The following is a 144179-nucleotide window of genomic DNA, read 5'->3' as shown; positions in this document are numbered from 1 at the left end:
ACTGGCCACCACGAGTCATCCCAGGCGGAGGGGGTGGACCCAAGGATGAGGACCTCCGTTTTGTCCGAGTTCAGTTTGAGCCGGATGCCTCTCATCCAGTCGGCGACGGCCTTCATGCCCTCGTGGAGGTTGGTTTTGGCGGTGTGTGGGTCCATGGTGAGGGATAGGATGATTTGGGTGTCGTCAGCGTAGGAGATGATGTTGAGGTTGTGTTGGTGGGCCACTTGTGCGAGGGGGGCCATGTAGATGTTGAACAGCGTCGGGCTGAGGGATGAGCCTTGGGTACGCTGCAGATGATGTTGGTGGCTTCGGGTTGGAAAGGGGGGAGGCGGAGTCTCTGGGTTCTTCCGGAGAGGAAGGATGTGATCTAGTCGAGGGTTTTCTCTTGGATACCTGCTTCGTGGAGGCGGATTTTCAGAGTGTGGTGGCAGACTGTGTCGAAGGCGGCTGACAGGTCTAGGAGGATGAGGGCTGATGTTTCTCCAGTGTCGAGTTGGCTTCTGATGTCGTCTGTGGCGGCGAGGAGAGCAGTCTCGGTGCTGTTGTTCCGTCTGAATCCGGACTGGGAGGGGTCGAGGATGTTGTTGTCTTCGAGGTATCGAGTGAGTTGTGTGTTGACGATTTTCTCAATGACTTTCGCCGGGAATGGGAGCAAGGAGATGGGTCGGAAGTTCTTCAGGTCTTTGGGGTCCGAGTTTGGTTTTTTGAGTAGGGCGTTGATTTCGGCATGTTTCCAACTCTCCCGGAATCTTGCTGTTTCGAAAGAGAGGTTGATGACCTTCCGTAGGTGTGGTGCGATGGCTGTGTCTGCTTTGTTGTATATGTGTGTGGGCACGGGTCTGACGGTGCTCAGGAGTGGATGGAATTCATGATCTTGCGAGTATTGTCGTCGTTGATGCTGGTCCACGAGGTCAGGCGGTTGGTGTGGGTGGAGTTCATGGAGGGGGAGACTGGCGTGTTTGGGGTAGTAGGGGTGTTGAAGCTGACATGGATGTCAGCGATCTTTTGGTGGAAAGTGGTGGCTAGGGCGTCGCACAGTTCTTGGGAGGGGGGGATATCGTTGATGGTGGCGCTGGGGTTGGAGAGCTCCTTCACGATGTTGAAGAGTTCTTTGGAGTCGTAAGCGTTGTTTTCCAGGCGAGTTTTGAAGGAGGATCTTTTTGCTAGCCTGAGGAATTGGTGATGACTGCGTGTGGCGTCCTTAAGTGCAGTGTGGCTGTTGGGTGTGCGCTCGTGGAGCCATTTCTTCTTGAGTTTACGGCAGTTGCGTTTGGAGGCCGTTGGTGAACCAGGTGGTTTTTCTTTGTGTTTGGTTGTTGGAGGGTTTCTTGAGTGGTGCGAGGCGGTTGGCGCAGTCTTCGATCCATAGCTTGAGGTTGTGGGCGTCGATGTCATGGTCGGTGGGGTTGGTGGGCGGTTTCTGGGCTAGGGTGTTGGTCAACTGGTCTTCGATGACTTTGCTCCAGTGATGACGGGGTGGTTGCTCGGTGTGGTGGTGTTCGTTTTTTTTCTTGAAGGTGAAATGGATGCAGTGGTGATTGGTCCAGTAGAGTTCGGTGGTGCGATTGAAGGTGACGTGGTCGCTTGTGGAGAAGATGGGGTCTAGAGTGTGGCCGGCGGTGTGGGTGGGTGCGTTGACAAGATGTCTGAGGCCGAGGTTGGCGAGGTTGTCGATCAGGGTGGTGGAGTTGATGTTGTTATTGTTTTTGAGTTCGAAGTTCATGTCCCTGAGGAGGATGGAGTGCGTGGGTGCTGGAAAGGTCGGCGATGGCGTTGCTGAACAGTGTCCTGGGTCCAGTAGGTCTATAGACAAGCGTTCCTCTGAGGGTGGTGTTGTGGTCTGTGTGGATTCCAAAGTGTAGGAGGTCGCCGGAGTTGAGGGAGTCGTCCATAAGGGTGTGGACTTCGAGGGTGGCCTTGTGGACGATGGCTATGCCTCCTCCGGTTCTGTTGATGCGGTCTCAGTGGAAGATCTTGTACCCGTTCGGAATGGCTATGGCGATGTCAGGTGCTGAGGAGTCGTTCCACCAGGTTTCGGTCAGTAAGGCTACGTCGGGGTGGTGGAGTCGAGCAGGTCCCAGAGCTCAATGGCGTGCTTACGTGCGGAGCAAGTGTTGAGGAGTATGCAGCGGAGTTGGTTGGTCTTGGTCCTGGGAGGTTTGTGGGCTCTGACGCAGGTGAAGCTGCAGTTGCGGCAGGAGAAGGGTCCGTGTGTGCTTTTTGGAGTGTCCTGGAAGCAGGTGGTATCTCGGCCGGTGTTGAGTGCGAGGAGGGTGCAGGCGTTGTAACGGAGGCTGGTGGTGTGGCTGTTGCGGGGTCCAGGGGTTCTGGCGCTGGGCGCGGTCCAGGCGTGGACGGGCGCAGACGGGCTTGCCTCTGGCACGCTAGCGGCGCGGTCGCGCAGCCACCGCCATTAGGAAGGGAGGGGGAGGAAGGAGCAGCTGGGAGGCGGGAGGCGCGGGCGAATGGAGGTGCGGGGGAGCGGGCAGAGAGCGGGAAAAAGGCACAGAACGGGGGGAAAGTGAAAAAAGGCAAAAGGACAAAAAGTGAAAAAAGTGAAAAAGACAAAACATGAAAAAATCAGAGGGAAGTAGAGCAAGTAATGTTAGAATGCAGGAAAGAAAGTCAAAGATAGCAAAAGATCGCAGAAGAATGGACAGAGCAACAGAGAAACATAGAAACCACTCAAGCGCTCACCAGGGCGGATCCGGTCCAGGAGGGCCTTGATCCCATGGAGCAGCGAGGGCGGGGAGGGGGAGACATGGGCACGGCTTGGTGGTGCTGTGCGCGCAGGGAGTGTTTTACCTGGCTAAAACAGGTCAGGAGACACTGATTGCCTCATTAACATCGAGAAGTGAGATAGGTGATACAACTTTCACTGGAGATGCCTCGTCTAGCGCTGGTAAGTTCAGCACATCAAGGAATTGATTGATCAGCTGGACATTAGTAGAAGGAGAGGAGGCATATATTTTTGAATAGTGGGATAAAAAAAAACTTTTCAACATCTTCAGAATGATTGACGTGTATGCGTTGTCCCTCATCAAAAATTGTCTTTGTTAGAAATGGGGTCTTTGGTTGACAGTCAGGTTACCCCCTGTTCAAGAAAGGACCCTCAATCTAGTCAGGGTAAAAGAGACTCACCCTCAGCTAACCCCTGCTTACCCCCTTGGTAGCTTGGCAGAGCAGTATGCTTAACTTCAGAGTGCTAGGTGTAAGTATTTGTACCAACACACACAGTAATTTAATGAAAACACTACAAAATGACAAAAATAGGAAATATTTATCTAAACAAAACAAGACCAAAATGACAAAAATCCACCATACACAAGTCAAGTTATCAATAAAAATGCAAAAAGAGTCTTTAAGTAGTATTAAACACACACTAGCGCTGCTAGCATGAAATTGTACCTGGTGTGTGTAAAAAATAACCCCACACGGGTGGGTGTGCGTCAAAAATAACTCTGCACGGCGGTACGTGAGTCGGAAATCCAGCCGCGCGATGATCCAAAAACCCCACAGCGCAGGTTGTGATCTCCCAACCTCCGTCAGTGACGCTGCGCGTCGTTTCTCCTGCTCCGTGCATCAATTCTTCAGTCGCGTTTCCTGCGAGTGTCGTTTCTCAGCTGCGGAGCCGGCGGCACGTCGTTTTTTTCAGCCGCAGATCGGATTCGCGTCAATCTTTTCTCTGCACGTCGCTCTGTTCGTGGATTTCCTTGTCTTTCTCCTTTCAGGGTCCCAGGAACTGGATGGGCACCACAGGGCAGAGTAGGAGTCTCTCCAGAGACTCCAGGTGCTGGCAGAGAGAGGTCTTTGCTGTCCCTGAGACTTCAAACAACAGGAGGCAAGCTCTAGATCAAGCCCTTGGAGATTTCTTCTGAAGATGGAAGGCACACAAAGTCCAGTCTTTGCCCTCTTACTCTGGCAGAAGCAGCAACTGCAGGATAGCTCCACAAAGCACAGTCACAGGCAGGGCAGCTCTTCTTTCTCAGCTATTCAGCTCTTCTCCAGGCAGAGGTTCCTCTTGGTTCCAGAACTGTTTCTAAAGTCTGTGGTTTTGGGTGCCCTTCTTATACCCAATTTCTCCTTTGAAGTAAGCCTACTTCAAAGTAAAGTCTCTTTTGAACGTTAAATCCTGCCTTGCCCAGGCCAGGCCCCAGACACTCACCAGGGGGTCGGAGACATCATTGTGTGAGGACAGGCACAGCCCTTTCAGGTGTAAGTGACCACTCCTCCCCTCCCTCCTAGCACAGATGGCTCATCAGGAAATGCAGACTACACCCCAGCTCCCTTTGTGTCACTGTCTAGTGTGAGGTGCAACCAGCCCAACTGTCAAACTGACCCAGACAGGGAATCCACAAACAGGCAGAGTCAGAGAAGTGGTATAAGCAAGAAAATGCTCACTTTCTAAAAGTTGGATTTTTCAAACGCACAATCTCAAAATCAACTTTACTAAAAGATGTATTTTTAAATTGTGAGCTCAGAGACCCCAAACTCCACATGTCCATCCGTTCCCAAAGGGAATCTACACTTTAATCAGATTTAAAGGTAGCCCCCATGTTAACCTATGAGAGGGACAGGCCTTGCAACAGTGAAAAACGAATTTAGCAATATTTCACTGTCAGGACATATAAAACAAATTACTATGGGGGTCATTCTGACCCCGGCGGTCATGGACCGCCGGGGCCAGGGTTGGCGGGAGCACCGCCAACAGGCTGGCGGTGCCCCGCAGGGCATTCTGACCGCGGCGGTTTTGCTGCGGTCAGAAGTGGAAAACCGGCGGTCTCCCGCCGGTTTTCCGCTGCCCTTAAGAATCCTCCATGGCGGCGCAGCTCGCTGCGCCGCCATGGGGATTCTGACAGCCCATACCGCCATCCTGTTCCTGGCGGTTCGCCCGCCAGGAACAGGATGGCGGTATGGGTTGTCGTGGGGCCCCTGGGGGCCCCTGCAGTGCCCATGCCAATGGCATGGGCACTGCAGGGGACCCCGTAAGAGGGCCCCACTTTGTATTTCAGTGTCTGCTTTGCAGACACTGAAATACGCGACGGGTGCCACTGCACCCGTCGCACCTTCCCACTCTGCCGGCTCAATTCTGAGCCGGCGTCCTCGTGGGAAGGTGTTTTGCACTGGGCTGGTGGGCGGCCTTTTGGCGGTCGCCCGCCAGCCCAGTGCAAAACCCAAAATACCCTCAGCGGTCTTTCGACCGCGGAGCGGTATTTTGGAGGGGGGAGGGTGAGAATCACCCCCTATATGTCCTACCTACCATACAGTGCACCCTGCCCTTGGGGCTACCTTGGGCCTACCTTAGGGGTGCCTTACATGTAAGAAAAGGGAAGGTTTAGGCCTGGCAAGTGGGTAAACTTGCCAAGTCGAATTTACAGTTAAAACTGCACACACAGACACTGCAATGGCAGGTCTGAGACATGATTACAGAGCTACTTATGTGGGTGGCACAACCAGTGCTGCAGGCCCACTAGTAGCATTTGATTTACAGGCCCTGGCACCTCTAGTGCACTTTACTAGGGACTTACTAGTAAATCAAATATGCCAATCATGAATAAACCAATTACATACAATTTTACACAGGGAGCATATGCACTTTAGCACTGGTTAGCAGTGGTAAAGTGCTCAGAGTTCAAAAGCCAACAGCAACAGGTAAGAAAAAATAGGAGGCAGGAGGCAAAAACATTGGGGATGACCCTGCATAAGTAAAAAAGTCCAACAGTTTTGATAATGTCTTTATTAGACTTTTTTTCACAGACCAGGTCAAAAATGTACCCACATGTTCATTCTCTTCATAGAGGTTCTGGGAGCTTGTGTGTTGATTACCTGTCTCACGAGATAAAAAGTAGTCCATTAATTTAGGCTGTGCCTCTTTCAATCTTAAAGTTGCCTTTGGATCATGAGAAGTCTGAAAGGCTCTTTGTGCTTGATTAAGTTCCTATTGAAGCTCTTTTACTGTTTCCTTGGCTAATTTGACCGTATAAGATTTATAAGCTATTGTTGTCCCTCTTATGTGACCCTGAAGTGCTCCCCAGATGGAGATAAGGAAGCTGAGTCTTTATTGGTCTATAAAAAATTGGTAAACGAATCTTTTAAGAATCTCGACCCACCCTTCATCTGCCAAAAGATATTTGCCGAAGCTCCAGCGTGTACGAACACACACCTCGCCAGGCAAGTTAACGTTAACCTGAGGAGCAGAATGATCCGAGAAGGGATTGGCAAGAATAGAAGTGCCTCACCTCGCCAAGAAAAACAAAATTAACATAAAGTCAATTCTAGGGGCTATATTATATTTTTGGGAGAAGGAGGTGAATTCATAGTTCTAAGGGAGATCGGCCCTCCATGCATCAACTAGCGTTAAATGGGAAATGGTTTTACCCAACTACAGGGAGACTCTAGGTTTATTCTGAATTTTGTTCTTACGTGAAGTGTCCATCTGAGTGTCTGGAATAGCATTAAAATCCCCACCAATAATAAAAAGGCCGGGAAGTGTGCTCAGAACAGTATAGAGACCCTGAAGAGGGCTAGGATTGTTTTCGATTGGACCGTAAAAACTCACAAAATGAAAGTGATGATTCAAGATGAGTGTGCTAATTACCACCCATCGTGCCTGAGGGTCTCTATCAATCTGATATACTTTCCCAGGAAATTTGTGCGTCACTAATATGGCCACCCCTCGAACCACGGCATTGGCAGATGCATAATACGCATGTGCAATAAAAGTGTGGTTACCTTGACACTTTAAATGAGTCTCCTGCAAGAGAAAAATCTGAGATTGCGATGCCCTTAGCCAATTAAGTATAGCAGCAAACTTTACAGGATTATTGGCCCCATTTAAATTACAAGAGATAACCTTTAGCTTGCTCCCGGACCCCCTTCTACCAGGCTGTATCATCATGCAACAGAATCATAGCCCTAACCCAACCCGACTCTCCGTACTTCTTTTTGCTGTCTGCTTTTTTCTCCCACCCTAGTGAATGAATTTCCCACCAGAAGGGGGATAGCTCCTCCTCCTCCCCAAAAGGGCCCAACCCATCATGGCCCCACCAACCTGTGATCCCCTCCCTCCCTTTCCCCTATGTTCTTCCCCACAAACCCGAGGATAGAGTGCACTGGCATGGCACTACAGGAGCCTAGACCTCTGGAAAGGAGCAATGCAGAGCAAAAAACAAACAAAGCACAGCAGTCGATAATTCACCCCTCCCTGATAGCATAGTTTCTTGATACAATATAATTACTTTCTTAGCAACTCCAAGAGATTCTTAGCATCTGGCCTGAAAAATATGAACCTGCCCTTTATGAAACACTTGGGGGGTGATTCTGATTCTGGCGGGCGGCGGAGGCCGCCTGCCAGAATTCCGCCCCCATTATACCGCTCCACGGTCAGAAGACCGCGGAGGGTATTATGAGTTTTTCCCTGGGCTGGCGGGCGGTCTCCAAAAGACCGCCCGCCAGCCCAGGGAAAAACTCCCTTCCCACGAGGATGCCGGCTCGTAATCGAGCCGGCGGAGTGGGAAGGTGCGACGGGTGCAGTGGCACCCGTCGCGTATTTCAGTGTCTGCAAGGCAGACACTGAAATACTTTGCGGGGCCCTCTTATGGGGGCCCCTGCCGTGCCCATGCCATTGGCATGGGCACGGCAGGGGCCCCCAGGGGCCCCGCGACCCCCCCTACCGCCATCCTGTTCATGGCGGCTTTCCCGCCATGAACAGGATGGCGGTAGGGGGGGTCAGAATCCTCATGGCGGCGGAGCGCGCTCCGCCGCCATGAAGGATTCCCCCGAGCAGCGGTAAGTCGGCGGGAGCCCACCGACTTGCCGCTTCTGCCTGCGGCTGAACCGCCGCGGTCAGAATGCTCGTGGGAGCACCGCCAGCCTGTTGGCTGTGCTCCCGTGGTTGGTGGCCCTGGCGGCCACCGGCCGCCAGGGTCAGAATGACCCCCTTTATGTTTAGCTAATTGCACAGTGCCAGCTGGGGCCCCAAGTCTCTTAAATTAATCAATGAGTCTGACAAATTCTCGACACGATTGTGCGGCAGCAATAGACATGTCAGAAAAAACACAGAAGCTGAAGTTATCACCAGAGTTAAAATTTTGTGTTCCTATAGCCAGGGACAGAATTTGTTCCTTGATCCTGTAGTCCCCTAAGTTTACTAATATGGTATGATGATACTTTGAATTTGTGGCACGCATTGTGGCACTGTGTGCCTACATAATGGAGAGATCATCCTTAGCCTTGGCTTTATCTGGAAGAATACATTTATAGATGAGATCTGAGATCACTTTAGTTACAGACGCTGATGCTTCGATCTCTTCAGGAACCCCTATAAACCTCAAATTCGAGCCTCTGGATCTTTTCTCCACCTCATCCAGTTTAAACTGTAGTTCCTCAAGTTCTGGCTGGATCTGTGATGTTGCTGACTCCTGTTGCTTTTTGGCATCCTCCAAATCTGAAACCTTCTGCTCTACTTGAGAGACCTGTGTAGAAAGATGGATTAGATTGGCATTTAGCTGTCTCAACTGTTCCTTAGTTTCTTTACGAGCTTCCTCCTGCTGTCTGGTAGGCTTTGACCTAAAAATTGTGTTAAATGCTACTTTTTTCTCACAATCAGTCCTTTATATAAAGTTAAAAACACTGTGAATAAAGCTTTGAATGTTTTTGTGGTGGCTGGCCACTACGTTAGAGGGGTAGCCTTTGAGACATTTTGACAATACTTTGTATTCCATTGAAGGTTTGAGGCGCTACCTCAGTTATCTTATGTCTGGACAGTGCGAAAGGACTATACCTCAGAGCCTCATTATTTACTACGAGACAACACCAAAGTGAAATGTCACCAATTTTTTTATGGATAAAACTCAGGAAGTACTCCCAGAAAAAAGATATGCTCTAGCAAGGCCTCACATCTAATTGTTCTGCCAATAAAATAACGAAACTGTTAGTTGTACATCCTTCTCCTTCCAAACCGCATACTGTACATCACTGGTAATTTAGTAGGTTGTTGAAACTATGTCTATTGTCCATTTGAGACCACTATCACAATGAAAGAGGATTGCCAGACCTACTATACGTCCTCCACACAATATCAAAACACAAAAATGATATGGTAGTGGGCCTCCGCTTTTCATAAGCTGCAGCCGCTGCCACCAATGAATATATATATATTGCACAGCACTGGTATGCGCTTATCATTGCTCGCTTGATAATGAGGGGCCATCTCTAAGGACATGTTACTTCCACCACAGGCTGCATATAAATTAAGAAACCACACCAAAGTATAGAACTTACCAAGAGCATTACTAGGAAGCAAGGGTATACCTCGCAGAAGTAACATATGGAAAATCGTCCTTTGTTTATATTCATTTTTTTCTCTGCAGGCACTGTTTTGGAACATTTAGTAATTAATTAATATTTCAGTCCACCCAGCAAATACACCATGACTCCACATAGATAAACACCTTCCAGTGGAAGGAGAATATTATTCTCAGGCAGAAGTCTCCACAAGACTGCAACATAACCTTTACTCAAGTAGTACTCAGTGGCCTTTACTAGACTTTCTTTGCATTGTATGGAACACAACGTAATGTCTTCCATGATGGGATAGGGAGACTATAGATGACAGTGGTCCCCTGCTAATGACAGATGGCGTACATCAGACAACAAGTTTTGTAATGATCATTTTTATTCTCTTTTTTTTTTTTAATGAAATCTATGGCTAAAAAGTGGCCCTCCTCTGACCAGTGGACCTGAACCTCTTAAATATAGTGTAGGTAACTGTGCCACATTCATATGCATTCATATGCCACATGTGCCACATATGTGTAATGTATTACATGTTTTTCATGTGTGTGTACACGAGCACTATCCTACAAGACAACATGATTTTTACTAAAATGTTGGAGAGGCAAAAGAAACTTGACTCCTATTTCTCTCCACAGGTTGATTTCACAGAATCGCACTGGTTGTTTTGCACAGACCCTAGTAGGACATTGACACAGTACGGATTCTAGTTACCCTGAAGTCTGCCCCAGACTGCTCCCGGACTACACAAAGGGCCGAAACATGTTGGTTGAAAGGATGATGTAATAACAAAGTCTGAGTCTGCAGTGAAGAGCAGAAGGAGGTTTATTACAGTATATTGGAGTAAACAGCTCACCCATCCTTCTAACAGCTCTTTCCTCAATCTCCTCCAACCACCAAAAAACCTTACGACCTATCGCATTCTACACTGATGTCAAGGATGACATCAGTATAGAATACTACATACCCCTCCTTTCAATACAGACTTGAAGTTAGACATGACTGAGAGAACTAAACAAAGCTTTACATGCATTAGGCATAAGCAAGAAACTTCATACACACTATACATAAGCGAGAAAATAAACCTGAAAACTGGGATTTGGAAACAGAAAGAGATAGCAACAAAAAACAAATTAAACATAGTGTTTTAAATAAGCAGGACTTTGCACCTTTCTGTCAGACTTCCTTGGTGGTAGACCTACATAGGGGGTCATTCTGACTTCGGCGGGCGGCGGAGGCCACCCGCCAAAGTTCCCCCGACAGAATACCGCAGCGCGGTCAAAAGACCGCCACGGTAATTCTGAGTTTCCCGCTGGGCCGGCGGGCGACCGCCAGAAGGCCGCCCGCCCAGCGGGAAACCCCCTTCCAAGAGGATGCCGGCTCCGAATGGAGCCGGCGGAGTGGAAAGGGTGCGACGGGTGCAGTTGCACCCGTCGCGATTTTCAGTGTCTGCTATGCAGACACTGAAACTCTTTGTGGGGCCCTGTTAGGGGGCCCCTGCAGTGCCCATGCCATTGGCATGGGCACTGCAGGGGCCCCCAGGGGCCCCACGACACCCGTTCCTGCCAGCAAGGTTCTGGCGGTCAAGGGGGAAGGGGGTCGGAATCCCCATGGCCGCCATGGAGGATTCCTCAGGCCAGGGGAAAACCGGCGGGAAACCGCCGGTTTCCCTTTTCTGACCGCGGCTTTACTAGCAACATGAATGGGGGACTTAGTGTAACAGCAAGAAAGTATACTCCTGACCATGACCTAACAATTAGTTTGTCTCAGAATAACACATCTAGCACTTCATCAACTAAGATGTAATGCCAGGTTATTTGCTGGAACAACGCTTATGCCTTGTTTCTATCACACACATCTACGGAGACTCATGCAGCAATAATGAAATTCCAACCACTTTCACTACTTACATAATCTGAATGATACAACCAAAAAATAAATTTGTTAAAATGTCTGCTTGTACTTGTACTTCTTGGCATGACACAGCATGTGAGAAATTACTTAAATGCACATGACTTCCATAAACAGCTTTTTTTGGAAACCTAGTAACTGTACACATCATACCATCTGTCCTTCTGGCCTATACTGCTTGACCTTCCAAACTGGATCATACTGAGCTCTTCCCACCAGACTCACAGACCCAGCCTGTATAAGCATGGCTCTCAATATGCATGAAGTATTCTCTAGCAACACTACTGCCATGCAATAACCCATTGTGCTAGAGCAACAAAACAATAAAATAATATGATTTTACTCCATCTGCCTTGAACATAAAGACATAATTGTGAATGCAAAACCAAAACATCTGCATCGGTAACAACAACTGAAAACAGACTTTCCCTTAGACTATAAATTGCATGCGTACCAACTCTGTTAGTGTTGCATCATATACATCTAACGGCAGTACTTACAACTAACCCCACAAATCGACCCTGGGCTCCGAGGATTAGTGAGCTACCTGTCAAGCACTTCAGTTGCTCATCCGGGGCATTATGCGCTGAATAAACGAACAATACAGTTGTCACTGTCATCCCTTACTTATTTCTGATATTGCGATGATGTTCCTTTTTTTTTTTTATCACAATTTGCCGAGAAGGTTGCTAAAAGGATATATATTTTCCAAGACGTTGGCTGCAGAGCTGAGGAACCCTGGAAACCGTCATCAGCAGGTCTCAAATTCCTACAATGATAACTTGCATCGGCCAGTCCTAACCACCATCCCTTCAACATGCCACTGTGACTGTCCTTGGCCAAAGGATGGCAGGATGTTGCGCCCTTGACCCATAAGCGCTTATTGTCTGTTAATTCAGATACCGTTCTTTACATTGCTCTCTGCTTGGTCTTTGGGGGCAGTGCTTAATTTGAGCCAGTGGTTCCATTTAGGGCCCACCGGCACTTATTCTGAGGACGTTTTCGTAAAAATATTTTGATCCAGAGCAAAAAAAGAAAAAAAGACAATAGGAGGAAAGGAAGAGGAAGAGAAGGGCAGGAAAACAGCGACAAAGGGTTAAAAAAAAAAAGGACGAAAAAAGAACACGCAAGAGTGAAATAAAAATGCATGGTGCATGGCGGTGGAAGAAACGGGTCTGAGGTAGGATACAGACTACGCAGCCTTGGTATTCTGCAGTCCTGGTATTGGTCAGTGCCCGCTGCCAGCCTCTCAGATAGACATTGGGCACCGGCACTTAATATTTTACAAATGAAGCACTTCTTGGAGGTGTTAGGCTAATAAGGACTGGTGAGGTTGGAAGGCAGTGAATGTGGGGGTATTTGGGAAATAAAGGGCATGCCATTGCTGCCTAATGTGAGGGTGGCATACTGGGCCAAATATTTGCTCCTTCCCTAAACTCAGTTCTCAATTAATGTTTATGTGCTTGTCTGAAGGCTATAACATAGGCACTGCTTGGAGTTTTGCAACGTTCGGATGAGAAACACAGGCTATTTAAAGACAACCCCCAGTTTCTTTATGGTTCAATTACACATTAGCACCCCGTTGTCAATTGCCCTGCGTAGTTCTTCCCTTCCAGCACTTGACGGGGCCATCCTCCCAGCACTTGACGGGGCCATCCTCCCACCATTGAGTTAAGCGCTGCAGGGTGTCCGGACGTAAGAGACGAGTTAATTACTTCTACCAGTCAGGAAGTGCACGGAATCTATTGCACAAGCGCAATGCTAAATATCCTCTTCTGTTTTCTGGTTCCCTTCTTTCTTACTTATGCAACTGTATTTTTACAGAGGAGGTTCCTAAGATGTTTTTGTCTTGCATCAAGCCCATCGCCTGTGCAAGAATCCAACACCACGTGAAGTTCAGAGATTGTCTGAGGCTGAGGCCCCTTTACAAGGGAATGGCACAGGCAGTCTGCAGTCATGTATACACATTTATGTAAACACGAGCATAAACATATATTTTTCAGACAAATATTTTGAGCTACTGTTCCAAGCTTGTGTTTAAGTGTCCCCGTGGCACGTCAGCCACATAAACAGACTGAGGAGGCAGACATGGCCCCTCGGTGTAGACTTGTCTTTGCTGGTACATTCTTCGCGTTTTAAGGATGCGCTGCTTTTTTGTTTCTGTTCTTAAATAACAGGCTGGTCACCGTTCAGACTCCTGAGCTACCTTAAGGACGGGGTTCTTCGTTGGATGGTTGTTGCTATTTCACTCTTGCATACGCGAAGTAGGCAATTTTTCTTTTTCCCTAAACAAATACGTTAAGTCGTTGCGTAAATGAAGCAGAGGTTTCTTGTCACATTTGTGCACTGTAGCGCATTCTTTTGAGGGCAGTAAAACAGACGATGCTGGAAATGTTGTGATAAAATAACTTATTGTACAAAAAAAATAAAAAAATAAAATATATATATATATATATATATATATATATATATATATACACACACACACACACACATATACACACATAGATCCAGTAATATCAGACATTTTTTTTTTACAAAAAAACATATTACAGAGACGCATGCAGTCAGGTATTGTAATCACGTTACCATAGAGGCCCTGTCAAAATAAAGTATCTCGAGCATGATAATTTCTGGCATAAAGCAACCCAAGTGTACACTGTAAGGAATATTGTGACCATGCGCGACCTTTTAGCATTATAAGGCTACAGCACTCAGAGGTGTTTTGCATTATTCTTTTAAACCCAGGGTACTTTCTTCCCTTTTAATGCTTGGAGGTGGTAGACAAGATAAGGAAATTTCAGATCTCAAACAGTTTACCAGTGGAAATGTGGCTGCTGTGGCTGCTCCTTTTATTGTTAGGTTTACTCATTTGGGGCCCTGTAAGCTTGAATAAGGAGATGGGCTGCAGTCTTGCTCTGTCTGCATTTCTTTTTCGGCCAGCAATGAAAAGGAGGGGTTTGGCATGCTGGGTAGCCTAGGCAGTGCATGCGCTGTCTCTTGACATGCTGTATTCTCCTCTGTGCTTTAACCACACCCACTGCTTTTCATTCGTTCCTTCATGTGGCCTTCTCTTTCATTGGTGAACCTTTGCTATTTGTCCCAACTTTTGGTGTGCCATTCTCTCCCATGGCTGCTCCTGTTACAGGTGCCCCTACTCTTTTGTTAACTTATGTTGTTTTTGGTGCACTCTTTTATTATTTCTTTAGGGTGGCCCATCCTCCTCAGTTGTGTCCTACACTCGCCATCTTTGAGCTGCAGAATCCCCCACCCCCCTTAGGAGCTTCTGTTCACAGCCGTACTCTGCGCTGCGCCGCGGGTCTACACCCAGTTCTTCTTCATTAAACTTGCTTTGCTTCTGCTTATTCAACTTCTGAGGCGCACCCCATCTTGCATACTACAGAGGAACAGTCAATGGGCAGTGGCTGAAGTCCAAGAGCCGGGCCCTATGCTTCCATGCATCCAGCACACAGTATTCGACCGCCGTTCCTCAGCATCGCTCCTCTGCTCGGAAATGAATACGAGGGGACTGGAGGCTGCCAGACTGTGGAGTTACATGTGAGGTGGGTGTGGTGGCAGCAGCAGCTCTTTTTGTTTTGACCTACCTAGGAACTGCCATCACCTTTACAACGGTCACCACGTGTTACTGTAAGGAAAGGAACTGACAGCAATGTTATTCTGTGGGATTTCTGAGCATAAACAACTCCCTTCTGAATTGGGCAGGTATTTGCTGACCACTGCGCAGAAGTTCCGCCCTTGACTCAGAGTTGCGTGTGTTGATGTTTAGTTGTCATATTTATACACAAGAAGGAAGAGTTCACTAACCAACCTTGAGTGTGGTGTGCAGCTGAGGTCACCCCTATCTGCATCTGGCCACAAGCACTCCCAACAAGCGCCACTTCCAAACAATGTGCGTAGCCAGACACGGACTGCTCAAACATGAACACTGAAGGACACAAAGAGATGCAAACCTGAAGGCCATGTTTAAGTGGTTATTGCCTCGGGTATTCTTGATGAGAATTATAGGGATTGTTCTCTTAAATAAAAAAAAGAAAGTGGAGCAGAATTTGTCATTGGCAGTTACCAGTATTATGGTAGAAACGATCATCCTTATACTAGTATTCTCTGTGCTTCCCCTACGACAAATGCAGAAGCCATTCATCCAATTTAATTTGTTAACTTTCTCAGGGCTGTGATTTCACTTCAGAATCTCTGAAATGATATCAAATTAATTTAAGATGAAATGCCCATTGCAATGTTGCTGTGAAAACTCAACTGTTGTATTTTGATGTGGATAGTTACTGACTCTTTCTTGTACGGAGAGCAGTGATTGGTCTCCAGGTGACAAGTAGTAATTGGTCTGCCACTTTAAAGTGCTAGTTGATTGGTATTTTGTGTGGCGGGTGGGGTTTTATCAGGTCAGCTAAGTTTAGGTTTGAATGCCATGGTGGGTTACCAGGCGGGAGCTGCTTCTGTTTTGGTACTTTGCGGTGTTTATTGAGCAGGTTGCTTAGTGTGCCACAGTCACAGTAGATAACTTGCTCGCTTCTATTACCCTCTGTTTAGCTGGATCCTGCACCACTATACACTGCAAGAAGATCTGCGCAGAGTACATGAAGCATTTCCGAGACCCACAGTGTTCGCAGTTTGGACAGTGCTACTAGGAGCTACTGCGATATCACCTAAACCATCATCTTTTGGAACAGTCCCATAACCCATGGCTCTGGCCCAGTGAGGAAGTGTCATCCAACTCAGCGTCAGCTTCACATTCTGAGAGTTTGGGCAATTCACTTAGGCATGGCCATGGCTAAACACTTATAATGTCCCAAAGGCGAGACCTATTGGCTACGCCAATGCTTGTTTTCATTCCCACCTGTTTTCTCACTGCTGTTCAGGAGATGGTGGTACGTGGTCGGCCTGCTCTCTGTGACTCCCAGGCTCATCTCGGCCTGAAACTCAGCCTCACCTACACTCGTCTGATCTAGGGAGATGGGTAAAAGTAGATGTGTGTGGCAGGACAACTGTATGCAGCTCCTAGGTTCCACTCGGCCTAAATTCAGCAGCCAGGAAGAAGGTGGTGTGTGCTGGGGCTTCTCTCTGCATCGTCTGCATGTTACTCAACTTACATATCTACTCTGCTATGGCAGCTCTCAATTCAGCAGTAAGGGAGAAGGAGTTTTTTTTGCAGGTTTACATAGAGCTAACTCTGCCCAAGGGCATTGGAGCGCTTCACATGGGTACCCGATTACATTACACAAAGTCAGAGTCTTTTTCTTTCTTTTTGGCACAGGAGATTAAGTGAATTGCCCGGAATCACATGATGGGGAGCCAGGGCCAGACATAAACTGCTTCTCTATTCCCAAAGTCTTCAGCTCTGAACGTTAGGCCACATTGTGAGCAAGTCAGCAATTTGGTGTTTAGAGTCCCACTCGGCTTAAATGTCAGCCCGCGATTGAATGACACAAGCCCCTAGTACCAATCCAGCACAAGCAAGAGGGAGGCTGTTGTGATCTGTCATTATGGTATCACTGGCCCTTTGTAATAAATTATGACACATGACTAGTGCTTTTTTCTCATTGAAAGTGCATTGTCATGTCAGAACACAGTAGTAATAAAAAAATCATTAATTGTATTTCCTAATGATATTATTGTCTCCCCTCTCACTACAAAGGGACTTATGGGTTAGGTGTTGCAGACACGACATTATAGAACACTATGAGGTCAGAAATTGTAAACATGATAATGTCCATAAATAATGTGAACAAGTACAATGATATTAGATCTCATTACTTACTTAGAAGGTGCTTTCAGTTGAGGAGTGAGATAGGCATGAGTAATACTCAGTGGAGTGGAGCAGCGTGACCCGTTCGCCAGTTTTAAACATTGGCAGATGGTATCAGCTGACTTTGCCTAGTGGCACAACATTTGCATGAGATTCAGAAAAGGGTGTGTACCTCTGCCCTGAGTGCTATAATACTACTATCCTGCTTTTTAGGTTGGCCCTAGCATCACAATAATCTAATATGTGTGAAGAGGCCTACACTTGGTCCTGGTGATGCAAGGCCCAGAACCTCTCATATGATATGATCTGAAGAGGCCTAATACGCATGCTCTCATAGTGGGAGTGGGACTTCCTCCATGCCTTTGGTAAATCGCATAAAGTGGAGGGGTAGTGTACCAAGTTTTGTGAATCCTTAGCGTGACCATATCCTTTTCCAAGTGTCAGAGAGAGTGGGTCCTAATAAGCCCTCTTGTGTAAAGTTCTGCTGCTATGAAGACCCCCAGAATACTGCACTGACATCCCATGTGCATATCAAGTGTTTGCGTAAGTGTGTGTGTGTGCAGTGTAAGTGTAGTTCATATATAGTAGTAGGACTATAAGTGTAGTCTAAGTGTGAGTACTGAGGCCATCGAGATCCATTTTGGATGCCCCTGGTTCAGCATGGCACAACATGGAAGATGAGGACAGCTTCCACAGATAGTGGAAGTGTATTGACTGCATTCCTGTAGCTGGAGGGTGGACACTCAAACACTGAAGTAGAGGAGGATGTATGCAGAACGTTCCTTAGAAATTCAATTAGGACCTTCTAAGCAAAATGCTGCTGATTAGTTCCTCCTGAGCTCTGCCATTGGCTAGATGTTATGGGTGGGTACTGGATTGCCTTTTCTGTTATTTAAGGTGAGGAAGTTTAGGTTCTAGACAGAACCTGCCATTTTCTCTGTCTCTGAATGGTGCTTTTACAAGGCTGGTGATAGCCAGATTCAGAAATCTCACACTTATTAAACTGCTCATGGTTTGTATTCACCTGCTTGGAGCAAGCCCCAGTGCTACCTGCAGTGGGAGCCACCACTTTGCACAAAATAGGTGTTTGAGAAGAATCGAGACAATTACATTTGACAGAGAACCAACCCAAACTGGTTCTCAAGCCTTAGATAGTGGATCCACACCCACAATGTGTGTACAAGTGGGATCCGAACTAGCCCAATGTGTTCCAGTTCCAAGTTCCTTTTGACCACAAAGGGGAATTTCTGCAGAGTACTTGAAAAGCTGCTGGGTAATCAGGGCTGGTGTCTGCCTGATAGTCAGTCTCCTGGAAGAGAGGGAACATCACCTAAAGTCTACGCTCTGCTGGTGGAGCTGAGGATCTGTCGAAAGTGCTAGAAGCCTGCCTGCTGAGCGAGGAAAGGTGTGTGCTTTGGCCTACAGGAGGAGAGACTGACTAGGAGGAGAAGGATCTGTAGGAGGAGAAGTCCAGATTGTTCCCAGCATGTGAAGCAGCCACAGAAAATTGACTACCGCAGGGAACGAAGCCATGAGAAAACTATGCATGAGGGGGGTTTTGCGGTCTCTCTGAGGAGTCCCCATGTGAACTGTGCCAAGACTTTTTTGAAACCATCATGACTGCTCCAACCACTAATCCACTGTGAATATGAGAGATTGGTGCTGCCACTGCCAATATCAGTGAGGGGACCCATGGTTCTGACAAAGCAGAAATGTCTGGTCAGCGCAGAGGTCACAACTGCTGAAGGCCCACCATCATAGAAGAAACAGGGACCTAGGCTCAGCCCCCGCCTACTTATCTGTGACTGGTCCTCCGACCAGTCCTATGCCCTTTCAGACCCTGCTCTTCACCTCGAGGTCCCCTCCTTGCTCCCTCTGCTCTCACCCTTGCTGATCTTCTCCTCTCTCACACATCTGTTTTTCACTCTGTCTCCACTTTGCAACTTTTCCCTTTGGTGCCGTTTCACTTGTCTCTCTGTGCACTCTTTGTGCCTTTTTCCTCCCTGTGCACTTTCTCTACTGTACAGTCTCTCTCAGTGCACTTTACCCGTTCTTTCTTTGTGCACGTTCCCTATTCTTTTGTTGCGCACTTTCCCCTTTGGGCCTTTCATTCTCATGTGCTTTGTCATGTTTCTCTTTGTGCATTGTCTCTTTGTGACTTTTCTCTTCTCTCTCTGGGCATTCCCATGTTTGGGTTTCCTCCATCATGCTCTCTGCAACGCCCAATCATCCTCCCGCACAGTTCCCAACTCCTGCTTTGCCCCGCACCTTACTTGCTTCTCCCATGTCACCTTTCTACCTCTTTTCCCCCCTTCTCTGAAGCCTGTTGAACGAACCCCCACACCCTTCTCCTTCCCTGGGCCTACTTAATGGTGGTCACTGCATGACCACACCACTGACACACCAAAGGCAAGTATGTCCATGACTAGACCATGCCCAATGCCAGGAACTCTGGTCCAACCTGCCCCCATCAGTACTCACCAGCCATCCTCTAGTTGCTCGACCAAGATGTCTCTCGCCGAACCGTGCCACACAACATGATAGGTGCTTTCACCTGCACCCACTGCTGGTTCTGAGGCTGCCTCACAAACACACGCCCCACACATAAACCAATCAAGCCATCTGCACCTCCACCCAACACCACAGACCACATTAAGCCCAAAACAACACTCTCTTGCGTGCATGTTACTAAACACACACTCATTCAGCAAACATGCATTGGAATTCTGGGACTTGCTGAACAGGGATGCACCAGACCTCCTCCTCATAAGGGAACCCTGGCCCACTCCACATTGGCACCTGACATTACTGCAGCAATTCCAATAGGCTACAAAATTTCATGACAGGACTGCAACCACAGGCGTGGAGGATGAATCGGAATCATCTTTAAGGAATTAATCAAATGTTCGACCTCAACAGAAAACAAAACCCCATTAATGGAACACCTATACTACAAATCTCCGATAACTTCACCCTGAACTGGACCTTTGCCTGCTGACTCCCCGTGCCACCTTCTCCAACCTGATCACCAAAGTTGTTGCACTGCTGACCATCGACTCCAGAACCTACTCATTGCTTGGTGACCTCAACTTGCACCTAGCAGACAGAACAGATTCCTGCTTCACAGCACTCCTGGAAAGCCTAGGCAACTTTGTACTCAATCAGATTGTACCAGGACTTACACACACACACACACACCGCAGGACGCATTCTAGACCCCATCTTCACCACCAGGGAAAGCATTAAATACAACACCACAGTGTTACTCACATGGACCAACCACTCCATCACCCACTTCCTGATGAACACATGTCAAGTCAACATACCCACCAGCACCAGCACCAGCCTACCCAGCCACAGCTGGGGAAAATCTATGAAACAGACTGGATCAGCGCACTCGTCACGGAACAACCCTAGTCCATGAATGACCTCAACACAGATATCACAAACTTTAACAACTGGATCAAGAATTGCACAGACTCCCTCACACCCATCAAACTTCACAAGCAAAGAAGAGAGAACTGGTATACTGAGGACCTCCAAGAATCTAAACCTACTAAAAACAGATGGAAAGGAAATGGACAGCCAGCTATGAAACCTCTGACAAATGCACCTACAAGGCTGTTCTCAGACGCTATAACCAGCAACTACGAGACACCAAAAAACATGCAGTAGCTGAATGCTTTGAAGGAAGCTCTAACATCAGCCAGGATACCTTCTCAATCATAAAAGTTTTCATCACACCTTCTGCAACAGTCAGCAATATCCCCCATCCCAAGCAGTCTGCAACAACCTCTCAAACCTTTTCCACCGCAAAATTACCAGCATTTATACAATTTCCCTCATCAACCAAACCCTTGCAACCTGATCGTCAGGCTACCAAACTCCAACCAAGACAAGCACCTGACTGAATGGAGACCCCTAATCAAAGATGACATATTGACAATCATGACGACTATCCACTCAGTGGTCCTTATGGTCCCATGCCCACACCACATCTTCAACCTGGAATGTCTCCTATCAGCACCGCCCTCTCCACATCATCAACACCTCCATTGTATCTGCCACATTCACAGATGAATGGAAACAATCAGAAGTCAGCTCCCTCCTCAAAAAACCTACAGCCAACCACAATCAACTGAACAACTTCAGTTCAATAGTCATGCTCCCATACCCAGCCAAACTAATGGAGAAGGCCATCAACAAGCAACTCCCAACCCCCTTCGAAGTTCATCTACTAGACAACACCCAATCAGGTTTAATAAATAACCATAGCACTGAAATGGCACTTATTGCAGCCACCAACAACTTCAGGCCCAATCTGCGCCGTGGAGAAATGGCAGCCCTCATCCTACTCAACCTGTCTGCAGCCTTCGACACTGTCTCTCACAACACCTTGATCAGAAGACTTCACAACAGAGGTAACCAATGACTCACACTCCAGTGGGTCTGCGCCTTCTTCACTGAAAGAACACAAAGAACCACAGTGCCATCTTTCACATCAGAGACCAACAAAAGACTGATCTGCGGAGTCCCCCAGGCATTGCCCCTCAGTCTCACCCTGTTTAACATCTACATGACACCGCTAGCCCACATCATCCGATTCAAAGGCATCTCTGTCATCTCATATGCTGATGACACCCAACTCACCCCCCCCCCCCCCCAGATGGACCAGACAACCACCTCTAGAACCAACTTCACAAACTGCATGTCCATGGTAGCAGACTGGAAAAGAACAAACTCCCTGAAGCTCCAAAGACAGTAGTGCTAATCTTCAAAAACAAGACCTCCCCATGTGACTCCACCTAGTGGCCATCAGAGCTAGGACCAACATCTACTGACTATGCAATAAACCTAGGGATCAACCTAGATGATAAATTCTCCATGATGGTGCAATTCAATGCATTGGACACCTCCTGCTTCCATATCCCATGCATGTTACACAAGATCTTCAAATGGCTACCACAGAACACCAGACGGACTGTCACCCAGTCACTCATCTCAAGCAGGCTTGACTACGGCAACACACTCTACACTGGAATTTCCAAGTAACTCCTACAAAGAATCCAAGCCATCTAGAATGCTGCCGCTAGACTCATACTGGACATCCCCGATGCACCCACATCACACCACACCTCAAGGAGCTCCACTGGCTACTCGTCCACAAACGCAGCCAATTCAAACTCTTTACTCACACAAACAAAGCCCTCCACAACATTAGACCAACATACCTTAATGATCTCATACAGTTTTACCAGCCCATCAGACACTTGTGCTCTACCGCACCCTTGTTCACACACACCCTGCATTCACCAAAACAGAGCAGGAGGTCGCTCATTCTCTTGCATCACACTCAAAACATGGAACATCCTCACTTCTTGAATCCCAAGTGAAGATTAAGACTTGGCATTTCGAATGACTCTGCTGAGGCCATACACCCACACACCTACTCTAGTGCCTGGATACCCTAACAGGTGATTGCCTGCACTCTACAAATCAACATAACAAGCACAGACAAGTACCACTGCACAAGCCTGCCAAACTGACTCCATTGAGAAGACCCTGTTCAAGTACAAGGTCACTGCCATGGCACCCGCCCAACTGAAGCTGCCACTGAGAGGTTTGGTAATTGAACCACATTTGCTGCATTGCTAGAACTGCAGCACCAATTAGCAGGTAAAAGAGGAGTTTAGTCTACAGCTGGTATGTGGGACTAAATTGACCAGAGGAGTCTGTTGCATAGATGTATGGCTTTATGCCAAGTAAACATACAGGGATAAACAGATATTGAACTAATTTATTTATCTGGTCAGTGGGGTATTAGGCATAATTTGACCACAGAATTCTGGGGACTGCAGTCATAAGATATCTCCAATAGCTGGAGAGAGAATTCTGGAAGGTGGGTGTAACACTTCCTGCGGTTCATGACCAAGGTAACAACTGTGTACTTGAATTCTATTGCACAGTGTAGTATTTAGCTTTGTTGTGAGACTAAAGCACTTCTAATTACAATAAATATGTTATTGTGCTTTGACTGCTTGCCCTCGCTAACTTGAAAGTCAACTAGGGAAAAGGTTGTACTTGGCCTAATTTACAGAGCTATAGTAGAACAAAATCCAGGACAAATTACCTCTGCCACCTTGTTTGGGAACTAGTAGGCCCAGTCTGCCCTTTCTCTCTCCCGGAAAGAGTCTAACAGGAAAGGACTGGCATGTCTCCCACAGAGTTACTGAGTTGAAGTGGATTGCAGGGATACTCACTAACCTTAAGGAAGGAGCTGCCAAAAGCTACAAAACCCACTTCCCCTAGGTGTGGACATTTCCTCCTAGCACTATGGCAGACAGTATTCATTTTGTGAAATACTTGGTACCCAACATTTATCCACACCATGGAGTCAAAATGCATGGCAAAATAAACATGTTCATGCACACCAGTTGCAGTGTGCAGGTGTAAAGAGCTAGTTTATCATCTACACAAATGCCATACTATCAAAAACGTAGGGAAGAGATTAAAGCATGTCACCATTACATCATTCTAAGAGACACTCATTACGGATGTGTAGACAAGTCCAAATACTTTAAAATCCAAGACTGCTTTCTCATTCTTCCTGAAGAGTCAATCACAGCTCGTTCAAAATACTATCAGGATTTGCACAGAACAGTCATGATTCAGGCCAATAACAAGGACCTGTCTGCCTTTGAAGTAGTGCTTAATTTGAGCCACTGGTTGCTGGTGGGGGGCACTGGAGCTTATTTTTGAAGGCTGGCACTTATTTGTCTGCACCAGGCAATTACTGCTAGATGGAAAAGTGTCACAAAGGGAGAAAGCAGAAAGCTGCACGAGTGAGTTGAAGGGTCAGGGAATGGCTGTAAACCTGTTAAAGAGGCCCGAGGTGGCTTTAGGATTACTCTGCCTCAGTATTTTGTGCTTGTACATTTAAATGCAGCAGCAGTATGTTTCAGAAGAGAGCTTTGGACACCGGCACATTTTTATTTACAAACTAACCACTGCTTTGATGGGATTTACTAGAGCTGAAAAATGATCAAACACTACTTTGCCACAGCTCTGAAATCCATCTCTGGTCTGCCTACACCCAACTTTTCATCTCCAGATGCACACACCACCCTTCGCTCCTCTACTCCATCGCCTACACCACCACTAATTGTCAACAGCACAATGTGGGCACTGAGAACTTTTCTTCAAGAACAGTTGCAACATTGTTGGCCAAACAGAAATATGGTTCTGAGATAAGTCAATCAGCATTAACAGTGACCTCATCTTGTGAGTCTTGAAATCATCTTCAAAAACAGATAGGCTGAGGGAGGGAAAGGAGACTGCTATAATTTTTATTATGAAACTAACTTACCTTGGACTTTATACAGCACATTGTTCTCATTTTCTGAGTGCCAACCACTCCTTTATAGTCTTCTCACTCAAGCAATAGCCTACCATATGCTAGAGCTTAACATACATGGAAGCATTTTTTGAAATGATCTCCTACCTGCAAACCAGACCTCAGATCATTTTACGGGGATGTGGAATTATTGTTGCCCAAGACATATCATTTGTGGTCAAGGGCAACACATTTTCATGTTTATTTTGTCCTTGGGACAAGTAGACCCAACCACTCAACAACACAAACCCTTAGGCTGCTAGTTTACAGAGAAGGGAACTGTCTGCATTTGAGGTAATATGTGCATTCAATGTTAATGCTGTTCGAACTTGTATTTGAGAAAAGCCTTCATTACTAAGGTGAGAGCTGTAAATAAACGTTTTAAGGTCACACTTCACTACTGACAGTGGTTCCAGTAAAAAAATAAAAGTGTACACACATTTCAAAAGTTTAACAATATGAGGCTAAGTATAATACTACCAGAATGCTCTCTGATTAGATGCAAATGTTTGCAGAAGCTCGTAAGCAAGAGTGATGATTCTTAGCTTTCAAAATAAAATGTTCAGAAATAAATGCAAGTAGGAAAACAATTGTTTCACTACTATGACATTTTAGGTGCTATTTCTTTGAAGTGTCATTTATTAAAATGTGTTGATGCCTGCTAGTATTTCCAAAAAGTATTCCTAACAGACAATCAGTGCAACCATTTTCAACAAGATTATGGGAAGCATGAAAATAAACAACCACTGGCAAAGCCACCCAATCCAACATTTTTTGTGAGTCTTTTGGTTTTGTCAATGCGTGTCTTGTTTTGACATGGCTTTTGCAACACTTTATTGTTGTGGGAGCTGACAGGCCCTCACCATTGTAACAAACACTGGCAAAAAGAGAAAAGTGTTTTTGGTTTCAAAAAGCACACATTGCCACCAGTGGCGTGACAAAGATCCCGCAGCTCCCCTCCAAGAGGTCCTCTCAGCACAGCACCTGCCCTGAGTGAGTCTGGAGCAGGGGCCTCTATGTTCTTTGCAAGGAGTTCCTCCAGTTTTGTTACACCACTGATTGCCATAGTATTTCCTAGCACTAAAAAAACTACTTTGTGTGCCAATATGCTCCTTGTGGAAGAGCAGAATGCGATCGCACACAGTAAAACCAGCCGATAGATAGGGAAATAGACATTTAATAAGAATGTCTTTGTTAACGCCAGACCTAATTAGGGACCCACTTATTAAAGAAAGTCACAAAAGTGCACCCATGGTATATGTCTTTGAATTAGTAGCGTTCATGAATTCACAAGAACTTACAGAAGTAGACCAGAAAAATCGTACTCCTAGAAAATACTTGTGAACTGTATTTTAGCACGAGCAAATATGCATGTGTAGGTTTGCTCATTTGAAAATCTATGGAGCGTTTACAAGGTCACTTTCCCTCCAACCACTTTTTTCCCAATCCTGAAAAAACTTCAGCTTCTGCCATTGTCAGGAGTAAATTCCCAACCTTTCTCATTATGGGAAAAGATTAGAGAAGAGCTGGTGAAAATCCTTAAAACATGCAAGTTTGTAGGTTTGCAGACTCAAAGGCATTCCAGCCCTGGAACTATTGCTTACTGCTTTCTCCAGCCCTAGTATGTAGATCTATGGAACGGTGACAAAATAATGAAATTGCTATAGTGGGAATTGAAAATGCAAGTTTTCAGGCCCTACTATAGTAGCACCCCTGACATAATCAGACAGATTATTATCAGAGCTCTTACATAATGAGATTGATGCCATAATTTGTCACCACACTACAGGGCATGAAAGGGACAAGTAGATTTTTTTACAAGACAAGTAGAATTAAGAAGCATCCTGTCCCATGGACAAGTAGTTTTTTTATTAAGTTCCACACCCCAGATTTTAATAATGGGTTACCTAATGGTGGATCAACAAAACTTAAACCTAGCAATGAACCCTCTAAAAAATATACAAGCCCTAATTCTCACTAAGATGGTTAAGGTTCAACACAGACATGAGGACACACATCATACTTGATACTTGCACACGACCTAGAAGCACTGAACAGCCTCAGACTAAGTGAGAATAATCTTTCATCTTTCATCTTTCTTAAGCCTATCAAGTAGCTCAATTCTCCAAAATAGAAGAGATCTATCACTCACACTAACTAGGCCCAATAGAAAAGTAAGTGCACAAGGGTTGCAGAAAGCCAACAGAAATTTCACAGGTACTCCCCCAGATTCAACTGATCCTAAAGCCTTGTTGGTCATCATCTGCCACTGTGCTACTTTTACTCTGGATATTCTGCCTCGACACAAAAAAATACAAAAAATAAAAACAGAGAATCAAAACAACATACAAGAGTTTAAGAGCCCAAACACGCTGAGAAGGAAACTCCACCCACAACCTTGAATAATAATGTCACAAGCCATGGATCGAGGAAGTCAAGCCACAGTGCTAAACTTTCACAAAACTGCAAAGAGAGAGCAAAATGGCTCATTTTATGAAATGGGTGACTGAGGCACCTAACCAAATGAAGGAGATCTTCAACATATACTTTGAAATGGAGAAGGTCTGGAAACAGCCATATGTGCATCGTAAGAGTTCTCTGAAAACCTACTGGATTTCTTTAAATCCGACGTAACAAAAATCTGCCACTTCCTGTATCAATAATAATCCAGAGCAACATCACTACCCTCCTACAATGCCCCTCTCATGAAAACCACTTTCACCTCTTTCAGACCATTAGAGGCAACTGATGTATTGAGATTTGACAAAAGCATCTAGCTTACTCGAGAATCCTGCTATGACACATGCTTCAAACAATGTCTCCCCTCAGCAGCCAGATAAATTACAAATATGATAAATATATCTCTCCGAATTGGAGTCTTCCTTGTCCCTTCACTTCACTCTGGTCCTAAATTCCTTTGTGAAGGATTTTTATTATGACAACTAAACTCCAGATGTCAGGTATCCCACCTGATAAATGCAATGACAGCTTTAGGTATAGAAATTCTATATCTGTGTATCATACTGATGAGTAAAAAGGAAATGTTGTATTCAAAATGTATTATTATGTTAACATGGGCTCTTAACCAGTCATCTGGTAATACAAGAATACAATCCTTTCAAGGAAAGTTTCCAAAGATTGAAATTTTGAAATATGAGGACCTTTTGTCTAAATTAATAATGGAGATTAATAGTGTGGAAATGTGCATAAATCTTAAGACATGCATTGAAATGTGTTTACCAAGTGTGGATCCTGTCAAAACATTAATTATATTAAAACTATATTGACGCTGAAAGGTGACCATTCGTATGTTGACACATTTTTAATAACTTTTGATCTGCTTACCCTAAAAACATTTTTTTATGTTAACATTTGCAAATTTTGCAACAGGTGATGTATTATGTGGCAAATGCATGAAAGCCATAATTGTGAGGAAAACAGTGTGGTTGTAGAATCACATATTTCCAGTGGCCCTGATTGAAGGCTACAACATTGTGAGATAAGGCATTAATGGTTTACAGTATCCATGTCAGATTAATACTGAAAAATATTTTACAGAATCCATTAGAGATTAGTGTGTCCCTTTTAGGGGTACCTTTTGGTTCACTGGGGGTACTTACCTACTGAGTGGTGTGTTCCAGCCATGCTTCCCAGTTTATTCCATCTTCATCTTTCCCTGTAGATCACACAGTTGTGATCTTAAATCAGAAAACCCTGCACTCAGCCACCTGACCAGAGAGTCCAAAGCACCTATCCCCCGGCCAATTGGCAATGTATGATGCCACCACCAGACAACTGCAACCCATCATGGTTACATTCCGGAGGGTACCAGGGAGCAGCCCATGAATCTGGAGAGGGGTAGGTGTTGATTTGGTGTTGCTCAGATGCAAGGGGTACAGAGTCTAGATGCGTAATAGGGCTAGCTCTCGATTCGAGCTGGATATCCTCTTTCATCCTGTCCTTGGAGAGGACAGCTCCAGGGTAAGCCTCATAAAAAAGAAGTATGGCCAATGAAAGGGAGCAAGAACTCAAAACAGTATCAAAAGCCTTTTGGCTCAAACCAGGGTGGCAGTGCTGTAGGTGTAGAAAGGGGTCTCGGAACGACCGGTACTGCGAATGGCCATAGCTCCTCCCAAGGTACTCCATTACATGGCCCTGGGAATTTGGTGGGATGGAGACTGCGCCAGGGGACCAAGGTATGGCCAGGGTGCCGGGGGGGATCCCTTGCTTAGGGTTGGCTCTGGCATGGTTGGTTTGGGGGACAGTTTTCATGCTGGCCCGCGCCCCCTCTATCTTGTGGGGACAGGTGAGTCTTGCCTTATGAAGTGTAACTTGTGTGGGAGGAACATGGCCCCCCAGTCTACAGTCGATGCCACAGGTGCCTGGTGGGTGGTCAACCATGACTCCTTTTAAAGAACCGAAATTATGACTTGAGATGCATGTTGTAAATAAATATTGGAAATTAAGGATGAAAGAAAATACAGTAAAATGTGATAATGTTTTTTATGTTGTGCTTATGTGGTTGTGAATAAATACAGCCTGAGAATTGTTATATTGTCTACCGCAGGAAGGTTTCAGTCTGCTTTGTCTACTGTAAGGTTGAGGGACGGGGGTCTGGGCAACAAAATAAGTACACTCCTTCAGGGGAGAGGGTCACAGATTTGGAAACAGCGTAAACTATTTGGCTATTTGGATGAAGGTCTTGGTACAGTCCTCCACCTGCAGAGTCTAGATGCCTAACAGGATTAGCTTTGTAACGAGCTGGATATCCTCCTGGCATCCTGTTCTTGGAGAGGACAGATCCAGGGTAGGCCTCATAAAAAAGAACTATGGACAATGAAAGGGGACAAGATATCTGTGGTTGCAGCCTGAAGCCAGGGTGCCTCCTGGCTTCTCTAGAATTTTCCAAAACACTCCACCCAGCGAGAGGGGGCTCTGTGAAGTGGGCTCGACATCAGTAAACATAAAAGATGCCTTCCCTCGGCATATTGCTGACAAACTAATGAACCTCTGGGTGCGAGAGCTCACCAGACGCATATCTATCACCAGCCTGACGCAGCATACACACACTACCACGGAGGCACCTACCATCTTCCCACTCCTGCCCACTCGGGACTCGCGCTACCCCTCTTTGCTGTGCCATTCACCCCGAGCGAGGACGGAAGCCAGCAGGACCTTCCTTTCCAAACATCTTTTCGCTTGTGTGTTTTGTTTTCTCGCCAAGCATGCCGGGAAGCCCGGGCACAAAGTAACACGGTGTGAACTGATGTGGGTACTTTGAAATAGCTTGAGGGATGGGTCCCGGACCTCTGTTGCGTGTTTTTAGAGGGTCCCTGTGATGTCGGATATTGTGAGAGGCCTAGAGGCCGCAGGGGGACCGTGAGGGGCACGCCAGCCAGGAGGCTGTCCAGACACAAGAGATTCCACGCTGCAGATAGATATTCGACCATGGGTTTCTCCTGAAGCTCTTTGAATTCCAGCCCATGTTGTCTACAGAAGGAAGCGATTCTTGCTAAATGCTCCACTTGAAGAGCGGAGGGGGCTGGGACGTGAGCTCAGCGGGGCATCTCTGTAGCAGCAAATGGCCCGGAGGCAGGTGGGCGAGTGGCACTGGGCAGGGGGTAGGGTCCCGATCCCAGGGCACATATGGTGTGCATCTCCACTGTTTTTTCTATCAAGAGAGGGCTCAGAAAAGACAAGAAGTAAACAGCCTTGGAAATGTATACACTTTTCACCCCAGACCCGAAAACGACCAGCACAAGACCACACACTACACTTTTCTATCAACATGCCTTCTTATCTTGTCATAATAGTACAGATGTCCCCACCCCCGATGGAGATTTGTAGGACGCACATGTGCACATATTTATATTGAGAGCTGTTTGAACGTTTAGTAACGTTTATTGTGGGCTTTCCTTGGCACATCTTTCGGTTTCAGTGTCTATACCCATACGAAGTTACAGTAAACTAACTATTTTACAGGGCTTGAAATATTGGCTCAATGTTGTATGTATCATAACTCGTAGATATGCATCTCTATAAGCCATCATCACTTTGTTATACCAGCACATTAGTTTGAAAAGGAATTGCCTGAGATTGAAACTTAGCAGAGCCGTTACCTCGTAACTAATAAATCGGAAACAAGGTGAAGGAGTTTAAAAAGTCGAATTTTGCAACCATTTTAAAAAAAACGTTATTTTTCAGGGGCCCTGGGACCTGCATACATGGCCCCACAAATTCTTGAATGTGAGGTAATATTCTATATCTGGTCCAAGGACACAGTTCAGGAAATATATATTAGTTGAGTTTCAACTTGTTTTAAAACTGCAACTTTTGATCAACGTACTTGGAAATATATGTTGAGTAAATACATGTTCAAGCGTATTACTTTTTAATAATCATTTATATCACAAATGAGTATAACAGTTTTTTTTTCTATTAAGAAAGGGATCTAGACCTGTAATTAGCATTAATTTAATCAAATTACAAAAGGTGGAATTGCTCAAAATTGAACTCGTGGTCTTGCAAGTATGTGGAATCTTCAATTGACTGACAAATAACAGAGCTAGTTAACACCGTCTGAAGGTAAATATGTGCACAGGCACTACTTTCCTGGGTATTTGATTACAAAATGACACATTACATATTTATTAACTATCTGTGTTTTATCTAATACTGCCAGTGCCTGTTTGTAGCTCTATGGCTCACTTTGTTATATAAACTTGCTGGACTTGATTAGTAACACTAACAAGTCTAAGAGGTGCTCCGGTATTAATTTTGATAAGGCCTGGGAGTAACTGTAATTATGTTGGAGTAATCAAAGTAATGTTGGTAATTCCTTGTTACTGTTTGACACGGAATTGCAGATAATAACGTGACTACGTCCACTTGCATAATGAGGATTAATCTTGAGAGGCAAAGCCAGTAAATCTTGCGAAGGTGAGACCTATTGGATTTGCCAATGCCTATTTTTTAAATTATCTTTAGCTGTATGTGGAGCAGCAATGGATAAGGCAACAAGCAACGGGCCTGGGGGGATTGAGCAACAAGCATCAGTGCGACAGGGGGGGGGCACCAAGCAGAGAGGCAATTCTGATTGGAGAATGAGAAGGTTGACAACAATTACAGTTTAGTACATAAGTGTATTTCAATAGTTGTGAATGTTTTTGTATGCTTTTAAAAAGAATAGCACTTGAACAGATTCTTTGAATATTACACAACAACATTTGACTGCCACAATCACAGTGCGAGCAGAGTCTGTTGTCTCCAGTGCATGATGAATGAATGCAGTTTGTGTCTTCTCCAGCATGGGTTCTATGTATGGAGACAACCTATAACCGAGCACATCTGGCAGTGCCAAATTTCAGCGTGCGTTCATAGCGTGGCTCATTTTCTCTCAGCAACGCATACCCCTTGTATCAAATGTTACATAGAGTGACAGAAGGATATTGTCGTCTGATGTGCTTTCAAGCTATTGGCCAGTGCTGAGCATATCCTCTACTGCCATCTTGTGTGCTTGCAATGGGGTGGGGGTGATATTGGGCAACAAGCGGGGGGGAGGTGAAAAGCAAGCAGCGACGTGGGAGTGGAAAGTGTGAAGCAGCAAGGGAAGTAATTATGGTGAGGAAGGCAACCAGAAAAAAAATACCTCAATCCAAGAGCAAGCAGCGGAAGGACTGTAATAAAGAGATTAATCAGTACTTTGGTCCATGCTCCACTGAAGGGGCAAATACAACAGGGAACTGGCACTCGCTGATGAGTAAGAAGCAAGGGAATGAGAATAACAATGAAGCCAACCGAAGGTAAGTAACAAGCGGGCTCTAAGCCCCCTCTAGGTTAAATTAAGAACAAAAGATCTCTGCAAGTAACCATGCATGTGCTGTCTCAGGAGAGATCCAAAGACTATTTCACCCATAAGTGACCAACATGAAGGGTAGTAAGAGGGGAAGTGGAGGGGGGGAGGCACATCAAATTAGGGACACAGCAAGCGTTCTATCACAGAAGTGGGATGCATGGAAAATGCTTTTGCTTACCTCTTGGTCCAGACCAAGTGTGCTTTCATGTTAAGTGAGGAGACACCAGCCTCTGTCCAGAGAGGGGATTATAAGCCCTGATCAATGTCCCGTGTAATGATGCATGCATGCTGATGACTTCACCATACCGGAGTGAGAGTTTAGGTACTCAAAAAAGTTCTGGGTGTATACTTCCTTATGTGTGTCCAAAAAACAGTTACGAATGCAGTTATGTCCTGTTAATAAAAACTGCCGAACACAGCATGTTCATGTTAGTACGCTTTTCTTGCAGACTAAGGTATACCTATTGAGATTGCATGTATTTTCATATTACATGTTTATTTTGCTACAGTTAGCATGAAAACCATGCCGTTTTGCAAACAGGAGAAGGTTTTTTGAAACAGTAAAGGAAATACTGGTTAAAAAACAGAAGAGCGGATTATTCATTTATGTTGTTAGTAATACATGTATTCAGATACAACAGACTTTGTTTTCTTGCAAACACCTTCTGGCTGTAAAAATAAAAAATGCTTAAGCTTAGATAGCTTCCCTTAGTGATTGTTCCTAAGAGACATGTCCATGGTGCAAAGCACTTAATTTGATTTTGTATTCCAGTTGGCACAAGTGGAGTGCTTTTCAGGGACCTACGTTGCTCATTGGCTACTCATATGTGCATTGGGACTTATATGCTGTGAATCGATCAAGCAAAGCAAGGAAATTATTTGATGTAGAGTGGTGGGGCCTTTAATGTTGAGTAAAAGAGGGGTTCTCTCTTTCTGGCTGCACACATGGGCCTTGAGGGTCCAATGGCTTCTGCCAAAGGTGGGTGAGATATCATTGTAATGGACGTGCCTTCCGTTAGTTGAAGTGATGTTTCCCTGCTACACTTTATATTGCAGTGGTTGAAATGCACCATGAACAGCTCTCTGTGAAGTCCACTCAATAGTTTGTTTGTAGGAACACAAGAATTTGTCAGGAAATGCAAATTTGGAAATAGGTACATTGAGCACTTTTTTCTGAGGGGGGTTGGTTGGTCTCTGTTCAAGATTACATCTGTCTTCACTCCATTTTTCACTGAAGCGGAGTCTATCCTTACAGTTTTATAAGCCACAGGCGTGGATTACTTCTAATTGTTGTTTCTGTCCAGTCACAGGGTCTGTGTGTTCACATCATTAACAGACACAATGCTCCCTCATCCAATATTAGACATGGTCAAGGCTGTCTGTGATGCCGGCCTCCGTGGTCACTTCCAGAAATAAATGGATCTGCGTAACATTGATGTTCATTGTGAATAGCAGAAGGTTCTTCTTGATTACTAGAGATAGTGGATACCCTGTATACAGGTGAGAAGAACCTTATCCGTGAGGCACACGGCATGCAGCTCCTAGCCAGGTGGGCTTGAATGACCAAACTCTTATTATTAACCCTCGAAGTGTGATGGGTGTGCCCAGACATGAGCCCCACATCACTATGCCACTGAAACCAAGCTGCAGCTGACTGAAGAAATCAAAATAGGTTAAAACCAGTCGTGGATAGCTTATGAATCGGTTCAGGGAGGGCCCTGCATGGTAATTTGGGCTAGCCTGTTCCTAATGGAGCAGGACCGAGGCTGACTTGCCTATGGCTGGGTCAAAAATAACAGTGAACTGGGATGCAGCCTTAAGTCATTACCAGAGGCTAAGATTAATTCAAGCATTCCATCCATCACTTTTTGTATTCCTCATTGTGACATTCTAAGTGTGATGGGTATGCCACTGAAGCCAAGCTTCTGCACTCAACTGAAAAGGCCCAAATAGGCTAAAACCAGTCTTTGGTTGCTTGTGCCCCATTTCTCCTAGGTCCTGTCTCAGTAGTCCATGCTGGACTGTTTCTATGAGAGCAGGACAAAGGCTGATTTTCATATGGCTGGGTCTAATCTGAGGTGGCACGGTGGGTGAAAAGGTAAGTAATTACCATTGACTAAGATTAAGCATTTCCGCATCCACTTGCTTGCATTATGCCCAACTCTTTTTATCGGCTGCAGTTCTGAAGGTTGATGGGAGCTACTCTATAGGCAGTTACTGCCCTTCCTGTCTATACTATCATCCCTTTAGTTTATTGTCATTGCCAAAGTCTCACTGGCTGAAAAGTTATCAATGCTACATGGTGTTCATCAAGGGAGATGGGAGGCTCTCTGAGGTTTGTGAACTCATTGTTCGTCATGTTCCTCATTCTGAGGCGGGAATGACTGTTGCGTGGTAGACTGTACAGATTCACATCCCCCTTCAGGTTCCTAGTTACTTTCATGGGTTGTTCTGGTGGAAGAGTTTATTTCCATTGGGTGAGCATTTGGCAACTACCTTGGATTCACCAGTGAAGTACTTCAAGCAGGCTAGAATAATGTGATGTTTTATGGGGCACCGAACCCACCCTTGCTGCACGACATGATCATCCATGTCATCATGTCAGAGTCCATCATCTAGCAGGGCTCATTGTAACAGGTGTTTCCTTCAGGTGATGAGCATTGAAAAACGCCTATATGCCTGCTGACCTAAATGTGATAGGTTCCCTGTCCACCAAGATATCATTCTGGCCCACAGACAGATGCAGGATCATAGACAACACACGTTCTGCCGCTTCCAAGCATACAAATGTCGGCAAGCGCTTCAGCGCCCCACATAGGGGTAGAAAGCACTATACAAATGTTGCAGTTAAGCCCACACGAATCCAGACCAGAGCAATCAAAGTCTACCAAAAAATATGTAGAAGTGCTGCGATATTATTTCTGCGATAGATGTGATGGATTGCTTCACCCAGAGTTTAATGTGACAAGCTGTCTCCTCTTTGACATGTCCCTTGCTCTGCCCTGGGGGGAGGGGGTTGTGTTTTCTAAGCACTGCTGGGCGTAGCACACATGGAAGCCTTTAGCGAGCACTGGGTAATGATGAAAAACAAAGAAATTATTCAAATGAGCCCCGCGGTAATGACAAGCAGAAGTAGCTGGCAGGTACGTGCCGCCGCCACATCTGTTGCTGCCGAGGAGGAGGCCTCGCCCGGCGCGAGGGGCAGCGGGCGCCTTTATCACACGGCCGCTGTCCTGCCCCCTGATACCGGCTAATCTAATCACCCCCGCGCAGCCCATTTACACTGAAACAATACCGGCAAAAGCAGCTTTTGCTCATCCCCCGCGGGGTTCCTGGGGCCAGGAGGCGTCCCCCCAATCCTTTAATGTCATTACATTGGGTGTCTGGAGAGCGTCATCAACTGACAAATATGATAGCTTTATACCCAAATCCACAACTTCGAGCTCGTTCCTAAGTGGCATTTGGAATACAAAGTACAGTCTGAAAACATGGTGTCCACACATCAGACTCCGACTCTTAGCAGTCGAAAGTGTGAACATTTGTCCCATCGAAAGCTGTGTGGGAGGAATTTTGAATGTGGAAATTACGTCCCACGTCTCTGCGCGGGGTAGCTGCAGCCCAGGGACGTGCTAAGGCACGGACAAAGTCGCAAAAACCCAGGACACCACCTTCCAAGGCCCAACCTGGGAAAGGGATGTTTTTTTCTCTCATGCTGGCTCTCTCGCATCTCTATTTCTGTACCTCATCCTTCCTCCCTCTCGGAGCCTACTCCCACCTCTTGCTGTTTCTACCCAGTGTCGTCGTAAGGATTTTTTTAAGGCACCACAAGACGTTTTAGTTTTTTTAGTTCTGCAAAGGTAACATGCGCTTCTATTACGTGGTCTTAAAAAAGTCGAAAGTGTGTAATAAAATGCAAAATTGCTCCGAACAGGGACCCCAAATATGTCTTGCTTCTTTATGATGGCTCAGCTACAGTCTCGAGTTATTTTTCTCTTCAACCATGAACGTTTTAACTATTGAAGTTTATTGGACGGATTAGAATATGTAAAAGAGACTAAAAAACACCCCATCCAAAGAAGCCTCTCAAAATTCGCAAAATCAACCGTCTTTCGATTACAAAGGGTCTGTTGGGAGATGTTTGTGAAAGAGCTTGAAAACAGGGGCCAGCTCAGCCCCATCACTCCAGATAGCCGGGGAGGATTTGAGTTGCGCGCCGTTTCTAAGCAATACGGTAGTTCCCCTCTACATTCCGAACAAGGGTCTCTGTTCTGCAGACTACCATGATTTCCTGCGGGGACATGTGGAAGCAATATTGAGGCTCCCAGTCCCCCAAGCTGGAGAGGTATGAGCAGAGAACAGGCCAGGAGAACAAAATAATGCTGCAGGCAGCATGGGGCATGGGGGAGGGGGCCCATGCAAAATTGTTCACGCGGGGCACTGGGTGCAGAACATGAGGGTCAGCACAACGCAAGCAGAAAGGTGTAGTAATGTGGTGTGTACATTTTTGTGGGGCAGCAGCTGTGTTTTTTAAGAGTTTATTTGACTGGTAGTGTTGGGGAAAGGCCTCACCCCTCCACACCTCGACATCACATCTGCGGAAAGGCTTCCACCTGCACCCTCCCCCACTGAGAATGTTTGTGCCGAAGTTCCAAGCAGGGTTGTAAGGAAGGAGCTTTCCGCGCTCTTTGCCACACTTCTGTTGGATGGCTGGTGAAGTGCATTTTAAAAACAAATAAGCCTTGGCCAAACCTACAGGCCTTGCCCTTTGAAAGGCATTATCCCACTTTTTGGCTTTGTTAGTGCTTGCTGATAATGCTGGACGGCATCGGCAAAAAGAAGAAAAACGTTGTTGTCGATGCTGAACAGCATCAGCAAAATACAGAAGCCAAAATGGCTGGCCCGAGCGTGATAATGTACGTTCTCGTGCATCACCATGCACGCACACATTTATTTGCCCAATAATACTGCGGCAGCTATTGTTTCCTTTGTTTTAGTATAACGTTCTGAGATGGCTGGCTCCCTTTTTGGAGCAGTACATTTAAGAAAAGTGCGCAAAAGCCTATAATAGGGGAATGGCCTGCCCCATAGGAAGCTGTAGCTGCCGAAGCCCCCAGCAAAAAAAAACAAAAAACAAAAAAAAACAACACAGAAAAGGAAAATTACATTTAAAAAACGGTGAGGGGTGGGGGAGCAGCGGATGAGCAGGAGGTAGAGGGCGCACAGGCCAACACTGCTGAGTTCTGGCAGCCAGTAACAGGGGAGGTGCAGGCCAAGAAAAAAAGCCAAATAAGACGGGAAGCAGTGGAGGAGCTGGAGGGAGTTTGGGTGAGGGAACAACACGAAGGATGAAGGGGGAGCAACAGACGGAGAGAGATTAAGACATATGAGCACTTCCAATGATTGCTTAAAGAAAAAAAAAAGAGTTCCCTGCCTAATGTTAGGCCTTGGAGGATACAAGTCACCCAATCGAAAGAATGGTAAAGAAGCTATGCACCAAGGGAGAGACAAAGACAAGAAAAGGAAGCTGAGATTGACAAGAAAGCCAACCAGTGATAAGCAGTAGGCTGGCCCAACCCACACACTGCATCTTGGTATAAGACACAGCAGGTCCTTTGACAAAGCTGTCTGTAGGCAATGCCTAAAAAGAATAATAGAGATGAGGAGCTCGATGGAGGCAGCAGTATTGGTTCTCAAAGATCTTCCAACCATAGGACCTCGTTTTACCAAAAGAAAGATACACCTGGGATATAGTAATACATATATTATGAAATGCACACAGGTACATTATCATGTGGTTTCCCATGATTTTTGACACTCCTCAGCTATATCTGAACCTGCCGATAGCCATTTCACTGCCCGTACGCTGCATTAATACATTATAAATTGCATTGAAATACATAGAAACCCCGGCATTTAAAGGGTTTTAATTTACCAAAAATGGGGTAATTCACTGATTTGAAAAAAAAACAAAACTTATTTGTCTGTTGTAAATAAAAGCCTTAAATGTTTAAGAGTTACTTAGAAAATACATGCAAGAAGGTTTCCCTAACTTCGCATATTTCACTAATATAGCACTCCTGTTTAGGAAATTTGACTCGTTTTTAGATTAACTTCGGAAAGCCTTTTTCCTATCGTGTAAAACTACTTTTTTCTTAATATATCCTTTCTTCCTACAAACTGATGGTAAAGCTGGGATGGCTGGTGCTACTTCCCACACTATCTGCACCAGTTATGTTAGACTTTATAATTGTCATTGTGCTTCATTAATGTCATACAAAGCATAGTTTCAAGGCACAAATATGAACACATATCACAAAGTAAAATTATGCACTGATAAATAATTACAGAGAATAAAACATAACAGTGCACAGTAAGTTGAAGTCGCCATTGAACAGGTAGGCTTTCTGATATGATCTGAAACTTTAGGAGATAGCTCCATCCTTGACTACTTCAGGACAAGAGTTCCTTAGCTTATCTCCTGCCACTTTCCAGGATTTTTCTCCTAAATGCAATTTGAAATGTCTCACACACATCAGTTTAGAGTCTGAAGGTGGATGTAGGTTTCTACTGTGTACTCTGCTAGGACTCAGATTTGCAAGATAACCTGAGCCTTAATATCAAGCAATTTCCGCATTACCTTTGATAGTCAGCACTGAATTTGCTGGCTCAGTGAGCACCAGCAAAACATTTTGCCCAAGAGGGTTAAGTTCTCAAGACTTTTCTAAGAGAAAGCTGTTGTGATCACTGTATTATGGACCAAGTGTAGTCTGGTTAGCATCTTAGTAGAAATTTTCAGTAAATGGACATGCAATATTATAATCAATAGACGGCCACCACCCGCTGCAAGAGAATCCTATACTCAATCCTTGGGAAAAAGCAGGGTTAAGACTGTAAGTACAGGTAGGGGTGGGATTCTTTTACCACTGGCCCAAAGGACAATCACTCATCAAAAATGATTGTTTCTGTACCCCCGCTCTTCATACAAGGACATGTAAAAGAGTCATTTAAAAAGGGATCAGCTTGGCATCCGAACAGCCAAGCTGCAAAGCTTCAGTCTTATCTTCATTATGTTGGAACTAGTTGGCTTGGTTCCAAAAATACAAGGCCATAGGCAGCACAATACCAGGTTACCATTATTACAGATTTCATTAAGATCAGGCAGAGTCTCCCTGTTGGAGGAATAAACATGCATCTGAAGACTATGATCACAAATCAACTGGACCGGGTAGATATATAGATGATACAGACTTGATCGCTGGGGACCCAGGCCCAAAGTGCAGCAACTGAAGGAGAATGAAATTGGCCCCACTTCTCACACTACGTTTTGCCCACCTGAAAAGATTTAACCCTAGTACCAGCCCCCGCCATGGTTGCTGTAGACTGGTTTAGCTGAACCATGTCTGTGTCATACCCCTGAACATCAGGTTCATAGTTTTGCATGGAATGGATGTCTCAATGCAAAGTGGTGACAAAACTGGGGCTAGAGGTCACAAAGCATTTAAGTGAACTCCAGGTCTGTCGGGTTTTGAGACGTTACTGCTGTCTCCATGATTGTCTCCATGACTGTCCAAGATTGTGCCTATAAATGGCAGCCTTGACATTGGTCCAAACTTTGAGGAATAGATGGATCCAGCACAGGCTTCTCCAATAAATCAAGGTCAATAGCCTGCTTAGGTGCAGTAGGGTGAAACCTTTCTAACGCTGTAGAAAGATTATAGAATAATACAGGTAAATCTTCTAATTGTGATCCTACATCCTTTTCACACATTCCACAGACACTGCAGCAAACTGGGAGTCCGACAGCAATATTAACCCAAAAAATGTTTGTTAGGCTCATCACAGACAGTTTGGAGAAAGTTAAAAGCTTGCATTTCACCAGTTTGATGTTATAAGTTGTGTGCATTTTTGGTACCTTTAGCAATGTTATCATGAATGGCTGTGGATATTTTTACATAAAAATCAAAAAGCTAAAATATCACTGCCCTTGAGTAGGAGTGAGTTTTCTGGTGTCATTGGGGGAGGTGTGTGCTCTTTGCAGGTTGTGAAAAGTTATTTGAAACTATATGAAGCATTGTTATTAGGCGTGGAAAAAAGAGGGCTTAATTGACTGTCCGGTAGTCATCTCCTAGAATATGTAGTGTTGCCTGCATGCAGCATTATCATTTTTATCGTGGGGCTTTCTATAATTACACTCCAGTCTTTTAAGCACATGTTCCTGCTGGAATACATCCAAAGGGAAGATTTTGTTAACTTCTATTCTATTCTATTTGGCACGTTTAAACTTTTCTGATTAAATGGGGCTGCAACGTTTACTGCATCTTGAATCTTCTCAGAGAGTTGATTCAGTATGGCCAAGTATGTATGTAGCTGAGAGTGGGATGTAGCACACATTGATTGGTTGATTGATTGATTAGCACAAGGATGCTAAGGGACTTAATCATGGACCTTCCAGTTGTAATTTAAGTGTGTACCTGTTAGAAATGAACTTACAATTATTCGTAAATAGCAAAAAAGCTACACTGGTCAGTCAATATTTGTGGAATTTCCCTAGCCCTTCTCTGATACACCCCTGAGATCGTTTCCAAGTGAAACTTGAGGGGAAACTTGAGTGCCTAGGTTATGCACACTTGAGTAAGTTAGACTCTTCTATATATGACTTTAACTAGTTCTTGAACTTTTATACATACAGTGTAACCTACGCATTTCTTGTATTTACAAGATAAATTTCTACATATGCCTGAAAAGCTCCTTTGCAAATCATGTCCTAGGTTCATTGAAATAACCTGTAAAATAATGTAAAGTAGGTGAGACTGTCTAGAAGCTCTCTCTATTCCCCTGGCACTGATATTGGCAAGCTTATTGTTCAGCATCTATATGTGGTCAACCTTAGCTTCCTTGCGACAGAACAAGAGCTGTGAGGGCCAATTGACTAATGGCCTCTGCACTTGTGGCGGAGGACCCGCAGTCGTTGCATGGGTTAAGGGGGCCCATGCAAGAGCGGACTTCTGCAATGAGTAACTGCAGTGCAGAGGTTCCACCACAAATGTGTCTCCCCCCAACACACACACCCACTGTGAGTGTGGGGTCTCCTCCATGAGTGTGGAGGCCCTTTGTGAACAGGGCCATTTGAGTTGAGAAAAGCCAAGCACTTTTAAAGTCTGCTACTATTCTAGTATTCTGCCGTACGTCTAGTCTCAAATTCCTCCAGATGTGACCAATTCACACTAACCGCCTCCTCCTTAAAATGAGACCTAATTGATGCGAGATACAATTAATAGTAGTATTGACAAAGCCTATGGGTCTGACGTTGGCAGCCAATCGTTTGGCTTTGTCAATGAATGTTTTGCTTTGCTCTGATTTTTGCACAGCCTTTTTGTTGGGGAACCTGTCAGACCATTATCAATTGAAATAAAAAAATGTATCAAGGAAACAGGTATTTTTTCTCCCAGAAAGCACACAGTGCCATGGTTGTCCCTGGCACTTAAGGGAACTACTTTGTGTGTGGATGTGCTCCTTACATAATAGTAGAAAAGCAGAAATCCCCACTCGCAGTTGTTAGCTTGTGCCTGAACCTCTGCTCCATGCAGTATGCTGGGGGGGAGGGGGGGAGAGGGGTGAAAGCGTGAATGACTCAATAAAGACCAGTGGAAGAAGAGGCCTTGCTGAAAGCCCCTACAATTGTATTATAATTACTGGAAAATCAAGGGGCCGTGACTATAGCCAGGCCTAAAACATTGTACTCGAGGGCCTACCTTGCTTTCAAAGGTCATGCGAAATACTGATGGAAGACTGGCTCGAGGAGAACATGTTTTCTGTGTGAGCCAGTCTCCTGCAGGCAAAAATTCTGCAAAATGTTACACATGCAGAAAAAATTCCTTGAGGCCTATTGAAAAGGCACCCGTTTTGCAAAACCCTATATAAATGTTATCCTTCCACTCTATTTCGAAATGACGTCACACATAGAGATCCTTCTAGAGCCCTTGCCCTCGAAACTGGTGAACTTATACTTTAGAAAAATACACAAAGTCTTGTTATGCCTTTAAAAATGTGCTGCATTAATCAACTACTGAAAATGTAATAACATATACCTGAAAGCTCTCACTTCATCCTGCCAATTGTTTTGGAACGACCATGTAACTCTCAAATCATGTGTTACATATTGTATTATGAGTTGTTAAAAATATTGTGAGGTGCTCCGCCGTCCTCTGGATCTAGTTTTCACCAATATGAAACTTCAAAAATAAAAACAACTATTGCAGTGCCACTATTGCTTGTTCTACTGGTAGTGTTTTTAAAATGGTAATAACCTGAAGAAGGATGCTCATAATATTATATTATAAACGTGGGTACTATTAAATCGGGCAATATCAGCTCGACATTTATTTACACCGCTCTGAAGTTTTACAACTGCGTTGTGAAGCATTTATAAAAAAACAAGTTATAGCTACTGTTTTTATTAGCCTTTGTTTTGCTCTGTGCTGGTGGCAAACACATTTCAGCATAAACCCATGCAAAACAAGCGCCGCAGTAGAAGTAGTAAATGTCTTCTTTTTCCAGGAATCGTAGAACTTGCATTCCATTTCAACTTCAGCAAGAACGCTTCACACTACCAAATATCGTTCCCTGCCCCCGCGCTGTTTTTTTCATACTGGAAAGATGGGAACTGGGTGTTTTTCCTAGAGCTGCAGCGCCCCCTGTCATTCAAATAGTAAATGGCGATGTTTTCCTTTCCTCCTGGAGAGGCCAACAACATTACCCTTCGCTGCGCTAAGCTTCGCACACCCGCCACACAAAACTTCGAGCCACTCGACACGCAAACACCCACCAACCGAAAAACACACCCAGTTGGAGGAAAGAAGCCATAAAAAGCTCAACTTCTGCCTTTCTGGAGGGATCGGTGGGTAAGCACAGAGCCACGGATCCTGCTTGCTCTGTCAGATGTCCCTGCCCCACCGGTTTCAACTTTATTACAAACTTAGTGTGCCAAAGAACACATGGGTCGTTGCTCTCCGTACACATCCAGGCATTGTGTGCTGCTCCTCGATGGGCTGTGTGTGGTTGGCATATGCTCTAAGGAAACACTTTAATGCGCTTCCAAAACACCCCTTATAAAGATGGCACGGGGGCGTAGACCCGTAATTTCACATTTGTAGGACTTCTCTAGTCCAGTGCTTAATTTGTAAATAAAGAGGTGCCAGTGCCCAAAGCCCTCCTCTTAAACACTCGGCTGCTGCAATTAAATGTGTAAACACAGAATACTGAGGCAGTGTAATCCTGAAGCCATCGCGGGCCTCTTCAACCCATATAAAGCCACTCCCTGTCCCCCTCAGCTCGCTCTTGCAGCTGTTTTCTCCCTTTGTGACGCTTTTTTGTTTTTCCCTTCATCTGTCTTTCCCATATGTGTCTTTTGCTCGCAGCAAATGCTTGAGGCAGAAGAGTAAGCCCCGGCCCTCAAAAATAAGTGCCGGTGCTCAGCACCGGAAACAACAAGCCCAAATTAAGCACTGCTCTAGTCCCCTATGTTAAACAAAAATCCCCTGTCAGGTGTGTTTGCAAAGACTGCGGCCGCTGTCCCTCATCCAGAATATGGAGCCAGTCCAAAAACACACACCAGACTACTCGCCCTGTTTATGCGGGAGACTCCCGGTATGATATTTGAACCCGTCTCCCTCAAAGTGTTTCTAGAGACAGGGCATGGTGATGGCTAAAGGCACTGCCCCAAAAAACGCGAGTCCGTGTTACCTAACAGAGTTACCTAATTATCGGCATTTTTGTTGCAGAAAAAATAATATTAACCTGTCTACTGAGGAGGATGCTTTAGCTTGAGAAAGTAAAAAAATAAGTATCAACTTTTTCCTTAACAGAAGGGGTTTCTTTGTCCCACACAGCAAGAATTAACATACTGGAGAAACGTCAACACGCACAGAGATAAACACATACTTACACACAGAAAGCACAGACGCTCACACGTATAAAAACACGCATAGAAACAAGTATATAAGACACACAAAAGCACCCATACACACCCGAAAACAGAATATACACAAACACATCAATATGCACAAAATATTTAGATGCACAATAAACACAATTATGCCAACACAGAACATACAAGAACACACACAAGCATGTACACTGGCTCACAAATATGCACACAAGAACGCACACACACGTAAACACACACACAGCAACGGCGCAAGAACACGCAGGCTATTAATTTTACAGTATCGGCATATAAATGTTCCTTTGGCACAAGGATGTCCACTTCCCAGGACCGTGCAGTGTCTCCCTGTGTGCACGAGGACCCCCGCCACCTAGGCCAGTGGAGTGTGTCTCCCTGCCCGTCTCTCTGGGTGCACTAGTGCAATGTGTCTCTCTGTCCCGCTCCTTTGATGCACCAGGACTCCCACCACCCACGCCAATGAAGCGTGTCTCTCCGTCTGTCTCTGGGTGCAACAAGACGTACAGTTCCCATTCATGAAATTCGTAGATGTTGCAATGTTCGTAGAGGACTGTGTTTTTTTCGGTCCCTGCAACTGCAAAAAAAAAAAAAAAAAAAAACAGCCCAAGCCACCAAAATCCACATATGGCATCTCCCCTCCTGCTGCTGGCAGAGTTAGTGGGAGGAGGAGACAGCGCCCTTTCAGAGTAAGAGCCCCCTTGGCCGTCCCGTCCGCCGGGCTCCCATCTCTGGGCTCTTACTCTGGAGGCGGCAGAGGTGGGGGTTTCATTTCCTGACAGCTATTTACTTAAAGCAGATGATTAGTTTTAGAAGGATGGGCTATAACATTGAATCAATTACAAGACGCGCTTTTCGGAGAACATCACAGTTGAGAAACTAAAGGAGGGCAGAGAAGCAGCGAGGCGCAAAAGGATTGGTTTTTTTTCTTTTTCTTTTTTGGGTACTTCCTTGGACTTTTACTATTTTGGATTATTGGACCTGAAAAGGTAAGTTGGAAGTCTTTTTTTACACTCAGTATTTTTTTTTTTACTGTATTACGCCGTTTGGGTAACGTTTGCTTCGAACACAATTAAAAAAATACTTGGTTTGATTTAAGATTTATTTTGAGATTGTGGTCGGTGGTTGCTGGTAGGACGTGTTTCGGTGCATAAGAGAAACGCTGCTTTGTCTTCCAGAGCTGAGTCATGTCTGCAGATGTGGCCAGCGGTGCTTTGTTGTGCAGGCATGTGCAGTGTGGTCCATGGGTATTTCCTGGATAGGTGTTCTGCCCAATATTTGCTCTCTGTGGAGTGGCGGTTTTAAGCACAGCTGAAAGTTGGCGGTGTTTGCCGGTATGTAACTCGCGACATGAGATGTCCGGCTTTGTACTTAATATAAAAAGGGTGAGCTCCGGAGCTACGATGTGCAGCAGCCCGTCTGCTCGTGGCGTTTTCTAGAGGTGACGTGATCTTTGGCCGCTCTTGTGCGAGAACCAGCCCTGGCTCCTTGGGTGACCGAGATGGAGCTGGACTAGAGTGGAGATGCCCAGGGGCGGGTTCAGCTTTGCTCGCGCTGGGCCCTAGTACACATAGAGCGGGATGCGCACGTGACACCTTGTGTGCATCTATTCAACTGCGGCAAAGGCTGCCTGGTGCGTCAGGAGCCGTGCCAAGAAACTGCAGAGACGCCCATGGTTCTGATGGCGAGGATGCAGCAGGAAGCAGAGAGCCACGTATGCTGAAGGAAGCTGAGAGCGCGCGCAGAGTGATGTCTGAGATGGTACCCTGTGTTCACAGCGCGTGCTGAGTTATGTCTGAGGAGATACTTTGTGCGCAGAGTGATGTCTGAGATGGTACCCTCTGCTTACGGCGCGCGCAGAGTGATGTCTGAGATGGTGCGTTGTGCTGAGATTCTAGCGAGAGCTCACAAAGTGAACTAATATGCTGTTTTGATTTTCACCCGGGGGTAGTGGAGTAGGGATATCTTGAGAGGTACCTTGTGCAGAGGAATCCACTGAGAGATCACACTGCAAGTATCCTAGAAGATTGTTATACTGGGCACAGTGATGTCTGAGAGCTATAGTGTGCAGGAGAGTATAGTGAGGGTTCACACTGGAAGTCACCTAGAAGATTGTTACACAGTAATGTCTGAGTGGTACCTTGTGCAGGGGAATTCAGCGAGAGTTCACACTGGAAGGAACCTAGATAGAAGATTGTTGCACAGTGAAGTCTGAGATACCCTGTGCAGGAGAGTCTAGTGAGAGTTCACACTGAAAGTAACCCAGAAGATTGTTGCACACTGCGGCACAAGGATGTCTGAGAGGTACCTTGTTTAAGAGAATTCAACGAGAGATCACAATGAAAGTGAAATAAAAGATTGTTACACACTGCGGCACAGGAATGTCTGAGAGGTACCTTGTCCAGGAGAGTCTAGTGAGAGTCCACAATGAAAGTAAAATAAAAGATTGTTACACGCTGCGGCACAGTGACAGAGGCACGGGACCCCTTTAGTGCTTGAGGTGGTCTCTGCCTCACTGGGCACTAGGTGTCGGAGACTGCAGCTGTTTCAGAGGGCTTCTGTGGGTTTAAGCTGGGCTGGGAGTTAATGGGCCTCGATTGTGTTAAGAATACTTCATTGCCTACCTCCCTCTCAAACTGAGGTCTCCAACCGCGGTGCCGCTCCGAGACCGAGCGAGAGGGGCTGGGTGAAGGATCTCGTGAGTCCGAGGCTATACTGGCCTGGGAACCCTTCGCTGCCCCAGGTAACCCTCGGGAAGCAGCCGTGGCGCCGCGCAGACAATGGCCGGCTGTGCGAACTATGGGGGGCCTGAGCTGGCCTAGGGGCACGCTGCTAAACAACCACCCCCCCGGGCTTCTGGATTCAGCCGGGGCCGCGAAGGAGTCGACCGCTGTAGACTAGGGTGTCCTAAGTGGAGAGGGAATGGGGAATACTGGGCCTCACCGACCTCCGGCCCCTTCCCTCTAGATACAGCGCCGTTCCGCTCAGGAAGGGTCTGGACTTGGGCCTGCGCTGGGATGGATGTCCCCTCGCTGGCCCTGTCAGCAGCAAAATGCAGCCCTGGTGTCGCTCAGGAAGTGCCCCTTTGCCAGGGGGTGCCCAGGGTCTGCGCTGGGTGTCCCGCCACTGGCCCTGGCAGCCTTAGAATGCAGCCGTGGTGTCGCTCAGGAAGTGCCCCTTTGCCAGGGGGTGCCCAGGGTCTGCGCTGGGTGTCCCCTCACTGGCCCCGGCAGCCTTAGAATGCAGCCGTGGTGTCGCTCCGGAAGTGCCCTTCTGCCAGGGGGTGCCCAGGGTCTGCGCTGGGTGTCCCCTCACTGGCCCCGGCAGCGTTAGAATGCAGCCGTGGTGTCGCTCAGGAAGTGCCCCTCTGCCAGGGGGTGCCCAGGGTCTGCGCTGGGTGTCCCACCACTGGCCCTGGCAGCCTTAGAATGCAGCCGTGGTGTCGCTCCGGAAGTGCCCTTCTGCCAGGGGGTGCCCAGGGTCTGCGCTGGGTGTCCCCTCACTGGCCCCGGCAGCGTTAGAATGCAGCCGTGGTGTCGCTCCGGAAGTGCCCTTCTGCCAGGGGGTGCCCAGGGTCTGCGCTGGGTGTCCCCTCACTGGCCCCGGCAGCCTTAGAATGCAGCCGTGGTGTCGCTCAGGAAGTGGCCGGCTGCAGGCGGGAGCCCCAGGGGAAGACGGGGCGCGGAGGGCTGCCGGCTCTGCCGCCTCCCGGCCACGGATCCTCTAATGACAAACACATTGAGTCGGCTGCGGAGCGCACCGCCCGCGGCAGGCCCAGGGCCCCTGTGTGGCCTCTCGGGACGGACGCACAGACCCCGCTATAATCTGGAGTGAAGCTCCACGTATCACGCTGATTCCAGGGGCTGAATGCAGTAGGGAGGCTACGAGGAGAGACTGCAGTGTCCCAGAGGGCTCCAGGGAATAATTCAAAGAGGACTTTATGCACGGTATGAACCTCACCTTGGCGTGCGCTCCCCGTGCTTATTTATTTCAACGAACTGCGCCTTCCTCTTGCGAGCCACAGCTTTCTAACCCATTGTTACCCATATGTTGCTATGAGGAGAACTTCTTGAAGATGCTGCTGGTCTTTCTGCACGGCTGTGTTCTGTGTGTGCATTGTTCATTGTCTTTCTTGTTCGTGGTTGCTGGCATTGCATTCTCCAAACGTTTGTTTACAGTGCCTCGTTCTGGAATACGTGATGAAAGTCTACACGTAAAGTACTGGCCTCAGATAGTGTCTGCCAGGGTAGATACCTAACGTTACTGGAAATAGTGACCAAAGTCCAGTGCGGTGTGTCTCTCGCCCCATTGCCCCTGCGGAAATATTAGCAGTGTTGTGGTGATGCCCACATATAATCAGGCCCCAATCTCCTGCCCGTGAATCTGCATTTAATCGTGTCTGTGCCCCAAATGAACTAGGTCGTTGGAGGAGCCTGCCGCAGCGAGTACCGCATGTAGGTGCCAGGCTGGCATTTTCCTTGGGCACTGGGCCTGGTCTCCTCCCTGCTCGCTTGAGTCACGGTCCCAGGCTTCCCTTCTTCAGTAAGTGTAGTCTCGTCCCCTGCCCACCTGGTTAGGCGCCCGCCCATCTTTAATGGGGTGTTGACTGAGCAGAAGGGGTCTCACAGCTGGTTCAGCCATCGGCTTCCACATGGTGCCTGTTTAGTGGTGGTGCCAGTGGCGCTGTGTCCAGTGCCCCATGTGGATGACGGTGCCTCTCGGCAGACGCCCTTGCGCGTGTGCCTGTGTTGTTGGTAGTACCTGTGCTCTGGTGGTGCTTAGAAGCCGGGCGTGAGAGCCCATGTGGCTCTGGTACCTGTGTTGTGGATGAACACGGGGCGCCTCGCACGGGCGCCCATGTGACTCAGATGCCTGTGCTGTGTAGGTGCATCAGACGCTGCTCGGGGGACACAGGTGGATTACAGTGCCTGTTCCGGGGAGGCGCTGAGCGTTGGTGTCTGTGCAGCTGATAGTGCTTGGTTGTGCGCTGCGTCGTACTGTTGCGCCAGGCGTGTGTGCCCAAGAGGCTGAGGTGCTTCTTGTGTACACATAGGGCGGATGCCCAAGTGGCTGAGGTGCCTGTGTTGTGGCGGTGCATAGGTCTCCCCGTGGGTGCCCAAGCGGCTGAGGTGCTTCTGCTGTGGTGGTGCACATGCGGCGGGTGCTCAGGTGGCAGAGGTGCCTATGCTGTGGTCCTGCATGGGTAGCCGCGCGAGAGTACCCAGGTCAGGTGCCTGAAATACCTCTGCTGTGGCGGTACGCATGGCGCCGGGCGTAGGTGCCCAAGTTGCTAAGGTACCTCTGTTGTTAGGGGCATAGGGCGTCGGGCGTTGGTGCCCATGTGACAGAGGCACCTCTTCTGTGGCCGTGCAAGAGGCGCAGGACGTGGGCACCTAACTAACAGAGGTGCCTCTGCTTCGGGGTGCATGGGCGCCGGTGCCCAAATGGCTGAGCTGCCTGTGCTGTGGCCATGCACGGGGTGTCTCCTCAGTGTCCACTGTCCGCTGAGGTGGTGTTTTGGACGACGCCCCGACCAGCGGTGCACATCCGGGGACTCCGGTGTGCAAGAGCTGCATCTATGGCACAATCAGGGATGCTAAGCCACACGCGCAGCATAGACGCGCAGCAGCAAGGAAGCCCAGCACGGCACGTGTGGTGCCAGGGGGCGCAGATGTACCGTTCAAACACCAGCACGGGCAAGGGGCACCAGAGACAGACCTGTGACACACTCAAAGGGCGAAGCTGTGCGCAACGCAGCAGCGCAAACAGTAGGGTGGGATGTGCTGGTCGTGTCGTGAAACAGCAACAAACCGTTTTCACAATGTGCTCGCACACGCATAAGTCTGAAAACTAGAGGAGGGAGTGATTAAACTACTACTGATAGGGGACGTTTGATTACAACGTTAGTTGTAATGAGCTGCAAGCACCTCGGCCTTGTTGACAGACTTGCTGTGGGATGTCCTGTGAGCAGCGGTGTGTACCAGAGGTACACAGAAGTAAGGATATGGTCACTCCCAGGGGTGGTGTGGATGACGTCTACGTGGAATGTGTTTTTCCCGTTGCACAGACGAGCTGCTACACTCCTCGTCGAAAATGTTGACAGCGGCCGACAAAAGAAGTGGTTTGGTTGTGAGAAAGCACGGTGGTACCCGCAGCTTAGTGGGGTTCTTTTGTGTACTCTTTGTATTTTATCACTTGTACACCCACTTCCTGGGTGCTCACTTGTAAAGTTGTGCAATATGTGTGCGCTCTTTTCACAATAAACTTCCTGCCGGCTTCCAGTGTGATGCACAGTAGTGCGGTACTGGTGAGACGTGTATGGCACACACATGTTCGCACTGATCTGTGGTGTATTTGTTTAATTGTATATAATATTTTGCACACACGCACCCCGTCTCCAACGTGCATGAGACACGATGTTTGTGCACGGAGAGTTCTTACGGTTACCTGGTCACCAGACCCTGCAGGGTTAGTTGATGTTGAAATGTCTGCATATTGCGTCTTGGCGCATGGCTGTGACCATTGTCAGAGCTGTGGCGTGGCTTAGTGTTCACTTTCGAATATTCAACTATGCATTGGGCCTTTACTACAACTTTCCCAGGGTACACAGTGTCTAGGGTGACCAGACGTCCTGATTCCACCGGACAGTCCTGGTTTTTAGAGGACTATCCCGGTGTCCCGACGCTTCTCTTAATTTTAAGTACAAGTGCCAGTTTTTAGGACAAAGGCCAGATCATTAAATAAATGCCCCGGTTTTTAAAGGACTGTGTCGGTGCTTCTCTTAATTTTAAAAAAATGTCACGTGTTTTTGGGACAAAGGTCAGATCATTGAATAAATGTCCCGGTTTTGGGGACAAAGGTCAGATCATCTAGGGAAGACGTCTACAAAGTATGAAATAAAGTAATTGTATCTATTACTGTCAGGCAACACATTCCCCTGTCTGCTCCCAGCAGAGAGAGGTGGGTGGGGGCAGGTTGAGGGTGCAGGGTGGGAGGTCAAGCCGTAGCTAATTTGTGTATGTGTAGTCTTGTAAATGTGTGTGTGTATATGTAAACACACATGTATAAGCACACATTCACAAAGCTATGCAAAAAAGTATTTAGTCCTTCTTTTATGTCTGTCCTGTCCCGGTTTTTGCTCCTCAAAATCTGTTCACACTAACAGTGTCACTCATTTTGTACAAGCGTTCACTGGTCTGGTTCGCTTACTGACACACCGCCGGTGCTCACATTATCGCGACCACTGTGCTCTCAGCGCTACATCGGCAACGCATTCACTGGTACATTAGTGGCGCACATTTGAATAATGTTGGTATAGATTCAAGAGCCAAATTCACTAATCATCACTGACCTGGCGCGCAATCTTGAAAATGTCAGCACACGCGCAGTTTCATTCGAGGTGCACAAATAAGACGACGATGTTGCACATATCGCCTTCAACATGAGTATAGCGCCATAGTTATGTTGTATCTACTGGTGCGGTACTGGTGCTCCATCGGACTGACACCTAGTCGCACTACTTGGGTACAGTCGTGCAGAGGGTGACCAGAATTTTAAAGCCAAAAACCGGGACGTTTCATAAAATAGAAAAGGGACTACAATTTTACTTCAACCCAGTACACAGTATCTCATCAAAGTATCACAGCTGCTAACTAGCCCTGCTTTAGAAAACATAAAAAAGCACATTCCATTGTTTTCAAGATCTGGGCTAAATTTCCCGAAATCTGCCGGGGGAAACCCGGGACTGTCCCGGCAAATCGGGAACGCCTGGTCACCCTAGCCGTCACTGTCTCTCTGGAGTGTTAGAGTGGCTGCAGTCCCCAAGGTGTTCTTGTCTGACTACTCTAGATACGCTTTCTTCACAGCTGGGGGCTGCCCCCCTGGAACGGGTGCGATGCTGAGCACGAGCGCCCAAGTCTATGTATGAAGCACTGATAGCGCCTGAGGCCGGATCTCAGGACAGATACCTGCTGTTCTGAGGCTTGTGGTCAGCCCCCTGCCCCCCAAAGTTAAAGCGGCCAGAGCCCACCCAGGGACATTTCAGAGCGTTAAACACCCCGCAGAGGAGCCTCTGGCGATCTGACCCCCCCCACCCCCTCCTCAGGCCGCCGCTCCTCCCCAGATGTGTTCGGCTCTAGATAATGCGCCTTTGATTTCTGAAATGAGATGCAGGCGCTGGAACTGAGAGGACGGAGACTTGAGGAAGCCCCCTGCTGGACGCTCCGTCCTGTCTCAGTTGGCTCTCGTTCTTTGGAGCCAGGTGTGGGACTTGGAGGATCTGCCCCTTCCGGGGGTGAGGGAGTGTGCTCCCCTAGAGACCTTAAGAGTGAAAATCTGCCCCTTTCAGGACCTTAAGAGGGAGGAACTGCCCGTCTCGGGACATCGTGATGAAGATTCTGCCTCCCGGGAGAGGGCGACAAGCCCTTGATGGGGTCGGTGGAGATTCTCGGGCATTAGGGCAAGACGGGGATTGAGTTTCTGATGAGGTCGGTCCTCCGTTCTGGTGTACTATTCCAAAAGATTCCCTCTTCCTATGATCATGCTGGTGTAATATCCGAACATATTTCCTCCTCCCAGGAAATACTGTTGTATTATCCTAACATATTCCCTCTTCCCAGGGCCATGCTGGTGTTTTATCTAAACAGATTCCCTCTTTCGGGGCCATGATGATGTATTATCCGAACAGATCCCCTCTCCACAGGGGGCATGCTGGTGTATTACCCGAAAACATTCCCTCTTCCCAGAGTCATGCTGGTGTATTATCCGAACAGGTCCCCTCTTCTCTGGGGGCATGCTGCTGGTGTATTATCCGAATACATTCCCTCTTCCCAGAGTCATGTTGGTGTATTATCCGAACAGATCCCCTCTTCCCAGGGCCATTGCTGGTGTATTATACAATTACATTCCCTCTTCCCAGAGTCATGCTGGTCTATTATGCAAACAGAACCCCTCTTCCCAGGGGGCATGCTGGCGTATTATCCGAACAGGTCCCCTTTTCCCAGGGGGCATGCTGCTGGTGAATTATCCGAATACATTCCCTCTTTCCAGAGTCATTCTGGTGTATTATCCGAACAGATCCCATCTTCTCGGGGACATTGCTGGTGTATTATCCGAATACATTCTCTCTTCCCAGAGTCATGCTGGTGTATTATGCGAACAGAACCCCTCTTCCCAGGGGGCATGCTGGTGTAGTATCTTCTCCATCGTATTATGCTGTCCTGGCCACAGTGTGTGTTCCTTCAGGGATAAAGCTGCACTAGCACTGATCTCCACTGCAAGGTTTTATTGCACTGTTCTTGCGTCTGTTACAGGGTTATGCTGTACTAGCACTGGTCTCCACTGCACGGTTCTATTGCACGAGTCTTGTGTTTGTCACAGGGTTGTGCTGCACTTGCACTGGTGTCTGCTGTGCAAGGTTATATTGCACTATTCTTGTGCCTGTTCCATGGTTAGGCTGCACTAGCACTGGTGTCTGCTGTGTGGGATTATATTGCACTGGCCTTGTGTCTGTTAACAGGGCTTTATGCTGCATTAGCACTGGTCTCCACTGCACGCTTCTATTGCACGGGTCTTGTGTTTGTCACAGGGTTGTGCTGCACTTGCACTGGTGCCTGCTGTGCAAGGTTATGTTGCACTGTTCTTGTGCATGGGTAGGCTGCACTAGCACCGGTGTCTGCAGGGTAGGATTTTATTACAATGATCTGCTGTCTGTTAGAGGTTTATGCTGCTGTAGCTCTGGTCTCCCCCCTCCAGTATTATATTGTACTGGTCTGGTGTCTGACAGGGAAATGCTGCAGTGGTGTCTGCTCTGCACTTTTACATTCCATTGGTCCGGTGTCTGTTACAGGGTTTTGCTGCACTAGAACTGGTGTCTGTCCTGTGTGTAGTACTGGTTCCAGTGCCGGATCCGGCAGTGCCGCCATGTTGCCTGACACACCTGGCAGTTTATGCATCATTTTGGTGCTCTAGTCAATGAGGACGGACTTATGGCCAAGCCTGGTGGCGTCCGATCACGGTTCTCTGGGGTGCAATAGAGCAATGAACAGAACTTGCAGGATTCAGCCTCTACTACCCGATGAAATATTATGCGGTAAGGTATTTTCTTTTGTGTGTTGATTTGCTGTTGAAGCGCTTCAGGAGTCGCGATGAGCAGGAGGGCGATATACCATATAACACCAATGCCGCCTATGCAACTGTGCGCTAGCTTCGAACACATTGTATTCACGGTGAGCCACGTGCGCGTGTTGTGCAGTACTGGGGTGCCGAGCCGACGCTCTGTACACGCGCTGCGACGCTCTGTACACGCGGCTGCAGGCAGAGGAACGAGCTGAGCTCTGGACAGTCTGAGAGGCGCCTGGAAGAGTTGCGTGGGTGGAGAGCTCCGGAGTCCTGCAGAGGGCCGGGTCCTTGCCTCGCAGTCAGGGGAGGTTCAGGATAACGAGCCCCTTGAGGAGGCAGCGGCTCTGCTGGGACTCTCTGGATGTTGCGTGGGCGCATCTTGGTGCCAGGACTCTGCCAGTTCCTTTGATCTGGTCCTAATGGTCCCTGCCGGCTCGGCTGCAGATAAGGCTCTGCTGCCCCCTAGGGATCAATGTTTGGACACAGCAATTATTCCTGATGTGGCATAAAATAAAAACATGCGAACACATGCTCGCTGCCTCTCGTGTTTATTTGAGATTCATTTCGATGGTTTACTTGACACTTCATGGTTGACAACTAAATGATTCGGGATGGTTGGATGAAAGGGTGGTGGGTGGTTGGATGAAAGGGTGGTTGGATTTATGGAAGGAACTTAGGTGAGTTCACTGGAGGAGCTGATGAGCGGGCGGACTGGCGGGTTTATGGGTGAATAGATTGACGTGTTGGTAGGCTGGTTGGCTTGTATTGGTGGAGAGGCGGAGTTTCGGTTATTTGTATGTAAGCGTTAAAGCGGCGGATGGGTTGGAGGGTCGGTGAACGTATAGATGGGTTGGGTGGGCAGACAGATGGGTGGGAGTTAAGTATGAGTTCTGGCTGTAAGGCGAATGGGGTTTTAGGGGTTCAGGCATCTAGCTCATTGACTGCTCCGAGCCTGCTTGGGGTGTGAGTGTGCACAGACATCTCCAGTGGTGGTAAAATGCCGCAGATGGTGACTTGGCGTGCCCCGTTGATTTATGGTGTGTGTGGTCGTAGAAGAAAGGGTGGCGGTGGATGGGGAGATAGGGATTGCATTTGGAAGCAGGGGGAGGGGTACAGGAAGGGATGAAGAGGTCTGCGAAGGATGAGGGAAGGCGGCGGGGCAAGAACCAGCGACCAGGGCATCTTTTAAGAGTAGCTCGGCTGTGTTATGTCGGTTATGGCAGTTAAATCATTTACATTCACTCATAACAAATATCTTTTGCGATCTATTTGGCTAAATGTATACGAAATTACACTTTGGTGGTATCTTGTCGTGACCTGTGCTCATTTTCTGTAAACATTAAATTAGGAGATCTTGTGAGTTCTTTGAAAACATTCTTGCCCTCTGTACTAATTGGTATAATGTGGTTTTGAGTTTCTTTTGAAAATTACCCATTTTCTAACTGTGAAGATACTAGACACTTCGGTGGGTCCGACAGAAGTAATCTAAAATAGCGCATTTTCTTTGTTGAGTAGACCGAAGTACACCCACAGATGTATACTTTTCAATTTCATAATGTCAACATACAATACGTTAGCACATGTAGGCGGAGCATTGGCGTCCTCTGGTGGATATATTACGATGTAACAATTGCATATATTCGACTAAATGCGGTCGAACTGTTTGAACTCGTTCACTGTTTGTTCTATAGTATTTCGCTGTGTGCAGATTTTTACTTCCCAGGTGTTGGTTTCTTAGTGCATTGGTTTAAAACGAAAGCAATATAATAGTTAAAATGCAGTGCGTCATTGAAAGCCATCATGTGAGCTGATTTCGTTTCTAGTATTTATTTCAAACAAAGTGACGGCGATCGTACAAGGCAACAGACGGTATTTAGAATAACGTTGTGCGTGTTAATGTATGAAAATGTCAAGGACGTTACTTGCGCTTGTGTACCACACGCAGAAGTGGCGCGAAACTTGACCAATGCAAGGGTAGCGCCCCTAACGAACAGTTCCAGGAAACTCTTCTATAGTCCTATCATAATAATAACATATACAAATATTTCCACCACAACAAAACACTATTATATTATTTCCATTCAACAAAATATTGGTGGCAATAATAATAATGATAATCACTGCAATTGGAATTCTGTTAGAAATAACGTTAGGTAAACTAAACGAAAATACAGTTGGAAATTGCTATTTAAGGATGAAATCTAGAAAGCAAAATATACGCTACTTTAAAAATGTATCATCCCGTGAGACCTTATAATATAATTAATTAATATGCTTCAATACATTTGAAGGTAAAGTCGTCCTCCTGTGCTTCCGAATGATTCTGATTAGGTAAGTGTTTTTCCTCTGAACCGGATGCTGGGGTTTCAGCCTCCTTGACTCGTAGACGTGGCTCCGGTGGGTTGACTGACACCTCCTTTGCGCGTGCTAATGTCGCTTGAGGTCCAGCCTCTGTAGGCTCGAAAGCAGTGATCAGCCAAAAGGAATGGACCAAACTTAATTTTAGTGATTCGCACACTAATGTCAATTTTCAACGGAAAATCGGAACAACAGTTAAGGTCTGAAAGGGACCTCGTCCTTGAAAGACGTTGTGAAACGCCCTAAAGAATGTCTTTTGTCCGCCCTTATAAATCCAAAGGAATAATTCCGAGAAGAATTCTTTCACGCCAGCTCCAACTGATCGGCTCTGCTCACACGTCCGTTTATCTCGTTTATCTCGTGAAAGTCGCCTTTCACTTTCCTCTCTGCAAGCTTTCTCTCTACTGTTTGAGAAAGCTGCAGAGGCATGTTATGGAGAAGTCCTCCTTCGGACAGCCAGCCGGATAAACCTGTAGGTTTGTGCTTTGCTGCGCAGGTGGGCAGATCCATTCATCCAGACCACGCTACAGTAGGACCATACCATGTCACTCATTATACACGGTACATTACAATACTTGAGGGAATGGTTTACAGGAACGTATGGTCAATCACCACGCACATTTCAATATTTAGCATTTATATTCATGATATAGGAAAGTCATCCTTTTGGCTAGTTTTCCACAGCACCGGCAAAACCAGTAAGCCTGATTTTAATTAGAAAAATCGCACTTGTGCATAGAAAGCATGTAAAATGACTTGTGAACGTCTGTTTGGACATGCAGGCACACCTTAAAAACAGATTTATTGTCAGTGCTTGTTTAATCTCAAATATGGCTAAATTTAGCAGTGGAATAAAATTCTAGAAGCAGATGCGGCGTGTGTGTTTTTGTTGAGCCTCAAACTACCGCCCATGACCTTGCAAAACATATTTTGGCTGCGGAGCTGCTGCTTTACTGGCAGCGTCTGTGTGGTCCTCACATGGGCTGAGAGCTGTGAAAACGTGGCACTGTCGCGCTCTCTGCCTCGAGACCAAGATGCCGCCCAAATACTACGTGAAAAGCCTCATGCAAGGAAGTGCTCAACCCAAGGCAATAACGAGGGACTGCAGGTAGTGATGCCAGTGTCCAAGCACCAGAAAGAGCCAGTTTCCCGGCCAAACACCCAGGGGCAGCTGTCTCAGCAGCCGGAAGTCTGAGCGCCATCTTGAAGGTGGTTCCGGGGCCTATTAAAGGTGGTCGCCGTGGTGGTCGCCAATGTCACCATTACGGCGACTCGTCTCCGTTACTAGACCTGCAATTACCGTGTGTGAAACGAGCCAGGAAAAACGGATACACGGAGTAACTGAAAAGCTTAGGGTCGTATATCATCACAGGTTTGTGTATAATTCCGTAATTATGCCTCCCATGGTAGTTATGCACAGTTGAGGGCCTCTGACCGTAGGAGGCTGCTCAGAGAGACCTACCCCCACGCACACACCCCTCTCTCTAGGCGCAGAACGCTTCAGCGAGTACCAGAACCCCACACTGTTCTGCACGTGTAAAAAATGGATAAGCACCTTGAAGCGGTCCACTGAAAACTACTTGTTCAATCGCCACTGAACACTACATCTTCAATCCCCACATCAGAGACCTCATGCCACGACGCCACAGCCCTCGCTAGCTACGCAGTCTCTTGTCAGGGTGCTCTCCAGCAGACACCAGGCCTACGAACAAAGGCGACGTGTGTTTAACGGAACATAGTGCTCCTTGAAAAGCTGCTTTGAGCACTACATATTTAATATTAAAGTAGGGGGGCGCCCCCGCATCCTTTAGTAGCTCCTCAGTCTCTTGGAAGAGGGGTCTGCAGCAGACACCAAGACCATAGACGCTGCCAGTGTGTGATTAACTGAAGTGAGGGTCCCTTGAAGTAGCGCTTTGAAGTCCCAGAGACCGTTATCCAGGCACGCAGGAAGATAAACACGCAGCCCATCTCTGAGGGCTGCGCGAGCGAGGCCAGATACTGCTCCTGGGTGATCCTCGGCAGCTATTAAACGCTACTGGGGTGGTCATTCCGCGCTTTATATTCTTAAAGTTTATAGTGCGCACTCCTGATCTAGTACTCAAATGTAGATAAATACGTAGGAAGGACTCGAGTGTGATTGTTCAACATCTTTAAGAGTCGGTTATTGTGGCAGGAAAAGCTTCATTCATTTACCACATGCGCTGGGGTTGATAACTCCAGCTAAACATGCAAGCCTCTCTGTGAACATGTGCCCACGGGGTGCGCCTAGATTAGGGCATCGAGGCGCTTGGCTTGTGTAGGACTCTATCTGCAAAAAGTAACTAGGTCCGCGGATCTGGAAAAATACCTTTACAAGGGAACCGTGAAAGACAAATGTTGCTACGAAAGAACATTTTTAGGTTGCTACAAGGAACAATACAACCCAATAAAATACAGGAGGGGGAATTACTTTACTAGAATAGTTACAGGCACAATAAAAGGGTGGGGTTATTGCTATTTTAGAGATGAAGGTTAGGATTACTAGGTTGGGTCGTGGGTTAGGGTTAGTTGGCGTTCGGGTAAGTGAAGTGGTAACATTTACAGTTCAGTTTACGGTTAGGTTTATGGTTAGGAATATACGCAGGACATTACATAGACACGCACAGCCGGGTACTCAGTATCTACACGTCTTTGCTCGGTGTAGCATCAGCACTTCTCATCATGAATGCACCACTTTTAATATGAGAGTCCTGGCACTTCTCAGTAACAAACGGCTACTCAGGAATAGTGAGCAAATGTAGTTACACCTTTCCATGTTATGCACCAACACTAGGTTAATTTTACCAGAGGGAAGATTAAATGAATTCTTCAAAAGGGGGGCATTTTAGAAGTTTCGTTTGCAGTCGTGAACTTAATATTTTTCTGTAGCCGTTTCTCTCTGAAGGTATTTCTCAGTAACACCTTTCCTCAGTAGTAATTTATCTGTACCAGTTGTCAGTGATACCAATCTCTATGTCATTTTTCTCTGTACTAGTTACTCCGTGAATATATTTGTCCTTATACAAATGTCCAGTGGATTCCATGCAGAGTGGTTCTTCCATACCCCATCCTCTGGGAGTGCTTTCTTTGTAAAGTGCTTCTTGCTTACGACTTTCTTCAGTAATAGCCTCTCTGTAAAATATATTTTTCTGTAACAACTTTTTTATCAGCGATGGTTTCTTTATAAAGGTATTTGCCTGTAACATTTTTCCGTCCTGGTTTTTACATGGAGGTATTCTTCATTGTGACATTCATTCAATCCGGAGATGTTAAAAGCTGATCTTAGCCGCCTGAGGAGGCGCAGCCACACCCGTTGTAGATAACGGAATCCGCCCTGAGAAAAGAACCACCCGGATCCCTTCCCGCCTCCAGCCCCTGGTGAGGTCACGCACACGTGACCCACCCCTATGATGTCAAAGGGGCGGGGCCAGGAGCTGAGCTGTCAGGGGGCGTGGCCGGGCCTAGAATGAGCACTGTGGCTAAAGCCCAAGAAGTGTACGATAGGCTTGGACAAGTTGCACACGTATGGCGAGGCCAGCTCCCCCATGCAGTAATGCTCGTTTCCTTTGATTGCGCTTTGTGTGTGGCACATGTAAAACTCGTTCTTCTGAGTTGAGGTAAAGACTGACAGGTAAACGTAGAGGTCCACCTGTCTCCGTTCGTAGATTCCAGCGTCTGAAACTGGGGGGCAGGACTCCAGCAGTGTCCCCCCCCGAGGCTTAAATAGTGTCTTCTAGGGTAATGGTCACATTGGAGAAATCAAGAAACGACTGAGACGTTTAAAGGCACGGGCAAAGTGGGGTCTGGCCAGGGCCACAGCATTTAGGTGGGGGGGGGATAGAGACAGCTTTGTTCTGCAGTCTTGCCCTGATGACCTTAAATATTTCTTAAACAACTTGCTTTACATACGGGTTCCTTTCATTGAGTTTTAATGTGGGTGGTGTGCGAGAGACTTTAGAATTTGGACAGCGCGTCTCTGCACTGTTAGTGACCTGGCCAAGAGGGCATGAAAAAGCTGAAATTGGTTTATAAATTCAAAGCTGTTCTGAACAGGGCCCCCCACAATACGTTTGCCCCAAGGCCCCCAAACTCCTTAAAACGTCCCTGGGTACGGAGGGTTTTCATCCTTAACTCCTAAGGCAATGGGAGTGCATAACGCATAAAACCCCCCACTTGGTCTAAGTTTGGTATCTCCTGTGCCACTGAAATCACGTGGCAGGGGAAGGTCAAACTATGAGGCAGGGTTGAGTAAGCTATGTAGCAAGTGGCAGCAAATTATCCCATACATTTGAAAAAGTATTATTTCATTATTTTGTCATTTAAAAAAAACAAAAACTTATTACGGCTTGTGTGGGCATCATTTGCATCTCATTAGTACAAGTTTAATAACAAAATAAAAGGAAATGTGACCAGTCAGCCTTTGCAAAGTGCCTTCCACTGCTCAGCAACAGGTGTCGTTGACCTTTTAGCAACATTTGAACCATTTAAACCAGAACACTTTTTTAATGTGCCGATTATGCAGCAAATGACGCAAGAGTTAAAAAAAAGAGATACATTGAAGGCTGGTGGAAGAAGGAGTCATGATGATTGATAAAACCATAAAAGTCTCGCTGTTCCGTAACCCTGGAATTCTGCAGCAATGATGGCGAAGCCCTAAAAAAACATTGGGTTCCCGCGTATAGTTTTACAGTTTTAATGCTCAGCACTCCGCACAGCTTCTTTTTGGTTCCTGGTGAATAAAATGCAGTTTGTTAGATGCACAACATGTTTTCTCATACCCTTTCATCGTTTTTTTAAAAGGTTGGACATTTTCTTAAATTTGGTAAAGTTTAATTTGGAAAAAACATGCATTGGCAAACTCAATATGCGTGACTTGAGAAGCATACTCTATTTTTTGACACGCATTTGCAATAACTATCACGTTTGGAAAAGTAAAAATGCAGCAGTGGCGACATTTAATGTTGTGTTATAAAATTGAGGTAAAAAAGTGCACTCCCTTTCACGCGGTTGGGCCCCTGTTATCATGAAAAACGATTTATTTCAAACATAAACGGCTGGAGAATTTGCAACCAATCTGGCGAAGTTCTACGTTCCCAATTTTGCGCACTCATGGTTGGCATTCCAGGGCTACAGGGAACTGTTTATGGCGGAGTTGTGGAAGGAGGCAAAATAACCAGTGAAAATGTCACAGAAAAATATCCTGATGTCCCGTACCGAGGCAGAGATCTCATGCTGAGAGCGTGCTGTTACCGTGCTATTCGGATTAAGACACTGTAACTATTTAATCTCTCAGGCGCTACCGTCAGTGACCTTCCAATAGCGTTACTATGCTAAATGCTCCGAGATCAGGGTTTCTTAGTCTAGGGCGCCACCGTGCGACACTTCTTGCAAGGGCTGCTTTTAGTAACTTTCTTCAACCCTATGTGTAGAACTCCAGAAGGAGCCCCCGGTGTGCACAAAAGGACAGACTCACTCCCTGATTTCGATGCAAGGGTCGCATTGTTGTCAGTGAAACTTTAGTGCCACCATAAATACACGCCGTGAACTTAATTCGTTTCTGCTGGTTTTAGATTCTGGATTTGTTGTTTTGATGCAGGTTCTCCATAGGGCGCCAAAGTGAAACTCCTTTGACATGTTTTATTTCTATGCTATAGGAATGTTCTAGAAACGAACTGGAAGAAGCACAGACTATAATAAATGGTTTGCGTTGATTTTCTATTCAATCCGTTTGTTACCATCTTGATACGCATGTGCTCGTTTATAGTCTGCTCTGTTAAACGAAGATCGAATAACCATTGTGCGTAGTTGGAAATTACCCTTGCATAAATTATCGTAATGTTTCACATTCCACAGTTTACTAGCGAGGCAGGAACATGCAGACTAGAGTTCCCTCTAGTGGTAAACCAGAGAGTTTGACATTCCTTCAACTTGTTCTCCTTTGTCGTATTTCCTTTAAATAAATTACCCGGGCTCACCTAACCTTTTATTCAGACTCGCTGGCGTCCCTTTCAGCGCATGCTCACAGAGATTTAAGTGTATTAACGAGCCTGCACTGGAAATTAATATTTTTCAACCGAACGGACAAGCCCTACCGCCCATACTTTGTACAAAAGCTGTTTTTAAACAAACTAACCATTCGGCCTGTAAAACACAGCCTTTCACAATAGTAAATAGGTGAAATCACCCCCAATAGTATAATATCTTTCAGAGGTTTAGAAGTTACCTTCATGTGGCATGTGCAGGACTCTTATAATGCACGAGGCTTTTAAAGCAAAGAAAGACACAAGGACCACTGAAGTTAAAGGAAGTTTGCCTTGTACGTTTTCCTAAAGAGTGTGGCTTGTGTGTCAGTTTCACAGGCGTTGGATGCTCTTTCCAAAGTTTCGCTACCTGGATACATGGAGGGTACTTCTAGTAGTCCTCTGGTGGTACTTGGCACTTCTCTCACATTTTGGAAGATAGAGCTTTAAGTCCTAGTTGGTTTGTATGGTCGAGGATATTCTTCTCGGTATCCTATTGCCCTCCCCAAAACATTCCCTAAGTCACATCCTTGACCCTAATTTTTGACCTGACGGGAAGCCACTGTTTATCTCTAAGGATAGGTGTCCACTGGCATCTAGGCCATATTCCTAGAGCTGACCTTGTTGCTGTGTTTTGTATAATCTGTGGCTTTCTGATATTTCCGGCAGTGCTCCCAAGGAGTTGGGAATTGCTGACCCATTTTGACTTTAATTATCGCCCACACTATCTCCACTTTCTAAGGTTCTTTCCCTGGTTCACTAGCTGCTCCCAGTAGTTTTAGTGATACTTGGGTGAAGAATAGGACTGTAAAGACTTGCTCCTCTGTTGATAGTTCTCCATCAAATATAACTCAAAGGAGCAGATTTACTAACACTTTGAATCAGTTTAAAGTGATGCAAACTGGCATAAAGTGTAGAATTCGGATTTACTTTCCAGTCCTTTTTGCACTGGGAAGTTGTCCTAAAGTAAAACAAAAATGATATATGTGCTAAATTGCATCAAGGGAGTGTACTTCGGGTGGAAACAGAGTGCTCTCATGCAACCACTCAGCTATTTTAACCCAAGCCCTTATCACTGAAAAAAGGTAGATAGGGCTTTGTATGAAAAATGTAATCTCCTGGAGGCAGGTCTGAAGTTATTAAAAAGTAACTTTTCTGCAAACTTTTCTAACTTTGCATCAGTGCTTAGTTTGTAAATAAAAATGTGCCGGTGCTCAAAGCTCTACTCTGAAACAAGCAGCTGCTGCAATTATATGTGCGAGCCTGGAATACTGAGGTAGCATAACCCTAAAACCATCTCGGGCCTCTTTAATCCATTTACGGCCATTCCCTGCCCCTTCAGCTCACTCTTGCAACTTTCTGTCTTTGTAACACTTTTTCATTTTTCTCATCCTCCATCTTTCCCATATGTGTCTTTTGCTCTCAGTAAATGCTTGAGGCAGAAAAATAAGTGCTGGCCTCCAAACATAAGTGCTGGTACACGCACTGGAAATCACTGGCTCAAATTAAGCACTGCTTTGCATGAGTGCCATATTGTACAGCACACATACACACTTGTAAACTTTTTAAATTATGTCTAAACACCTTCAAGTACAAAGTTTATGCCAAACGTCACACACACACACACACCATTGTATTATGGTAGAAGGGAATGAGCGAGGCATAAGGCTGCCTAAAGCACACCAGTGGGGGGGGGGGGGGGCAGAGAAGCAGCACCGTATATTAGGAGGAAACTGTGCCATATTTTAGTAGATATAGCACTGTCCTTCTCTCTCCCTTTGACTCTGCACAACAACTTTGGTTGCTGCACTGCGTTCTGTCAAATTTAAATGAATCCGGCGTAAAAGTTTTGATTTTAGCAGTTCATGCTGTGGTATGAGTGATCTAAGAGTGGAACAATGTGACCGGAGTGACACAGTTCACCTCTTCACCCTTCATCGGTGTTTGGTTCCCCTCAAACTGCCACACGGAGAACCTCACCTTTCAAACACTAGTAGTTTTAACAATTCTATCACCAAGAAAGGCCCCAATAAAATAGGCACAGTCTTCATGTTACTGTCCCACTGTCGTCTGCTCATCCAGCAAAACCTTCTCCTATTCCCAAGAATACACTGCAGCTCAACTGATGGGAGACTTTCCCGCCAAAGATGTCACGGTGTCAGCTACTCCCTTCAAGACAAAAACTCCAAAATATGTTCTGAACGAGCCACATACTTATTATTCCTAATAGGAAGCACGTTGAAGGGATTCAGTCTGTAAAGCTGCACTATAGAGCTCTGTTAATTCATTCATTCATGGTTTTATAGTCCACTGATGATTGGGGTGTTGGCAGGGAGACAGTGCAGTGATGTGGTAGTAGGTGGAATGGAGTCCCTTGGCTTCTCGCCCACTTCCAGTCCTATCTGTAGTGTTCTGGCCTCTTTGCTTGCAGACTGAAGTTCAGTGAGAAGGGGCAGTCGAGCCAGAAGCTGAGAGTGGTTGCTGCTATTGCTCGGTGGATGTCTGTGGGGAGGTGACAAAGAGAATGCATTGGAATAGAAACCTGAGACGTTTTAAGCCAGGCATGGACAAAGTGGGCAATTGCCGAACTCTCCAGCCATCTAAGGGCCTCCTCAGATCTCTGATCTCTCAATTGTAATTCACTGTCAAAACCTGTCTCCACCTCTCTGCCTGCCTCTTCTTCTGTCTCTCTATCCCGTGATATCTTGTGGCAAGACATATTTTAACTTTTTTGCATGATCCTGTTAAAGTTTTAACATATAATTTAGTATTGTTTGTCATCATGTGGGTGTGACTTAGCAGGACTTGGGTATAAAAATGTTAAGTTGCTCCAAACAGGGGCCCTCAAAATATGACTTGCCTGGGACCATATAATGACATATTGACATTTCTCACGTTGTCCCATGTGGAAAGTACATAATACAGTAATTTTGGGGGTCGTTATGCTGCTGTGAAAGGACCTCTTTTGGTCCTGCTGTCATGTTCACTGTGTCAGTGTAGCCATGTTTATTCTCCCTTGAGGCACGTCTAGCCTGTCCTTATTGGTAAAGAGGCTAGTCCCGGTACTAGAACTGCAAGTAACGGAGATGTATTTTCTGACTTCCTTTCTCTCTTTCAGCTGGCCGTGGAGATGGCCCGCTCCCTGAAGGCATTCTTGGCCCTGGGCTGTCTCTTGATTACAGGTAAGCCAGGCACCTTGTCTTTATGTGTGACGTATGTCCCAAAAATCAGATGCCTCTGATGTGGCAGACCTATTGGGGACACCATATTTAAGTAAGTCATTTAATAGGGTTAAAAGGCTATATTTTGCTTCTGTCTATGACCGAGGACGACAAATCTAATGACTACAAGTTGTCTTGTCATGGCTGTGAATTCCTTATTTGTTCTGTTTTATTTTCCTTTCACCCTGGTGTCTCATGCCGACCTGTGTGTGTGTGTACTGGGGCTGGGTGCTGAAGTACTGATATTTTCTGGGGCATATTATATACAGAGATTGAGGGATGCATTCTAGAGAGTATGTCCTTCAGAGACCAAGGGATGTTTTTCCTTGCAGAATATCTAATACGGAGAGGGAGGGGTCCTGGAATGTTGTGTATAGCATAGGGAATATGACCTGCAAGGCTTGGAGATGCTGCAGTGTGGGGTATCTCAGTTTGTTTCATGAGGGTGCAGTCCTGTGGCATATATTGTTGGGTATATCTCATGCATAAGCCGAGGGATGCTGTAGCATGCGGAGCGTCTCACAATGAAACTGAGGGATGCTGTGGCATGTAGCATATCTCACAATAAGACTGAGGGATGCTGTAGCATGTAGAATATCTCACGCTGAGACTGAGAGATGCTGTAGCATGTAGAATCTCTCATGCAGAGATTGAAAGATGCTGTAGCATAAAGAATATCTCACGCTGAGACTGCAAGATGCTGTCACATGTAGAATATCTCATGCAGAGACTGAGGGATGGCGTAGCATGTAGGATTTCTCATGCTGAGACTGAGGGCAGCTGTAGAATGTACGTAATCTCATGCAGAGACCAAGAGGTGATGTAGGAAGCAGAATATCCCACACTGAGTCTGAGCGATGCTGTAGCATGTAGGATATCTCATGCAGAGACAGAGAGATGCTGTAGCATGTAGAATATGTCACACATAGTCTGAGAAATGCTGTAGCATGTAGGATAACTCATGCAGAAACCGAGGGCTGCTGTAACATTTAGGATATCTCATGCTAAAGCATGTAGAATATCTCACGCTGAGACCGAGAGATGCTGTAGCATTTAGAATATCTCACCCAGGACTGAGGGATGCTGTAACAAGTAGAATATCTCACTCTGAAACTGAGAGTGCTGTAGCATGTAAAATATATCATGCAGAGTCTGAGGGATGCTGTAACATGTAGAATATCTCACGTTAAGCTTGAGAGATGCTGTAGCATGTAGGATATCTCATGCAGAAACCGCGGGATGTTGTAGCATTTAGGATATCTCATGCAGTGACCAAGAGATGCTATATCATGTAGAATATCTCACACTGAGACCGAGAGATGCTGTAGCATGTAAAATATCTCACACTGAGACCGAGGGATGCTGTATCATGTAGAATATCTCACACTGAGACCGAGGGATGCTGTATCGTGTAGAATATCTCACACAGAGACCGAGGGATGCTTTTGCATGTAAAATATCTCATGCTGAGACTGAGGGGTACAGCAGCATGTAGAAAATTTCATGCACTGACTGAGGGATGATATAGTATCTAGAATGTCTCATGCTGAGACAGAGGGATACTGTACCATATAGGAGATCTCAAGCTGAGACTGGGAGTAGAATATCTCACGCTGAGACCGAGGGATGCTGTAGCAGATAGAATATTTCACACAGAGACGGAGGGATGCTCTAGCATGTATAATAGCTCATGCAGAGACCAAGAGATGCAATATCATGTAGAATATCTCATGCTGAGACTCAGGGATGATGTAGCAGGGATGTCTCATGCAGAGACTGAGGGATACTGTACCAAACAGGATATCTCAACCTGAGATTGAGAGTAAAATATCCCATCCAGTGACCAAGAGATGCTGTAGCATGTAGAAAATCTCACACAGAGACTGGGGGATGCTGTAGCATTGAGAACATCTCATGCTGAGACTAAGGGACGCTGTAGCATGCAGAATATCTCCCACAGAAACCAAGGGATGCTGTAGCATGTAGGACATCTCATGCTGAGTCTGAGGGATAATACAGCATGTAGAATATCTCACGTAGTAACGAAGGATTGATGTGGCATGTAGAATATCTCACACAGAGACCGAGGGATGCAATGGTATGTAGAATATCTCACACTGAGACTGAAATATGCTGCATTATGTAGAAATCTCAAGCAGGGACTGAGGGATGCTGTAGCATGTAGAATATTGCACGTTACGACCTGAGGGATGCTGTAGCTTGTAGAATATTGCACGTTATGACCCGAGGGATGCTGTAGCATGTATAATATATCACACTGATACCAAAGAATGATGTACCCTGTAGAATATCTCATTCAAAGACTGAGGCATGCTGTAACATGTAGAATATCTCACACAGACACCGAGGGATACTGTACAATATAGGACATCTCTTGTTGAGACTGAGGGATGCTGTAGCATGTAGAATACATCATGCAGAGACCGAGGAATGCTGTAGCATGTAGAATATCCCACACAGAGACCGAGGGATGCAATAACATGTAGAGTATCTCATGCTGACACTGAAAGACACTGCAGTAGGTAGAAAACTACCTGCTGTTGCATTTAGAGTATCGCGTGCTGAGACCTAGGGATGCTGTAGCATGTAGAATATCTCACGCTGAGACTAAAGGATGGTGTGGCATGTAGAATATCTCATGCGGAGACCAAGGGATGCTACAGCATGTAGAATATCTCACACAGAGATCGAGGGATAATGTACCATGTAGGATAGCTCATGCTGAGACAGGGATGTGGTAGCATGTAGAATATCTCACGCAGAGGCCTGGGGTTGCTGTAGCATGTGGAATATCTCACCACAGACTGAGGGATGCAATAGCATGTAGAATTTTTCACGCAGAGTGGGTGATGCTATAGTGTAGATCATGTTGTGTTGCATAGTGAATGTAAAAACTTGGGGTGCTGTAGAAGGGGCATATATTTTGCATATACTGAGGGATGCTGTAGTGAGGGGCATAGTTTATGCAGAGGCTGAGAAATGATGGAGTATCTTGAATATCTACTGCAGAAGTTGAACAGTGCTTAGTATTAGACATATTATTAGGTATAATGCATGCATAGGCTGGGGAAGTACTACCACGTAAAATATCTCAAGCCGAGACCAAGGGATGCTTTGGTTTGGGGTGTATCATGTATCACACCTCATGCAGAGATCACGAGAAGGTTTAGAGTGAGGCATACTGTTGGGTATCTTCCATGCAAAGACAAATATGCTGTGGCATGCAGCCTATGTTGAGGGCACTGTGTGCAGACCGTGGGAGATGGTGTAGCATGACACTTATATAACTGGGCTTTTGCCATGAAGCAACATGGATGGCTAGCATGAGACATGTCTTGGGGTGTTTCATTTGCTATGAAGTAACAGGGGTGTTGGCGCATGTACCCTATCAATTTCCTGCATTTTATACAGAGACTAAGAGAGACTGAAGCATGAGACATAGCACTGGGTATTTGCCACGCAGGACAGGGATGTTGCTGCATGTAGCATAACATGGGGACACATTGAATGCAGACACTAAGAGATGATGTAGCTTCAGACTCAGCGTTGGGTATTTGCCACGCAGAAACAGGGATGGTGTTACATGTGGCATACCAATGTGGGGCATCTCACGCAAAGAATGAAAGATGATGTAGCATGCACAGAGAAGGGGGCTGTTGCTTGCAGCAGACCAAAGTGTCACATGTCACGCAGAGACCGAGATGTGCTGTAGTGTTGGGCACATGTCATAAAGAGGGCGAGGGATGCTTAGAAGTGGAGAATGTCTCATGCAGACACTCAGGCCCATATTTATGGGCTTTTGGTGCAGGGCAGCGCAGCAGGTCAACTTGCTGCGATGCTCTGCATCAAAGGGAAAGGACAGGAGTGCGCTGTATGTAAGCAATACTGCGCATTGCAGGTCTTTCCCACTGCTCTGGTGCCATTTCGGCAGCCTTGCACTAAGGTAGGTGCCCGTGCACCATGGTGCAAGGGTGTCTGCATTGTAGGCAAGATTGTTTTGTGCAGGAAGGGGCACCTTCATGCACAAAAAGAATCCTGGGAAGCTTTTTCCTCTTTCTATGCATGCTGCAGAATGCAGCACACATAGAAAGAGGAAACAATTAATAGAAATAAAAGAGACTTCTGTTGCTGTGCCTCCTGTGGGGACGCATACGTTTTTGGCACATCCCTGGGTTCACAAGCTCTTGGCAGGCGAGGATGCGTCAGAATCCATGGGTGTTGCGAGGGAACACCCACCGCAATACCCATGGAATGTCACCCTTGCACAGAATAAGACAACACAGTGATTTGTGCTGCCTTGCCTTACTCCATATCTATGAGGCCTCTCAAAGCCCCACAAAATGGCTTTTACGTGGCCTCATAGATATGAGTTTGTGGTGTGCACCGCTGTTGCGTCACAAAAAGTGATGAAACTTGACACAAGAGACTCATAAATGTGCCCCCAAGACTGTAGCCTGTAGCCTGCAGGATGCCTCCTGCGGAAACTGTAATTGTGAAAATTCCTAATCATCAATGTCTGCTAATAATCCTTCTGTCTTCTCCACAGGCCCAGGGGCAAGCTTTTCCCAGTACCCTATCCCTTCAGTTATCCCAAACGTTTATGAAATGGTAGTGCAGCTGAATTCTTCCTTAACCCTGAAGTGCACGGGGGAGAGTGAGCTCAGCTGGAAGATCCCTGAAGCGGTGGAGGAGACCGTTGACATCAGCAGCGAAGAGAATAATAGTGGCCTCTTCATCTCTCTACTTGAAGTAAGGAATGCCACAGCCGCTCACACGGGCAGTTACACCTGTTATCACAACCACCATCAATTCGAGGACAGTGACGTTGTAGGCAGAGACGTGTACATCTATGTGCCAGGTGAGTCCCAGGGAAGTCTTTCCACCATGTCTATGATGATGGGCGCAGGGAAACACTGAAGAGGGCCCACAGTGTCGCTCCTCTGTCAATGATGACTGTAGCTGAACACTAGTATGCGTAGCAGCCAACACACTTTCCCTGCATGGCACGGCAGTGTGTTAATGCAGTTATATATCTCTACATGACACTCCTCTGGAGGTTTTAGAAGGCACGAGGAAGCGAAACCAATCTGTCAAAGATCGTTGAAAAAACACAAGTTCTTAATGTGTGACCCTGGGCATAAAAGTCATGCTTTCTCTAAAAGTGGTGCTCTTAGTCAAACACATTCCTCTCAGCTTTATTTTCTTTTTATTCGGGCTGATAATTTTAACCCACCCTGTGAATCAGGAAAAAAGTAACTTATTCTGCAAGGTAATAATCCCAATGTGAAACTACAGTATAACACATTCTCACTCTCCATTTTGAGGTAAAAATACTTATTCATAACTCTCACCCCACAATTATCGTACTCTTTATGGGCCTGTTAACAGTGAAATGTATACCACTTCCTTTTTAAACGGAATAATTGGATATTTCAGTAACACTCCATATATTCACAAAAGCAGTGCCAACATGGCAAGAACGCATGTAAAATAAAATATGTCTTCTTTATTGCACATAACTCATACTGTCCTCGACAGTCACAAACCAGTACTTGCTGTGACAATATTGCCAGCACAATGTTTTGCAAAGAGGTAACCAGATGTGCTCTTGCAACAGACTTATTTCCAGGTCCTTCACTCATCCTCAGTTTAGGTTATCCTAAAGTTTTCGGGCTGGGCGTTTTTTGGTTGCAGATGTTGGGTGTGACTTTGGGGCAGATATTTGCTAAGGTGAAACGTTTCATTGCATAGGCTCACACAGGCTCTCAGTCTGATGACTCATCATTATCACTGACCAATGTTAGGATTGAGGTTGTCAATTTTCTAATGAGTGGCTCATGGTAGCTGGTGTATTTTAAGTGTGGAAAGTTTTTGTTATTTGTCTTGTGTTGACCCCCATTTTTGCCATGCCTGGGGTTTCCAGCATTTCATGCCGTCCGTGACCTTCCATAGTTTTTGCATGCATACTGGCTATATTTCCTTGCAAGTGCCAGTTAACGCTGGACATGAATGTGTCGTTTTCTTGCAGGTTAACTTTAATTTCATTTTCTGGTGGCTTTTTCACTGCACAGATGCTGGCAATCATATTTTTCTTGGAACAACTTAAAAGCGGTGTGGAGCCCACTTGTTATTGTGTAAAGCCACATTTAGAAAATGTTCTACAGTATTCATGAGGATTACAGAAGCTTGTAATAGAAACGTTTTCCAACTTTCTTTTTCAATAGAAACATTTTATTGCAATTTTACATGTAAACAATACATTTTCCTTCCCCAATATAAAAGCCAACTCACTCTGTATAGCTGTCTTTGCACAGCCCAGGATTAAGTCAAGTTCCATCATTCACACATTGCCACATCTTTACCCTTTTAGTGTCATCAGTTTGACAGGCCATGTTAGTTCCACAATTTTTTTCCAATTTCTATCATACTTGCAGGGGCATCCCCAGGCCTCATAAAAGGATTCCTTCATTTTGCAACACCAATCCATGCCCCGAGTCCAGGCTGTAATTGAGGGGGCAGTTGGGGAAGTCAAGCCACTGGCAATGTTTCTCTTAGCTATTAACATGCCCACCCAAACCAATATTCTATCCCTCTTGGGCTCTCGTAGGACAAGTATGCCAAGCAGAGCAATTCTGGGATCCCTGCACATAGTGTCACCCACCATGGCAGACAATACATCAGATACAGCTCTCCAGTAATCCTGAATCATTGGACATTGCTAAACAATATGGAGAAAGTCTCCCATTTGGTTCTTGCACCAATAGCATCAGAGAGAGGCTACAAGACCTGCCTTCTGCAGGTGAAGGGGGAGTCATGTAGGCCTGATGAAAGTACTTAAACTGTATAAACCGGAGTCTCGCTCAGTCATGGCTCGCATCATTAATGAGCAGTGGGGCAGGGACAGCACGCGGGGGGCAGCGAACGGGAGCGGGTCACAAAATTAATTAAAGGAAAATAAAATAAAATAAAAACTTAACAAGCTCTTCCCTGTGCCTCACCTCTCCTCCGTCTCCTCAGGCTGCATGCAGGCACAGGCTCCCAGCCTGCCCTTCAGCCAATTCTGACGCTGCTCAAAGCAGTGTCAGGATAGGCTGGGAGTGCCCAGGCAGACTGGGAGCCTGTGCAGGCTCTGTCCAGCTCGGCAACTGTGTTGCTGGGCTGGAGAGAGCCTACAGCGCATGTGTGTTTGGCCGGCCTGAGATGGCCGGCCAAACACACAAACGCTCTGAGGGGAGTGCATATGGCACTCCCCTCAGTGCTTCTCACCCCAGTGGCCCAGCCCCTTCCACCACAAAGGGATAATAAACTATATTATCCCTTCGTGGTGAAAGTTTTGCAGCTTCTGTACCTGGCAGGAGGGGGGGGGACGCACCTCCACCCTAATGGAGGAGCCGCCCCTGGTCTAGCTGAGATCGTTACGGTACAGTGGGCCATACAGGCATCTCTCCAGTATGCCTTTTCTAATTCTCCTACATGACCCTCTCCCTCAGAGGAGTCAATGATGTTTGTGCGTTCGCTACCAGGGATTTATACATTTGGGAAACTCCCCGCCCCCCTCCCCCCGTGCTTACATTATTTTCCAAGGGGCTACATGAAGGTAAAGTTAGGAATTGGGCATTTGGAAGTCGGCCTGGAGCTCCTGAAATGCCTTCATATGACAACCACTCCACAAGTCGCCGAGCCTTGATATTCCAATGGAGGCATTTCCCAACTTCACACATCCCTAGTGTTTGTCAGGAGTAGGACTGCCTTCTAGAGTATATTTAATGTCTATATTTTGGGTACGATATTCTGGTCCCTTACCGAACAGGCAAGAAAGAAAGAAAAGACGGCACAGGAGAATGCAGAAGGAGGGATACATCTGTGTATTTTCTTCAACTCTGGGCCTTGTAGACTGTATAATCACCATGTTGCTTTTTTAACAGATCCTTCTATGGTCTTCGTGCCATCCGAACGGTTGGACCACTTCATAGTGGCAGAGGAAGACGATTCGTTCATCATCCCATGCCGCACCACCTCACCCAGTGCGCAGGTCACTCTGATTAACAAAGACGACTCCAAAGTGGTGTTTGCCTACTACGACAACAAGCAAGGCTTCTTTGGGAACTTCCCCTCTGGATCATATATCTGCGAAGCCACCATTGATGGAGCCAGGTTCCAAACTGAGCCATACTTCTTGCACACGTGGAAAGGTATGTGCTGTGCAATGCATGATATTTTCAGGCTCGAGCTTGGAGATGGGGTGGTCCTGGTCCTGGTCATGGTCATGCTAGGAGACTGCTGGTCCAAATGGTAATATCATTCCAAACAAACCAATTTTCAGTAATGTGTCTGGAACTGTAATGTGCTTTTCTGTTTTAGTAGGTAAAAATGTCAATGAATAAATTAGTGTCGGGGTCAATGTAGATTAAAAAAAACAATTACTTTTGTCTAAAATAGTTTCTGTATTTGAATACGTTACAAATGAATGTGCAAATGTTCCACACTAGTCAATATAAACTTCAACATATTGCGGAGTATTACATTAGGAATTATGTTAACCACAGCACCAGGCAAGCAATTACATCCTCCCTTCGTTAATGTATGTATTGTCGCTATTCCATAAGAAAGTAGTTTGGCTCTCATGATAGGTGGGCTGGTAAATGGGCTGAATTTTCCCCTTTACCAGAGTTAGTGATAGTGGGGGTACCAGTAACTCAGAGCATGGAGATAACCTGGCCCATTACAAGTTATGGTTCACTAAGGAATGAGAAAAAGCCAAGAAAATAGGTAATTTCAGCCTTGTTCCCTGGTAATTCCTCATTTTCCCCATACTTTCACACAGAGATTTCCTCTGTTTTGAGTAGCCAAAAGCTTCATGAGTAAAGAGATCCATGGTTGGGCAGGTAACTGTTGTTGAAAATTTACTGAGCAATCTAGCACACCACTAAAGGTCCACAGTTTTGTTACCATCTCGATTGGGGTGGTTCTTGATGTTGTGGCAGTCAGTCAGAGTGGGTGGTGAATGCATTGGTGGTTTTGTGGGGGGGCGCGCAGAATGTGTTTAGTGATGCGAGGTGTGGGTTTTTTGTGAAGCTGACAGAATTTCTGGTGTTTGGACTATCATTGTAGCTGGGGGACTGCTGAAAGTAGATGTCCTGTGGCAGGAGACGCATCGGTGGGAGACTGTGTGGTGCGGTCATGAGAATTGATGGCTTTGGAAGTGGGGCGGCTTTGTTGCTGATACCGGATGTACAATTTCAGTGGGTGTGTTGGCTGAGTCTGGTGATAGTGAGAGTGAATGGACATAAAATGGCTATGAATTAACATAAAATGGGTGAGTAGGTTAGACTACATCATGTCAGGCCGTGGTTGACCATAGTGCTAGTGGTGCCTGTGAAAGGTAGTGAGTGTAATAGTGAAAGTGGAGTGGTGCTGAGAGTTGAGGGGTAGGAGTAAAAATGGTGTTGAAAGTAGATAATGTGGGGATAGGATGAATGACTTCACTGGATTTGTTTGTTTTTGATGGAAGTGTATTTAGAGATAAGCGGAGGCGTAATATAGGCCTGCAAGTGTATGTTGTGCAGAGAGCGGGTGCAATATATCATGGCGGGAGTACATGTGATGTTAGCATGTGTCTCACGGTGGATTTGCAGACGAGCAGGGCTGATCATTGGGGCAGGTAGAGTTTGATGGCCCAAGCAATCTGTTAACACTTAAGACAGTTTAGCCTTCCTAATTTTTTCCAGTGACCTCACCCACCAATATCAAGCACTTCGTAATGTTGACACAGTCGAGATCACATTAGGAGTCATTTTTAAGAACATGGCTATCCCATTCAAAATACTCAAAAGAGAACATCTTGTAAAGATTGGGTTAACTTCAGAGGCCACACATTGAAAATAATTCCATTAACCTGGCAACGCAGCATCTACATATGGATGTACGCTGCACTTTCAATGACAAATAAAAGCGTCCAAGAAACAATGGCATTTTTACAGGATGGGCTTATTCTAGATTTTTTCCACCGTCTTTTAGTTATTCACATAATTACAGTGCTTGGAAATCTAGGCTTCTGTGGGCACCAGAATTATGAGCGACCTGCATGTGGTAATCGTACCTGCTGGCTGGGTTTTATACAGTGTATTTGATATAAGCACTAATATTTGATGGTCTTTCTTTCCTTTTCAGCTACAGGTGACATTCCAGTCAGCATCGAGGCCAGTAAAACCGTGTTTAAGACGGGGGAGGCCATCTCTGTCTCGTGTGTAGTGCTGGATAACGAACTGGTGGATCTAGAGTGGGACTATCCAGGAAAATCAGTAAGCATCTGCTTTTTAGTCTGCATTTAGTGCAGTAGATTCAGAACCTCCCCTTCTTTAGTGAAGACGCTGGGGCTGAGATAAGAGCTAGTTAATGGTGTTAGCAGTCGTAACAATTTCTTGGGAGTCAGGTAGTCTTTTACTTGATAAATAAGAGGTAATGTTTATTTTCACTTATAAAGTCAGCGAAGAGTCGAGGATTGGTATAAGAGTTACTGATGAATGGTGTTACCATTGGCAACAGTATCTTGGGGGATGAGGAGTCTTTTGCTGAATAAATAATAGATAATGTTGTTTCACTTATAACATCTGCTGTCAGACTGCCCAGTGAGTTTTGCCTCTACTCAAGAAATCTATTGGTAAAATGCAGGTTTGCAGTGCTGTCACACTGTATAACTGGTACCAAGCACTACGTAAAAGTAAATTAAACTACTTTGAAGCCTGCTATCTTGATAATCACAAAACCCTCTCTGGTCGTACATGTGCATTTACAGCCATCAATGGCTGGTTCATGCTTGCTAAGTATTGACGAAAGGGTGCCTAGCAACTGTGAATCCATGTACTCCTGCATAACTGTACACCACAGCATCGAACAAGTAATGGGAGCAACTCTCATGCAAGGAACTGGTAGGAGGTGTTAAAAGTGTTTGTAGCATGCGAGTCTGTGGACACCAACAACCATCTCAGTCTGGAGCTTCCCACACTCTTCCCCAATCCTTTCCCGTCCCGGAAATGGCCATAGGAGGGCAGTCAAGGGCTTTCCAGAGTGGGAGGGAAGCCAGTTCTCCCCCATATTTCATGGCATATATGGTATAAATCTTTTCCGTGAGGAATACCATTTTCCCGGTGGATAAAAAAAAGGAAAATAAAAAAATGTCAATTTTCACTAAAGAGCTGCCGCGCCTGAATGTTGGCTTATACAGTGCTTGCAGTTCTGCATAGTGAAAATGCTGACACACAGCTTAGCACATGACCTTCCCAGGAGTACGCCAGGAGTCTTAATGCAGCTTTCCAAAAATAACCCGCAAAAAGGTTAGTGAATCTCAAAAAAGTTTGAAAATGTTTAAGTGGGAGAGAAAATCTCCACACTTACTTTGATGTTCTTTTTTTTGGGTCGATGCCACAGTGCTTTGCAGCAGGAATTTGCAATAGATTCACATATTTTGTGTGTTCAGACACATTGCTGTTGGGATTGGAATTTCAGTTTGTTTTTCACAAAGTTATCATGGGAGGGTTTTAATAACACAAAATAGACAAGACACAGGCAGCAACTGAGGTAGGTCGAACAGCCCTCTGTGTCCTTGAGAAACAACAGGGAGAGGGTTAGGGGCGCATATATTCTTCCTCCTTATATGTCGTGCTATACCATCATTAATGAGAAGACGGGAAAGAGAGGAGAAATATGTCACAAAAATCCAAATTGCTAACTTATGTTTAATTTACTTGTATAGTGCACACTGCACCACAGTTGTTTTCAGGCACTTTTTGCGAGCGAGCGAGCGATAGTACTTTTGAATAAAAACATTGAATATTATTTATTGTCTAGTGCAGTGGTTCCCAACCTGTGGCCCGGGGACCCTGGGGGTCCGCAAAGCCTCCTCAGGGGGTCTGTGACTTCATAGAAAATTAAATAACATGAACAGATTAGGTCCCCAACTTTAAGTTGGTGGTCTCCGGATTCTGATTTAGTGGGGGTCCCCCGGTTCCAGTATTGATAATGCGGGAGTCCACAGAAGTCAAAAGGTTGGGAACCACTGGTATAGTGGGTTCAGAGGAGGGTGTTCCTCTTAGTGTAGAGCAGAGGTCTTCAAACTGAGGGGCGGGCCCCCCTAGGGGGGGCCTCAAGTGATCCCAGGGGGGGCGCCAAGCTCTGGCAAAAAAGAAATATTATACAGATAACATGCCTTCGTTTTGAGCAGAAGCATGTTCCTGCAGTTTTTAAAAGGTAACAGTGCTTAACTGCAATGTTTAAATAGATTTAGACATATTTAAACATTGCCATCTTTCCAAAATAATTGTGGAAAATTCTGAAGGGGGGCCCAATGATTTTCATTTTTCAACTGGGGGGGCGCGGCATTAAAAAGTTTGAAGAACACTGGTGTAGAGCATTTCTGCCCTCTGTGGATGTACGAATCTGCATAGCAACATCCACAATGACCTTCTGCTATCATATCATCTCATCACATAAACCCAGACCAAGCATGTTTTCAGTTTTGCCCTGAGGCTAATGCGGTTTGGTTTCTTGCCGATCATGCCAGATGCGAGGGTCTACCATTAAGAAGCATTGTTATCTTGTCAACATCGTCCACTGTGCTCTTTCTAATATTATCTTGTTTTAATTAAAATGTGTATTTTAAATTACTAAGTTATGAGTAAAATATTTTAGGTGTGCAGACTGAACGTATATAGAGTAGTACAGGTGAGAGTAATTCCAAGCAAATATGGACCAGATGTAACAAAGGATTTTACCCATTCTGTATCTATGGGAAAAAGCTTTCGTACATATGGCCCTAAGTGCTCACTTTTCGAGCATTACGTTTTCTCTCCTTGTTTAAGTACTCTGAGGGTGCATTTGGTTTCAGGCTCTCACCCTCCTTTACTCCCCCTTCTGTGTTCCTCTTTCTCGTCCTCCCTCAGTTGCCATTCTTATTTCTTTCCCACTCAGTTTCTCCTGCCGTTCTTGCTTCCTCAGTCCTCCAAGTGTCTGTTTTCTTCCCCGGCCCCGTCTGCACACCCTCAGTTACCTGTTTCCGCAGGTCTGTACATCATATTGCACACCCCCCCCCCCCATGTCCTACTCCCCTGCTCTCGCTCCCTTTATGTTGCCTTTCCCCCCAAACTCCCCCCCCCCCCCCGTCCATGTGCTTGTGTGTTTGTTGTAAGTAAACAAACACGCTCATTAGCACTGGCCACGTTTGTAGCGTTGTTTGCGCAGCATGGCTAAAAAATAATTGTCAAAGCCAGCGCTTTAAACGGGCCGGTGCTAACCGGTACGAAGTACCTGCCCTTTTTTATTCTGAGGGGGAGAGAGCCTGCACTTCTCAGGAGAATTTTTAATAGAAGAGTACTGACACTTCTCCGTAACAAGCAGGTACTCTGGTATAAGGTGTCTCATCCCATTTTCTTTAGCCACTTTTGGTGAGATGGTGCAATGCCTTTGCTGTAGTTCGAACATTTCTATTTTTATTTCTACATTTTTATTTTTCCATTTCAAGTGCTGGTCAGGTCAATAAGTAGCTCTCCTAGGCGAGACCTATTGGGTTTGCCGATGTGTATTGTAGTGTATACCTATCAGGAGCCCTATAGTGAACGACGCCAGTGCTAACCAGCGAGGGATGACACTCCCTCACCGCATCCTGTTGAACTTATCGCGGAGTGTTCAGCGGCCTGAGAGGACTGGGGTCCGCACAGAGCCAACTTCGGGGCGTCCTGCTCCCAGATGTAGGAGGGGCTGAAGGGTTCTCATCATCATTTCTAAAACCTGATGCATTGCCCGTGTCTAGAGTGACTCATTTATTTTCTCTGTTATCCTTTCTTCTTTCCTGAATGGTTGTATTGTTATGGACTTTGGTATGTAAAGACCAAAAGAGTCTCAATGCTACGTACATAATAAAAACACATTCAAATGACAAATTGTCGCATGGGGGTTCTTCTGAAGGCAAAGGTTCTATGCTGGATGTGAGTCGATTGAATGAAAACAAACCGGCGATGCGCTGTAGGGGGCGCTCTAACTCCTCCGAGTGCCACTCGGCTGCGTGGCACTGTGGTCTTTGGAGGAATTCCTGGAAGCGTGTTTATCCAGACAACTGCAAACACACACATCCTGCTCCGCTCACGAGAATACAGGGCTCTCGCCTGTTTGCTCAAGGTGATTATACCGTACTGCAGGTTTGCCAAGGCAAATATTTGTGTGTGTGTGTGTGTGTTCGAACTACAGCAAAGGCATTGCACCATCTCACCCAAACTGGCTAAAGAAATGGGATGAGACACAGTTATCTGCCTCACTGTGCTCCAGTGTTTTCACAAGTTGTGCTGATCTCTGCCACCACTATATGTCATCCACATAGTGCCAAGAGAAGGATTGCACTATCGACAAAGGGTAGCTGCTGGCTGATGGGTTTCAGCCCTTCTTTGAAGCAAGTTCTGACTCATAAATGTTTGAAAAAAAATATTTGACTAATGTTTGTCCCAGAAAGACGTTGACTAAGAATCCCACTTTGAAGGTCTTGGTGTTAGTTATTGTGCCATCTCTACTAAAATATGGTGCGTTTCTGCTGCCTCCTGTCACTGGCACCTAGTGCCAGTGCAGGCACCCTGGCGCCATAGTCCAAGGATGCCTGTGTTTCAGGTGGGGTTGCTTTTGTGCAAGTAGCAATACCTTCTGACACAAAAGCAGTCCTTGTTTTTTTGTCAATTCAGCGTGGAGAGGAGGAAATGCCCTTCCATTTGGGGTTCACCTTGAACCTCTGTGGTGACTGTTCTTGCCAACTCAGCTTAGAGGCCGGTGGTGCCCTTCCTGTTATACTCTACTTGACAATCAACAATAACAGTTTTTTTTCCAACTCGTTTTAGATACTTGGTGATAAATTCACCAACACAGCTGTCTCATGAGACAATAATCCCGTGATTTTTCTCTATGTCCTTATTTCAATTTCTGTTCTTCCCATCTTCCTCTTTTCCTCCGATACTGTATCTTCTGTTTTCTCAATTTGCATTCTCCATTCTATGCCCTGTTGTGGCGTCTTTCTCCTATGTGTGAATTCCGTATTATCCAAGATTACATCTGAAGTGTCTATTACGCTAAAAGTTTAAATATTTCACCAGCTTCTTGTTCTATGTGAAAAATAAATATATATCGTCACAATTTAGAACTATACCTTCACAGTGAAACAGCTGTACCTCTATATAGATTATCACTGTCAAATCCCCGATCTGTGTCTGCATTGTCTGATAATAAAGAACTACTAGGGATTAAGGAATGAAAACCCTGTAGCACCTACAGCTCCTTTAACACGTTCATCATAGATTCTTTAAAAGAATGAGCTGCCTGTGCAATAGAGTCTATTTTAAAAAGTATAGGAGAACCCTGTAAGATAAGCAATTTACAGAATATGCAATGCTAAGGAGAGCGCTTTATCTCACTGTGCATGCTTAAGTGCTTGGCAGAATTCTGGCATCAAATAACCTTCAGTGGGCCCAAGCATAAGTCTGAATCAGCAGGTATATAGCAGTGCTTTGAAACAGATTCTCTTGTCAATAAAGGTTTATAATAATTGTCAGGGTATTTGAAAGTATGGTGAAGAGAATGTGTTAGACGGTGCTGGGTGAATTCGGTGTTTCTGAGTTTTAACTTCAGAGATAAAGTTCTAATTTACTTTTCCTTTTTTAAAGCAGACAGAAAGTGGGGTCATCACGATGAAAGAAATAAGGGTCCCGTTCTTGAAGCTTACATACACCGTAACCATACCTAATGCCACGGTGAAGGACAGTGGCGAGTATGTATGTATTGTCCGACACGCAACCCAGGACTCAAAGAAAGTGAAGAAAATTGACATCATAGTTCACGGTACTTATTCACTCCAAGTGTTGACTCGAATAATGTTCCAACATTTGGCCAGTATGACACTTTGTAAAACCACTGATTTCAACTTTGTCCCTCTCTCATCGCCCTAGGCCCTCCATTGCTTTTAACTTCTTCAACTTTTCTTTCTTCAGAAAATGCACTCTCTCTTCTTATTCACTATTGGATAAGCCCTTCTCTTGGAATTGAGATGAATGACATTTGCAGTAACTCACACCCTCAAAGTTCAGTGCCTCTTATAAAGATATTTCATTATTGACATCGGTTTCAATTAATGTCATATCTATTTGAGTTTAAGTCGTTGTCCTCAATTAGTTTTGGAACACTTGTATTAACGATGCTGATGCCTAAAGGTCTTCTTTCTTTGTGGCTTGCAGATAAAGGATTCGTCCAGTTGGAGCCTAAGTTTGAATTGGAGGAGTCTGCAAACCTTCATGAAGTAAAAAGCTTTGTGGTAGATGTACAAGCATACCCCACTCCAAAAATCACATGGCTGAAGAACAATGTCACCTTGATTGAAAACTTCACTGAGATCATCACCAGCACATTTCAGACGCAAGAATCCAGGTATGCAGTCCCACTGTGTACGCATAGCAATGGCGATGGCTAAGAAGGGTTAATGGTAACTGGAAACAAACTCCCTGTAGAAAAGTGGTCACAGCTTGAATTTATCAGTTACTCTGAAATGCACAATTTATTCCATTATTTGAAAAAAAAAAAACACTACAATCTACTTTAAATTCAGAAATACACAACACTAAAGTTTCGACAAATAAACTGCCATAATTCAGAAAAAATATATATTTTGAAAATAGTACATACCTTTAGATGCAAGCACAAAAACATCACGCAAACAAACATGACGCATGGCTGTTTGTACTGTATAACGTTCCAGTGCACCACTGAAAGCAAGACTGATCTCACTCTGTCGCTTTCTATCTCTCTCTCTTTGTGCCTGCCTTCCTCGATCACCTCCCTCTTTTTCTCCTTCTCTGTCTTTCTTTCTGTGGCCCTTTCTCACATTCTCTCTCACTCTCTCTTTCTCTTTATGTCCTTCTTTTTCTCCCCCTATTCCTTCTGTCTCTCACTCTATTTTTCTAACTCTTTCTGTTCCTCTCTGCTCTTAACCTCTCCGTATTGCTCAACCTCTGACAGAGAAGCAAAACATGTCCACTAATATAAGTAGAGAAGCATTACAGAGAAAATAAGAACAACTCCACAAGGGTTGGCTTGTTCTTCAGCTACACCTTATGCAAGAGTTTCATAATCTGTTCGCCATGCTGTATATCCACGTTCCATGTGTGTAGAATCTCCTTTGTACATATGCATTACGTGTACAGTACGTGACTGTGACTGTGGTTCACTATTTGCAACATACACTTGTCTAGAAAAAACAACAAACCCAAAATCAAATAGAAAAATTCTATCAGTGTCAAAGTTTGTATAACCTCAGTAAAAGCCAGAAGGTGCATTATAGGTAAACTGTACTACAGTGTTAATGCAAAAGGAAAACATAAAGGGCTTTTTTGATTATGTAAATTTGTTCAAGTATGCAAAATGTAGCTTTGTCCTGTGCAAAGTACGTGCTGATGTTAGGTCGTGAGATCATCTATCCAGTAGCAAATATTTAGTAGCAACCACAAGTAATAGCTCGTTTCCCAGTCCCACTCTCAGTACAACATTCACTCTGATTTAGGACAATATGGTTCTAAGCTAATGCCATCACATATTTTCTACATTGGCATAGTTCCTAGGAATGCAGTCTGTTATTGTTTTGGACTTTGACATTCCTTCTCCCAGGCATCTGATTTCCTTCCCCATACTTTCAGCTAGGACAACAACTCACAGATGGATTGTACTCTATGATGCCGTGTGTCTTGATCTCCCTGCCAAATGTGCAATGCTTGAGGCATCTACTTCAACACTTGCCATAATTCACTGAACTTCATAAATAATAAATGGAACCAGCACTGTTGATAGTCTGTGCGATGGAAAGTACAAGTTGCATCAAGGGCACTGCTAAGATCTTTCTGTTTTCTGTATAGAACAAAGGGTTTGAGATCAGTTTGTGAACTTTGTCATTACTGTATGACAGGTTTTAACCACGAGTAGATGATGACAAATGCAAGGCGGAGCGATCGTTAATCTTTTTATGTCCTGGTTGTGTGGTATACTCGAGGGTACCCACTTGTCATACCGTACTCTGGCTTAAGGTTAAAGTTTCGATGATCCCTCTTAGTCATTGCCGTTAAAACCAGAGATCTCAGATCTGCATCCCATTTCAGATTCTAAGTTGAACACAATTTCGGCTCAGACCAGGGGTATCTCTCCTCCATTCCAACTCTGAATGGGCACAAAAACCACCAGGGAAACAACCACAGCTGTTCGTTGCAGTATTGGAATTTCCTCACAGCGGAAGATGCAGGTCTACATAGGTTGTTTCGTGACACCCGGATTTGTATATGTTACACGTGAATGTGTCATAAATATTTCATATAATTGCAATCTTTGTGTCGGAAGAGTAATTAAAAAAAAAGAATTTAAAGCTCCTTGTTATACCTAAAATATTTGAAGAAAGATATTTTGCACAGATGATGTCTAATAATGTTAATGTGGCTGAATAAATTATTTCTGCATTTGCTTACTAGAACTATTAAAACATTCACAATCTTTACAGCTACCAAACCAAATTAAAGCTGATTCGTGCCAACGAAGAAGACAGCGGACTCTATACCATTGTCGCTCAAAATGATGATGACATTAAAAATTACACATTTTATTTGCACATTAAAGGTAAGCCCACGGTGGCCTGTTTCCTTCAGGTTAGTTCAGTTTTTATTTTTTCCAAGGCCTCTGCGTGAGGTCAACAAATATTGCATGCGATCAATAATTAACATAACTTTTTAAACAACATTATCAACATACATGAAAACTGCTAAAAAGTTCAATTTTCAATAACAAATTGATGGTAACGCCAGTCACAAAAGAAAAATAAATGGCATGTTTACGCGCTTGATATTATGACATAAAAACAATATAAAGCGCCAATCAAGCCAGGTAAACAAACTGATGATGGTTAATGCCTTGAATAGTAAGTAGAGGTTAGCACAGTGCAAGTCGACAAACCTGCTAAATATTTTACCTCCAGTGACGTCCAGCTGAGTTGAGACCCCCTTTGTTAAATTCAGTATCCAACATGTAGGGTTTTCAACCTGAAAGAAGACCCAGTGTTGGAATATTATATACAAGAGTTTATTTGCTACTCGAAAATATCCAGCTGCACAATAACAAAACTATTTATTTTCTGTGAGTCCCGGGGGGGCTGTGTTCATTTTAACAACAGGAGGGCTACTTTGCTCTGCAACTAGATAGGCTCAATCGTAATTCTTTGTGGTCATTTACAGTCCCGGCTGTCGTTTTGGACTTGGTTGATGACAACCACGGCTCTTCCGGGGAGCAAACTGTGGAATGTGTGACCAGAGGAAACCCTGCGCCTGTGGTTGAGTGGTTCATCTGCAAAGACATCAAAAAGTAAGAAAGCATTCACATTTTTGATACTCCATGCGTTCTGATTTGTAAAAATGTAAAAAATCTAATGTGACTCATTCTGTGTGATACAAATGTTTGGACTATGGTAGTAAAAGTATTATTTTCTTGCATAGGTGCAATAATAGCAGTGACTGGTCTCTTTTGCATGCAAATGGCTCCGACATCACCACAAACACATATCTGGACGATCAGAGTGTTGTAGAAAGTGAGGTGACCTTTCAGAAGCTGGAAAAGACCCTGGCTGTTCGCTGTGTTGCGCGGAACGAACTCGGCATTGACTCCAGAGAAATGAAGCTAGTGGCACAAAGTAAGTATACCCAGTCAAAGCTGTTTCATCAATCCCTCACTTCCATACCCTTCCACTCAGAGTCTCAGTGCAACTCACTGGAAAACACAATATACAAGCTTCACTGGAACCTATGAAACCAAGGATGGCCAAAATCAAGGGATTAGGGCCTGATTTAGAGCTTAAAGAACAGGTCACTCCTTTACAAAGAAGACAGATATCCTGTTCACCTTGTACATCGGATGCTGTGGCACTTGTAATGAGATGGACAGGATGTCCCTCATGTTTGTGATAAAGTGACACATCAACCAGATTAGGCTTCCCCATCACGTAGCTCAGAAGCTACTGGTAGCCCTCCACATACATGTAAGTAGGTTTCCTGTGTGCAGCACAGCATTTCAAATTTGCTTCTTTTTCTTGGTTAAATTAATATATGCATGCCAAAACTATATTCACGACAAAAATGTGTGTGCTGAGTTTCCAAAATATATTTAAAGCTGATTTTTGAGTGATAAATAATGTTGAGGAGACTTATTACTATTAATCCTATTTATGTGCCAGGGCCATTGAAGCATTTCAATCTGAAAAGGGCTTGCTTATTTAGATTACTGCTAGCAACCTGCCTGGTGCATTCAGGAGATAATTGCTAGTAATCTCACATATGATGGGCACTAATGTGATCTGGGGTTGATGTGGTCACTCTTACAACCCTAATAACAGTAGTAGTGTGGGATGATTTTTACTGAACATAAGTAGCTCTTATTACACAAAAGGTTGGAGACCTCTGCACAATACTCTAAATCAAGTCCTTAGTCTTCCATCTCATACCTTTTTCTTCCACTACCCTGCAGGTCTACAGTTCCTGTCTCTCTGTCTCACTTTTGAAGGTTTTTTTCTTTATTGCTTTCCCTCTTTTCAGTATGTTGTCAGTATTTTCGACATTTCCCTTCCTTCTTCCTCCTTCATTCTCACCTTTTTTCCTTTTAATCTTTTCTGTAGTCAAATTCCGAGGATGTAAAATTAAGCTGCAGCCCCCAAAAATGATTAGTGGTGCCAACTACCTGCTGACACTGGCACAAATTAAATTCTACTAAGGGCAGTCACTCTCCACGAATTCTACATAGAATTCAAGTCATATTTACTACACACCTTTCACTAACACTTTTTCATTGTCCAGTAGTGATACTGCTCTGGCCCATTGCATTAACATTCATAGTTGTGCTTTACAAGTGTACAGAAATGTTTAGTGCTCAATTTAGATGAATGTTCTTTGTTTTCCTAAACAGAATATGCAGATCTCACGTAGAACATACTTATATCTGAAGATAATTCCATGCTTTAAATGTGAACATTATTCTATTTTTGGTAAACCTAAGTAGCACAGGTATAAATAACATTTTGGAATTAGCTTCCATAGCAAAGGTCAGTAGTTAGTTGTTGTGCGAGGTGGAAACTTCGTTCCTTTTGTTGTAAATATGAAAACGAAGCACACATACAGCTGCCAGTCAGATTTGTAAAAGTCCCAGTTTGGGCATGGTGAGATAACAGATACCTTTAGGGAGCTTATCAAGAGAAAACAAGCATTGGCAAAGCCAATACGCCCTGCCTATAAATGCTGAGCAGTTGGCTTTGACAATGTTTTTCTGTAAAGTATTTTTTTTAAAAAGTCAAAGAAAAAACATTTCAAAATTTCAGAGGAAAAACAAACACATATCTATGATATCTCAGAACTGTACATTGAATTCAATTTTTTCAAGTTCTATAATTGTCATGGTTTATCTTTCAAATATCTTTCATTCGTGAAACTGTGAACATAATTTAAAATAATAAGGAAGTGTACAAATGTAAAGGGAATTGGCTGCCAGTGCCCAATTTTCTTTCCAAAGGATGCAACCATTTGGTTGTATTTAGGAGTTCTGGGAGCAGTTTTATTGGCCTGCCTGATACGCCAGCTGAGTCAGTGCAACAGATGGCACTTCCCCCCACAGCCATACCCCAACAAAAATATCTCTGTTGCTGTGCAAGTACTGAAAAGCTGTGAGGGATATGGGCCAACACAAGTGCAGTGGGGCAAGCATTTGAGGGGGTGAAGTAGCAATAAAGGGAGACAACTAGAAACACATGCACTGTCCAGAGTGCTGAATGAAAAATAAATTGTAGTTCCCTTAATGTGAGCAGTGGAAAAAAGCAAGTCAACCAACAAAACTGATCATAAAAAGGCTATGTTCCATGGGAGGGACAAACAAAATAAGACGAAGGCAAGCCATCAAATACAAATCAATCACATGAGAGTGAAAATAAAGCCAACCAATGGAAAGCAATGGGGGACAGGTGGGTATACACCCACTGAAAGATGACAATAGCTTTTTCCCAACCAGACAGGTTCTGCTGTTTTGTAGGCTTGAATAAAAAAATGCCAATCTGCATATAAAACATAATACAACACGGCTTACTGGAAGCATTTGACTTTTTAAGGCAGCCTGTGTGACAAACACATTCACAAAGCTACACTTCACAGTAATGTTCAACTGGCATGCCACAAATTTGTAAGGAAAAGTGAGCTGGGATTTTGTACCTTAAGCATATTGGCATTGTGTTCATGTTTTAGGAGGACTTCATGTACCCTGAACACAAGGCCTGATTTAAATGTTGGTGGAGAGGGAACTCTGTCGAATTGGTGACAGAGTTTCCTCCCCATCAACCTTATGACCCGCTTGCTCGATTTAGAATCTGACAGACCACAGGTTTGACGATAAAAGACACTACTCTGTCTTGGCCATAATCAAACCCCTCCAATGGCTTGACATAGTTAGGGCCAACGGAGGTTTGGCTGTATGTGCACCCACCTAATTTAGATGGGGAGATATACAGCTAATTTTCAATGCCCGCCGTCACCAGGAAAAACGTAGTGGTAAGGGGCATTGAAAGGTGGTAAGTGCCCCCCTTTTCATAGGAGGAAAAGCCCATCGTGAGGGTCTGTATTTTTAGTTTTATTTTCATAGAATCCCTTTTGGGGATTTTCTTTATGAAAAAATAAATATTGTATGTTTGCCGTACGGCTCCGTCATGTTGACAGCGCCATCCGTCAATCTCACAATGCATTGACAGGAACCGCAGCAATGGCGGTTCCTCCCAATGCTATAAATGTTTGCTGGACCAGAAGACATTTCTAAATTTTGCTGGTGACACCTCCCTTAGGGTGACAGCGTAATTTACTCTTTTGCCCTGGCAAAGGAACAGGCTGTCCGCCAACATTTACATCAGGCCCTAAGACTGCAACCACAGAAAATATGTGTTTGATGGCATTGTGGCTGTAGATTGTTTTTATTGTTTTCTTCCACCATCCGGTCTGATCGTGATTCTTCTGAGCTCCAGTTCGAGACCGTCTTTTAAGCCTCTTTCATTCAGGTAACCTTCCCACTTCATCTGTATTATTCATCGCCGCGTATTTCCCTTCTTCTGCATTCCAGAATGGAAGAAACTCTCCATCAGATTGACACGTCTTAATAGAGGTCCTTTAAGCCGGCATTTTTCTCGATTTAATCTTCACAAGAATGTAACTCTAATGGAATGGATTTCTTTCCTGTTCTGTCCGAAGTGTCATGCAAAGTTCCCGTGGACCGACCAGCACCAGGTCTGCAACCTCTGCCTGTTGCTGAAATATATAGAGAGGAGGATTGTGAAGCCTGCCAGTCTTTCCAATTGAAGAAGACCCTGCAAGATCAGAGAGCTTGTCGAAAAAAGCATAGGTGCGAAATCGAGAACACACAGGATATTTTTGGACTCCAAGATACCATGTTCGATCCAGACCAGGAACTTTAAGTGTCTCGGCTGCTGAGGAAGAGGCCCTATCAATCAAGGATTCCGACTCGGAAGTCGACACAGTCCTTAAATGCAACAGATTACTCCGGCTCAACCAACCGTGAGTAAAAGCCCCCTGCTCTGACTAAGAACAGTATCATGTCACTCTCTTCAAACAGGAAGTGAAGGCTTTGCCTGCCAAAGGCACCATAGAGTCAGTTCCCCTGCGACATCATGGATTAAGAGTATATTATATAGCTCAATAAGACCTATCCTAGATCTCAGGCCTTTAAATCATTACATCACATAATTTTCACATGATGGAGCTTCAAACTGTAATCCCACTACTTCCACAAGGTGATTTTTATCAGTGCTAGATTTAAAGGATGCCTTTACACCCAACACATCGCAAATGTCTCAGATTGTGTTAGCAGGAAAATGCTACCAATTCAAAGTGCCTTCACTAACAGTGAAATTATCTCATTACTTTCAAGGAAGATCCCAAACAGCAACAATAAGCAGTATGATAAATGGAATGCCATAGTGCAAATCACATCGTCTATGGCAGCTGCCAGGTGGAGCGTGTCTGCTCTGTTGAATATTGCTATTTGCCTTATGAATCTCAAAAGTTTAACAAAAAGGTCCTAGGAAATGGATAAAGATGTTTTTTTTTAAATGTTTTGACTCTGAGTATCCCTGTATGTTGAAGGATTCAGTATAAATTAATCAGCATTTTATTATCTTGAACCAGAACAAATTTATTTCATTTCTGGAACGACCAGACTCACTATTAAATGGCGCCTGAGAGTCAATAACACTATTCATGTTCAAGGTAGAATAAATGAATAAGAGGTCAACATAACTCTTGTAAGGTTGTAACTTCACTCAACATTGTCATCAGAGTGCAGGTGCACATTAAAGACAGGCTTGCAGTGATCACAATTTCAAGGTGCACCCTACTCTTAATGAGAATGTTTTTTTTCTCCAAATTTACACAAAGAAATGAAAAGACATTATTGAGAACTTTGAAAATCCTCAAAAATGCTCAAATATATTTTTTCACCCTGTGCCATTGCACCGCAGTCTGAATCTGCATCAGACGGAATACAAGTTTGCTTTATTCATTAATTGCTGTCTGCATAAAAAAATCTAAAATGCAGTTCGTCAGCACCTGTCGAATCTACACAGGCTGTTCATTCTGATTCTCTACCGTACCTGTGTCATTCTACTGAAATTTACTTTAAGAGGATTTCAAAGTTCTTAGTAAAAAAAGTTTGTGGTCATTTTTGTGCCGCCACATTTTTTCCATAGGTTGCAGGGTGTCTTCAATAATATTTTGATGTGTGTGTGCACACTCACGTCTATGTTTGCCTGTGTTGGTTTTCTTGGTTCTGTGTGTATTGATACTTTCTTCCTTTTCTAAAAACAAACTGACTCCTCTTAGGTTTATGAATGTCTTGTAGAATTGTCAAACCAGGCATTATGTATAATATAATGGTATAGCTTTTTTTGAACATGCTCATCATTATTCTTCTGCAGCATTACATTCTGAACTAACGGTGGCAGCAGCAGTTCTGGTGCTTCTTGTGATTGTCATCATCTCCTTAATCGTTCTGGTCATCATATGGAAGCAGGTAACCATTCAATGTGCATTAATGCTCAAGGAAGTGGCAGCCTATGACAAGGGTACGAAATGCAACCATTGTAAAGCTGGCATTTAAATTGGTGCTGCAGATCCAGCTTCTCTCTGGATGGTGGCACACCATTATCTGTGCTCAGATTTGAAGTAATCATATTGTGGTTTTGTGGTTTCTACTAATGTTCATTAAGGCTATCAGCCAAAGTCATTTAACTTGTTCCCTTGTGTGTAGAAGAATAATTTAATGGAAGTTTTCTTACAAGTTGAATCCAGCTTATATCCATCTCTCCTTTCATTCTGGGAAGGTCACATGTGCCTTGTTTACCTCTTGGGGAAAACCAAATGGAAAGGTTCATCCATTTCCATCAGTACCTCATATCATAGAAGATTTAACATATAATCATAATTGCTGGAAAAAAGCATTTGCTATGTTGCATTAAACCTTTTGAAAACATTACATTGTTTTCAATTTGTGTAGAGACAGTATTGTGGAAAATATCACAAATTCTCTATAATAGGTTTTTTATTATCACTGCTCTCCTTATGATCATGTCAAGGCAAGAACTGCCCTGTCCAAAACGTAATTATATGTGCTTTTTCAAAGTGCTAAAATGTCTGATTCTCCTTGTTACCAAAACGTTTCAGATTAGTGATTGAGGTATAGGTGTGTGTACTGCGATATTTGTAATGCGTAGTCTGGTTTAGATTCGCAAATCCAATGTTTAAACGTTGGGTATTTGACCCACAGTATTGCTCCTAATTAGAAGCAGGCTTCCCACCTTTTAGGAATTTCTGCATGATCTCTAGACCTAGGAAATCTGTAGAAATTGTATATTCCTTATATTATTTGAATGCATAACATTAACATGCACAAAATATCTAAACAGTGGAAAATTGTGCATGTGTAGATCTAGTGCAAATGTACCTTTGGTCTCAATTATTTTTTCAAATTTGGGAAAATATTGTTTTCCATGGAAAGGCCTCTTATACGATCCTTAACTATATATACCTTTCCCTTTGGCAGAAGGGAATTTGCATGTGTACCTGCAAGGTGAAATCACTCCTGAGGGATTTGTGAATAGTCACAACGCTGAGTATACGAATATTTGCCTTCTTTTGCCCCAACAAAAAAAGCATATATGTTCAACCCTAAACACAAAAATATGATAATTCCACCATACGCTACCCATTTATGTATTCAGAATGGTACCTTACAAATGTAAAATTTCATCAGTCTTCATTCTCTGAATCAGGAATAGCAGTGGGCATTCACGTTCAGTGTACTCCTAAATTCGACTTACACGTGCAAAATGCTTTGTGAATTTGGCACTTATTTATCAGTGCATCCCTAGTTAGTCTTAGTTTTGATGACTCTCTTTTACTGTTATTTATCAGCATTTGCTGTGACGACAACCTTTGCTTTATTTCCCAGATTTACCACTGAAATTCTGTATTATAAGCTGATTTAACAGCTGATTTTCTCTGTCTTAAGCACACTCTGTATGGCAATACTCAGTCATCATTTCAACCGCATAATTTATTTAATTAATGCGTTTTTTAAACAAAATGTTTTCATCCTCGCCTTAATGAACTCATTTGAATGAACAGTTAGTTTGTTTAGACATCACCTGCTGATTAGTTTAGCTAGAACTAACTGTCTCATGGCTGCTCACAAGGTCAGTACGTCGGCACAATGGTTCTACGATCTGCTGGTAGAGAAGTGCCAAAGGCCTGAATCTTCAGGATGTCCACCCAGTCATTAGAACCGGGTGGACAGCAGCATTTCCTGTCTAAATCAGTCTAAATGCAGCATTTATTTAGGCCCTCATAAAAAATGCCCCAGACAATGTGCAGATGTATTTACACAGAGATGTACTGAAAGTGGGGTACCAGTAACTCCAGGGTTGCAGAAAATCCAACCCATTTTGAGTTGGACCATGAAGTTCTATTAAGAAATAAGGACTTACTGGAGGAATCTGTATCTCTGTGTCTGATTTCCCTATTAATTCCATATTTCCTCTAGACATTGTCACAGAGATGTTGGCTGTGTATAGCAGCTGAAACCTCTGCATGAAGGTAAAGAGATCCTCGGTGTTTCAATTGATCACCTTAATGTTATTATAGCATGAAATTATTCTAGATTAACATGCAATGGATTATCCTGCAGCCCATTGGTTGGGTCCCGAAGTGTTTATTCACGAACATTTTCCCCTGTGCATCAACCTAAGCAGAGCTTGAATGACTCACTATGATTTTGAATGTAAGCTAAAAATTCTAGTTAATGCAGCATCCATTGGAGGTTCTATTTGCCTTCAGTAGGTTTAAAGGAGCACTTCTGAGAAATTACCAAAAGTAGGTCAAGAAATCACCAGAAGTTTGTTAAAAGTCTGATTGGATTCAACTCTTTTTCATGGATTCTGGTTTTCCAGGAGGACTTCAACGTAGTCGGAGAATGTTAAATATTGCAATTGGTGCCCTTGCGACTTCTTGACACCATTTTGTAGTACGATCACAGTCTTTACATTTTTCCGTAATAGCCACTGAAAGTTTACCCTTTTTTGATAAACACCTGTCATCCATGTTCTGCCCCCCAGGGACCATACATCAGAGGACTGCTACACTTGTTATCTGTTCCAGCCAAAAGGTCTGGTTAGTAGGGATAAAATACTGCCTGCCGCAGCAAACATGTCTGAACAATAAGCAGTAAGAGGCAGAAGAAAAGTGCTCCATTGACGGGGGAAGATGGGTTTTTCAGAGGAAGAGAAGTTAGAGACCTTTGATTAAAGTGAAAGGAACACTGAGTTGATACAGACTTTAGGGAACATTTCCTCACAAAATCAAGAGTCCTGGATTGTGTCACTCAAAAAAGGTCCATCCTTAAGCCTACAGTGCCCATAGGAAAAGGCCTTCAGAATGGTGAAAGGAAAGGGTATCCAAGCCTTCAGCCACAGCATTAAATTATTCTAGTGAAACAGAAGGGTTGCATAAAGGCAAACACTGGACACTGAAAAATAGCAGAAGAGGATGCTGATGGAAATTCACATCCTATTGCGTCCAAAGACGAGGTCCGTGGGAAGGATTTGCCTAAATGCATTGACAGGACTCGAAAACAATGGAGCACAAATAGGGAAAGAGAGATATTTGACCTTCAAGGATAAACAGCATGGGGCAAATAAATCTTACTATGTCACCAGCACTGAGAACAAAAGAAGGACACTCATAGTCAAGATAGAGAATGTAATTGAAAAGAAAAGATCTTTCAAGGGTTGAGAACAAAATACATAAGCCCCAAAGAATAAGAAGGAAAAGAGATGAGACAAAACAACCCAAATGTCAAGAGTTTGAACATAAAACTCTATAGGAAGATGGAAAGAATGCCCATTCATACCCCAGGAGACAGGTCTACAGGAAACGCCTTGTAGCCTTTATGGAAAGATGTTGATGCGGAATGTCTACAGGAGAGGCGTATATATATCCCTCAAGACCATCTTTCCTGGATGCCCTTCGGTGTACTATAGGGTGGTAAAAAGAGCTGCTGGTGCTTTTTTAGGGTGCAACTAGAGGTGAAAATAGAAGAGATATGATCCTTGTTTGGAGACTCTTAGTCCTCTATATAATAAGAATCAGTACCTACCTATCTTACAGAGTATATTGCAGCTGAGTAGAGGGGTATTCTCTAGACCAGTTACTGCTAAGGTGGTTCTACAAATTATTGAGAAAAAGAATAAAGCGTCACCCAGGATTCACAGTGCATAAAATCTCATGTGGAAACCTGATTCACAAATAGTGTCTACAGCAAGAAAGAGGGCACAGTCTCTAGTAATAAAGCATAATTCCCAGACAAAGACAGTAGGAGGCTGGCGGTAGTAGTGAGGAAGATGGAGAGAGGAATAGTACCTCATTGACCTCTAGCTAATTCCATTGCCATGGCATGGAAGATCGATTTAAATATCTACAGGAAGGCTTCCAAAAGATGGTAAATGTAGCAGTGGAAGCTGGAAGAACCATGACCAATTCATGTCTAAAAAATAGCTTTGGACTCAGCAGACAATGTGAGCAAACAACTCTCAGCCGGGACATTGTTTTGAACACATATTTAAATCCAAACTCACAGGAAATCATTTATTTTGCTCAGATGCTGACCACGTTTTGGAGAGAAAAAGGCAAACCAAACTACCAAGGTGATGGTAGAATTGTAGACCGGGAGGGGCACACTAAAGCTAAAGAAGACAGACTATACAGCCTTATGCACCACATTTTCAAAGTACAGGAGAGACATTGCATACATACAATAGCAATACCATACATTGCAATAGCAGCATCTCCATCAAGGGAAGCCCATTGTTTTGTGGGAGACAGTATAACAGGTGTCAAACCTGAAGTAGGATTAACCACCACGTCACAATGGCTTTATAAGACAACCCTCTCAGCACGCAATAGCAGTACAAGGCAATTTTATGGACTGCATAGTGCTTGGGAATCCATTACAAGAAAGAGGTTGGTGCTACACCTAATCAGACAGAGTTACTGTATGAAGGTTATAAGAAAACCACCTACATCCATGTCAAAAGCCACAAAGATACACATTCTTCAACAAGAGGTTTGGGGTTTGTTACAGAAAGATACAAGAGAAAGGTTCCAAAGGAAAGTGGACTATGTGATGTATATGAAATGTAATCCTAATCTGGTGTTAGAAAGGCTAAAGAAACAACCCTTTAAAGTGATGCATAAATTGTACCTAACATACTTAACTCTCAAAACTACTTTCTTAAATGACATTACTTCTTTAAAAAGAGTAAGCCAAGTACAAGGTCTTATAACAGCTATTTTTAAAAATAAGTTTATTATGAGAACACATTCTCAATTTTATCCCAAAGTTTGTATCACCTTTTCATGCTGACTAAACAATACTGTTACCATCACATTGCAAAGTCAACCATTGCAACAGAGAGAGCATATATCATAAAGCCTCGACAAACATTGAGTGCAGCAGTGGCCTGATGGATAGTCCGAATTATGGTGATCTGCTATAAGTTAGCAAATAGGTCTCTGGATGTTAAACTAAAAGTGCATTTCACTTAAAAACAGAGGCACCTTTGACTTTAATGTATAATGCATCCTTACAAGAAATGTGCGTGTTTCTGACATGGTTATCCAAATACAGACGTACAAAACATGAATGTGGCTATTCAGCGAAGTAAGGAAAGACAGTAGGACAGTAATAAGGTACTTGCTTGGTACCACTCCTTCTTCATACGCTTCTTCACAGGGGATAACACTCAGCTAGGCAGTCAAAGCAGAGCTTCAGAAGCTAGAGGAATTTGATGTTGCAATAGAAACCAGTTACATTCTTGTAATAATGTTTTTGCAGCTTTAAGCTGTTCCAGATCCACATGTGACCCTTCCCGCGCCCGATAAAGGAGGAGAGTAGTGCAAAAGAAAATCTAAAATGATGGCTTTGTTAGGGGGCATTGTGGGCTTACTGTCAATGACATCATGCGTCATAGGGGCTTTGCATAGGCCTACAATTAGATGAAAAGTTTGTAAATATATACTTCTGGACCCACCCACCCCACTAGATTGTGGAATAATGTACTGCATGTGAATGTAGAAGAGCTTCAAGAGTCAAAAACATTCTTATTGGAACATTGGAATGAAGAGGTCACTCATTTTAGTAATCCAATTTAAGAGAATTAGGTTCTTTGTGAAAGTTCTCTTTCAGCTCCAGTGATACCCACAGTGAAACGACTATGGTCCTCATTGACCTTATCGGAAGGGATTACTCCGTCACAAATGTGACAGATATCCTCCTGCATATTACAAGTTCCATTATACCCTATGGAACTTGTAATACAGTGGTCAAGGTCATAATCAGGCCTTAAGACATTGTGGAACTCAGTGCCCTGCTGTTGATTTTAGAATGGCTTTTTTGTTATATTGTTAAAAGCCAATTGCACCTTCATGATAGATCAGAGAGCTCAAAATGACATGTCTTAAAATATCTCTTTACAGAAGCCAAGGTATGAAATCAGGTGGCGCGTCATTGAGTCCATTAGCCCTGATGGCCATGAGTACATCTATGTCGACCCCATGCAGCTGCCCTATGACTCCAGATGGGAATTTCCACGAGATGGACTAGTACTTGGTAAGTAGATATCTAAGAGGTTTGGAGCAAATGCTAAGTAGGTTGCCATTGATCATCTTGCTTTCCAAACAGTAGGAGCTCTGCTACCTTATGGATAGATTTGCGCTATAGAAATACCATATACCTATATACATACAGGTATACATAGATACATACATATAAACATAAAATTACACTTCTAGAAAAAATAGCCAATTATATAGATTGTGCAGATTTATCTATAATAACTTCTTCTAAACAGCAACGCATTAAGGGCCAGATGTATAAAAAAAACGATTTGCGTTTCTTAAATAGCGAATTTTAAGAAATTGCTATTTAAGATATGCAAAATGGGTTGTATGATTTTTGCGATTCGGTAATAGCGATTTCTTAAAAATCACAAATGCTATTACCGAATCGCAAATAGAGAATCCGACCCAATTCGCACCTATAGGCCTGTTGCAAATGTTTTTGCATTTCCCAAATTGCGAATTCCAGTTAGGACTTTGCAAATTAGGAAATACAAAACCCTGGGTGCATGGGGCCTAAGGCCCCCTCTGCTGCACGCCAATAAATATTTTTACGGACATGTGAAGCACACACATGCCTTAGGGGTATGTGTGCGCTACATGTCAATTTTAAAAATGCATTTCTAATGAATTTTTTACATTTGCAGATGCTTACCACCAAGCTTTTATTTGTGGTAACTGAATTTCCTAAATGCCCAATTCGCATTTAGGAAATGCTTGATACATTTCATTTGGAAATCACAAATAGGAATTCTCTATTTGCGATTTCCAATTTAGAGAATCACAGTTTGTGATTCTCTATATGGGGTCGCTATTTTAAGGAATCGCTATTTTAGCGATTCCTTAAAATCGCACTGCAATTACCTTTCATACATCATGAAAGGCATTTTTCCATTCGCAAACGGCCGAATTTTGCAATTCGCACGGTTTGCGAATACAAAAAAGCTTGATACATCTGGCCCTATGTTCCAACCTGGATCTTTCTAAATCTCTAAGCCTACCTAAGGCTTTCTCTTACAATCCCAGGCATGCTTCTTTCCGAAGCAGCATTTGCAGCACATGGTGTTATGGATCACATGCTGTGCCCTCTCACACCATTAAGTGTTCTGCTTCTAATAGCTCAATTTCTTACACTTTTAAACCTTTGTTTTGGTCCTATTCCCCTCTCTACCTTTTGCAGTCATACAGTTTTTCAATACATTTAAGTTTGGGTGCATGACACTTCAGTGATCCCTATTTCACTTTTCATCCACGTATCGCCCTAAAGAAGGATTGATCTTAGGTGGGTTTGTATGCAGTATTCATTATCACAACCAAGTCCTATTAAACATAAAAACTAAACAAATGATGCTACCTCCACTGCAGGGAGAATCCTTGGCTCTGGCGCATTCGGCAAAGTGGTTGAAGGAACAGCGTATGGCTTGAGCCGCTCTCAACCGGTGATGAAGGTGGCTGTGAAAATGTTAAAACGTAAGTAAGGGACTTGCTGTGCACGGCTACCCATGTCATCTTATTCATCTTACTAATTCCTGTGCTTGATGTAAACTGTTGTGATGCTCCCAGGTTACACATTGCCTGATTTTAGAACTAACTAGACCAGTTAATGCTTGTTGTGTACATTTTTACATTGTACCCTTTTCGCCTGCCATTTCGACCGTTTAACCATTTTTTTGTAAATTTCGGTTTCCTTAACCAAAATTTACTTGCTTAACTTTCCAAATAAGTGTTATTTGGATTTTGCTAGAGTGAGATCAGTTCCTGCCTGATTTCATAGATTACTCATAGCTTAGTAGTGATAGGAGCTGGAAAATCTCTCCTCCCTTTCACTCTCTTCCTCTTTTTTCTCTCTGTACACTTTGAGCATTTCAAGACTGTAGCAATTATTTCATTTTATAATCAGGTTTTTAATGTGACATTCCATTTTTACAATTTTTTAATAGAATGGCACTTATATATTCATAGAATGGTGATGGACGACTGTGTTAGACACTGGTTACAAATCATCACGCTCATTCTGCATTTTTAAGATTTTGCTATTGTTGTGATTGTCTCTAAAAGTAAATAAAATTGGAACATATTAAAAAAGCTAATTATTGTGGTCCTCTCATATGCCGGTGAGTGGACATTAAAACATGCTTAGGTATATATATATTAAAAAATGTTGCCTCTGTGGTTTTGTGGCGCAACGCGAAAGTGTAGCTCCTGTTTAACTTCACATTTTAAAGGCCTGTTACCACATCGCAAATTGTATGTATCTACACAAACAATAATACACATAACCCTTAATCAATTGTGCAGTATATGGACTAAATGTCCTTGCATTTCCTAAATTGCGATTTCTGAACCAGAAATCGCAATTTTGGAAATGCAAAACCCCAGGGTGCTGGGGGCCTAAGGCCCCTTCTGCTGCACCCCAAAACAATTTTTGGGGACATGTAAGGTGCACACATGCCAAAAAGGCATGTGTGCTTTACATGCACAATTTAAAAATGCATTTTAAATGCATTTTTAAATTTTGCACATGGTTACCACCAAGTTCAAGTTGGTGGTAATTAGCGATTCCTAAATGCCAAAATCGCGTTTAGGAATTGCTTCATACATGTGCTAAGGAATCGCAAATAAGGAATCCTTATTTGCGATTTCTAATTTAGAGAGTCGCAATTTGTGACTCCCTAAACAGGGTTGCAATTTTAAGGAATCGCTATTATAGCGATTCCTTAAAATAGCTTTCAGAATGTATTTCATACATTCTGAAATGTCATTTTTCATTTGCAAATGGGCTTTCGCACCGTTTGCAAATGCAAAATGCTTTCATACATCTGGCCCTAAGTGCTCGATTCACAAAGGTACACTTAGACATTTGGTCTAAATTTAGGCAAAGTAGCTAGGTTTACGACTTTTGGAATTCACAAAGGGCCCTTATGAGTAGTATCTTTAGGTCCGCAATTAAGGCAGATCTCTGCCCTGAGTGCAGACCTAAAGATACTACTCGTAAATGCCCTTTGTGAATTCCGAAAGTCATAAACTTAGATATGTGGTCTAAGTTTAGACCAAACATCTGTCAGTTTACTTTTGTGAATTGGGGCCCTAGTTTGCTGAGTCATTAGGAAATAAAATCTTGAAATATATTGAATGTTCTGCTACAGATACAATCTACCATTTTTTAAAGCCTCCTCAAAACACTACTTTCTTTGCAATTTTAGTTAAATAAGCAGTACAAATTCATTATATGAATGTTTACCACCTATGTCTTCACATTCCAAAAGAGGATTTGTGTACGCCTAATGGATGAACATATCTCTTTGGGTCTGATTATGAGTTTGTCAGTGTATTTTGCCCCGTGTGTTCCCCTGTTTGAGCACAGGTCATTATTACGAGTTTGGTTGCATTTACGACATCTGATAATTATAGGATGTGTTAAATGCCGCAACCTTCATTACATTTTGTCAGGTCAAACCTGCAAAAACTCATAATAAATGCTATTTATCTCACCCAATGAATAACGTACCCTGCAGTATCGGTATTTATCACGTGTGTTAAATAACATCTTCACTCAGAATCGGGGCCTTTGTCTTTCAGCCAAATTAGGATTGTTGTCTCTAGAAAAGCTCATTATGCACAACTGCAGCAACCAATCACTGATATTTAGTCAGAAGCATATTGGGGACATCTTACCATTGCATGCAGGAGGCTAAATCTGTTCTGGTGTTGTGCCCCTTTTTATTGTTATGCTTTTCTGACAGCCACTGCGCGTTCAAGTGAAAAGCAGGCACTGATGTCGGAGCTGAAGATAATGACTCATCTCGGGCCTCATTTGAACATTGTGAACTTGCTGGGAGCCTGCACAAAATCAGGTAGGGCAGAGGCACAACTTTGCTGTATATAAGAATTAATCAAATACTTCTTAACTTTTGACTTAAATGTATTTGATGCACATTCGTAAGCACGTTTGGAGTCAAATTAACTCCCAGCAAACCATGTTGACTTTTTGTCCAACAAAGCACCCATTGATATTAATTTGCAATGCATTGTTGAGCTTTTCTGTGTCATTCAGATGTTAACAGTTTACTTTCTGTGACCTACTTCTAGGTCCCATTTACATAATTACTGAATACTGCTTCTATGGAGATCTTGTTAATTACCTGCACAAGAACAGGGACACTTTCATGAGCGGACACCCAGAGAAGTCTAAAAAAGATTTAGATATCTTTGGGATGAACCCAACTGATGAGACCACGAGAAGGTAGGACAATCTTGGATGAAGCTGTTACTCATAGCATTTTCTTTTCTGAAATAGTTTTTTGTATTTGCGTAGATCTTGAATAATGTATATAACGGTGGTATTAAATAGCATATTTCACTCACAATAGCAGAGAAAGCACCTTGTTAATAGTCATTCTTCTATCTTTCTGAAAAAACCCCACAAAAACCACAGAAAGGGGATTAACACAATGTCTTACACAAATATAATTAGGCAGATAAAAAGACAGGTAGTGCCAGCAATCTAAATAAATCCGGTCCTACAGCAGACCAAAATAATGTGTTACCCTTCATTAACCTAAGGCCTCTAAGACAGAGGGGGTCATTCCGACCCCGGCGGTCAAGGACCGCCGGAGCCGGGGATGCAGGAGCACCGCCAACAGGCTGGCGGTGCCCCGCCGGGCATTCTGACCGCGGCGGTTTGGCCGCGGTCAGACAAGGAAAACCGGCGGTCTCCCACCGGTTTTCCGCTGCCCTTGGAATCCCCCATGGCGGCGCAGCTTGCTGCGCCGTCATGGGGGATTCTGACACCCCCTACCGCCATCCTGTTCCTGGCGGTTCGCCCGCCAGGAACAGGATGGCGGTAGGGGGTGCCGCGGGGCCCCTGGGGGCCCCTGCAGTGCCTATGCCAATGGCATGGGCACTGCAGGGGCCCCCGTAAGAGGGCCCCACTGTGTATTTCAGTGTCTGCAATGCAGACACTGAAATACGCGACGGGTGCAAACTGCACCCGTCGCACATACCCACTCCGCCGGCTCCATTCGGAGCCGGCTTCCTCGTGGGGAGGGGTTTCCCGCTGGGCTGGCAGGCGGCCTCCTGGCGGTCGCCCGCCAGCCCAGCGGGAAAGCCTGAATGGCCTCCGCGGTCTTTCGACCGCGGAGCGGCCATATGGCGGCTCTCTCCACGCGGGCGGCGACCGCCGCCCGCGGGGGTCAGAATGACCCCCAGAGTGCCTTACTGCCAAATTTGAAGTCAAAGGCACTTATCCACTCAGTGTAGGATACAGTGACCTTGGTTTGAATAGACACACACCCTCTGAAACCCAGAAGCTGTACAGTTTTTGATTTTTAGTACTCTGGCACTGTTTGCAAATAATCTGACAACAATCCAATTACAGTTCATATGAAGGTGGCTTTGAAAATCACAGGCAAACAGTGTAAATTGATGCCAACAATTATTACATGCATGGATTGAGAGACAAATCTTAACATCTGAGCTGCTGTCTTCTGAGAACATTTACATTTTGGATCAAAGTCAAAACAGACATGAGGTGTTCCATAGGGACTAGTTAGTGATGCATAAATGCCTGCATTTACAATGCACTCAATGGCAGGCTAGAGAATAATCTGGTTGTGAAGGTAGCCAACTCTTTGTTTTAGACTTTGTTCAAATACTAAAAGGATACAACATGTCTGGGTCATCAAGAGGGAGCACCCAACTTATCAGCATTACAAACTTTAATGAACCCAGTATATCTATGATAAACTGATCATTAGTTCCATCTTGGCATCATTCAGATATAGATACTTTACCTGTTTTCACCTAGTTACCGCGACTGAGCACATACTGAGAGAAATCAATGCAGTTTATGTACTTTCCTAAAGGAGAACATAAATTTGTGTTTCATCAGAGTCTGGTAGTGCAACCCTTTCCTGTAGATAATGTGCCCAGTTGTCTAATATAGACATCAGACAAAAAGACGCAGACACACTGCCTTTGGAAACATTGAATGAATACTTTTCCACAGGCAACATATTTCCATTGGCACCTGCTGGGTCCTGTCAGAGTTACAGGATTCAAAACTGCATCAACATTAATCTCATTTTGCTTCACAGTTTAGTAAAAGGGACGTTTAAAAAAGGTACTTGAGTGAAATAGAAACCTGTTTGTACAAGGCATAGGACTAATATGCATATGTGACATATTCACTAAGCTATGACCTTTGGTTATGTGGGACCAGGCAGTAGTGGGGGCTGTATGCTTGATGAGCATTAAGCAAATCTTTTCAATTTTACAGTTATGTTATCTTATCATTTGAAAACAATGGGGACTACATGGACATGAAGCAAGCAGACACAACCCAGTATGTTCCAATGCTCGAGCGTAAGGAGGGTTCCACCTATTCAGACATTCAGCGTTCACAGTATGACCGCCCTGCATCGTACAAGAAAAAGCACCTTTCAGGTAACCAGAAAATGTTCTCTTGCTAAAGAAGAATTTATTATGAGGTAAATGTATTTTAAGGTGTCATAGGTTGGGAGCTAGTAATAAACAAAACAGCTGTGTCCACATAAGCTGCATTTGCAAAATCTGGGTACTGTGTGAACATAAAAGGCAAATTGACGACTCATTGAGCTACATTAAGCCTACACATTTTAGTTGCAATATTGGATGCCTCACATCTCCTTTTGTGCAATACAACAAAAAAATGTTTACACATTGGGCCTCATTGTGAGTTTGGCGGTACCACCGCGGGACCTCCAAACTCATTGGGAGGATGCCACGGTCATAACAGTGACTCCCTCCTTCCTGAGTGTATTGCAAAGTTCCTGCCGGTCAGTCCAGCGGGAACAGTGCTTCAATTGAGCACTCAACTCCCTTAAGGGGTCCTATACCGTAGTACAGAAGGAGCCGACCAGCACCCTCTAAATGCTCTGAGCATTCTGAAGGTGCTGGGCAGGGGGGACCCTGGGCTGGGCAGAGCAGGTCCCCCCCTGTGGTCCCCAGCACTGACCTTCTGCCAGCCTTTTCATGGCAGGGTCTCTGCCATGAAAAGGCTGGCGGAAAGTGGAGTTGTTTTCAGCCAGGTGGGGCTGAGTTCAGTGTCGCCCTGGCTGAGTTCAACCCCGACTGCTATCACCACTTTGGGAACGATGTTCCTTGCGGGGACGACGGTCTTTAGGTGGGTTCACCCACCAAAGTTGTAATTTGGTGGTCGGACCGCCTGGAGTGCAGAGGCCCGACCGCCACCGCAAGGCTGGCGGTCCTAGGACAGCCAGCCTGGTAATAAGGCTGATTGTTTATTTTCCGAAACATTCTGATGCATGGAAACGTATCTCATGGAAGCTGGTAACTGTTCCAGCGATAAATTGAAAGTTTGATATTTGCATACCAGTTATACACCTTGCAACATTGTTGTAATTAATATTCATATCCCTATATTGGGCTTTCTTATTACTGGACCCAAATGTCAATACATCCTTGCCTGGAACCCTTGGCCTTGCACTTTATGTAAAGTTAATCGGTGAGACATCAAATCCTAACACATTTCTTGAAAAGTGAAAATAAAAAAAGTTTGCTGTACTGCTAAAGCAAAATCAGCACTGTCTTAAAGTATATATTATCCGTGGAATGTCCAGACAATTCCTATAGTGTAACTCCCAGAGAAAATCAGAGTGCATTATCATTAGATATCAATATGTTAATAGAATTATTATACTGCCACTTTTAGTACTGCTGCAACTATACTATTAAATCACCTGTTACTACTGTAGCTATCCATTGTTAGTTACTCTACTGTTGATACTTGTAAAGAAATGGCTCCCTGTTGCAGTTACCCCCCACTTTTTGCCTGATACTGATGCTAACTTGACTGAGAAGTGTGCTGGGACCCTGCTAACCAGGCCCCAGCACCAGTGTTCTTTCACCTAAAATGTACCATTGTCTCCACAATTGGCACAACCCTGGCACCCAGGTAAGTTCCTTGTAACTGGTACCCCTGGTACCAAGGGCCCTGATGCCAGGGAAGGTCTCTAAGGGCTGCAGCATGTCTTATGCCACCCTAGGGACCCCTCACTCAGCACAGACACACTGCTTGCCAGCTTGTGTGTGCTAGTGAGGAGAAAATGACTAAGTCGACATCGCACTCCCCTCAGGGTGCCATGCCAACCTCCCACTGCCTGTGGCATAGGTAAGTCACCCCTCTAGCGGGCCTTACAGCCCTAAGGCAGGGTGCACTATACCACAGGTGAGGGCATATGTGCATGAGCACTGTACCCCTACAGTGTCTAAGCAAAACCTTAGACATTGTAAGTGAAGGGTAGCCATAAGAGTATATGGTCTGGGAGTCTGTCAAAAACGAACTCCACAGCTCCATAATGGCTACACTGAATACTGGGAAGTTTGGTATCAAACTTCTCAGAATAATAAACCCACACTGATGCCAGTGTTGGATTTATTAAAAAATGCACACAGAGGGCATCTTAGAGATGCCCCCTGTATTTTACCCAATTGTTCAGTGCAGGACTGACTGGTCTGTGCCAGCCTGCTGCTGAGAGACGAGTTTCTAACCCCATGTGGTGAGAGCCTTTGTGCTCTCGGAGGACAGAAACAAAAGCCTGCTCTGGGTGGAGATGCTTCACACCTCCCCCCTGCAGGAACTGTAACACCTAGCAATGAGCCTCAAAGGCTCAGGCTTCGTGCTACAATGCCCCAGGGCACTCCAGCTAGTGGAGATGCCCGCCCCCTGAACACAGCCCCCACTTTTGGCGGCAAGTCCAGGGGAGATAATGAGAAAAACAAGGAGGAGTCACTGGCCAGTCAGGACAACCCCTAAGGTGTCCTGAGCTGAGGTGACTCTGACTTTTAGAAATCCTCCATCTTGCAGATGGAGAATTCCCCCAATAGGATTAGGGATGTGCCCCCCTCCCCTCAGGGAGGAGGCACAAAGAGGGTGTAGCCACCCTCAAGGACAGTAGCCATTGGCTACTGCCCTCCCAGACCTAAACACACCCCTAAGTATTTAGGGGATCCCCAGAACCTAGGAAACTAGATTCCTGCAACCTAAGAAGAAGAGGACTGCTAAGCTGAAAAACCCTGCAGAGAAGACGGAGACACCAACTGCTTTGGCCCCAGCTCTACCGGCCTGTCTCCCCCCTTCTAAAGACACTGCTCCAGCGACACTTTCCCCAGGGACCAGCGACCTCTGAATCCCCAGAGGACTGCCCTGCTCTAGAAGGACCAAGAACTCCCGAGGACAGCGGCCCTGTTCACCAAAGACTGCAACTTTGAAACAAAGCAGCAACTTTGAAACAACTTGCGTTTCCCGCAGGAAGCGTGAGACTTGACACTCTGCACCCGATGCCCCCGGCTCGACTTGTGGAGAACAACCACTTCAGGGAGGACTCCCCGGCGACTGCGAGACCGTGAGTAGCCAGAGTTGCCCCCCCTTAGCCCTCACAGCGACGCCTGCAGAGGGAATCCCGAGGCTCCCCCAGACCGCGACTGCCTGCTTCTCAGATCCCGACGCCTGGTAAAGACTCTGCACCCGCAGCCCCCAGGACCTGAAGGATCCGAACTCCAGTGCAGGAGTGACCCCCAGGAGGCCCTCTCCCTTGCCCAGGTGGTGGCTACCCCGAGGAGACCCCCCCTTGCCTGCCTGCATCGCTGAAGAGACCCCTTGGTCTCCCATTGCTTTCAATTACAAACCCAACGCTTGTTTGCACACTGCACCCGGCCGCCCCCGTGCCGCTGAGGGTGTACTTTCTGTGTGGACTTGTGTCCCCCCCGGTGCCCTACAAAACCCCCTCTGGTCTGCCCTCTGAAGACGCGGGTACTTACCTGCTGGCAGATTGGAACCAGGGCACCCCCTTCTCCATTGAAGCCTATGCGTTTTGGGCACCACTTTGACCTCTGCACCTGACCGGCCCTGAGCTGCTGGTGTGGTAACTTTGGGGTTGCTCTGAACCCCCAACGGTGGGCTACCTTGGACCCAAACTTGAACCCCGTAGGTGGTTTACTTACCTGCAAAAACTAACAAACTCTTACTCCCCCCAGGAACTGTTGAAAACTGCAGTGTCTAGTTTTAAAATAGCTATATGTGATTTATGTGAAAAGTGTATATGCTATTTTGCTAATTCAAAGTCCCTAAAGTACCTACCTGCAATACCTTTCATTTAAAGTATTACATGTAAACCTTGAACCTGTGGTTCTTAAAATAAACTAAGAAAATATATTTTTCTATACAAAAACCTATTGGCCTGGAATTGTCTTTGAGTGTGTGTTCTTCATTTATTGCCTGTGTGTGTACAACAAATGCTTAACACTACTCCTTTGATAAGCCTACTGCTCGACCACACTACCACAAAATAGAGCATTAGTATTATCTCTTTTTGTCACTATCTTACCTCTAAGGGGAACCCTTGTACTCTGTGCATACTATTCCTTACTTTGAAATAGTGCATACAGAGCCAACTTCCTACAATCCTACATCCACTATTACAACAGTTACTACAATAGTAATAATGATAACAAACACTATCACAGTCATAACTACATAACCAAATGTGTGGTGGTGGAATAAAGGCACTTGACCCACAACAAAGGATAACTGTAAAGTGTACTACCCCAGTATACAGGCTCACATCCATCACATCATCATAGCCTGGCTTCTTAATCTAGAGCAGTGATTTTCAAACTTTTTAATGACTCACCCCCTTAGAGTGGAAAAAGAAACTCATCGCCCCCCCTCAGAATTTTTCACAATTGTTCTAATAAGTTGACAATGTTTAAATATGTCTAGGCTTATTTAAACATTGTAGTCAAGTTCTGTTACCTTTCTTAAAAATGCAATAAATTCTTCTCTGCTTAAAACAAATCACTGTTATTTGCATAATACTTATTTTGGCCTAAGCCTGGCACCCCCCTGGTATCACTTGTTAGGCGCCCATACTCCATACTGTTCTATATAATGCATCTCATGCAGCACATCTCTTTGGCTCGCTCTAGGTTTACACATTTGTATTTTTTTGGAAGAGGTAATGTTGGACATGCTGAACATAAATCAGAGCAGTGCAACACAAATGTGCTCTCTCTCTCTCGCTCTCTAATATATATATTTAAGATAATTTGTTTGTAAAGTTTGCAAAAATATTGCCATTAGGAGCCGTTTCACCAACATTATATTTGCTTTTCTTTGCTACAGAGCCAGAGGTCACAAACCTCCTCTCAGATGAGAACTTTGACGGTCTCACGCTCATGGACTTACTCAGCTTTTCATACCAGGTTGCGAGGGGAATGGAGTTTTTGGCCTCAAAAAATGTGAGTGTCCCTACAAAACGATGATTAAATTTGTCTATGCCTACACAGTTTGTGCATAACACTACCAGGATGGCTCACTTCTGACATCTGCACTTGAAATCAGTGTGATATGCAGGATACAAGTTTGAATCCCAGTAGAGCTGACTCAGCCCTTCATCCTTCCAGGTGCTATACAGTAATATTGTTCAATTGAATAATAGTAACAGCTATGTCGCTAAATGGGAAACTGTGGTAGACAGCACGCAATAAACAGTCTTTATCATTAGAGTTTAGAATTTATAATTACTGCATATTAGGGCTGACAAACCCATTTACCTTTACCTAATTAACAGCTAGGTATATTACTGCATACTCCCCTTTGCAATTGTGCTTTGATGAATTTGTTGTGGATGTTGCATGTTTTCCTTACATTTTTTTTTAACCGATTTTGTTGACTGTTCTGCAGGTGCGATTCCATGTGTTGTCTACGTTTCTGTAAAGAACTTCCTAATGTTACTCATAGAGTTCTTCAGTCATGAGTCCTCGTTGTAGTGCCATATCCTGGGGCAGACTGGGGGTTAGGGAAGGTGGGAGATGGCCCAGGGGTTGCTACAAAATGAGATATTTTTATTTCTGTAAAAATATGAAGTTCCTGGATGCTGGGGCAGATTCTGAAATAACAATGCAAAATCTTCCCTGTTTTCTCAAAATTTGTTTGTTAGAGGTGCCCTATTCTCCATTTTCAAATGAGCCCTTACGAAGGATTACATTCAATAAATATGCTTGTATAATGCAATTTGTGGCTGGTATTAAGACATATTTCACTGTTGCTCTTTGGTCTAATTAGGATCCAAGCTCAACTTTTCTAAAATGTGCACACCCCCTCAATCGTGCTGAAGTATTTCATCTTCTTTATAACCTTTTCGCTTCCCTATTATCAGCCCAAATTGAAGTTAATCTGTTACTTGTCAAATAAGATAATTCTCCATGGTGGGCCACGCCCTTATAAGGATCTTTAGTGAGGTTGTCGTTTTCCTACCCCTTTCTTTGTAGTGTGTGCATCGTGACCTGGCAGCTCGGAACGTCCTCTTGGCTCAAGGCAAAATCGTGAAGATCTGTGACTTTGGGTTGGCAAGAGACATCATGCATGACTCCAACTACGTTTCAAAAGGCAGCGTACGTATCTTTGCAGCATCCTTCAATTGTACATGTGCTCCTCAGTCCAATGTTCTTACAGCTCTGTGAACGGAACCCGTTCTTCAACTTTGCTTATGATTCAACCAAAAGTAAACGTGCCTTTAAAGTATGCACACACTGCTCCAGGCTACATCTTGGGTAAATACAATAACTTTATGCTCAGTCACAAAAGTTGACTTGTTTTACTGCAAAGTATTGTTTTGCAGCGTGATCCTATAATCAAGAATGTCTTACAGCAAAAGCAACTGTTTTGGTCAAGCTTTTGACCAATGATCTGCATTCTATTGGAATGCACTGCAGTAATGACATTATTTAGGCTTATCTGAAACTAAAAACTTTTATGAAAGCATTAAAATCAAATATTCTTAATTTGATCCGGACCTTTTAAGTTTTACACCCAATATTACATGCTATTGGACTGGACCTTATTTATCCCGAAATCTCTGCATTCCTGCTGTACTAAAAATAGGTCTTTATTCAGTTTGCGGATGTTGGTGCTATGTCTATACTTGATAATACACGCATGTTTTTTTGCTAAGACAACAGAGAGCCCCAAAGTAGTGCATCCTGTGTAACATTGTTAGCGTTGCAGAAGAGCAGCTTATAAGATTCAAAATAGAAAATACTTTTGTTTGGCCAGACTATTCGTATTGCTGTTCCCAAATGTATTTGGCTTTTTAATATGTTTAGTTATTCTTTTAATTTACTATTCCAAACAGAAAATACTGAACATGTCTCAGCAACTATTTTGTTTGTTGAATGTGGGAAGTATGTATACACAATTAGTTTAGCATGCTGGGCATGGCCAACAAGAAGATCAAAATCAGCAGTTAGCTATTACGTGTGTTGTCATTCACCTTATGTGTAAATAATCTGCCAATACTTGTGTCAAAATCTGATTCTGCCTGGGTGTACTTCCCCATAAGGCATCTCTTTCAGCAGACATGCAAGCTTGATAATTAGATATCTGTGATAGGGATGGTGATATTGAAACCAGCCCCTCTTTTTCTTACCCTCTTAACAGTTATTAACTTCTTTTTGGGTATATATAGCTAATTAGATATTTAAAGATTTTCTGACAGAGGCTAGGGTGGAGGACTTTCAAAGATAAAAATTCTGGTGAGGCTGTAACCACAAATTGAATGAATTGGTAATTCACAAACTTCTCTCTGTAAAGTCTAGCAGAAAGGGCGCTTATGTATTTGGGGCCTCATTACTGTCACCCTCTTTAATCCCAGTTAACTCTCCCCTGAAGGTACAGATACCAGATATACTGGTAACTTTAGAGGTGGATGGAGTTAAATATTGAGAAATTACCACACTAAATCTACAGACTTTCTAATCCCCGTTCGGCCTGTAGCAGGATAAACTGACCCCAGCAGAATTAAAGGGGCACTAAAAATGCACCCCTGTCCATTTGCAGTAAAGGTTATTATTGAAGTTGTTAATTAGTTCTTGTAATGTGTAATCAGTACCCCCAACATTCTCTACACCCTTTAAGCCTGATTTAGAATTTGACAGAGGTGGTTACTCCATCACAAATGTGGCAGATATCCTGTTCGCCTTATTACAATTCCATTACTGCCAGTGGAACTTGTAATATGGTGGACGGGATGTCTGTCACATTTCGTGATGGAGTAGCCCCTATGCCAACCTCTAAATCAGGCCCTTTATTTCTTGTGAAATTTAATCATGCATGTCATCATTAGCTGTAAATTTGCTCTCCTGATGCCCTGCTCCACTTACCTGTGCATTGTCCAAGATTCTTTTTTTTCACTTATCTCTGAAAATCGCTGAGCTTATTCTGCTGTTCCTTGACAGATCTTTCATTATGGATACTTATGTTTGTGTTCCTGCAGACTTTCCTCCCAGTAAAATGGATGGCACCCGAAAGCATCTTTGACAATCTGTATACAACACTGAGTGATGTCTGGTCTTTTGGTATCCTCCTATGGGAAATATTCTCACTTGGTAAGTACCCATAACTTTCTTTAACTACCAAGTGTGCAGATTAACATGTTGTTCATTTAACAAGGTGCTTCACTGTTTCCTTAAAATATTATTGTGTATGTTTCAAACGAAAAGAAGCAAGACCAATTACTGTGTGGAGTTGGAGTAAATGTGGAGCTGGCAAATAATCTGCATGATTTGCACTTGCTGTTAAATTGGTAGTTCAAAATACGATTTTAGTTAGCAGTGAGAATGATTTCCAGGATGCATTTCCTACAGACCAAAATGCGTCCCTGTGAACTAACACATGAGGTGAAAGAAGCTGTGAAAATTGCTCTCATTTGGCTTAAGATATTCTGAAGACAGCAACATGTCAAGGGGCATCGCTAGGTTCTAAACTACCTTGTGTAAAGGAACACAAAAGGACTGATGGATTAAACCCAGATCTGTGACTGGGGGTGAATGTTTGATTTGGTCTGCATTCCGTTCATCAACTGTTCTTTTTGCATTGGTCACCCCAAGTGGGAAGGGTATGCCCAGACGTGGGTCCCGTGCTCACTATGCCACAAGATTCAAGCTAGCCTGGCTGAAGAGGGGTGATACCCCGAAACCGGTCCCAGGATGCTTGTTTCTGGTCCAGGGAGGACCTGGCCTGGCAGTTCGGTCTGGACTGTTCCCATGGGGAACAGGGTCAAGACTGATTTGCATATGGCTGGGTCCAAACTGGAATGGCGAGCAAAAAAACTGATGGATTAAACCCAGATCTGTGACTGGGGGTGAATGTTTGATTTGGTCTGCATTCCGTCCATCAACTGTTCTTTTTGCATTGGTCGCCCCAAGTGGGAAGGGTATGCCCAGACGTGGGTCCTGTGCTCCCTATGCCACCAGATTCAAGCTAGCCTCGCTGAAGAGGGGTGATACCCCGAAACCGGTCCCAGGATGCTTGTTTCTGGTCCAGGGAGGACCTGGCCTGGCAGTTCGGGCTGGACTGTTCCCATGGGGAACAGGGTCAAGACTGATTTGCATATGGCTGGGTCCAAACGGGAATGGCATGGTGAGCAAAAAAACTGATGGATTAAACCCAGATCTGTGACTGAGGGTGAATGTTTGATTTGGGGTGCATTCCGTCCGTCAACTGTTCTTTTTGCATACCTCGTGTAAAGGGTCTGATCACTGACATGCCCCTACGTCAACACCAACTAGATTGTAATGTTTCATCCCCAAATCTCTTGAATACAATTGTGTATCAAATCACTATTAAGCAGGATTTGTATTGCTTGCTTAATATCATTGTCAATGGTGCATGAATGGATTTACAATGTATAAAAAAATACAAATATTATAAATCTCTGTGTAATTTAGCATCACCCCTATGTATATTCCACTTGCTGTTTCTGCTTCACCCACCTTCCTTCTTCACCCACCCTATTCTTCCCATCAGCCCAGTTTTAGAATGCTGAGATCTTGAGCACACCTCTGTTTTACTTTTGGAGGTTATCTGCAACAGATCTCTCTTTTGTTTCTTGGGAAAGTAAGTTAGCATAACATCCTTTCTTCACCAGAACTCCGTGGGAATGAGAAAAGTATTATCCATAAAAAGGCCATTTGACCACAGAGAAATTGCAGGACTGGTCACAATATTAAGAATTGCAACTCATAACATTGTGCCAGATTGATATATTTTTGTGGGCACATTGTTATTGTTTTGTGAACTTGCTTTATTCAGCCTGAAGAAATGACTGGTTGGGTGTCAGAAGGTCATATCTAAATGATTTTGTTAGCCTAACTAAAATATAATGTTGTACCTCTAACTATAATAACCTTCCATTTCTCAATATGTTTATATAGGCATATAAAAAGAGAATAATATACCTAACTAACCTTGAACTGTGAGACCTTAATCTAAAGATGGAACATGAAATGTTTGTGGTCAGTGTGCCTGCAAAATGTCTTTGGCATGCGAGTTTCATATTCTGTTTCTTTCACAGGTGGCACACCATACCCTGGGATGATGGTTGACTCCACTTTCTACAACAAGATTAAGAGTGGCTACCGAATGGCCAAGCCTGACCATGCAACTCACGAAGTGTAAGTACCTGGCCCAGATGTGCAAGATTTAATGTGCTGTAGAACTTATTGTTTACAACATTGTGAACTCTTCTATGCTTTGCTCATAACGTTCTCCCTCCTGTTTCTAGCTATGAAATCATGGCAAAATGTTGGAACAGTGAGCCTGAGAAAAGACCATCATTTTACAACCTGAGTGAAATAGTTGAAAGTCTGTTGCCTGGAGAATACAAGAAGGTGGGTGTGGTTGTCATTCTATCATCCTCAAAGATGTTGTATCACAGTGCTTTACAGCCCTCTTTGAAAATACATTCCTTATGTAATTCCACTATGTGACTCATCTTCTGCACATCACCTGTTTTGCAATCTGTGACATTGAGAAGTGATACAGGTTAGTGCGCTTTGGTCGCAACAGGTGTTAGGTGGTCCTACATAACACAAAACCCTTCTCTTCTATGCTGTGGTAATTCTTTGTGGTTCATGTACAAAACAGATGTTTTCTACAGCTTGTAGTGCTGATGCTGATACTTACTGCTGTCAAAATGACAATCCTATCCAACAATGGAGAATTCCTCTGAGATAAGTTTTTTGTTCTTTGTTTGATGCTGATTTTTCTCTCACACAAAATGGGGCATTGTACACAGGTGTCAAGTGAGCCATCTAATGCTAAACACTCTAAATCTCCCTTAATTCACAGGCACATTACTAATTTGCTTATAATATGCCAGATCTGAAAGGTAGCATGATTTTCACATCAATAGCACATGACAATCGAATTTGTTAACTGTGCAATTTCTAATAAAAAGAACTGTCACTACCGAAATAAATTGTTACTGAGCTCAAGAAACACATGGGGTAACGTATGGTGAAAACAACGTTCAATAAACATACTGACCTGTATAAAAAATGTCAATGGCTGTAATTCCAATCAAAATGGGAGTCCTAGGGAGTAGGGTGCATGACTCTCCAATGGCCCAATGCAGTTACAACGGAACAGTACAAAAATCATAGTTGGTCAACGTTACTTAAAGTGGGTCAGCAAACCTTAAAATGAGTGTATCAAGAGGACAATTTAATGGAAGCAGCAATAACGTGAACAAACGGCCATCAAATCTTTCAAATCAAGAGGAATAAATTGGATGAAGAAGAAGAAAGATAGCTCACCATTACTGTTTTTATAGGAGCACTTTAAGAATTCAGCAGAATTTGACTTCTTGCTCTTTCCTAAAATGTTTAGCTATTGTCACAACCCAGAAGGAACAACCTTGTTTTTTTTAAAATTCTCTCATCTCAGGCACTGCATCAAGTCCATTCAATACCTCTACCTTATTGCTTTAGGACTGTTCACAGCTTTTTGTGTTGGACAAATAATGAGACTTGAGATGTACTCTAGTGATTAAACTCCTTTATCCCGCTTCCACTCCTCACAAGATGAGTTATTTTTTAGGAGAATTCTAGAGAACATCAGGAATACACTGCACAGACTTTTCATGGGCAGACTGTTAAACTTTCATTTTATCTCAATTGGTAATGTAATCTTTAATAATGTGAAAGATACAGACTCGTAGGACACTATTTTGTTTTTTTTTACAATTTTACATGATTTCTTTGCCATCCAGTTTTGTTTACTGGACTGAATTCTGAATTTTGGTCTCAGTTTTGCAGAGTTACAAATCCTGTAGAATTGTGTTTCCAATTTGTGTTTTTTTCAGCGTCCTCAGCCATAGACATTCTGATGCTCCCACCTGAACTTTTTGTTGTTTTGAAAATACTCACTCTTTCTCAGTGGGATGCATTTCAGACCATTTTGGAACATATGATGCACATGTCTCCCTGAAAGATTTCCCTTTATCTGACTAAATCCATTCGCCATTTAATTTATGTGGCCACCTGGACAACTTAATCATATACCTTGTGAACTTGTTTCTTCACAGTGCTATGAGAAGATCCACTTGGACTTCCTGAAGAGTGACCACCCAGCTGTGACTCGCATGAGGGTAGATTCGGACAACACCTACATTGGTGTCACCTACAAAAATGAGGAGAAACTGAAGGACAGGGAGAGTGGATTTGATGAACAAAGATTGAGTGCAGACAGCGGCTACATCATCCCCTTACCAGACCTTGATCCTGTCTCAGAAGATGAATATGGCAAACGAAACCGGCACAGGTAGGTAGATTAGCTTTGAAGGAACACATGACACTGTTCTGCTCTGAAGAAGCTCGGAAAAAGCTTAAAGGAAACTCCTGTCCCAGGAGATTTAGCAAATGCAGTACCTTCCTACCTTTTCAGTTGCTCTTTTATAGGAAGTCTGCTCTGGGAAAAACTGTGGCAGGTAGCACCTTTCACAGAGGTTTATAGGATGAAGAATCTTGTATGTGGTGTAAAACAATGACACGTCCAACGGAGGTTGTGGAAAGTCTGATAAGCCAATCGGAGGTCAGGGAAGGTGGGAAAGGCCCAATAGAGTTTGGGGAAGATGGACAACTTCAGTCTAACAAAATACATTTTAACTAGAATTGTCCTGGAATCTGGGTTGGATTGTTGATTCAGTGACAGGTTACGCATAATGCAAACATTCTCTGAGTATGCGTATGTTTGAAAGGCAGTTTATTTGATTGAATCATGGGATATGATTGAATGTCTGAACCCATTGAATACCCTCTATTAACTATGTCACCATTTTCAATATCCAATAGAGAGTCTCATTGAAAGGTTATTTTCTTCACTCTGACATTTTTGGTTATTATTTTAATCTATATCACCAGTATCATCAATGCCATACATGGCATAAGATTTAAAATGCCCCTTTATTAAATTAACATACAAATTAGAAATACTGTGTAAAGAGTAAGTGATGATAGATTAAAAGGTTTGGATCACTTGGCTGCAAAAATCATGATGCGGGGCAAAGGGTTGATAGTGAGATGATAAAAATGGTACACCAGGAATGGACAAGCTTGGAATTGTTTAACAATTGAATGAGCACATTTGTTTAGCATCATTTTCTGGTACCCACAGGGAGCAATAAACTGCAGAAAAAAATAGTGGGCCCAATATGTCTAATTGTATTTCATCTGAGGGACTGAGCACAGATTATCTGCAAATTTCATGGTTATGTAAGAAAATCTTTTTTTCACTATATAAAGAAAAAGCATTGTTTATGGAAAAAATAAGCTGATGTTTCATTAGGACTTTTAGAATTGCTTCTGGAAATATATGTTTGCCATGCATTTACAGGAGCAGTGCCTCAAAAAAGAGGTTTGTCAATGCGAAAAAGCTGAACGTCTAAGATGGGAGTGGATGTAATTTTGTTCTCTTACATTTCTGACTTTGTGAATTTAGCCTAGTGACTTTAACTGTGTGACAATTATGTATGCTAGAAAGCATTTACTTATAAAATTAAACAAATCAAATTGTTCTGAAAATCAGTGGTCAGATTGTTGAGTTTCTCATGATTACACCAAGTCAAAGCAATAGGGACTGCAAAGTTGGTTTGTTTCAGCTTGATTTACAGCAGTTTTCCTTGCATTTGTGCAGCTCACAGACTTCAGATGAAAGTGCCATCGAAACTGGTTCCAGTAGCTCCACTTTCATCAAGCGGGAGGATGAGACTATTGAGGATATTGAGATGATGGACGACATTGGAATGGACTCTTCAGACCTGGTGGAGGATAGCTTCTTGTAACTGTTGTGGTGAAATTGGACATCTTCCAGCAAATAGAAGAAAACTTCCATGCCGGTTCCATTTGAATGACCGGAAAACCACTTAAACCGAAATACAAATAAGAAATGTGATTCAAGAGCCCAAGTAGGGAAGGAAGCTGTCTGATGAACAAAAACCCACAAACACACACAAGAGCAAGGGCGTGGCACTGGGACCCTGAAGTATAAAGAGATTGATGTGCCCAAAATATGGCCGCCATTTAGTGCTCACCCAGAGGGCTGGCACCATTTTCCTTGTTTGCATTAGGACCATTAAACTCTAGCTGCACCACTGCCAACAAGTTACAGTATTTTTCATGCAGCCTCTGCATTTGGTACAGTAGCATCTCAGTGTTGTAATGGTTTTACTGAGTTGGATAAACAAAAGTAAAAAAAAAAAGCCATAAACAACTTTGTGTTTCAAGGGCATTTGTGCCTCTGGAGAAAAAGGACTCTGAAGTGGCTGATTCCCATATTGTACATATGTAAATAGTTGTCTCCCAACAATGAAGTCTTGGAAGGGAAGGTGAGAATGCAGCTTGACATTTTCAAGAGGGCACGACTTAATCAAAAGTTTGCTTGGACTTTCTCCTATGGAACAAGATGGACTAATGTTAAAGTGTTTTTATACAGCCCACAAAAAACCACTTTCTAAACAAAAAAGGTACAGATACTATGAATAGTGTTACGGTTCATTCAGATGAAGACTGGAGGACATTATTAACAATCATGAGTTAAAATAACCTGTGGGTAATCGATATATGTTTATACCAAGTCATTGTGAATGGCATTGGTTTTGTACATTTATGAGTAGTGTCTGTGAGAAAAGTAAATGTATTTTTGATAACATTGTACTCCAAAAAAGCACAAAAGTTTTGCAAATGTACCCAGTAACGTTAGTAACGTGCTCGAACTTATATTTTTAAGTAGACATACAGTTGTTTCTGTGAATGCATGAATTATGAAAATATTTTTTGAAAAATAGCATTCATCAACGATATGCAGTACATTAACCTTAGTCAATTTGTTGAATCAGAACTGTTCCGACCACTACATGTTATGCTAACAGGGATGCTGTACTCACATTAATATGGCCTTGCAGCTCTGTTAAGAAACAGTTACAATCACGCCGAGGTGTTAAGGATTCCTTCACAAAGTGGAGTCTGTTTTCTTTTTTCAGTAAGATCATCAGTAGTGTGAATGTGGTTACTATTTCGTGTAAATGTTTGGTTGAAGTGTCTTGGAGTATGTAGCTGGGGATCTCTACCAATTTAGTACATACCATCTCAAGCACTAGTATGAGCACTGCATAGGTTGAGGTTTGCATATGTGGTAACTGTGACTATTGTGTATGTGTGGAGTCCACAATATCCCTTTAAGTCTGTCTAGCTGTGGGGTGTTAGGAGGCTGGCGTAGTGATTTATGTGTTGTCTTTGAAGGCGATCATTGTTTTATGAGGAGTGAAGTGCTGTTGTGAGTGTGGCGAGGTCCAAATGTATGGTGCATTTGGACTGTGCTAGATGTATGTGCATTGTTTTAATTGTGTTCTGTTTTTATTTTGTACTACTACCGGTGGTACTGTTGTGATTTTGGTGATTACCAATTGTGTTCAAAATCTGAGCTGTGTAGTAAACGTGTCCAGTATTCTGTTGAATGTGTTTTGTTGGATGTCGTCTGTTATCTGGTGAAACTGTTGCAAGCAGAGTGACTTCTAATTACCGCTCCCTTTGGCACCATTCTGCACAGCGAAGTGCAGGTCTGAGAAGTGTGTTGAGTTGTGTATTTTATTTATTAGTATGTGTGCTGGTGAGAGCTTCTACATACCCAAGTATATGCAATATCTAACCTGTGTTAAGTGAGTGTGCGATGTAGCGTGTAATGTGTTGAGTTTTTGTTGTTGGTAGAAAGGGAATGCTCATGTAAGGATGATGATACCCACGTATATGTTGTAGCTGTATTGTGTTAGATGTGTGATAGGTGTCTATTTGTTCCTATTCATTGCATTGTGTGTAGGTGTTTAGATGTGCAATCCATCCACTTCTGCTTACCTGGCCAGTGGTCACAGTTGGATCCACCAATCGTCTACCTTATGGCTGGTGAAGCAGGTCAATTTTCTCATCCTTGTCAGGACTGCCGTTCTTTTCCTTTAACCTAGAGTGCTGTGGTCAGAGCATTGTGCACCAGTCCCCATTTCAGATCCCTCTACCTGAAATGTCTAGAGATTCCGTTATTCAATGCGCCATACTGCTGAGCTTACTTCTTTGCTTAGATCGTGCTGGGACACAGGGTGTTGTGAAGAAAATGACTGGGTACACGATGGGTCTCATGAATGTTCTAGACACATGGGGAAGTGGCGATAGGGTGAGGGCACATGCAATATTCCATGTGGTGTGGGTGTTGTACAAACAGAGTGCACTACTCTTGCATATGTGGAACAGCAGGAATGGAAAAATTGAGCCATCCTTTTTTTTCCTGGAGCAATCCAATTTGAGCATCGCTACCTTTAACAAAGGGCATGAGCTTGTTTATTTACCTGTTTAACCCTCGATTCAGTGCATTTTAAGATTAGATGAACTTATGCTGTTTTCTTTTTTAGGACTAATTCACTTTCCTCTCCCCCTATGATCTGTGCCAGCTTATTCAGATGCACATATGCCAACACTCCTAATTTATCCTAGCGACTCAATTGCTTAAGCTGAAAATTAATTTGTTCGGCTTTCTCCTACCTAAACCTCCATTCACTCCAATGTAGGTTCATTTCCAGTGCTAAACCATGTGCGGCGTCCAACCACCCCAAGACACACAGATTTATGTTTATCCACTTTATTAAGAAGCACCTCTCACTCTAATCAAGTAGCTTTTGCAAAACTTCTCGGCTCGACTTTTTATGACGTGTGTGGGATGAAATTTTGAAAGGTGCAATAATGTCATTCTGAAGGCGCATGTCTTTTTTATTAAACAACATAAATGCAAGTTGTTGTAATATCTAGCTCTTTGGCTGGATATTTCTTTTGTTTATGTAAAATTATAACTAACAGTATTAAAGTATCCAGTGCAAAAAGCATCAATGCAAATTCTCAGCTATAAACATATTTTACACTAGGGACCAGAAGGGAAGAAAATTATATACTTTAACTGGACTGCAGTGATGACTAGCAAGGGACCATATTTTCTGTTTGTTTGTAGATGTTAATATGAATGTTGCAACATGTATTTTTTGGATTACAATTTAATCTATGAAGAAAATCTCTTCTCATTCCACAATTCTTCTAGACATGGACTACTACATAGGTTCACAATGAACTGTCTAAGATGTACTCAGATTGCTGCAAAAGCCTAAGGTTATTTTACTGTTTCCTTTGGTGCTTCTCTATGTAAAGGTACCAATGAAATCAACTACTTTCAATTCCTATACATAAGTAGGTGTTTTCAAACTTTTATACAGACTAGCCAGTATTCTCTGGAACCACACACTGCAACTTGCAACAATGGAAAACTTGAAATACCAATGGATTCCTCATCTTTTAGGTTGAGCAAATTCGTTGTAGTGTTTGCTCCAAGCTTTCACCTATTTGAAGACCAATCTGTGATTTATGATTTCAACACAATGCCAATTAGCCCTTTTGATTATCACTTTGAAACCAGACAAGGACAGTCTTTGAATTGGTTTAATTTTAATACTGAATATCCCCAATGGATTTTATTACCTTTAAGAGTGGCTTTGACAAGAGAAGTGGCGGCTGTTCTATATCTGAACGATGACAATCAGAATTCAACAAATAAATACAATTGATTTTTTGGCCACCACAGATCCCTTTACAATGTGGCTAACCTTTTAATAAATAGCCCTTATTTGACGTTAGGACACAAACTGTAATGATGTCATGTCATACATCAGCGTGCATATATGTTCTTCTCCTAAGCCCTGTAAAATACTGCCGAAACGTACAACAAGCTGTATCACTGCCTTTGTCTACAATTGTTTTGACTGTGATGTAGTACACATATGTTTAACTGTTGCACTTTTGAATGCCTGAAAGTTATATTTTAGAATAATAAAAAACTAAAGTGTTCCCAAATTGCTGGTGTTTTGACGAATGGTTGAAGCATTTTCATGGTATGACTGGTTGCAAAGACCAGCTGTTATTTCAAATAATGCCCCTATTCATATGTTGTCATACAAACATGTAAAATAAGATTTATATATTTCAATAAATGATGTAAATGGATATATATATTTATATATAAACATTTTTATAACTAATGGATGTTGTCTGTTCATTAAAAGTCATTTGTCATGGCTTTCTGTCATATAGTTTGTTTATCATAATGTTCCTAAGCTCAGTGATTAATTTCTTATGCTATTAATCTCTCATTGTCTGCATCACTTTTCCAAGTCTCTAAGTGCATGGCTTGCATTGTGAAGTTTTATTTGGGGTGTTAACTGTTGGTGATTTCATGACTTTATCTACCCTTCTGTCACTCTTTAAAGCATTTCAACCTTCCATTGATGTCTTTGAGACATACCCACTTAACAACTATTCTTTTACGTATTCTTTACTTTTCAACTCCGTCGCCCCACCAGCACTTAATTTATTTGCATTGTCTATTTAACCAGTGTTTACACTTTGATGTGTAACAATTCTGCATTTGTGCTCCCAGATCTTCCTCTTTTGACCCTGTAAGCCTGTGGTCTTTACTTAGCATCAAAGAGACTCGCCCTGCACTTTTATAACTGTTGTTCTTACATTAAAGTCAAGAGATGTTTGGGCCCTTCTTTGAAATATTTTTCATTGCTTTATAGATTCTTTTAGGAGTGCTCTTTTATGTTCTCTAACTTGTCTTTGTGAATCGCCCACCATTAATTTCCAACTTATTAGGAAACATGAAGAGGGCGCAGCCCGCCCTAGCCTTAGTAACTGCATATGAATATCCCCTGAATATTCATTTTTTTCCATTTTAGATGTTTTAGGCCAATTCACAAAGGTGTTTAATATAGGTAAAGGAGTGCTACAGCAGCAATACTTTATGTACTCCAAAACACCCTTGTGAATAGGCCCCATTTTTATTACTCCATATCATTAGGCAATACCGTACAGGCTGGAAGATAATCGTATCACAGTAGGAGCGAACATTTCATTTTCAGGTTGGTATACCCTTGTGAATGGTGTAAAAATCATATACTTTGATTCAAATTTAGGTTTATCTATGCAAAGTGCTTTTGTTTTGGATAGTGCCTTCACTTATTTGGCTGTGAAGTTGCTGCTGTACTTTCATGCCCGCTCTCTTCAATTTTGTTTCGGCATAGAGTTGCTTTTAATATTCAAGTAATTTAATGTACTCCATTTTTCTTTTATCCTCTTAAAAAATCTTTGATGGATCAAGTTTTCCAGTAGGGTTCATTTAATTCAATTCTAACCTTTTTGAATTTCAAGAGTATTTTATTGAGATTTTATATAACAAGAAAAGTTATACAACCAAAAGATAAAACAAAGAAATCAGTTAATTGTGTGGTACCATCAGATCATATGAAAACAACAGCTTAAAATATAGTATGATGAGTTGAGCCACATATATACAACTCGGGGGGTGGACATGCATGTATTTGCTTGTGAAGGTGGGATAAGGTTGTCCAGTATGAGTATAGTGAAAGAGTGGGTTTATATGTTGTGGTGAATGAGTAAGGTGCCTCAGTTGTAAATGGGTGAGTAAACAGTGAAAGAAAAGAAGAGAGGAAAGAGAGTAGAGATAGGTTAAGGAGATAGGAAGAAAGGATGACAACAGGAGTAGTGAGGGTAGAGGCAGATGGGGGCAGGTGGGTATAGAGTGGGAGGATAGGGGTCGGGGGAGGGGGCGGAGGGTGGGAATGGGAATGAATATTGTTACATAGATGTGTATGACATAAAGCTGTCATGTTTGTACCAGAATTTACCATTCTTCATTAGTATTGTCTTAAGGTGTGACTTGCGCCAGTTTGTAAAGCCTTGCGCCACATTTTACCTGTGTCAGCTATAATGTATGCAAGGTAGGTGTTCCCCCGTAAAAAAAAACCTGCAGAAACGGTGCAGTGAAATCTACTAGATTGCACTGCACCATGCTGCACCTGAATAGCATCATTGTTTTAACACCAGCGCAGGACAGGCATTAAAAGTGAGGCTGTGCTGTTTCCTATGTGGCCCCCTTAGCATTGCTGGACTAGTGTCAAGGTTTTGACACTAGTCCAGCAATGTAAAGGGTTAGCACCACAATAGCATAGCATCAGAATTTCTGACACGGTTGTGAACACATTTGCACCATGGAGCACTGACTTGTAAATACAGTGCTCCCATGGCTTTGTTAGGGTGTGCAGGGTGACGTAAGAAAAGTTGCACATCAGAGCTGATGCGCCTCTTTCTTGTAAATGAGCCCCCCAGTGTTATAGATGCTAGGGTAGGAGTCCATTCTATGTGGAATATCTGTGATATGATATTATTGATGTCCTGACGGAACTAGAGGAGGTGCACTCCATTAGCATTTGTTTTAAGTCTCCTCTTTACTTTTCACATCTCCCGCAGCTGTCAGAGAGTCATAGACCTAGATTATAAAGTTTGGCTGGAGTCCACTGGGCCATATTAGCTATCCAGTAACAACATTGTGTCAGTGATGGAGTTATTATGTTGAAAGTAAGGTTTTCCGAAGTAGATGGTCAGTCCGGTGTGACCTTTTGGGAGTTGATTGAGTCTGAGCATAGAGTTTCCCATTTGTCTTCTATTGATGTGTTCAGCAAGGATTTTGTAGGGGATAGAAGAGAGTACAGTTTGGAAGCTAGGTGACCACCTTTTGCATATTTTTCTAATGTATTGGGTAGTTTAGGGGAAGTTGGACGCTTATGTCTTGCAGTAAGTTATTTAATTTTAAGGAAGTGGTACAAGTCTAGGTCATTTAGGTCAAACTTAGCTTTGATTTGGGAGAAGGGTATGCGTTCTTTAGGGGTGCTGAGATCTCCCACCAAGAGAATATCTTTCTGTGCCCATTTTTCAATAAACATCGTTCTTCCTTCTAGTCTCGAGTTTTCATTGTGCTGCAAGGACGCTAGACAAGAATGTCTTATTTTGTTGGGTAGTTTGTTGTCGATTCTGCGCTAGAGAGACTATTTGCAGAGTGGTGTGTTTTTATGTTTTAACGGTTATAAAAGAAGTGAGGGATAAAGGTTTAGCTTTGGCGTTTTCAATAGCGAGCCATGGTGGAGGGGGTTGTTGGTAGGTAGGATCTGGTGACTTCCCTGTTTTGCTAGGAAGGTATGTTGGTATCTCTGGTAGTCCGGTAGGTTTAAGTGACCAAGGGCCAGATGTACGAAGCAGTTTTCAAGTTGCAAACGGCGAATCAGCCCGTTTGCGACTTGAAAAATGCTATTTGGGATGTACAAAGCCCAAACTGCGATTCGGCTAACTGTTACCGAATAGCCGTTTGGGTTTTGCGATTCGGTATTAGGAAGGGGCGAATCCATATGGTATGTATGATTGTTTTATGACCGCGAATGCAGTCGCAAAAACAATCGCAGTTAGCACCAGTTTGAAACTGGTGCTAACCCATTCGCAAACGGGAAGGGGTTGTCTCCAGGGGACCCCTTCCCCTTTGTGAATGGTAGCGAAAATATTTTTTCCAAGCAGGCAGTTATCCCACCGACCACTGCCTGCTCTGAAAAAATAAAAAGAAAACATTTCATTTTTCATTTTGAAATACATCTCGTTTTTGGGCTGCATTTAAAAAAAACTGCTTTATTTAAAAGTAGTCACAGACATGGTGGTCTGCTGTCTCCAGCAGGCCACCATCCCTGTGAGGGAATCCATTCCCATTGGTGTCGCAAATTGCGACCTACCTCATAAATATTCACGAGGTAAGTCATTTGTGACCCCATTGGGAATCGCAAACAGTGTCATTGACACTGTTGTACATCAGGTTTTGCGACTCGCAAATTGTGAGTCACAAAAAATGATTTTTGTACATGTGGCTGCTTGTTTTTTAGGAAGTCTCAGTTTCTTTAGGACAATTCTGGTTTTTTTACAATTCCAGGGGGATTCGGTAAGCAACTTGTCAATTTTGCAAAAAAGGTGTTTGAGAGGTATATTGTTAATTATCATTTTGATGGTTTCTATTCTTCCCCACCAAGTAATGAACCTGGTTGATCAATTGTCTAGTCTATCTTTAATGCTTTAAGGTTAAGATCAATAGAGTCTTTAAGGTTATGGGTGAACCAGATACCCAGGTATTTTATCTTAACCTGGTTCCATTTGACTCCATAAGCACTGATGTGTGAGCTGTCATAGTGCACATTGAGAAGAGGACCTCTGTCTTTTCTTTGTTTAGGCAGTAGCCTGACATTTTAGAGTACTCTTTTATTTTAAAAATAATTTTCATCCATTTTATTTCCAAACCTATATTTAGACTAGCCTCACTCTCAGCTCACGACATGCTCTAAGTAATGTGACATTCCGACGTTCGTCCTGAATTTGCCTCCCAGCATTTGCACCAGTCCACATCAGAGTACAAATATGGATTGTTTGCTCTTTGTTGTATATCGTGCTCTATATTTTTGGGCAGCATAAACATTGGGCCCAATTCACAAATGTTTTTCTGTAAGTCGATGTTATTTAGTACTAATTTCATATACCTTTTAAAGAGTAAGTCACACTTTACTGGGGACATAACCATTTCCATTTTAGAATTTTATCTCTAGTAAAAGGTTGCTGTCTGCCTGCAAAAACATAATGTCCTGTACAAATACTTAATTTGGTGCATATTTGTAATGAATCTCAACTCATGAATCTTGGTGTATATTTGTACTGAATCTCTGTCAAATGACAGCTTGGTCTGTGTCATTAACAGTTTTAATGTTTATAATAAGGTAGAATAAACATGACATACACTTTATTAAAAGAGACTATTTTGAAGCTATCCTGCATCAAAATATCTATAGTCCAGTAGAAAGTTTAAAATTGCGTACCTTCAAACATCCAGCCAGGAGGCAGTTTCACGTTTCCTAGTAGGCCATACTACTTTTCTATAGTACACTTACTGGAACCCAATAAGGCTAGCCTAGAAAAAAACTGAAGTAGGTATGCATTTCTGTTCGTCTTAGGACTTCCCAGTTTTCCTTTAGAAACTCTAAGAACCTACTAGAAACCATAATATAATTTTCAGTAAAACACACATGTAGTGGAGTTTACTATATCCAGTACCTTTTCTGCTAGTGTATTCTACTTGATGAGTAAACCATGGTTATTCTAGCACTTATCAAGGCTTGCACATGAGCTATGTTAATTTTGTTGCTATTACGAACACAACCTTAGTTATTATATGTAAAACCTGACAGTGACTTAGTACAACTTAAAATAGTCCAAGCAATAACCAGCAATGGGCACGGATATGGAGATAAATAAATAAATCCCCACAGCAAATTATTATAGATGCCAAACTTCAAAAGCACATGCTTGAACTTGGTGCACAAAAATTAGAAAAGTGTTACATTTCCATTGTTTCTAGTTCTCCAAATATGTACTGAATTTCAGATTTTCCTGGGAGCTCTAACTGTTGTCATTCCATATCATGCACTCTGTCAAGACCTTTCTTCCTACTTGCATACTATGATCAAAATTATTTACTAAAATATCTGCCAGTCAGCTATTCTATTAGTGACCACCTTGGTGCTCAATATACATCTGGACACTCAATGGGGTAAACTGAAATTTAGGTGTAGTTTAATTTAATACATGTATCCATTTACTTTGACACAGACATTGTAGTGGATCCTCTTGCACATTTTCATGCAAGAGCTACATGAATTGTTGCACCGAGTCAGATATCCTCACCTGCACTACATTCACAATTGTCCCATCCACAGTGGTGCTTTGCATCTTCCTCTTAAACATGTAATAGTTTTTTCTCTATTTTATATGTCATGCCTAGAACTTTCACACCTGCCAAATCATAGCCAATATTAATCCAGATTCATAGTCTTTCCCACATCCAGGAGTTCACTGAGAGCAAAAGCAAGATTGGTTTTCAGTGGCCATTCAACATTGACCGTTGTGTGATGTTCGCGTTGTCATTTCACAATATTTCTGCCACAGCTAACACTTACTCGTTGACCGAACATAAACTATTTCCTTGCATCCCATGGATGTCATTTAGGGGCTGCCAATAGTCGTAGCTGAGATCCCTTGCTTCCCCCTTGCAGCCCCTAGCAGTGCCTTTGCTATCCCTGCTGGCAAAAGCAGTACCAGAAACAAAAGGTAAATAGTGTTCTGATGAACACAGTGTACTTTCTGCAACTCCCTCAGGGATATGACACTTAAAGGTAAAAATAAATACATTATGAAGTGGAGTGCACGCCCTGTATAATGAAAAATACATTTTAACAAATTACAAAGTACACATTTTCTAAATCTTGCTGCCACTTTCCATTTTTTGGAATAAATGAAAACATTTCTGTCAGAATAGAAGAGGCTCCTTTGTGGGATGCAAGTGTGATAGTTTCATACAAACAATCATAAATCAAAACTTAATAATAATGATAAGGAGTAAATAAAGTCAACAACATAGGACATAGGCAAAGTATGGTGCACACAGATTAGTACTGGTGGGCCTGATTGCTATTTCGCCTTTAAATCATTTTTGTGCATCTCCCTGTGAGTTAGTGGTACTTTTTCTCCTTGAGGTATACACTATGTTTCAGTGAAGTCAATTACTGTGATGCCAATAGGACCATAGTCTAGCACCATACTTACTGTGATTCAAGGGTATATTATGTCACTTCCTCTACCCCTGGCATTTCGGTGAATTGACATTCATGTTGCCTCCATTCAACATTGACCTTTTTGTGGTACCCTTCTAAGGGCAATCCTTCAGCAATTTAAGTTAAACTTTACCTTTCACACCCGTGCCTCGATCAGTTATTGTTTTGTATTTTCATTTCGTTTGAATGCATGCACAGACAGTCTTCAAAGTACACTTAAAAGAAAACATAAAGGCCTAGTGAATTAGGGCAAGGTGTACAAAGGTATTTTGCATCCAAGAGCCCTGAAATTCGCAAAATCATTAGGCTTGAGCCTGCAAAAAGCCCTTTTAAAATGTACGAAACCCTTTTTATAATTAGAAAATTATGGTGATCAAGGACAAGACAGAGCATACCTGTGCCTGTATTGTCTTGTTAGTGGTTTCTAGGTTGCATGTGGGCATGAGATCTAGAATCGCCATGTTGAGTGTATTGGGTAACCTGTTTAACCATAACGTTCTGCATGTTATAGAGGAAGTCTGAGGAAGGTCTGACATCTAGACTGTCAAGCGCAAGTTGAAATCACCCAAGATCACACTCTTTCTTACCAGAAGGTTGTGGCCTTGGGAAGAAGGTCATCAAGGGTGGTACTTGTTTGTCTCCATGAAAGTGGCTAAATTATGCTTATATTTAGGCAAATTTCTGTGTATGTAATGGAAGTACATTAGAGCTTCTCAGTTGTTAACTAGGTCAGATTTCAGGTAGGAGCTCAGTGCTTGGACAAGGCTGAAATCATAAGTAGCAATTAATTTAGGCAGGGAAAAGCTTGTGGAGGGTGGAGGACAAGAATAACATTGAAGCTAGGTTGGGCCAAACCTCCTTGGTTTTCCAGGTCTTCTGGGAGGAAGTCTGGGGGGGGGAGGTTAGTCAAGCTGAAATTTTACAGATAATAGAATAACCTAGAGTGCCAACCATCTTGATTTTCTGAGAGCTTATTGAGGGCAAACATAGCCTTGATTGTGTCAGACCATGATTTTGGGTTGTCTGTAAAGAGGAGATCTGTCTCATCGATTTTAGTTTTTTAGCCTTGCGCAGATATCAGCAGTGTGAAGTTCTGGGTTATGCCACAGTAGGAGGTAGGAGAAACAGCAATTACAACACAATTAACCAGGTCGCTAGCAATGATTTACTTCAATTTATCTCTTTTACTTTTCTTAACCCCTTTAATGCTGGCGTCGTCCACTGGCCGACATCCACACTACCTCCCTGGTGCGGGTCACGACCAGTGGCCGACACCAGGGAGGGGGTTAATAAATCCGCACCCTGAGGATTTTTTTTTTTTAATACCCGGGAGACACAGAAGCTTTTCCGTGTCTCGCCCTGCTCCCACCCACCCCTTTCTGACGTCACCTTATTGATTTCCCCAACGGAGCAGGAAGCAGCCGTAAGGCCGATTCCTGCTCCGATGGGGAAAACAGCCCTGTAAGGAAATGCCTCCTTGGCATGGTTACCCCCTGACTTTTTGCCTTTGCTGATGCTATGTTTTGAATTGAAAGTGTGCTGAGGCCTGCTAACCAGGCCCCAGCACCAGTGTTCTTTCCCTAACCTGTACTTTTGTTCACACAATTGGCACACCCTGGCATCCAGGTAAGTCCCTTGTAACTGGTACCCCTGGTACCAAGGGCCCTGATGCCAGGGAAGGTCTCTAAGGGCTGCAGCATATCTTATGCCACCCTGGGGACCCCTCACTTAGCACAGACACACTGCTTGCCAGCTTGTGTGTGCTGGTGAGGACAAAACGAGTAAGTCGACATGGCACTCCCCGCAGGGTGCCATGCCAACCTCACACTGCCTATGCAGTATAAGTCACCCCTCTAGCAGGCCTTACAGCCCTAAGGCAGGGTGCACTATACCATGGGTGAGGGCACCAGTGCATGAGCACTGTGCCCCTACAGTGTCTAAGCCAAACCTTAGACATTGTAAGTGCAGGGTAGCCATAAGAGTATATGGTCTGGGAGTCAAACACGAACTCCACAGCACCATAATGGCTACACTGAAAACTGGGAAGTTTGGTATCAAACTTCTCAGCACAATAAATGCACACTGATGCCAGTGTACATTTTATTGTGAAATACACCCCAGAGGGCACCTTAGAGGTGCCCCCTGAAACCTTAACCAACTACCTGTGTAGGCTGATGGTTTTAAACAGCCTACCACACTCGAGACATGTTGCCGGCCACATGGGGAGAGGGCCTTTGTCACTCTGTGGCTAGTAACAAAGCCTGCACTGGGTGGAGATGCTATCACCTCCCCCAGGCAGGAGCTGTAACACCTGGCGGTGAGCCTCAAAGGCTCACCCCCCTTTGTTCCAGCACCACAGGGCATTCCAGCTAGTGGAGTTGCCCGCCCCCTCTGGCCACGGTCCCACTTTTGGCAGCAAGGCCGGAGGAGATAATGAGAAAAACAAGGAGGAGTCACTGACCAGTCAGGACAGCCCCTAAGGCAACCTGAGCTGAAGTGACTCTGACTTTTAGGAATCCTCCATCTTGCAGATGGAGGATCCCCCCAATAGGGATAGGAATGTGACCCCCTCCCCTTGGGAGGAGGCACAAAGAGGGTGTAGCCACCCTCAGGGCTAGTAGCCATTGGCTACTGCCCTCCCTGACCTAAACACACCATAAATTCTGTATTTAGGGGCTCCCCTGAACCTAGGGACGCAGATTCCTGCAACCTAAGAAGAAGAGGACTGCTGAGCTGAAAAACCCTGCAGAGAAGACGGAGACACCAACTGCCTTGGCCTCAGCTCTACCGGCCTGTCTCCCCCCTTCGGAAGAAAACTGCTCCAGCGACACTTTCCCCAGGACCAGCGACCTCTGAATCCTCAGAGGACTGCCCTACTCTAAAAGGACCAAGAAACTCCCGAGAACAGCGGCCCTGTTCACCCAAGACTGCAACTTTGTTTCCAAAGGAGCAACTTTAAAACAACTGCGTTTCCCGCCAGAAGCGTGAGACTTGCAACACTGCACCCGGCGATCCCGACTCGACTGGTGGAGAAACAACACTTCAGGGAGGACCCTCCGGTGACTCCGAGACTGTGAGTAACCAAAGTTGTCCCCCCTGAGCCCCCACAGCGACGCCTGCAGAGGGAATCCCGAGGCTCCCCCTGACCGCGACTGCCTGACTCTCAGATCCCGGCGCCTGGAAAAGACCCTGAACCCGCAGCCCCCAGGACCTGAAGGATCGGAACTCCAGTGCAGGAGTGACCCCCAGGAGGCCCTCTCCCTTGCCCAGGTGGTGGCTACCCCGAGGAGCCCCCCCCTTGCCTGCCTGCATCGCTGAAGAGACCCCTTGGTCTCCCATTGATTCCTATTACAAACCCGACGTGTGTTTGCACGCTGCACCCGGCCGCCCCCGTGCTGCTGAGGGTGTACTTTCTGTGCTGACTTGTGTCCCCCCGGTGCCCTACAAAACCCCCCTGGTCTGCCCTCCGAAGACGCGGGTACTTACCTGCTGGCAGACTGGAACCGGGGCGCCCCCTTCTCCATTGAAGTCTATGTGTTTTGGGCACCACTTTGAACTCTGCCCCTGACCGGCCCTGAGCTGCTGGTGTGGTAACTTTGGGGTTGCTCTGAACCCCCAACGGTGGGCTACTTTGGACCCCAACCTGAACCCCGTAGGTGGTTTACTTACCTGCAAGAACTAACAATAACTTACCTCCCCAGGAACTGTGAAAATTGCACTAGTTTTAAAATAGCTATATGTGTTTTATTTCAAAAGTATATATGCTATTGTGATTATTCAAAGTTCCTAAAGTACTTACCTGCAATACCTTTCAAATGAGACATTACATGTAGAATTTGAACCTGTGGTTCTTAAAATAAACTAAGAAAATATATTTTTCATAACAAAAACCTATTGGCCTGGAATTGTCTCTGAGTGTGTGTTCCTCATTTATTGCCTGTGTGTATGTACAACAAATGCTTAACACTACTCCTTTGATAAGCCGACTGCTCGACCACACTACCACAAAATAGAGCATTGGTATTATCTCTTTTTGCCACCATCTTACCTCTAAGGGGAACCCTTGGACTCTGTGCATACTATTCCTTACTTTGAAATAGTGCATACAGAGCCAACTTCCTACATTGGTGGATCAGCGGTGGGTAGAAGACTTTGCATTTGCTGGACTACTCAGCCAATACCTGATCACACGATAAATTCCAAAAAATTTAAAAGTCCTGCTAGGGCCTTGTGTTAGTCCCTGTTAGCATTTCTTTTAGAGTTTAAAAGTTTTGTGAAAGTTTGAATTAGGTTCTAGAACTAGTTTTAGATTCTTAAAAAGTATTCCAACTTTTAGAAACATAGGCCCTCATTCCAACCCTGGCGGTCATCGACCGCCAGGGTGGAGGGACACGGAAGCACCGCCAACAGGCTGGTGGTGCTTCCAGGGCCATTCTGACCGCGGCGGTAAAGCCGCGGTCAGAAAAGGGGATCCGGCGGTTTCTGCCGGATTTCCCCTGGCCCGGAGAATCCTCCATGGCGGCGCTGCTTGCAGCGCCGCCATGGGGATTCCGACCCCCTTCCCGCCATCCTGTTCCTGGCGTTTTTTACCGCCAGGAACAGGATGGCGGGAACAGGTGTCGTCGGGCCCCTGCACTGCCCATGCCACTGGCATGGGCAGTGCAGGGGCCCCCTAACAGGGCCCCACAAGGATTTTCACTGTCTGCATTGCAGACAGTGAAAATCGCGACGGGTGCAACTGCACCCGTCGCACCCCTGCAACTCCGCCGGCTCCATTCGGAGCCGGCTTCATTGTTGCAGGGCCTTTCCCGCTGGGCCGGCGGGCGATCTTTTGGCGGTCGCCCGCCGGCCCAGCGGGAAAGTCAAAATGACCCCCGCGGTCTTTTGACCGCGGAGCGGTCTTTCGACGGGGTTACTTTGGCGGGCGGCGTCCACCGCCCGCCAAAGTCAGAATGACCCCCATAATGTCTAGTGCAGAGAAGAATGTGGAGGAACTCGACCTCACACCTTACCTCCATCTTAAGATGAGGGAGCTAAGGTCACTCTGCAAAATAAAGAAAATAACAATTGGCTCAAGACCCTCCAAACAACAGCTCCAGGAGCTTTTGGCAGAGTTTGAAAAAGCCAACCCCTCAGGGGATAACACAGAAGATGATGATAGTGACTTAGAGGAGAATTCCCCTCCTCCAGTCCTACTTAGGGAGAACAGGGCCCCTCAAGCCCTGTCTCCAAGTATACTAGTCAGAGATGCTGCTTCCCTCACAGGAGGGACCAGCACCTCTGAAATCACTGAGGATAACTCCAGTGAAGAGGACATCCAGTTAGCCAGGATGGCCAAAAGATTGGCTTTGGAAAGACAATTCCTAGCCATAGAAAGGGAAAGACAAGAGATGGGCCTAGGACCCATCAATGGTGGCAGCAACATAACTAGGGTCAGAGATTCTCCTGACATGTTAAAAATCCCTAAAGGGATTGTGACTAAATATGAAGATCGTGATGACATCACCAAATGGTTCACAGCTTTTGAAAGGGCTTGTGTAACCAGAAAAGTAAACAGATCTCACTGGGGTGCTCTCCTTTGGGAAATGTTCACTGGAAAGTGTAGGGATAGACTCCTCACACTTTCTGGAAAAGATGCAGAATCTTATGACCTCATGAAGGGTACCCTGATTGAGGGCTTTGGATTCTCCACTGAGGAGTATAGGATTAGATTCAGGGGGGCTCAAAATTCCTCGAGCCAGACCTGGGTTGATTTTGTGGACTACTCAGTGAAAACACTGGATGGTTGGATTCAAGGCAGTGGTGTAAATAATTATGATGGGCTGTACAATTTGTTTGTGAAAGAACACCTATTAAGTAATTGTTTCAATGATAAACTGCATCAGCATCTGGTAGACCTAGGACCAATTTCTCCCCAAGAATTGGGAAAGAAGGCGGACCATTGGGTCAAGACTAGGGTGACCAAGACTTCCACAGGGGGTGACCAAAAGAAAGGGGTCACAAAGCCTCCCCAGGGGAAAGGTGTTGAGACATCCAAAAAAAAAAATAATAAAGAGTCTTCTACAGGCCCCCAAAAACCTGCACAGGAGGGTGGGCCCAGAGCCTCTTCACAAAACAATTTTGGGTACAAGGGTAAAAACTTTGATCCCAAAAAGGCCTGGTGCCGTAGCTGTAATCAGCCTGGACACCAAACTGGAGACAAGGCCTGTCCCAAGAAAAGTACCACTTCCAACTCCACTCCAGCTAACACTGGAATGGCTAGTCTCCAAGTGGGATCAACAGTGTGCCCAGAGCAAATCAGGTGTCACACTGAAGCTACATTAGTCTCTGAGGGTGGGGTGGATTTAGCCACACTGGATGCCTGGCCTCCTAACATGCAAAAATACAAGCAGCAGCTCTTAATTAATGGGACAAGTGTAGAAGGCCTGAGGAATACAGGTGCCAGTGTCACTATGGTGACAGAGAAACTGGTTTCCACTGGTCAATACCTGGCTGGACAAACTTATCCAGTCACCAGTGCTGACAATCAAACTAAAGTACATCCCATGGCTATGGTAACTTTAGAGTGGGGAGGGGTCAATGGCCTGAAACAGGTGGTGGTCTCCTCAAATATCCCAGTAGACTGTTTGCTTGGAAATGACCTGGAGTCCTCAGCATGGGCTGAGGTAGAACTGAAACCCCATGCAGCCATGCTGGGTATCCCTGAACTGGTGTGTGTCAAGACAAGGGCACAGTGCAAGGCTCAGGGTGAAAAAGTAGAGCTGGAGTCTGGAAAAAGGGCCCAGCCTACCAAGAGGAAAGGAAAGACAACTGGGAAACCAGCTGCAACACAACAACAAAAATAGAACCTCTCTTCTCAGGAAGAAGTTCTGCCCTCTGAGGGAACTGAACCTATGGAGTTAGAACCTTATCAGGTTGAACTCTTAGGCCCAGGGGGACCCTCAAGGGAACAGTTGTGTAAGGGGCAAGAAACCTGTCCCTCTCTTGAAGGCCTTAGGCAGCAAGCTGCTTGTAAGGAAATGCCTCCTTGGCATGGTTGCCCCCTGACTTTTTGCCTTTGCTGATGCTATGTTTACAATTGAAAGTGTGCTGAGGCCTGCTAACCAGGCCCCAGCACCAGTGTTCTTTCCCTAACCTGTACTTTTGTATCCACAATTGGCAGACACTGGCATCCAGATAAGTCCCTTGTAATGGGTACTTCTAGTACCAAGGGCCCTGATGCCAAGGAAGGTCTCTAAGGGCTGCAGCATGTCTTATGCCACCCTGGAGACCTCTCACTCAGCACAGACACACTGCTTGCCAGCTTGTGTGTGCTAGTGAGGACAAAACGAGTAAGTCGACATGGCACTCCCCTCAGGGTGCCATGCCAGCCTCTCACTGCCTATGCAGTATAGGTAAGACACCCCTCTAGCAGGCCTTACAGCCCTAAGGCAGGGTGCACTATACCTTAGGTGAGGGTACCAGTGCATGAGCACTGTACCCCTACAGTGTCTAAGCAAAACCTTAGACATTGTAAGTGCAGGGTAGCCATAAGAGTATATGGTCTGGGAGTCTGTTTTACACGAACTCCACAGCACCATAATGGCTACACTGAAAACTGGGAAGTTTGGTATCAAACTTCTCAGCACAATAAATGCACACTGATGCCAGTGTACATTTTATTGCAAAATACACCCCAGAGGGCACCTTAGAGGTGCCCCCTGAAACTTAACCGACTATCTGTGTAGGCTGACTAGTTCCAGCAGCCTGCCACACTAGAGACATGTTGCTGGCCCCATGGGGAGAGTGCCTTTGTCACTCTGAGGCCAGTAACAAAGCCTGCACTGGGTGGAGATGCTAACACCTCCCCCAGGCAGGAGCTGTAACACCTGGCGGTGAGCCTCAAAGGCTCACCCCTTTGTCACAGCACCGCAGGACACTCCAGCTAGTGGAGTTGCCCGCCCCCTCCGGCCCGGCCCCCACTTTTGGCGGCAAGGCCGGAGAAAATAATGAGAATAACAAGGAGGAGTCACTGGCCAGTCAGGACAGCCCCTAAGGTGTCCTGAGCTGAGGTGACTCTAACTTTTAGAAATCCTCCATCTTGCAGATGGAGGATTCCCCCAATAGGGTTAGGGATGTGACCCCCTCCCCTTGGGAGGAGGCACAAAGAGGGTGTACTCACCCTCAGGGCTAGTAGCCATTGGCTACTAACCCCCCAGACCTAAACACGCCCTTAAATTTAGTATTTAAGGGCTACCCTGAACCCTAGAAAACTAGATTCCCGCAACAACAAGAAGAAGGACTGCCTAGCTGAAAACCCCTGCAGAGGAAGACCAGAAGACAACAACTGCCTTGGCTCCAGAAACTCACCGGCCTGTCTCCTGCCTTCCAAAGAACTCTGCTCCAGCGACGCCTTCCAAAGGGACCAGCGACCTCTGAATCCTCTGAGGACTGCCCTGCTTCGACGACGACAAGAAACTCCCGAGGACAGCGGACCTGCTCCAAAAAGACTGCTACTTTATCCAAAGAAGCAGCTTTAAAGAACCCTGCAATCTCCCCGCAAGAAGCGTGAGACTTGCAACACTGCACCCGGCGACCCCGACTCGGCTGGTGGAGAACCAACACCTCAGGGAGGACCCCCGGACTACTCTACGACTGTGAGTACCAAAACCTGTCCCCCCTGAGCCTCCACAGCGCCGCCTGCAGAGGGAATCCTGAGGCTTCCCCTGACCGCGACTCTCTGAAACCTAAGTCCCGACGCCTGGAAAAGACCCTGCACCCGCAGCCCCCAGGACCTGAAGGACCGGACTTTCACTGCAGAAGTGACCCCCAGGAGTCCCTCTCCCTTGCCCAAGTGGAGGTTTCCCCGAGGAAGCCCCCCTTTGCCTGCCTGCAGCGCTGAACAGATCCCTTGATCTCCCATTGACTTACATTGCGAACCCGACGCTTGCTCTAACACTGCACCCGGCCGCCCCCGCGCCGCTGAGGGTGAAATTTCTGTGTGGGCTTGTGTCCCCCCCGGTGCCCTACAAAACCCCCCTGGTCTGCCCTCCGAAGACGCGGGTACTTACCTGCAAGCAGACCGGAACCGGGGCACCCCCTTCTCTCCATTATAGCCTATGCGTTTTGGGCACCACTTTGAACTCTGCACCTGACCGGCCCTGAGCTGCTGGTGTGGTGACTTTGGGGTTGCTCTGAACCCCCAACGGTGGGCTACCTTGGACCAAGAACTGAACCCTGTAAGTGTCTTACTTACCTGGTAAAACTAACAAAAACTTACCTCCCCCAGGAACTGTGAAAATTGCACTGTGTCCACTTTTGAAATAGCTATTTGTGAATAACTTGAAAAGTATACATGCAATTGAAATGATTCAAAGTTCCTAATGTACTTACCTGCAATACCTTTCAAACAAGATATTACATGTTAAATTTGAACCTGTGGTTCTTAAAATAAACTAAGAAAATATATTTTTCTAAACAAAACCTATTGGCTGGATTTGTCTCTGAGTGTGTGTACCTCATTTATTGTCTATGTGTATGTACAACAAATGCTTAACACTACTCCTTGGATAAGCCTACTGCTCGACCACACTACCACAAAATAGAGCATTAGTATTATCTATTTTTACCACTATTTTACCTCTAAGGGGAACCCTTGGACTCTGTGCATGCTATTCCTTACTTTGAAATAGCACATACAGAGCCAACTTCCTACATTGGTGGATCAGCGGTGGGGTACAAGACTTTGCATTTGCTGGACTACTCAGCCAATACCTGATCACACGACAAATTCCAAAATTGTCATTAGAAATTGATTTTTGCAATTTGAAAAGTTTTCTAAATTCTTAAAAGACCTGCTAGGGCCTTGTGTTAGATCCTGTTTAGCATTTCTTTTAGAGTTTAAAAGTTTGTAAAAGTTTGAATTAGATTCTAGAACCAGTAGTAGATTCTTAAAAAGTATTCCAACTTTTAGAAGCAAAATGTCTAGCACAGATGTGACTGTGGTGGAACTCGACACCACACCTTACCTCCATCTACAGATGAGAGAGCTAAGGTCACTCTGTAAACTAAAGAAAATAACAATGGGCCCCAAACCTACCAAAGTACAGCTCCAGGAGCTTTTGGCAGAGTTTGAAAAGGCCAACCCCTCTGAGGGTGGCAACTCAGAGGATGAAGATAGTGACTTGGAGGGAAATTCCCCCCCTCCAGTCCTACTTAGGGAGAGCAGGGCTTCTCAAGCCCTGACTCCACAAATAATAGTCAGAGATGCTGGTTCCCTCACAGGAGGGACCAACAACTCTGAAATCACTGAGGATAACTCCAGTGAAGAGGACATCCAGTTAGCCAGGATGGCCAAAAGATTGGCTTTGGAAAGACAGATCCTAGCCATAGAGAGGGAAAGACAAGAGATGGGCCTAGGACCCATCAATGGTGGCAGCAACATAAATAGGGTCAGAGATTCTCCTGACATGTTGAAAATCCCTAAAGGGATTGTAACTAAATATGAAGATGGTGATGACATCACCAAATGGTTCACAGCTTTTGAGAGGGCTTGTGTAACCAGAAAAGTGAACAAATCTCACTGGGGTGCTCTCCTTTGGGAAATGTTCACAGGAAAGTGTAGGGATAGACTCCTCACACTCTCTGGAAAAGATGCAGAATCTTATGACCTCATGAAGGGTACCCTGATTGAGGGCTTTGGATTCTCCACTGAGGAGTATAGGATTAGATTCAGGGGGGCTCAAAAATCCTCGAGCCAGACCTGGGTTGACTTTGTAGACTACTCAGTAAAAACACTAGATGGTTGGATTCAAGGCAGTGGTGTAAGTAATTATGATGGGCTGTACAATTTATTTGTGAAAGAACACCTGTTAAGTAATTGTTTCAATGATAAACTGCATCAGCATCTGGTAGACCTAGGACCAATTTCTCCCCAAGAATTGGGAAAGAAGGCGGACCATTGGGTCAAGACAAGGGTGTCCAAAACTTCCACAGGGGGTGACCAAAAGAAAGGGGTCACAAAACCTCCCCAGGGGAAAGGTGGTGAGACAGCCAAAAATAAAAATAGTCAAGAGTCTTCTACAGGCCCCCAAAAACCTGCACAGGAGGGTGGGCCCAGAGCCTCTTCACAAAACAATCCTGGGTACAAGGGTAAAAACTTTGATCCCAAAAAGGCCTGGTGTCGAAACTGTAGTCAGTCTGGACACCAAACTGGAGACAAGGCCTGTCCCAAGAAAAGTTCCACTCCAAACTCCAATCCAGGTAACACTGGAATGGCTAGTCTCCAAGTGGGATCAACAGTGTGCCCAGAGCAAATCAGGGTCCACACTGAAGCTACTCTAGTCTCTGAGGGTGGGGTGGATTTAGCCACACTAGCTGCCTGGCCTCCTAACATGCAAAAATACAGGCAGCAGCTCTTTATTAATGGGACAAGTGTAGAGGGCCTGAGGGATACAGGTGCCAGTGTCACCATGGTGACAGAGAAACTGGTTTCCCCTGGCCAATACCTGACTGGAAAAACTTATACAGTCACCAACGCTGACAATCAGACTAAAGCACATCCCATGGCAATGGTAACTTTAGAATGGGGAGGGGTCAATGGCCTGAAACAGGTGGTGGTCTCCTCAAACATCCCAGTAGACTGTCTGCTTGGAAATGACCTGGAGTCCTCAGCATGGGCTGAGGTAGAACTAAAAACCCATGCAGCCATGCTGGGTATCCCTGAACTGGTGTGTGTAAAAACAAGAGCACAATGCAAGGCACAGGGTGAAAAAGTAGAGCTCGAGTCTGGAAAAATGGCCCAGCCTACCAAGAGAAAAGGAAAGTCAGTTGGGAAACCAACTGCAACACAGTCAGAAAAAGAGAACCTCTCTTCTCAGGAAGAAGTTCTGCCCTCTGAGGGAACTGAGCCTTTGGAGCTTGAACCTTATCAGGTTGAGCTCTTAGGCCCAGGGGGACCCTCAAGGGAGGAGCTGTGTAAGGGACAAGAAACCTGTCCCTCTCTTGAAGGCCTTAGGCAGCAAGCTGCTGAAGAGTCCAAGGGCAAGAAAAATGGAACACATAGGGTCTATTGGGAAGATGGACTCCTGTACACTGAGGCCAGAGACCCCAAACCTGGTGCCACTAGGAGAGTGGTAGTGCCTCAGTCGTTCAGAGAGTTTATTCTGACCTTAGCCCATGATATTCCCCTTGCTGGGCATTTGGGACAAACCAAGACGTGGGAGAGGTTAGTCAACCACTTCTACTGGCCCAATATGTCCCAGAAGGTTAAGGAGTTTTGCCTCTCCTGCCCCACCTGTCAATCCAGTGGTAAGACAGGTGGGCACCCAAAGGCCCCCCTCATTCCACTTCCAGTGGTGGGGGTCCCCTTTGAAAGAGTGGGTGTGGACATAGTTGGTCCACTGGAACCTCCCACAGCCTCAGGAAATATGTACATCCTAGTAGTAGTGGATCATGCTACTAGGTATCCTGAAGCTATTCCCCTTAGGTCGACTACTGCCCCTGCAGTAGCCAAGGCCCTCATTGGTATCTTTACCAGAGTGGGTTTCCCTAAGGAGGTGGTGTCTGACAGAGGTACCAACTTCATGTCAGCATACCTAAAACACATGTGGAATGAGTGTGGAGTGACTTACAAATTCACTACACCATACCATCCACAAACTAATGGCTTAGTTGAGAGATTCAACAAGACATTAAAAGGCATGATCATGGGGCTCCCAGAAAAACTCAAAAGGAGATGGGATGTCCTCTTGCCATGTCTGCTTTTTGCTTACAGAGAGGTGCCACAGAAGGGAGTAGGATTCTCACCCTTTGAACTTCTGTTTGGTCACCCTGTAAGGGGACCACTTGCTCTTGTTAAAGAAGGCTGGGAGAGACCTCTTCATGAGCCTAAACAAGACATAGTGGACTATGTACTTGGCCTTCGCTCTAGAATGGCAGAGTACATGGAAAAGGCAACCAAAAACCTTGAGGCCAGCCAACAGCTCCAGAAGATTTGGTATGACCAAAAGGCTGCACTGGTTGAGTTCCAACCAGGGCAGAAAGTCTGGGTTCTGGAGCCTGTGGCTCCCAGGGCACTCCAGGACAAATGGAGTGGCCCTTACCCAGTGCTAGAAAGGAAGAGTCAGGTCACCTACCTGGTGGACCTGGGCACAAGCAGGAGCCCCAAGAGGGTGATCCATGTGAACCGCCTTAAGCTCTTCCATGACAGGGCTGATGTAAATCTGTTGATGGTAACAGATGAGGATCAGGAGGCAGAGAGTGAACCTCTCCCTGATCTTCTATCATCAGACCCAAAAGATGGCTCAGTAGATGGAGTGATCTACTCAGACACCCTCTCTGGCCAACAGCAAGCTGATTGTAGGAGAGTCCTACAACAGTTTCCTGAACTCTTCTCCTTAACCCCTGGTCAGACACACCTGTGTACCCATGATGTGGACACAGGAGACAGCATGCCTGTCAAAAACAAAATCTTTAGACAGTCTGACCATGTTAAGGAAAGCATCAAGGTGGAAGTCCACAAGATGCTGGAATTGGGAGTAATTGAGCGCTCTGACAGCCCCTGGGCTAGCCCAGTGGTCTTAGTCCCCAAACCTCACACCAAAGATGGAAAGAAAGAGATGAGGTTTTGTGTGGACTACAGAGGGCTCAACTCTGTCACCAAGACAGATGCTCATCCAATTCCTAGAGCTGATGAGCTCATAGACAAATTAGGTGCTGCCAAATTCTTAAGTACCTTTGACTTGACAGCAGGGTACTGGCAAATAAAAATGGCACCTGGAGCAAAAGAGAAAACAGCATTCTCCACACCTGATGGGCATTATCAGTTTACTGTTATGCCCTTTGGTTTAAAGAATGCCCCTGCCACCTTCCAAAGGTTGGTGAATCAAGTCCTTGCTGGCTTGGAGTCCTTTAGCACAGCTTATCTTGATGATATTGCTGTCTTTAGCTCCACCTGGCAGGATCACCTGGTCCACCTGAAGAAGGTTTTGAAGGCTCTGCAATCTGCAGGCCTCTCTATCAAGGCATCCAAATGCCAGATAGGGCAGGGAACTGTGGTTTACTTGGGCCACCTTGTAGGTGGAGGCCAAGTTCAGCCACTCCAACCCAAGATCCAGACTATTCTGGACTGGGTAGCTCCAAAAACCCAGACTCAAGTCAGGGCATTCCTTGGCTTGACTGGGTATTACAGGAGGTTTGTGAAGGGATATGGATCCATGGTGACAGCCCTCACTGAACTCACCTCCAAGAAAATGCCCAAGAAAGTGAACTGGACTGTGGAATGCCAACAGGCCTTTGACACCCTGAAACAAGCAATGTGCTCAGCACCAGTTCTAAAAGCTCCAGATTATTCTAAGCAGTTCATTGTGCAGACAGATGCCTCTGAACATGGGATAGGGGCAGTTTTGTCCCAAACAAATGATGATGGCCTTGACCAGCCTGTTGCTTTCATTAGCAGGAGGTTACTCCCCAGGGAGCAGCGTTGGAGTGCCATTGAGAGGGAGGCCTTTGCTGTGGTTTGGTCCCTGAAGAAGCTGAGACCATACCTCTTTGGGACTCACTTCCTAGTTCAAACTGACCACAGACCTCTCAAATGGCTGATGCAAATGAAAGGTGAAAATCCTAAACTATTGAGTTGGTCCATCTCCCTACAGGGAATGGACTTTATAGTGGAACACAGACCTGGGACTGCCCATGCCAATGCAGATGGCCTTTCCAGGTTCTTCCACTTAGAAGATGAAGACTCTCTTGGGAAAGGTTAGTCTCATCCTCTTTCGTTTGGGGGGGGGGGGTTGTGTAAGGAAATGCCTCCTTGGCATGGTTGCCCCCTGACTTTTTGCCTTTGCTGATGCTATGTTTACAATTGAAAGTGTGCTGAGGCCTGCTAACCAGGCCCCAGCACCAGTGTTCTTTCCCTAACCTGTACTTTTGTATCCACAATTGGCAGACCCTGGCATCCAGATAAGTCCCTTGTAATTGGTACTTCTAGTACCAAGGGCCCTGATGCCAAGGAAGGTCTCTAAGGGCTGCAGCATGTCTTATGCCACCCTGGAGACCTCTCACTCAGCACAGACACACTGCTTGCCAGCTTGTGTGTGCTAGTGAGGACAAATCGAGTAAGTCGACATGGCACTCCCCTCAGGGTGCCATGCCAGCCTCTCACTGCCTATGCAGTATAGGTAAGACACCCCTCTAGCAGGCCTTACAGCCCTAAGGCAGGGTGCACTATACCTTAGGTGAGGGTACCAGTGCATGAGCACTGTACCCCTACAGTGTCTAAGCAAAACCTTAGACATTGTAAGTGCAGGGTAGCCATAAGAGTATATGGTCTGGGAGTCTGTTTTACACGAACTCCACAGCACCATAATGGCTACACTGAAAACTGGGAAGTTTGGTATCAAACTTCTCAGCACAATAAATGCACACTGATGCCAGTGTACATTTTATTGCAAAATACACCCCAGAGGGCACCTTAGAGGTGCCCCCTGAAACTTAACCGACTATCTGTGTAGGCTGACTAGTTCCAGCAGCCTGCCACACTAGAGACATGTTGCTGGCCCCATGGGGAGAGTGCCTTTGTCACTCTGAGGCCAGTAACAAAGCCTGCACTGGGTGGAGATGCTAACACCTCCCCCAGGCAGGAGCTGTAACACCTGGCGGTGAGCCTCAAAGGCTCACCCCTTTGTCACAGCACCGCAGGACACTCCAGCTAGTGGAGTTGCCCGCCCCCTCCGGCCCGGCCCCCACTTTTGGCGGCAAGGCCGAAGAAAATAATGAGAATAACAAGGAGGAGTCACTGGCCAGTCAGGACAGCCCCTAAGGTGTCCTGAGCTGAGGTGACTCTAACTTTTAGAAATCCTCCATCTAGCAGATGGAGGATTCCCTCAATAGGGTTAGGGATGTGACCCCCTCCCCTTGGGAGGAGGCACAAAGAGGGTGTACTCACCCTCAGGGCTAGTAGCCATTGG

General features: G+C 44.5%; 1 protein-coding gene across 3 annotated transcripts; it reads left to right on the top strand.

Annotated features, from left to right (window-relative positions):
- Window positions 1-30594: 30594 nt before the first annotated feature.
- PDGFRA (platelet derived growth factor receptor alpha) lies at window positions 30595-121722 on the top strand. Of its 3 annotated transcripts, none has more exons than XM_069201175.1 (23): window positions 30595-30631; window positions 65828-65891; window positions 70498-70809; window positions 73877-74143; window positions 76122-76252; window positions 81647-81818; window positions 82211-82400; window positions 84511-84626; window positions 85238-85364; window positions 85496-85689; window positions 91009-91103; window positions 97121-97253; window positions 98627-98731; window positions 101005-101115; window positions 101351-101504; window positions 103539-103705; window positions 108444-108559; window positions 109592-109714; window positions 111595-111706; window positions 113674-113773; window positions 113884-113989; window positions 115687-115922; window positions 117294-121722. In XM_069201175.1, the coding sequence occupies exons 1-23, from the start codon at window positions 30605-30607 to the stop codon at window positions 117439-117441; spliced, it is 3306 nt and encodes a 1101-aa protein (XP_069057276.1). In that variant the 5' UTR covers window positions 30595-30604; the 3' UTR covers window positions 117442-121722. The 3 variants fall into 3 exon arrangements, with proteins under 3 accessions (XP_069057276.1, XP_069057270.1, XP_069057285.1); XM_069201169.1 differs by having other exon boundaries at window positions 81644-81818; XM_069201184.1 differs by lacking the exon at window positions 30595-30631 and adding an exon at window positions 45011-45183 and having other exon boundaries at window positions 81644-81818.
- Window positions 121723-144179: the final 22457 nt, after the last annotated feature.

The sequence above is a fragment of the Pleurodeles waltl genome, chromosome 1_2 (genome assembly GCF_031143425.1).
Source record: "Pleurodeles waltl isolate 20211129_DDA chromosome 1_2, aPleWal1.hap1.20221129, whole genome shotgun sequence".
Taxonomy (NCBI): domain Eukaryota; kingdom Metazoa; phylum Chordata; class Amphibia; order Caudata; family Salamandridae; genus Pleurodeles; species Pleurodeles waltl.
This window is presented reverse-complemented; position numbering and strand designations above follow the sequence as displayed.

What these genes read in the sequence shown, in the direction of transcription:
- PDGFRA (XM_069201169.1), top strand. Translation starts at nt 30,605, where the DNA reads ATGGCCCCACAAATTCTTGAATGTGAG. An exon ending in GGCTGTGAAAATGTTAAAAC is followed by an intron (nt 98,732 to 101,004) that starts GTAAGTAAGGGA and finishes CTTTTCTGACAG; the next exon opens with CCACTGCGCGTTCAAGTGAA. An exon ending in AGTTTTTGGCCTCAAAAAAT is followed by an intron (nt 108,560 to 109,591) that starts GTGAGTGTCCCT and finishes CTTTCTTTGTAG; the next exon opens with TGTGTGCATCGTGACCTGGC.